The sequence below is a fragment of the Vitis vinifera genome, chromosome 6, assembly GCF_030704535.1.
Source record: "Vitis vinifera cultivar Pinot Noir 40024 chromosome 6, ASM3070453v1".
Lineage (NCBI taxonomy): Eukaryota > Viridiplantae > Streptophyta > Magnoliopsida > Vitales > Vitaceae > Vitis > Vitis vinifera.
In genome coordinates this window covers 394,254-538,432 of record NC_081810.1, presented here as the reverse complement: position 1 = coordinate 538,432, position 144,179 = coordinate 394,254, and the positions used below count along the sequence as shown (strand labels likewise).

Sequence of the window (144,179 nt, the reverse complement as noted above, 5' to 3'; positions counted from 1 at the left end):
TGTAATAATAAGGTTGGTTTTTTATTTTATATTTATTTAAAGTGATGTTATTTAATTTATATAATATAAAAAAGAGTGCTATTTAAAAAATATTAAATCTAGTCAAACAAAATAAATAAAAATAATATTTAAATATATAACCAAATGTAAAGATAATATTAACAAGAAGATTTTCAATATAAGTGGAAGAGAATAATTTAAAATTTTATCATAAATGTAATCCATTGAGAAGTGTAAGACCATGATTTAAAAATTTAATTATTTAAACACTCTTAAAAGTTGTATTTAATATTCAAGTTTAAGAAGCTCTTTAAAACATAACTTAAGAAAGATCAAATTATTGGGTAAATGCTTAAAAAATAATAAGAAAAATCAACATAAAATGACTTTGTTATTGGTTCAAATTCCTTTGGTTGACAAAAATAAAATAATTTTCATATATTTTCTCTCCATCTATGAAGTGATTTCAATAAGGCTTAAAATGAATGACTTTGGTATTTGGTCAAATTGCTTGTGTTGAGCTAGACAAAACCACATGCATATAGCTTCACTATATGAATGGTCAATGAATTTTATATCCGTGGTCTTTGATCAATTTAAAGAGGTATCACAACCTCAGCATGACAACAACCAGTTAGAGAAATATATCATTTTAAGACATTTGAGTTTTATTTAAAAAGTGTTTTTAAAAATATTTTTTAATTTATTTTTTTATTATTAAATATGTTTTAAAAATAATTTTGATGTATAGGATTTTATTTTTAATCAATTTTCTTTTTAATTTATATAATTATTATTTTTATATAACTCTTAAAAAATAAATGAAAATAACTAAAAAAAAAATTAAAAATAGTCAAACAAAATCTTGATTTCACTTTGTACGTGAAAAAGGAAGAAGCATGCACATTAAAACATCTGTTTTTTTTTTTTGTTTTTTTCATGGGAAGGTTTGCTGCTTCCTTGCAAGCTGGATGAAGAAAAAGTTGGGTGGAAATTAAAGAGATGACAAAGATATTTGCATTCGTAGCATGTGACGAGACCTTTTGACTTTGACTTCTTCAAATATAATAATTATTGTACACATTAGGTGACACGTCTTTCTCTCTCTATGTATTCATTCTTAAAACGATGATATCACACACTTTTACTATCATTAGTAAGAATTATTTTGGGACATAACATATTTAAAACCAACTTGAGTTTAAGGTTGAAAATGCAATATAAAACTTTAACCTAAATTATAAAAATTTATTTGACTATAACCTAATAAAAATGAAATAATTCAATAAAGCTTAGTAATAAATATTTAAAATCCTTTTCCATCATCTAACAATTTTTAAGCTTTTTGTTGGTGGCAAACCAACTGGAAACAGGTTCATCTAGTTTCGTTGAAGTCAGACGGACTTCTTCCTTACTTTGTGTTTCTTGAGGATTCTGTTCAATTGTACAAGAGCCATACGAACTTCTTTCCTGCACAAAAAAGATGTCCGGACGGATAGTCCGGACACGCCATTTCGAAGTTAAAATCAGACAAAGTAGTTATAATTATTTTGTAAGAGAGAATGAATATATATGCGTGCGTACTTTGTTCGTGTTTTTTGAAGGGGTTTATATAGAGCTGATGATACTGCCACTGTAGTGTTGACTATGTACTTTAACTTTTTTTATAATGATGATTGTTCTTAAGGCGGTTGGACAATCATCACAGATTAGGGCGACTGGCAAGTGCCATATGTTGACATGCCAAAATTTCGAACCGTGCAGTTGACCGTCCATTTAGCCTGTCAATGTTTAGGATTATGTACAACAATTAATTGACATTAACTTGTGGGTGTAAATGGAGTCCCGTCGGCTGCTCATATGTCAAGCGTGATTGATCATACATGCCAGAAGTCTTAAAGGTTTGATTGGGCAGATTTTTCTGTCCGAGAGTATAGGTTGCCAATTTCGTCTGGCCTTGTGGGAGAAGGGAATCCTCTCACTTCTGGTGCCAGACGAAACTTCTCTTGACCTAGACGGAATAATCCCAGACGAACTACATACTTGTCATAGACGACCAAGAGGTCTTTTTACTTCTGGTACCAGACGAAACTTCTCTTGGTGTGGATGAAATGATCTCATACGGGTTACATACTTGTCCTAGACGGCCAAGGGGTCTTGAATTTGAAATGGACACGTGGAGGAGAACCCCCCACACTTTTAATATTAATTTTTTTTTTGCCTTGGATATAAATGTGAACTATTTAATTAACAAGCAAAGAAACCTATGATTATGAAGTTTTTAATATTATCATAAAAATTGTAAAAAGTATGGTATTGTTGAAAGAAGTCATCTCACATGAACAAATCAGAAGAGGAGGATTGTTGAGGGAGAGTTGCACAAGAGTACCTTATTATTTACAAATGGGGCCTTTAAAGGAAGGCCCATTCATACCAAGACTTGGGCTTCATGAGCAAGAAAAACAAAATTTCTCAGATTTTCATTTTCTTCTATTAAGGGTTATGTTAGATTTCCTAGAAAATTTGAAGAAAGATAAGAAGAAAAGAAAATAGAGAGAAAAACTACAAAAGAAGAAATGGTAGAAAAAATAAAAAATAGATTTAAAGTAAGATAAATTATATTTGCATCAATCTACATCTCTCTTCTTGGTGTCCAACACATTAAGGTTGAACATTTACATAGTGTTCAACCTTTCAAGTCTGGATACTATGAAATGAGTTCTTTTTTCCTTTTATTTATCTTGTATTTTTTTAGGATTTCTCATTTTAAAATTATTTCTAAATTCCTCCTAATTCTTTTTCAACTATTATTATAATAAGTTTATTATTATTATTATAAAATTTACATAACAAATGAGCCTTAAAAGATGTTTTCTCTTGGAGTTTATTCTTGAGAAGGAAAAAATTGAGAGAAAAAAAGGAGAAGAAGATGAATGTAAAGGAGCATAATAATAATGATGTTTTAGATATATTGAAAATTTGTAAATGGATATGTTAATAAGATTAATATTTTAAGATGGATGTGAAAAGAAATTTGATGACTATAAATATAATTTTTAAATTATAAATAAATTATTTTTATATATTACTTTAAACACACTTCACTCATTTATAGTAAATAAAAAATTTGAATAAATAAAACTCTTCTAATCTTAACTATTAATATTCAAAAATAGCTTGAAAAAATGAATAGGAATTGAGATATATAATTAATGATGATGAGATATATGATGTATGTGGAATGTACATCAACTTTTATATGGTAGAAGAATTCATATAAAATTTTGGAACTTCAATTATGCTTTTGACAAATTTACCCAAGATCAAGTATAATATATATAATCATAAATAATAAATTATTTAATAGAAGACTAAGGTGATGTTTGTTTTTTTACTTAATTATAAATAGAACCTTACTTAATAGTGTTAAATATTAGGTTGTTTATTTTTGTAGTATTTTATTTCTATCAAGTATTAAAAAATAAAGAAAAACCAATATGTTATTTTTACTATTTAGAAAAAGTTACATATTTTGACTTTTGCTATTTAGTAAAAAGTTTATAATAAATTATGAAAAAATAGAAAAACAAACGACCTAAATTTTGAAAACAATTGTTTTCAGCAAAAAGTAAAAAAAAAAAAAAACACCACCTAAGTAAATATATACATTATACATGAAATGACATGCATGCTAGCTTATCAAACAAAATCAAACTACATAGAAAATCCACTTTATTTCACTTTTTTATTTTACATTTCACTCACAAAGTTACTTGCTAATACTATTCAACCGAGTCTGCTTGACACAAATACTTTTACTTAACCAAAGGCCTTCGCCATCCCATGAAATTCACTGCTTGTGGAGACCGCCCCTGGATCGAATATTCTGGTTTAATTCCATCGCCTGATTGGACGTTGTGGGCGATGCCGACGGTTTGAAGGTGGTGGTAAGGTAAAATACCCGGTTAGAAATATGATTCCGATTGCTAACAAGCAGCCAACTGGTACCCAATCCATGCACCTTCCCATAAAAACCATGGCTCCTTCTGATCATGCTCCTGTGGCTTTGTCGGTGGTGGGGGCTCATCTTCAGGACATGACACATGAATTTGCATACCACACAATCCACTGTTGTTGGCATAGTAGTTTGGATCCAATACCATTGTGCCCATTTGCCCACCATCTGGGATTCGACCTGTGAGCTGATTGTTACTCACGTCTAGAATGGTGAGTTGTTGCAGCTTTGTAAGGGTTTGAGGAATTGAACCAGAGAGCTTGTTGTGGGACATGTCCAAACTCTCTATATTCTCTAAATCACCAAAACTTGTTGGTATCTTCCCGGAAAGTTTGTTGTGAGAGATGTTGAGTAGCTTCAAGGCCTTAAGAGCGCCCAACGAGGCTGGAATTTGGCCGGAGAGTTGGTTATTTGACAAGTCTAACAAGGTGTAGATGTTAAGGTTGTCGCTGGAGATACCTTGCTTTGAGTTCTTCCAATTCACTATCAAGTCCCTGAACTCCAGAGAGACTTCCACTTCTTGGCTCGACCATCTTTCAGTAAAAGTTAAAGTGATTTTCCCAAGGATTGACGATGGCAAATTTGATGCTTCAATCATTCCAACAAGGTTACGAGACTCTTTGGGGATTTCTCCGGTGAGGTTGTTACTTGAGACATCAAGAATTCTGAGGTTACTGAGGTTGAAAATACTTTCAGGGATTAAACCTTGAAAGGAGTTATTCCGGAGGTTCAAAACTTGTAGAGTGGAGATTTGGGAGAGAAAGTTTGGCAACTCACCTGTAAGATTGTTGTCCTGAAGTTCAAGGCGTTCAAGCTTGCTCAAGTTGGTCAAGTTCAAAGGTAAGCCCCCTGAAAACTTGTTTCCGCCCAATGCAAGAAATCTTGTTTCTTTAGGAAAGGTCGTTGGAACCTCTCCCGAGAAATCGTTGGAAGAGAAATCAATATAAGCTAGTTGTACTTCAGGGTAGAAAACTGGGAATGGGCCAGAAAATCTATTTCTAGATAGATCCAATAATTGTAGGTAGGGACCTTTGATGAGGGATTGAGGAATAGGCCCGGAAAAGTTGTTCTCACTCAAGGTAAGAATCCTTAGGAAGATTGCATCATCTTTGATGTTTTTAGGCAACTCCCCAGAGAAATTGTTCCTTGAGAGAGCAAGCATGCATAGATAAGACGAGAAGAAAGGACGAGGAAGAGAGCCTGTAAATTCATTATCTGATAGAATTAAACCTTTAAGTCTCATTTCAAGAAACCATTGTGGAAGTGCTCCTTGGAGTTTGTTCTTACTCAAATCCAGGAAATCAAGACCCGTTTGGGTAGAAATCCACTTTGGAAACTCTCCAACAAGACCACAAGATTTCAGAGACAAGCGAAATGGCCTGGGATTTGGTGCTATCTTCACACTGTCATTCCAAGTTAGACGGTTTCCTCCAAGATACAAATCCCGGAGGCCCTTGAAATGGAACAACCAAGATGGAATTTCTCCGGTTAGCAAGTTGTTCTGCAAGTAAAGCTTTTCCAACTTGCTTAGTTTTTGCATGGACGAGGGGATTCCACCCGTCAACCGGTTGTTACTCAACGCCAAAGTGGAGATGTTGGGTAAATTCCCAATCTCAGTGGGTATTTCCGTGGATAAATCATTGTCACTCAAGTCCAAGAATTCTAACCCCCCCTTCGACGAAACTGAAAGAAGCACTGTAACCCCCAGGCATTTAAGGGTAATTTAGGAAATTGTTATTAATAATTTAATTAGTTAATTAATTAATTTAATAAAGTGGAAGAGGGGTAAAAGTGTAATTTTACGAATAAATACCCTAGGTATAAATTAGAAATTTTATTCTTTCCCTTCTTTTCTGAATAGAGTTCCTGTTCGCAGAATTCCAGAGAACGTAAAGTTGGAGTCAGATTTCAGGGTTGAAGAACAGATCTCTATAGGTAAGATTCTAACCCCTAGTTTAATATTTTAGATTTATTGATTAATTTCAAACACATTAGATATATTTTTTTGGAAAACCCCAAATCTAGATTAGGGTTAGATTATTTTTCTTAATTCGTTTTAATATCAAATAGTGAAAATATAAGATTTTGATTTTAGTATTGGAATTTGGGAGATCTTAAGTTTTATTAGAAAAAAAAAAAAAATTTCCTTGGAAGGTTTTGATTTTAGGCTAGGGTTAATTTTATATAAAAATAAATAAATAAATATATTGTTATTTGTGGTTGAAGAGATTAGAAAATGTTAAAAAGAAAAAAAAGAAAAAAAAAGGAGAACGCGTGTGCACGGCACTGGAAGGAAGGAAGGAAAAAAAAAAAAAAAAAAAGGGGGACGTGTACTGTGCTGGAAGGAGCCTTTATATATATATATAAAGCATGATGATGGCAAATGAAAGGAAAAAAAAAACTAAACTTGCTTTGTACCCGAGACATGAGCCTTTATATATATATATATATATATATATATATATATATATATATAATAAAGCATGATGATGGAAATGAAAAAAAAAAAAAAAGTTGTTTTTTTTGGTTTGGTTTGGTGTACCCAAGACATTGAATGGCTTTTGAATTGATTAATTAAAATAATAATATTTAGTTTTAGATTTATAATTAAGATAATAGTAATAATAGATTTAGCAAAATATATATATATATATATATATATATATATATAGAGTTTTATAATGAAATAAAATTGTAATTTAATTAAATTAGTAATGTGTTATTAGAAACAAATTGGGAATTTATTAGTTTTATTTAAATAAGGAATATATTAGTTAAATTATAAATAAATAGTAATAATTGTTTCTCTTATGTTATATTAGGTGAAGAGTAGATTTTTTTTTTTTCAGAATTATTCTTCTCCCAAGCTTTCAAGGACTTCTTTTGAGGTAAGGGAAGTTAATTCAATATTTATAAAATTAAATTATTTTATATGTTATTTTGAATTGTGGAAAAGAAAATGATATTTTGTTACCATGCATGGATCAAACTGTTTTGGACTAAATATTATGTTGGAATATTTTGTTTTATTTATGATACAAAATATGGAGATATTATGTTGTGTAAATTTGAATACTTGAACAAAAACATCACTCTGGTTTATTTGGCCCTTGTCAACGGGATATAATAGTTGACTATTCGGCCCTGTCAACGGGATATAATAGTTGACCTTTACATTTCATGGTGGGAATGTATTTGATTTGGACCCCAGCCTCTAGGGGTTTGGTTAGAGGTTACTAGTACTAGTAGTGTTTGGTTCCGTCCACCAGGAACAATTTGAGGCTAGCCACCCATTTGAAAAGTCCCACCTAACTGTGCATTTGATATTTGATAACCAGAGTAATGAAACTTGAATGAATTTGATTGAATCTTATGTGAAAGTGTTTGAATTTGATATGAAATTGGTTGGTTGAATTTTGAATATATTGGTATTTTTGGAACTCTGATATTTGATGAGAAAAAAAAAATTGATATCTCCTATTTGAAATGAAAATATTTGATCCATGAATTGCATTAATATTCCTTATTGGGCTGTGAGCTCATTCCCAATTGTTGAAAATTTTCAAGTACTCTTAGTTCAGGTGAGGAGTGATGGCTAGGCTGAAGAATGGTCATCATTAGGATTTGACTTAGGATTTTATGTTGGATTTTGCTTAACTGTTAGTTATGTTCATTTGGATCATTTGATATTTGGAAATTATTTGGAAATTGAATTTTGAGGATTTTAGATTTTGTTCCGCTACTCTGAACAGGTATTTGGTAATTGGTAACATCCAGTTACAATATGATTGTTTGGGTCAGATTATACTTTAAGCCTTCGGGTTTGAGGTGTGAAATGACCATCACGCCCTTGGAGTGGGTCTTGGGGCGTGACAGAGTGGTATCAAAGCACTAGGTTGTGATCTTGATGGGAACTTGTTTAGTGTACCTTTGGGAATAGATGAGTGACGTATTAGTTTAAGTTTCAACTTCATCTAGTCTGATTCCTTTTATTCCTTACAATTCTGATTTGCTTATTTGACTTCTTAGTGACTAATTTAGTTACACCTATTGCTTTATAGGACACCATGCCACCAAGGAGACCTGCATCTTCCCAAAACAGTCAGGCTAATGACGATGTACCTCTGTGGACCCGCATTTTTCACATGCGTCCCCACTCGATCGGCGAGACTCGCTTTTTATTTGTGAAAAATTGATTTTTTTTAAAAAAAGTTGGAGTCGCCACTTATTTTATTTTTATTTTAAAGGGAAAATAAAACAAGAAAGAAAAACCCTAAAATGTGACTCCATAATTTTCGGAAAAAGCATGTCTTTGAAAAACCCGAGTCTAAGTCCGGGGATCAGGTTACTTATTGGGAAGGTACCTCTAGGAGGTAGCACCCCTCTAAGCCCTAAAGAGGTCTCTACTAACAAAGTTAAGGGAAGTGTGGCAATTAATCAGTCAATCATAGATACCTAAATAGGCTGGGTGATTTTAAAGAGTGGCATGCCAAACACAATCAAATTGCAATAAAGGTGAGTTAGGGTGCGTACCTGAACCGCTCTTCAAGCGCTATCATAAAACATAAAAGTTAGTGTAGAATTGTAGCACACGACATTTGTTTTATTCAAGCAAATCAGGCATATATCAAGATATCCAAGAATCACATCAAATATAGATATAGTCATCAATGGCATACAAGTCCATAGAGTTCTAAAAAATAGATGAGAAGAGAGCGTACCTGGATAGCAAGCTAGTACTCCTCTATGGGAATCAAGAGCATCTCAACAATAAATACGAAACAAATTCATGTATATCATCAAGAAGAATAAAAAATCAACATATCAAGCAAACAATATTGAAGTGAGTGTTATGCATGTGGGGTCCCCACCAAAGCCCTAATTAATTTCGCATGAGTTTGTTCTATGAATTCCATTGTTTGGAATCATGAATTTTAGTCATGCTTGTTGAAAATCGAGAAAATCAAGAAAATAGTTGAAAATTAAAAAAAATAGTGAAAATGCATGTCAAAAGGAAAATGACAGCAAATTTACTAAAATCTGGGTTTTATTATCTAGAAGGGATTTAAAGATGGATTTTTCAAAGCTAGAAATGTTTAGTTGAAAAAGGATTTGAAAATTCAATTTAAAACAACGAATTCCCAATCAAAGAAGCAAACAGAGGAGGAGGTGTGCACCGAGGTGACCCCACGGAGAAGAGCTTGCGAGTGCACTTGAGACTGGAATTGCATTGCTGATGCTGGATCCTTAACTACGCTTTGCTCTCTTTGGTGCCCAAATCAAAATTTCAAGTCTTTTTCCAAGCATTTTAGTCTGACAAGTTTTTCTGTGCATGAGGAAATTGTTGCTGTAATTGAAGTTGATGAAAGGCTGAGGAGACTGACCAAAGAGCTCTGCTACTGCAGAATCCTGGAGTTTGATAACCACTCTGCAATCTAGAGGTTCTATTTCATCTGTAGTTTTTCTATCTTCCTTGGATGTAACTCTTGCTCAAAAGAATAAATGACACATAGAAATCAATTTTTTTGTGCTTCATAGAACCATATCCTTCTCTCTTCAGGCGCATTGGAAATCCGAATTCTGGTTGTTAACACAGTACAATGATTGACCAAGGTGTACCATAGGCATGATATGCAAGATTCACAGGGGCGGCCTTATTGAGAGCTTTGGAATTTTTACAGTCTTTATATTTCAGCTTCAGAAAATTATCTATAACAGACAATGCTTCAATACACTGGAAAGAGTTCAAGACAGATCTGCATGTGCACCCCTGAGTGGCTCAAAGATGACCCCATCCACAACTCGAAGCCTGTAGAATTCTCCTGCAGCATCTCTGCTTCTCAGCTGCAATGAAAGGAGATATTGTCCCGGACGGACACTTCCAGCCTCAGAACTGCAATTTCCTAGATCAGATTCTCAGCAGGCTCGGGCACTAATCTTGCATTTTTGGTATCATTTTCATAATTATGATCCGTGAAAGACCTGACAGTATTCAGCTCATTCTCTGTATCCTCGGTAGTCGACCCATCACCCTCACCACTGACAGTTATTGGAAGAGTTAGAAATTCAATGAGAGGAATGTTTTGAGACTGAGCTATTGGGAACAGTTTCATGAATTCCAGACTGTCCCTCATTGACTGTGACAGAATGAAATGCTGCAGAACTCGGTTTGGCAACTCCAAGGTAAACCTCATCAGAAGCATCCCACTTTCTGGTCCATTACTGATCTGGACTGCCTCTTTAGCCACCGTTTCTCTTTCACCTCTCTTCTTATCCTTGAGTCAAGTCTATTTTTTGGTAATTCATGGGAAGTTCATCTTCGTCAGGCCTTTTCAGATCTTTGCGCTGAACTATGAAGCATAAGTGAGAAATCCACCACAATGTCCTTTTATGATGCAGATCTGGAATCACGTGGAGGCCTAAGGTAGTGTCTAAAGCAAGTGCCGTAGGTGGGAAACAGCACAGTTTGCAAAGCTGGGTATTTTCTGTACTTCTAGCATTTTAAATCTGGAAGGTCAGAATTCTTAATTCCACACCCAGCAGTTTTCCGAGATGAAGTAGTAGGCAAATGGCCTTACTGAAATGTGTGGAAGTGCCATTCCAGCAGTTGGTTTAGACTCTTCTGTGGTTTCTGGTATTTTAGAGGCCACTAAATTCTCAAATAACTAGAAATTCTGAACCTTTAAAATTTGGATGGCAAGTTGACTCTGAAGGGATCTAATTTTCTAACCAGATTGCAGAGTCTTCAAATTGTGGTTTTTTGCTTTAAGAAGCAAGTGAAACGGATTCACCACAGGATGCAAGTCTTTGACCCAGCTTTAGTGCAGAATTACTGGAACCAGCCATTGTCAAACTTCAGAGAAACAAGCTCTGCTTTGAGTTGATTCAACTCCTTCTATTTCCCCATGTTCCAAAAGCTTGCTGCCCATTAAGATTATCATCACCTGCATGATCTGGGGAACTACCACTAGTTTCAGCGAGATTGATCTTAGTTCTTCCTTTAGAATAGCCATACAAGTTCATGATAACCTCCTGCCTGAGATGCTCTTTCTGCAGTTTCACCTTAAGCTCCGACCCAGTATTTGATTCAATTTCTAAAGAAAAAGCAGAATAACTCATTCTTCTTTATTTGCGCCTGGATTCTGACTGATTCTCTTAGAACACTTCTGAATTCATCTTACCAAATGAAGAATTTTGTAAAGAAGTTGTAACAGGACCTCCAGAATTGATACCAGAGCTGTCGTTAATCCATAAACCCATCCATGGTTTTAGAGATGATCTCTTTTTTACGTACAAGGCTGTTAGTCTGATCCAGGCTTTTTACAAGTTGCATTGCCGAAGGTAGAGTTAAGAAAATCCCCAACTGTAGCATCTGTATGGAATGCAAGCTGCTCAGTCAACACCCCCATGTACATCACTGCACCAAGTCTTAAAAGAGTTGAGGACCTCAGCAGTCCGGTCTACTAAATCATCAATAGGAAGTGCGGCCTCATAAAAGCTTCTATGGATTTCAGTGTCTGCTTTACTGCCCTTTTTGAAGTGGTTGTTTGAAGGTTCTTGAGATGGAGTTTCTAGTGCAATCCTGCCTTAATCAATCATCTCTTTCAGTGTTGAACAGAATCAGATTGAAGGACAGATTCCATCTTGGCCTGGCAGGTGGCTCTTTGCTTGGTCTATTCTCTTGGCATTACCGTCTGCTGCTTCTGAACTTGACTTCTAACCCACACTTATTTCTCGTGAGTTTCTAGACACGCTGAATAATCTTCATAACCTCATCCCATCTATCTACTTTGTTCAATAAAGTAATGAAGAAACACCAAGGTGGTCATACATGTGAAGAAGAGAACCAACAGCAAGGTAATCTTGAATTTGACCAGAAGAGGGATAGCCATAGGGTTGTCCACATGAAGGTTCAGAAGGATGGCTAACTTGTGGAGGAATTGGCTGTCTACATGTGGCATCTGCTGAGTGGGAGGTACTCTCATTGCTGGTTGAGTAAGGGTGCCCTTGGTCCAAAAGATTCAAGAGATACTGAAATAGGCCTTATATCATCATCATATGTAATTTTCCTATCAGATCAGCTTTCAAGGGAAACATAAGTATATCAGCTTTATCCTGTGAAGGCCTTAGCAACTGCATACAAAAAAAAGCATCAAATATTTCCCCTCTAAAACCATATGAGACTTAAGACTGCTCTCTATAATGGTGTCAATGCTGTGAAGACTGATCTCCCAGTTTCTATGGGGCTTCATTGCCATCAGTGGCATGCCAATCTGACCACTAGTCACTTCCAACCCATCCTCAACACTCAGAATGGTATGCTCTTCAGAACCATGTAAATTTTCTAAAGAATAAATTGCTTTTGTTGAATGGGAAGCATTGCCGTCTACTGGAAAACACATCCATTTCAATTAGGAGCCTTATTCCCATGCGAGTCAAGAATTTCAAGTTTTGAAAACAGCTCGAGACCTTTTGGAATTTTACTTTCGAACTCATTTAACGATAAATTAAGGGATACCAAATTAGTCAGTTTTGTCGATGATGCTGCCATATCACCAGAAAAGGGGTTGCGACTGAAATCTAAAGACTTGATTGATTCTAACCCCGAAATTGAGTCTAAAGTTGAGTCGGAGAAGTTGTTGTCCGCTGATGACAGGTTCTTTAAATCTGCCCACTTCCTATCTGAAGCATACAAGTTTGATAATAATACATAAGGAGAAGTAGTCACAAGCTGAAGTTTTAGAAGCCATTTAGCCAAACACTCCCCAATTACAACATCTCCACGCAGTCGACTAGCAGAAAGCAAGCTCACTAGAACATATGGATCATTCCAGAAAGGGAATTTCCTCATGTACTCTTCTTTCAGTTGCACCAGTGCCAAATTATTGTTACTTCTCTATAACAGGTAGCAGCAATTGACCCATCGCGACTCTGAATATCAGGTTGTTCATAGAGCTCTCTGTATCTTTAGATTTGATATTCTGTCTTGCATCAACTGGATAATATTCACTGACAATATTGACTCCTATTTAGATGTCTTAGTGGTCTTCTTCATAACTGAAGGTCTTCTACCAATTTTCTAGGATCGATGAGGCTGCATATCTTAAATCACTCTGACAGGACCACTTCAAGCGGGGTTCACAAGCAATGAGATATTCTCTCCATAAAACTTCAGCATGTCATCTGGTTACCTGTCCCGTTTCTACACGCTTCTCACACGATCGACCCCGATTCATAAAATAAGCTCCAGTTATGGAGTGTTAGCGGGACCCAAAGCTGAAGAAATTCAGACCACATATTCACCACTTTTCTGGTAACCCATGTCTCAACCAATGTAAAGCTTCCAAATTTCGGTATCAGAGTTTCAGCAGGCATTATCACTTGGTGAAGCACTTACGATTATGCACCCAAAATCCCTCATAAAGAACAGAGGGATGCAACCGAGAAAACAGAGTATAAAGAACGAAAACAACACACAGAAAAAATAAATAAATAAAACTGAGGAACTCATGAAAGCCTTATTTCAAATTTCATTCAATAGGCTCGGATCGGTGGGAGGATGATCAGGAACAGATTCGAGGCAAACTAGCAAATAACCAATATCAACAAACAATTTTGTGGCCCTCTTCGTCCATACCAAAGAACATTGTATTAAACATTAAAACGAACATACAGAAGAAAAATCAAATATGGGTAAGAATTCCAAAAGTAACGAGAGAAAAATACCTGGATGATCTCGATTGCACTTGCTCCTTTCCTGCTCCTTTGTGCTTTCTCCTCAAAAATCCTCAGAATTTCTCCCAATCCTCCAATGCGTCTGCCATCGAAAAAGAATCCTCCTCTCACAATCCAGAAAAGCTCTCTTTTTTCCTTCCTCTCCTAAAAAAAATCTCCTCCAATGCGTCGTCCTCCCCCTCCTCCAGTGCGTCTGCCAGTCCCCCTTTTCTCCCTCCTGTGCACCTATCCCTCTGACCCTCCAAAGAATCCCCCCTTGCTTTCCATGTATCTCCGTCCATGGAGATTGCATCTCTCTAAAAAATCCTTTTTGTATGGAAGTTTCCATATATTCTTCTATGGGCAGCAACCTTCCTTTTCCTCATGGCTGTGTCTTCCCTATATGCATGGTGGAGGTAACTTTATAAAATAATGCAGCTGTCACTTTCCTTTCTCTAAAATTTTGGTGATCTTCCCTCCAAATAGATGACAACCGTTTCCTCATGCAAAAAATAAAATAAAAATAAAATAAAATAAAGATTAAAATTAATAAATATCATGAAATTGAAAATCAAGAGAAATTTAAATCACGCACCTAAAAAAATAAAAAATAAAAAATAATTAAAGCAAAAAATAAAAGTCAACCACATGCAAGCCATGCGAGCCATGAAACCACCAAAAATATGAGTCATGCAACCATGCAAAAACACGAGCCACGCAACTATGCGAAAATACGAGTCATGCAACCATACAAACCATGCAGAAACATCTAAAGGTGACCTAGGGTGCCTAAATGGGCCTAGAGTGCCCAAGTGGATCTAGGGTGCCTAAATGAGCTACCCTAAAAGCTATCCTAAAAATGAATGAAAAGCCTAAGTCTAAATTAGGGTTGCCAATGATCACAATAAGGGGTCAGATAATCCCTCAACCAAAGTTTCTGAGGTGACTCAAAAAAAAGGTAAGTGGTATGAGTAGCCATGGGCCACCAAGGAACTACTGTGGAGCACTGAAAATGAATTTAAAGACATGTGCTAAAGGAACAAAATTGAGGGTCTACAACCTCCAGTTGAGGGTTTGCCTCCCGTGAGTGCAGAAGGGATCTATAGGTATCTTGGGACACTAGCTGGTTTAGTTGAACGCCAAGCTCGAGCTGTTGGGACTAATGTTCAGGGACAGTCTTCATCTTCTAGGGGTAGCTCTTTTGATGACTTCAAGAAATTGGGTCCTCCTTACTTTTCTGGTGCTACAGATCCCACAGAGGCAAAGGCTTGGATCCTTAAGATGGAGAAATTCTTTGGTGTCATAGATTGCTCTGAGGAGCAAAAAGCCTCTTATGCAGCTTTTATGTTAGATAAAGAGGCAGATCATTGGTGGCGTATGACTAGGAGACTTTTGGAGGATCAGGGACCCATAACATGGAGACAATTTAGGGAGGCTTTCTACAAGAAGTATTTCCCTGACAGTGTTAGGCGGCAGAAGATGGGAGAGTTTATTTGTTTGGAACAGGGGGATATGACTGTGGCTCAATATGAGGCCAAATTTACAGAGTTATCACGTTTTTCCCCACAGTTGATTGCTACAGAGGAGGAAAAGACATTAAAGTTTCAGGATGGCTTGAAGCCTTATTTGAAGAACAAGATATCTATTCTGAAGCTTGGTGTTTATTCAGAGGTTGTTGACAGAGCCCTTATAGCAGAGAAAGATAATGAGGAGCTTCATCAGTATAGAGAACAACAAAGGAAACGAAATAGGAGTGATGGTGCTCATGGTAATCAAGCACAGCGAAGGTCTACATCAGGAAGAAATCAGAATAAAGGGAAGACAACGCAGAATTTAGATGGGGCTTGTCCTACTTGTGGTAAGAAGCATGGGGGTAGGCCATGCTATAGAGAGACTGGAGCTTGCTTTGGTTGTGGGAAGCAAGGACATTTGATCAGAGATTGTCCAGAGAATAGGAAGTTCATCACTGGGAAGCCTAAAGAGGAAAATAAGGAGGATAAACAGAAACCCAAAGCCCAAGGACGGGTGTTTGCTATGACTCATCGAGATGCTCAGGCCACTTCTGATGTGGTGACAGGTACTCTCCGAATCCACACCTTATTTGCTAGAGTCTTGATTGATCCTGGATCAACACACTCTTTTGTTTCAGTATCTTTTGCTGGTTTGTTGGGTTTGCCTGTTGCTAGCATGGACTTTGATTTGATTGTTGCTACTCCTGTGGGAGATTCTGTTGTGGCCAGTAGAATGCTTAGAAATTGTATTGTGATGATTGGTTATAGGGAAATGCCAGTTGATTTAGTACTCCTTGACCTTCAGGATTTTGATGTGATTTTGGGTATGGATTGGTTAGCTTCCTACCATGCCTCTGTTGACTGTTTTGAGAAAAGAGTGACATTTAGTATTCCTGGTCAGCCTAAGTTTAGCTTTGAAGGGAAGCATGTGGACAGACCACTGCGTATGATCTCAGCCTTGCGAGCTAGTAGCTTGCTCAAGAAGGGTTGCCAAGGATTTTTGGCGAGTGTGATGAGTAATGAAAGTGATTTGAAGTTGGAAGACATACCCATAGTAAGGGAGTATCCTGATGTCTTTCCAGAGGATTTGCCTGGCTTGCCACCAGAGAGAGAGGTGGAGTTCACCATTGATCTGGTACCAGGAACAGGTCCTATGTCTAAGGCCCCATACAGGATGGCACCTGTGGAGCTTAAGGAGTTGAAAGTTCAGCTTCAAGAGTTATTAGACAAGGGTTTTATCAGGCCTAGTGTTTCGCCTTGGGGAGCTCCTGTTCTATTTGTGAAAAAGAAGGATGGCTCAATGATACTTTGCATTGACTATAGGGAGTTGAATAAGGTGACAGTGAGGAACAAGTATCCCCTTCCTCGGATTGATGATTTGTTTGATCAGCTACAAGGTGCTTGTGTGTTCTCTAAGATAGATCTTCGATCGGGTTATCACCAGTTGAGGGTTAGAGGGGAAGATGTACCCAAGACTGCTTTTCGAACTAGGTATGGGCACTATGAGTTTCTTGTTATGCCTTTTGGTTTGACTAATGCACCTGCTGCTTTTATGGACTTGATGAATAGGGTATTCAAACCCTATTTGGATCAGTTTGTGGTGGTTTTTATAGATGACATCTTGGTATACTCAAGAAGTAGAGAGGAGCATGAGGGTCATTTGAGTATTGTATTACAGACCCTCAGAGATAAGCAGTTGTATGCTAAACTGAAGAAGTGTGAGTTTTGGTTAGACCGAATTTCTTTCCTTGGGCATGTGGTAAGTAATGATGGCATCTCAGTTGACCCTGGCAAGGTAGATGCTGTAGCTAATTGGAGAAGACCTAGTACTGTGACTGAGATTCGAAGTTTCTTGGGACTTGCTGGTTACTATAGGCGGTTTATAGAAGGGTTCTCTAAGATTGCCCTACCTTTAACTAAGTTGACACAGAAGGGAGTTAAGTTTGAGTGGTCTGATGATTGTGAATGTAGCTTCCAAGAGTTGAAGAATAGATTAGTGTCAGTTCCTATTTTGACTATCCCTTCAGGTTCAGGAGGATTTGTGGTGTATAGTGATGCCTCTCATCAGGGTTTGGGTTGTGTTCTTATGCAGCATGGAAGAGTTGTAGCTTATGCTTCTAGACAGTTGAAGCCTTATGAAAGGAATTACCCTACTCATGATTTGGAGTTAGCTGCTGTGGTTTTTGCACTTAAAATTTGGAGACATTTTCTTTTTGGTGAAACTTGTGAGATATTCACAGATCATAAGAGTTTGAAGTATCTATTTTCCCAAAAGGAGTTGAACATGAGACAGAGAAGATGGATAGAACTACTTAAGGACTATGATTGTATTATTCAGTATCATCCTGGGAAGGCGAATGTTGTAGCTGATGCCTTGAGTAGGAAGTCAGTTGGTTCTCTAGCAGCTATTAGAGGTTGTCAAAGGCAGTTACTTGAAGAGTTGAGGAGTTTACAAGTCCACTTTCGAGTTATGGGCTTAGGAGCACTTGTAGCAAATTTCAGAGTACAACCAGACTTAGTTGGGAGAATTAAGACCCTACAAAAGAATGATTCCCGATTAGTGCAAGTTATGGAGGAAGTTAAGAGGGGCAGTAAGCCTGATTTTGTTTTGTCAGATGATAAGATCTTGAGATTTGGGACTAGACTTTGTGTCCCAAATGATGAAGACTTAAGGAGGGAGCTTTTAGAGGAAGCTCATTGTTCCAAGTTTGCAATCCACCCAGGAGGGACAAAGATGTACAAGGATTTGAGGCAAAACTATTGGTGGTCAGGTATGAAGCGTGATATTGCACAATTTGTGGCTCAGTGTTTAATGTGTCAACAGGTGAAGGCTGAACATCAGCGACCAGCAGGGTCTTTGCAGCCACTTGCTATTCCTGAGTGGAAGTGGGAGCATATTACCATGGATTTTGTGATAGGATTGCCAAGAACCTTAGGGGGTAATAATGCTATTTGGGTGATTGTTGATCGGTTGACAAAGTCTGCTCACTTTTTGCCTATGAAAGTCAACTTTTCTTTAGATCGTTTAGCTTCTCTTTATGTGAAGGAGATTGTGAGAATGCATGGAGTACCAGTTTCTATAGTGTCTGACAGAGATCCTCGTTTCACTTCTAGATTCTGGCATAGTCTACAAAAAGCTTTGGGCACTAAGTTGAGTTTTAGTACTGCTTTCCATCCTCAAACTGATGGCCAATCAGAAAGGGTAATTCAGGTTTTGGAAGACTTGTTGAGAGCTTGTATTTTGGACCTGCAAGGTAATTGGGATGATCATTTGCCTTTAGTAGAGTTTGCCTATAACAATAGTTTTCAAGCTAGCATTGGGATGACACCTTTTGAGGCATTGTATGGTAGGAAATGTCGATCTCCTATCTGTTGGAATGATGTTGGAGAAAGGAAACTATTGGGGCCTGAACTTGTGCAGTTGACTGTTGAAAAAGTTGCTTTGATTAAAGAAAGATTAAAAGCAGCTCAAAGTAGACATAAGAGTTATGCTGATCAGCGTAGGCGAGATTTGGAGTTTGAGGTGGGTGATCATGTGTTCTTGAAAGTTTCACCTATGAAGTCTGTGATGAGATTTGGGAGAAAAGGAAAACTTAGTCCTCGTTTTGTGGGTCCGTTTGAAATATTAGAAAGAGTAGGCACTTTGGCATATAAAGTAGCCTTACCCCCAAGCCTGTCTAAGGTTCATAATGTGTTTCATGTTTCGACTCTAAGGAAGTATATTTATGATCCTTCTCATGTTGTGGAGTTGGAGCCTATTCAAATTTTTGAGGACTTGACCTATGAAGAGGTACCCGTTCAAATTGTGGATGTGATGGATAAGGTACTACGACATGCTGTTGTCAAGTTGGTAAAGGTCCAGTGGAGCAATCATAGTATCCGAGAGGCCACTTGGGAGTTAGAAGAAGAGATGAGAGAAAAGCATCCTCAGTTATTCCAAGACTCAAGTATGTCAAGTTTAGAGGACTAAACTTTTGTTAAGGAGGGGAGGATGTAACGCCCAGGCATTTCTTTTAAGGGTAATTTAGGAAATTGTTATTAATAATTTAATTAGTTAATTAATTAATTTAATAAAGTGGAAGAGGGGTAAAAGTGTAATTTTACGAATAAATACCCTAGGTATAAATTAGAAATTTTATTCTTTCCCTTCTTTTCTGAATAGAGTTCCTGTTCGCAGAATTCCAGAGAACGTAAAGTTGGAGTCAGATTTCAGGGTTGAAGAATAGATCTCTATAGGTAAGATTCTAACCCCTAGTTTAATATTTTAGATTTATTGATTAATTTCAAACACATTAGATATATTTTTTTGGAAAACCCCAAATCTAGATTAGGGTTAGATTATTTTTCTTAATTCGTTTTAATATCAAATAGTGAAAATATAAGATTTTGATTTTAGTATTGGAATTTGGGAGATCTTAAGTTTTATTAGAAAAAAAAAAAAATTTCCTTGGAAGGTTTTGATTTTAGGCTAGGGTTAATTTTATATAAAAATAAATAAATAAATATATTGTTATTTGTGGTTGAAGAGATTAGAAAATGTTAAAAAAAAAAAAAAAAAAAAAAAAAAAGAGGGAGAACGCGTGTGCACAGCACTGGAAGGAAGGAAGGAAAAAAAAAAGAAAAATGGGAGACGTGTACTGTGCTGGAAGGAGCCTTTATATATATATATATATATATATATATATATATATATATATATATATATAAAGCATGATGATGGCAAATGAAAGGAAAAAAAAAACTAAACTTGCTTTGTACCCGAGACATGAGCCTTTATATATATATATATATATATATATATATATATATAATAAAGCATGATGATGGAAATGAAAAAAAAAAAAAAAAGTTGTTTTTTTTGGTTTGGTTTGGTGTACCCGAGACATTGAGTGGCTTTTGAATTGATTAATTAAAATAATAATATTTAGTTTTAGATTTATAATTAAGATAATAGTAATAATAGATTTAGCAATATATATATATATATATATATATATATATATATATATATATATAGAGTTTTATAATGAAATAAAATTGTAATTTAATTAAATTAGTAATGTGTTATTAGAAACAAATTGGGAATTTATTAGTTTTATTTAAATAAGGAATAGATTAGTTAAATTATAAATAAATAGTAATAATTGTTTCTCTTATGTTATATTAGGTGAATAGTAGATTTTTTTTTTTTCAGAATTATTCTTCTCCCAAGCTTTCAAGGACTTCTTTTGAGGTAAGGGAAGTTAATTCAATATTTATAAAATTAAATTATTTTATATGTTATTTTGAATTGTGGAAAAGAAAATGATATTTTGTTACCATGCATGGATCAAACTGTTTTGGACTAAATATTATGTTGGAATATTTTGTTTTATTTATGATACAAAATATGGAGATATTATGTTGTGTAAATTTGAATACTTGAACAAAAACATCACTCTGGTTTATTTGGCCATTGTCAACGGGATATAATAGTTGACTATTCGGCCCTGTCAACGGGATATAATAGTTGACCTTTACATTTCATGGTGGGAATGTATTTGATTTGGACCCCAGCCTCTAGGGGTTTGGTTAGAGGTTACTAGTACTAGTAGTGTTTGGTTCCGTCCACCAGGAACAATTTGAAGCTAGTCACCCATTTGAAAAGTCCCACCTAATAGGGCATTTGATATTTGATAACCAAAGTAATGAAACTTGAATGAATTTGATTGAATCTTATGTGAAAGTGTTTGAATTTGATATGAAATTGGTTGGTTGAATTTTGAATATATTGGTATTTTTGGAACTCTGATATTTGATGAGAAAAAAAAAATTTGATATCTCCTATTTGAAATGAAAATATTTGATCCATGAATTGCATTAATATTCCTTATTGGGCTGTGAGCTCATTCCCAATTGTTGAAAATTTTCAGGTACTCTTAGTTCGGGTGAGGAGTGATGGCTAGGCTGAAGAATGGTCATCATTAGGATTTGACTTAGGATTTTATGTTAGATTTTGTTTAACTGTTAGTTATGTTCATTTGGATCATTTGATATTTGGAAATTATTTGGAAATTGAATTTTGAGGATTTTAGATTTTGTTCCGCTACTCTGAACAGGTATTTGGTAATTGGTAACATCCAGTTACAATATGATTGTTTGGGTCAGATTATACTTTAAGCCTTCGGGTTTGAGGTGTGAAATGACCGTCACGCCCTTGGAGTGGGTCTTGGGGCGTGACAAGCATAGCTGAAAATCTGTTACCTGAGAGGGATAACGCCCGCAAACTTGAGAGGTTTCCAATTTCTGCAAGGACTTTTCCACTAAGAGAATTATCATCCAAATAGAGATACTGAAGAAGTGGTAAGTGAAAGAGCTGAGGAGGAATAGATCCACTGAAGTTATTCCCTGTCATATATAGACCAACCAAATCGCTGAGATTAGCAAACCCAACGGATTTCACCTTGTATGTTGTTATCTGATAATTATATTTTAAGATGGTAAATGTTATATATAATTACTATTAAACTATTTATACACTTTGTAATTGTGTTATATCAAGTATAATTGTAATTCAATGCTACTTGGTTGGAGTATGTCAAGTATTTCTTATTACCCCAAAGGTATAAGATTTATAATTCGAACCGAAGTATTATGAGTGATTGTTAAAACTAATAATGTATGGCTTATTAAGAATGTTTATATTATTAACGGGAGTGATAAGTACCATGAAATATGGTTACCTGAAGAGTTATAATAAAATTGTTTTTAACTTTATAACTTTTAAAGACGTTGCTTACTATTGACGAAGGTTAAAGTTAGTAAATAACAACTAAATGATCAATCACTCTTAAATTAATGAAGTTAGTCGGATCTTTTATATATTAGGAATGACATAAATTTATATATATTTACAAGGGGAAAAATATATTATTCCAGGTATCGATATTATAACCACATAATAAGATCTTTCAAGCTAGAAGTTTAGCATGAAATGTTTGATTTCTAGTTTATTTGATACTTCAAGTTTGTTTCTCAAAGTAAAATGTGAGCCAAGTGGGAGAATATCATATTTTCGTTAAGTGGCTCATATTTAATGATTAAATTTAAGAGATGAATTTGAAGTTATCAATTAAAACTACTATTGAAAGTCAATTTCGATATACAAATTTTAATATTCCTTTGTAATATCTTAAACTTTATGATATCATAATGTTCTTTGGATTTAAGAAAATCACTATCATTAAGTGAATATATCCAAAGATCAATAGGATAAGACTTATTTTTTATATTGGTAATGTCTTGTTAGTTATTATTGGATTTCTATTTATTGCATTAGATTGTGAAATAAAATCTCAAAATTTAATGGTAAAATATATAAAAGAGACAATATTATGTGATGAGATAACATATCCTATGTGAAGTTACATGAATTGTTAGATTGTCTCACAAAGTATATATATTTAAAGGTTTTTGAGATATTTGATGGATTGAAAGTGTTATGAGAGAGGAACCTTAATGTTGCATCCTTTTTATTTAATTTTAGATTTAAGTATGTTGAATGATAGTTGAAAGTCTACTTTTGTTATTTGTTCCTATTAATGAAAGATTATGCAAATGAACAATATTATGGAAAAGACATGACCGTCTTCCATCCAAATATGTATTGTGGCATAATGTGTCACAAATTATGAATTATGGTTGTGGAATATTATTTTGGGACTTGAATTTGTTGACTTTATTGCCAAGTTGCTAAAAATAATAGGTTCGTACGTTGTCACTTTTCTTTCAACAACAAATATTTTATGATCATTGGGATATAAGGTTAAGGTTTTATTTATATGATGAGATAATTAAAAGACAAGAGTGTTAAATTAATTGATTGCATGTTATGGTTGAAGACCTAATGATGAAAGAAATGCTACTAAGATATTGAATACCATGAGGAAATTATGAGTCTTAGGTGGTGTTTGTTTTTTAACTGAATAGAAAAAACCAAAATATTTAGTTTTTTCTATTAAGTTAAAAGCAACCTGTTGACATCGTTCAATATAACTAAAGTGAACTTGTTATCAAAATGTTCAATTAAGTTATATTGAACGATGTCAATAAATTACTTTTATTTTAATAGAAAAAACCAAATATTTTGACTTTTTTTATTTAGTCAAAAAATAAACATCACCTTAGACACATTACAATATTGATCACACGATGATGATTATTTTTCAAATACTCTAGAGCTTTATTATATGTTTATGAAATTTCCTCATATTTGTTTTGTATACATAATTGCAAACATATTAATGTAAAAAGGAAAGTCTTTGACAAAGACATTATTATGGATTATTATTTTACTTCTCATTTACAAGTCATGTTAAATGGGAGCTAATTGTGTAGTACATGGGAGGGACTATATTGAAATAGTGATGTACAATCGTCAGGATTCTCATTAGTTAATTATAATTATAATTTATGATGTGATCAAATAAGAGTGTTTTAGTTTCATGTTTTAGGCATTATGTTTTATTTATTAAGTCATGAAAGTATATCACATGGGCCATGTATATCATTATGTAATATTTATTCAAATATCAAAGTAAATATTATGATTTAATAGATAATAAAGTTAAAATCCTATTGGTCACTTTTTGAGAAGTTAGTTTCTTAAATTGAAGGTACTTTAATGAAAAGTGAACTTCCAATTTTATAAAAAAAAGTAGTTCTATCTCCAATTTACAATATAAGTGTTCTATCTCCATCAATAATATGTATAAAAAAAAAAACTTAAAAAGAGTGAAAGGGTTAAGGGAGAGAAACATAATTTCTATTTTTTACTATGCTTATTGTTTTGGTCTCTTAAAAAATTCCCTATCGATTTTATTTTTTTCCTCAATAATAAAACTAAGAAAATCATATCATTATAAAATTCTTGACTATTATGATTTGTGTAAAATTAGGGTCTGATATGCATGATTTGTTCAACCCCGGAGATGTTGGGTAAATTCCTAATCTCTTTGGGTATTTCCATGGATAAATCATTGTGACTCAAGTCCAATAATTCTAAGTACCCCTTCAAAGACAAAACTGAAAGAAACATGCCATCTGAGAATCTGTTACCTGAGAGGGATAACACCTGCAACCTTGAGAGGTTTCCAATTTCTTCAGGGATTTTTCCACTAAGAGAATTACCATCCAAAGAGAGATCCTGAAGAAGTGGTAAGTGAAAGAGCTGAGGAGGAATGGATCCACTGAAGTTATTCCACGACAAATCTAGGTCAACCAAATTGCTGAGATTAGCAAATCCAACTGCCGGGATTTCACCTTGTATGTTGGTGAATGTGATGCCAAGCTTCTCCAAGCTTCTGATGTGAAAAATGGGTGCCAAGATAGTGGACGGCAGCGGGGGCTCTGGAGACGGATAAATAGCAAGGCCGTCCAGATTGAGAGAAATGACAACCCTTGAAGTTGAATTTGGAGAATCATTGCAGTCAACCCACGACCATCGACAGCAACTTGAACTTGAATTCCATGACTGCAACTCAAAATTGGAACTGCTGAATGAAGTAGTAGCAGCAAGGATGGAGGACTTAAACTGGAGCAGAGCTTGCTTTTGGTCTTCAGGACAAGATAGACAAGGCAAGAAGAAGAAGAAAAAGCTTAAGAAGGAAAGCAGTGGGCATGGCCTCGCCATGGATGAGTTTCTTACTTTCTTTGCCGGTGAATTAATGGAGGTGACAGTAAGCATCTGATGACGGTGATGAATATAAAGACATGGCAAAGCCCATTGGCTTGGAATGCTAGGTGACTTTTGAGTTGACTTCTAATGCTAGGCTTTTTAAGTCATGTTTTCAATTTATTTAATATCAAAAGTGTGATCCAAAGTATTAAATCTCTAGAAAAACAAAAGAAATAAAAAATAATATTTAAAATGTATAACCAAATGTAAGATAATATTAACAAGAAGATTTTAATTAATGTAACATTTCATACAAGTATCCATCTTTGGACTCATATTTTATTATGTTCATTTCATGAAAATTTTATGTATGCTACATTTTTTTTGTTACAATTAGTTTGGCATAATATTTGATGGTTCCAAGTTTCAGGTTAGGAAGGATAATTTTTTTTTTTTGGATATTTTAAAGTAAAATTAAAATAATTAATTCGCTAAATTTTAGATTCAATTTATTTCTAGTACTATAAATATTCAAATTATGTCGCTTTTATGCTCCCAACCTCATGCTACTAAATAATTTCTTGTTATATTTACTAAAATTTTTTAGACAAATTAATTGAGTTGTGTGTGAAAAAGGAAGAAATATGGATATTAAAACACCTGTGTTTTTTTTTTTTTTTTTTCATGGGAAAGTTTTTTGCAAGCTGTGAAATGTCCATTATCATTCATGACTGTCAGTCAAGATGAAGAAAAAGTTTTGTGGATAAAGAGATGACAAAGATATTTGTAGCATCCGACTTTGACTTTCTCGAAGATAATTATAAATAATAAATATATCATGTTATATAATATTTAATATACATATTTTCTTAAAATGATGATACCACACTCTTTATTTTATAATTACTAAGAACAATTTTTGACATAACATTTTATGGTTCCAATTTCTCAGCTAGGATGTTCAAACTTTTTTTTTTTTCATCTTTTATTGAAAACCAAAATAATTAATTCATTGAAATTTTAACTGGTTTTTGATTAAAAAAGAGTTTGAAAAAAATTAAGGCTCTATTTGATAGTGAATTTAAAAATTATTTACTACTTTTTTTTTTTACCAATTTTCAAGATTTGAAAATCTACTTGATATATGAAAATAACCTTTTTTGAAAATGATTTTTAAAAAAGAAATTAGTGAAAACATGTTTGATATAATAATTGAAAATTAAACAATGAATTTATTTAATTAGCATTGTTGAAAGCATGGAATTTAAGTTTTGGAAAATAAAATTAAAAATGGTGAAAAATGAAATTTTGGTATTTTATGAATTGTTAGAAGATTTTGGCATATAATCAAAAAGTCATTTGTAAAATATAATTTGATTTATTTTTTGAAAACACAAAATACAATCTTAAATGATTAGCAAATAGGAGATGATTATTTAGAGAAATGGTTATCAAACTTCTTATGCAATTAAAATAATTATATTTGAAAGTAGAAGAAATATTTAACATAAAAATAGTTGTTTTGTCGTAGAAATTAATGGGGTTGGGTGTGGCTTTAGAAAGAGGTTAATATTAAACTAAAGTTGAAAATAATTTTAAAACTTTAACCCAAAATATAATGAATGTATTTAGACATTTATATGACTATAACTTAATAAAAATAAAATATTTCAATAAAGCTTACAAAATATATATAGTCATAAATATTTAAAAACCTCTTTCATCCTCTAACAATTATTAATCACAAGAAATATAAATTCTGAAATATTAGTTTGGTTCGATTTTTATCAAATAAAAATTGAATCAATTAAGTCAACTTTTATGGTTTACAAATTGAATTGGCCTTAGTAGTTGTTGAAAATTGAATTTGTGTAGTCTAGAAATTTAATTATATATATATTATTTAATTGATGAATAAGTAAATAATTGCATGATGCATACCAGCATATCAACAAAATGAAACTATATAGAAAATGCACTTTGTTTGAATTTTTTATTTCACATTTCACTGACAAAGTTGCTTGCTAATATACTACTCAACCAAGTCTGCTCGACACAAATACTTTCACTTAACCAAAGGTCTCCGCCATCCTATGAAATTCCCTACTTGTGAAGACCGGCCTGGATCGAATATTCTGGTTTAATATCATCGCCTGATTGGACGATGTGGGCGATGTCGACGGTTTGAAGGTGGTGGTAAGGTAAAATACCCGGTAAGAAATATGATTCCGATCGCTAACAACAAACCGACTGGGTACCCAATCCACACACCTACCCATAAAAACCATGGCTCCTTATTATCATTCTCCGGTGGCTTTGTCGGTCGTGGGGGCTCATCTTCAGGACATGACACGTGAATTTGCATACCACACAGTCCAGTGTTGTTGGCATAGTAGTTTGGATCCAATACCATTGTGCCCATTTGCCCACCATCTGGGATCCGACCTGTGAGCTGATTGTTACTTACGTCTAGAATGGTAAGTTGTTGCAGCTTTGTTAGGGTCTGAGGAATTGAACCAGAGAGCTTGTTGTGGGATAAGTCCAAAGTCTCTATATTTTCTAAATCACCAAAACTTGTTGGTATCTTCCCGGAGAGTTTGTTACAAGAGATGTTGAGTAACTTCAAGGCCTTAAGAGCGCCCAACGAGGCTGGAATTTGGCCGGAGAGTTGGTTATTTGATAAGTCTAACAAAGTGTACATGTTAAGGTGGTCGCTAGAGATACCTTGCTTTGAGTTCTTCCAATTCACTATCAAGTCCTCGATCTCCACATGGATTGGCAATTCTGGGGTTGACAATTGGGTTGACAATTTGTCAATATAACTCACAAAGATTATCGAAAGGATTGATGATGGTGAATTTTGTGCCCTAATCATTCCAACAAGGTTACGAGACTCTTTGGGGATTTCTCCGGTGAGGTTGTTACTTGAGACATCAAGAATTCTGAGGTTACTGAGGTTGAAAATACTTTCAGGGATTAAACCTTGAAAGGAGTTATTCCGGAGGTTCAAAACTTGTAGAGTGGAGATTTGGGAGAGAAAGTTTGGCAACTCACCTGTAAGCACTACAAGGAAAAAGATATATGGTGTCATTTATAACGAGTCACCATATACATAAGGTGTCATTACAGCATAGCGTCACCTTCTCCACTGACACCATAGAGGGTACCAATTGGTGACGTATTTGGAAGTGACACCAAAGTAGATAAATGGTGACCCATTCGGAAGTGACACCATATATTTCTAGTGATGATAGGGTGTCGCATTAAATGCATCATCTTTGAGTTATGATGTCATATTAAATGCATCACCTTTGAGTAATGGTGTCACATCATTGTAAATTATTGTGGAAGATATGATTGCTTTTAGTTATAGATTTTTGTAATGCTTATGAATTAATAAGTAAGATTAACCTGTTTATATTCTGTCCATAAATATAACAATCATATTATATTTAACTCATTTTTCTGTAATGTTTCTGGAATAACTCATAATACATTGATCATCTAATAATATTTGTATATCAAATGTTCACAAAAAGATAGTACATCCACCAAATCAAACCCATCAAAACTAAAAAAAGAAGAGTGAATACATACCAAAACATGATTTACAAATGTTAAAGATCCCAAGATTCATGTATACCTCCATTTCATAAGCATAAAACCGGCTAACTATAAAATGACATAAAAGTCCCATCTAAAAATCTAAATTTCTCAGTACTAATTAAAGTAACATTTATGTCCTACAACGTATGACATAAGAGTTGCATTTAAAAACCCAAAATCTTGTTGCCTTCTTCTTTCTTTTTATTCTCCATTCCACCATCCCAAAAGTGTATACCTGCATTACATAGTTTAATGAGTTTTATAGATTTGTATTGAAGAAAATAAACATGGATCGATGTTATCATAAATGAACAAATCTAAGAACTATTTTTTTTTTTTCAAATAGAAACATTATTCAAAGAGTACCTATGGAAAAATTCATGTAGTAGCTAAAGGACTCACCATGCATGGTGATCATGATGCATCAACATGATTCATGATTAGTTGTAGCACAAAAGTAGCCCATTCTCCTCTAATTTCATCGAACTCTACTTGAGAATATGTTTTTTTACCACCAAACTGAAATCAAATAAGAAAATAACATTAAAATGCATAACATTTGGAAGCCTAAAACTATGTACAATTCATTAAATTTGTAATACCTTTGAAGCAATAATTGTAGGATAAAAAATTATCTCTTTTATGAATCTCATAACAAAGTAGCCACATTCGAACCCTCCTTCTTGCCTTGGACACTAATCGATCAATTATAAAATAACATTAGTACTCATATATATAAATGGTGCAAATGCATAAGCTAATGTGTAAAGAAAATTTTTTGGATGTCACCTGCACTAGTTGCCAAGATGGCTCCCTCTTAGATGTTTTCTTTGCAGATATTCGAAGAGCCCTATGTAAATAAGTTCAATGGGTACATTTTTAAAATAGGTAAATGTTATATGTTTTAACATATATATAGATAATAAAAAAAATGTGTTTGAGATGAATGTATTTTAAAAAAATAATAATAATATAGGAAGAACTTACATGTTTACGATATCCTTTAAGTCCTCACATGGTTTGTGATGCATAGGGTCAAGATAGTGGACTATCATTTTCCTTGGCTCAATCACTACCAAGACCCAATGAAAGCTAAAACATTAAAAACAAAAGTAGCATATAATTAGAAATATAAATCAATCATAAAACCTCAAATTAAAGTATAATATTTGTCACTTACTCGGGGTTGTAGGGTATGAAAACATATTTAGCATCTTGGCACTCCATTAAGCGTTTTGACAACAATTGTGCTCTTTTCTCTGTTTGAGGAGTACTAAGGCCTGCTCGTGATATTGTAAAAGGATTAACAAATATAAATTGTGATTCCTTTTTGGCAATATGTACTTGATCATGCATGTGCCTATTATTGTATCAAAACACCAAAAGAAAATTATCATTAGTCATATCCAATCTTGTTCAACATGGGCAACTCATTAAAAAAATAAAAACAAATGAAAATAAAAGGTGCACACCATAAATAGAAGGAGATGCAGTTTGATGACACCTCCAAAGATGAAATAATGTATTCACAATCCTCTCTAGATATATATGTTTGAAATTCGACACCGAATAGTGAAATGGGGAGCTGTATTGGGTATGTCTTGTCATTACCAAGGCAACCATCCACAAATTTCTGAAAATTTTTAATGACCGAATGATTTTGAGGCTTAGATTTTCGAATAATTGGTGTCTTCACTATCTTCTTCTTTCCTTTATCCAACACCTATGAAAAAGGAAGGAATGTTAGATATATATACTCTTAAACAATAAAATACCAAGTTACAATCAAATTTACTATAGGCATAAAATGACATACCTGGGGATGTTCAGTTTCAAGTATGACAAGGCTTGTTGGCCAGTCAAGCTCAAAGCCAATAGCATCCCCAACATTGATAATCTCATATGGATTTGGAAATGGGAGTCTAGCATCTGGCTTGTGTGCAACATTTATTACAACCAACCTATTTGATCCTTTTTCTTCTATTAGTGTACCAGTTGCAACAACATTTCCTTTTCTTTCCACTGCTAATTTGCATTTAATTACCTTCAATACAACAAATAATATCATTTACATAGGCTTTATATCACTTATATTAATCTTGTATTATTAGTAAGTAAATGCATACCTTGTGTTTCAGTGGTGGTTCTGGTGGTTGGGGCTCTTCTATCATTTTAAACATTGGTTTTTCTGCTACAACTGGTTGTAAAACAAGTTGTTGTCTCATGTTATTACTACCCATATCAGAATGGGGTGTGGGGGGAGACATAACTTGTCTTGTTGCAGCATCTTCCATCTCCTTTCGTACCATTTCCCATATTTCTTCTTTGATTTTTTTCATGTCATCAGATGGTTGATGAAAGTATGAGCTAGGCCTAACCAAACGGTCTTGACCTACCACACGTCCTGGATGATCAGGCTTACCCAATGCTTGACCTAATATGTCATTTGGACCAGGTGGAGGTAGTCCAGTCTCCTTAGCATTTTCTAGTAATTCATCCTACAACAAAACATATATTAGTAATAATTTGATGAAGATGATTTACATATCAATCAAAGACAACCAATTCAAGGTAGCTAGAAAATGAATTGTTTTAATACAAAGGATAATAGACAAATTGGTGTATAACATAAATATGTTTTGTTCTAAAAGGCATAAATATGCTAACTTACTATCATGTTAATCACTGGCTCTGTAATCTTATTAAACTTTCCTTTCTTCTCACGTGCTTTCTTCCATAAAACACTTCTATCAACCCTACCAATACTCCCTTCTGCTTGTAGCTATAAAAATTTTAACAATAAAACTCATTAGTTCAATATGATCAAGTTAATAAATGACATTTAAAAATTGGAATAATTTTCCTATAAACAAAATATATACTCCATTTTTTTACAAAAATTTTTACTTACTATATCTTGCTCAAAACGTGCATATCCTTTTCTTCCAAGATAATGATTGTAAATGTGTTTATCTCTTCTCGCTTTCTGAACCTTGCGATATTCCTAAAAAATATAGACACAAAATTAGTACATGGTGAAACTATGTAAATGTAAAAATTGAAGATGTATTAAAAATAATGCTTAACATTAAAGTGTTCAGAAAGTCTATCTTTAACAAACTGTCTCCAATGATCCTCTTGTATGAATGGGTAGATAGGAGGTGGCTTTTTCAGCTTTTCTGGGTCATTCTTGAAAGGTAATATATATTTCTTTGTCAACTTGTACTTAAATGTTCGAAACCTGATGCCCATTAGTAGGAAACAATTCCTCTTGGAATTTTGATTCACATTAAAGCTTGTCTACAAAATAGCAACCCATGTTAGCTCATGTTAATGAATGCATACAATAATTATATATGAAAGCTATAGATAGACTTACCATGATCAAATCCCATAACTTCTCCTTAGTCTCTTTAGGGACTTTCCTCCAACTCTCAACAATTATTGGCACATGGGTTCTAGTTATTGTACCAAGATAACTACTTAGTTCAACTGAATTTTCCCCAATGTGACTACCAAGGCTATTGTATTCAATCTTGAGCTTTATCCCTTTACTTCGATTTTTTGCAATCTCTGGTTTCAATGTACTACCTCTATGCTTTACTTTTGGCATTTCCTCTTCTTCTGGATCCATATTTGTGTGGAAGATATCAAGTAAATGTGCAAACTAGTACTTCACCAACAAACCTGTAAAATGACTCAAAAGCAAGATTAGTATATCCTTGCATATATTTCCTATAATTAAATTGGTCATTCACAAATATAGTTTTTGAAATTTTATTTCAAAGTTTGTCTTGTTTTTTGATTTCTTATCAATAATGAAGAATTTATTTGTGAGGATAATAATAAAATAAATTAGTGCATATATAGTTTCAATTATTATTTATAGTTTTAATGAAAAAGAAATTTAGGAATGAGAGTTTCAAGTTATGTGAGCATAAAATCAAAACATGATAATAAAAAATAATATAAATCTAGTTCCATGGACAACAAAAAAGATAGTTAAATGAAGATTGAAGTGGTACCTTTGAATAACATATGTTTATGATGCATGAAATCAATTTAGGATGATCAATATATATATATTATGAGCAATATATAGAAGCTAAGCTAATGTGCAACTCATGAAAACTAATAAGTGAAATGCCTTATTATATCTCATGTCAAGGGTACAATATATTATTTAATTATTTTCAATCCATATGCCCTCACAGTCTTCTCTCATGTATATTGCATCTGATTCATCCATAACGTCAAATGATTCAACTTCTGGCATTGAACTTATAAAGGGGTGATGTTCCATGCAATTATCGGTGAAGTCATCCAGTCCTTCCATGTTGTTGAAATCTTTTGGAGGAATTGAGAGAACTATTGACCATTTGGGATCAAGTTGGTCTTCAACATAGAAGACTTGCTTGGCTTGTGATGCTAAAATAAATGGATCCGATTTATGACCAATTTTGGAGAAGTCAACTAATGTGAACCCAAGTTCATCCACTTTTATACCATTCTTGTTGTCAACCCAATCACACTTGAAAATTGGAATTTTGAACATGTTGTAATCAAGATCCCATATCTCATTAATGACCCCATAAAAGCAAAGTTCACCAAAAACTGGGTTCTTATCCTTAGAACTGGCAATTTGCATAGTCCCTGCTAAAATGCTAACACCACTATTTTGGGTGACGCATGTCATATCACGTTCCTTAGTATGGTAACGACACCCATTAATGATGTATCCAGGATATTTAACCACCTGGTGAGTAGGGCCATGTGCTAACCACCTAAGCGTGTTGGAAATATCTTGCCCGTTATGGATAGCCTCTTCAACCTGTGTGTAGTCAAAACATAATTGGAAACTTGTGATGTTTTCAACATATTAAAATAATTTCTGAAAACTAAGAGATTACCTTTCCTTTAAGCCAATACGTAAAACAACGCATATGTTCTTCTTGCAACCAAATTTGTCTCTTAGATTGTCGAGGGTATTGAGACTTCAACCAATTCATATGTTCCCTATAACGTTATAGACAAGGAATGCAAACTTAGGATTTCATCATTATGTTATGAAATTATAAAAAAATAAAGGCATATTTTTCTTACTCAATGTATGGTTGGACAATAGTTGTATTCTCTAACACATAATGATGTGCTTGTAACCACGATTTATGATCAATGTTGGTTGAACGACCACCAATTATAGGTCTACCAAATTTGTTGTCATAATTGCTACTTTTTGGAATTCCAATTGCATGAGTCCCTGATAAATATTCAGTACAAAATTCGACAGCTTCCTCTGCTAAATAGCACTCAGCAATGCATCCTTCAGGCCGATTATGATTGCGAACATATCCTTTAAGAACTTTCATATACCTCTCAAATGGGTACATCCACCTAAAGTAAACTGGACCACATAGTCGCACCTCCCTTATCAAATGCACTGTTAGATGAAGCATAATATCAAAAAATGAAGGTGGAAAATACTTTTCAAGTAAGCACAACGTGACCACTAACTCATTATGTACTTCATTCAATTTTGGCACATCAACCACTTTTGTACATAATTTATTGAAGAAGATACACAATCTTGATATAGTATATCTCACATGCTTTGGCAAAACAGAACGTAATGCAACTGGCAACAGTTGTTGCATAAGTGCATGGTAGTCATGAGATTTTAGACCAAACAACTTCAATTCCTCTAAGGAGACAAGATTTCTAAAATTTGAGCAATACCCCTCAGGGACCTTCAAATTAGACAACGTTTGACAAACTAATTTTTTCTCATTTCTAGATAGTGAAAAACATGCAGGGGGAAGGTAGGTCTTTTTCAAGTCAACTCTTGGGAAAAGTTCAGACCTTAAACCCATTTCAACTAGGTCAAGTCGAGCATTAAGTCCATCCTTTGTTTTCCCAGGGATGTTAAACAAAGTACCAATAATACTCTCACAGACATTCTTTTCGATGTGCATAACATCCAAGTTGTGACGGACATGAAGATATTTCCAATATTCTAACTCAAAAAGTATGGATTTTTTTTTCCAACAATTTATGTTCACATCAGATTCAAGAGATTTTATCTTCATTTTTCCCCAAGAAATAGGAATGAGATCAACTTTTTCAAGTATTTCTTCCCCACTCAAAATTTTAGGAGGAATCCTAAAATCTTGTTCACCATTGAATGCCTTCTTTTGTCTCCGATAGGGATGGTTACGTGGAAGAAATTGTCGATGACCCATATATGAGTTTTTCCTGCCATGCTTTAATCTTTTGGAATATGTTCCTTCTCCACATATTGGACATGCATAATATCCTTTCACAGTGCAACCAGCTAAGTTTCCATATGCAGGAAAATCATTGATTGTCCATAAAAGGATGGCCTTTAAAGTAAAAACCTCACGCAAGTGTGCATCATAAGTCTCAACTCCTTTTTCCCACAAAGTTTTAAGGTCATCTACCAATGGACTCAAGTAAACATCTATATTTTTACCAGGTTGTCGTGGTCCTGAGATCAATAATGATAACATCATAAACTTCCTTTTCATGCACAACCAAGGAGGAAGGTTGTATATGACCAGTATAACAGGCCAACAACTATGTCTACTGCTCATAGACTTATGAGGATTTATACCATCTGTTGAGAGTGCTAGTCTAAGGTTTCGCGGTTCAGAAGCAAAATCAGGCCACATGTGGTCAACTAGTTTCCACGCTGAGGAGTCTGATGGGTGGCGTAGTTTACCATCACATTCTTTATCCTTGGCATGCCACATAAGATGTTTAGCAGTTTCTGAAGATTGGAACATCCTTTTGAATCTAGGGATTGGTGGGAAATACCACAAAACCTTTGCAGGAACCCCCTTCTTAATCTTCCCCCCTTCACTGTTTATCTTCCACCTTGACTTTCCACAAGTTGGGCATGCAATAGCATCCTTATACTGGTTTCTATACAAAATACAATCATTAGGACATGCATGAATTTTTTGATATTCCATACCAAGAGCACTGAAAGTCTTTTTGGCTTCATACATGGACAACGGCATCTCATTATTCAATGGCAACATATCTCCAAGCAACTGAAGCAATTCTGAGAATCCTTTGTCAGACCAACCATAACGTGCTTTTAAGTTGTAAAGTTTTACCAATGCTGACAACTTTGTGTATTTCATGCATCCAGGATATAAAGGTTTTTCTGCATCTTCAAGTAACCTTCCAAACACTTGGGGATCATTCATACAATTAACTTGTGCAGCATTAACCATATCTATTGTATCAGCAACATCATTATACTCGCATTTGTCATAACGTTGTTGTGAGACATTTGAAAATCCTCCACTGGGACCCTTTTCTCCATGCCAATACCATACTCGATAACTGATATCTATTCCATTAAAGAACAAATGCTCTCTAATGACTTGAGGAGTTTGACATAACAGATTTCCACAACGTAAGCATGAGCATTTTATAGAGGTATGGTTGGTTGAATGTGCTAATGCGAAATTGATAAAGTTTTCAACTCCTTCATCATACTCAACTGACCTTCTATCTTTTGACATCCAATCTCGATTTTCCATTTCAATTAAAATAATGGAATATATATCCTATACAAGAGAATTGCAAAACTTGTTAATATTAAGAACAAAAAAATTTAAGTACATCTTTTTTCAACATAATATTGGATATATTTAAATAACTAAATGTATAAACTTAAATAGGCAAGAACAAAACTTAATATGCATTAGTACACAACATAGTTGTCAAAAGTTTGTGAGATAATATACATCAGTATTATGCAATAAAACTTTGGAACAAAATAAAACACATAAGTATACAAAACATTTGTGAAAAGTTTGTCAAATAACATATGTTTAATTAAACAAGCTTCAAAAGCATAATATATAGAAAAAAAGTTTAAAATATATAAAGATTTAATTACCTTTACGAGGTAATTTTATCTTCCTTACAATTGATACTATATAAGAGTATGCAATAAATAAACATACACTTACACTTGTAATAACTTCTTTGATACTGACTTGTTTACTCTTTGAACCTGTTATAAGAATAATAGATTATCAATATAAAATGTTACAGATTTAAATTATTCTTTTTTTATATACTAGAAATGACACATATCCATAATCAACTATCAAGTCATATTTTCAATAATACATTGTAACTTTTCAACTAAATATTCATCTCCATTAAATTAAACTAATAATCTAAAAAAAATGCAATATTTCAAGTATGAATATGTGTATTTATATATATTACATGCTTCAAGTCATTCATATGACTTACAAATATATATTACATGTGTATCTATAAGCATATTCTTCTGTCACCCATGCTAATCAATGTATTCCTTAATCCACTATATACATCAGACCCCCAAGAATCATATATATACCTTTTTTTTATTTAAAACAATTCTTGATAAATAGAAGCACTTAAATTATGTAAAAGTAGTTTAAATATGCTCCCCAGTAGTTTAAATATATATTACATGTGTATCTATAAGCATGGGTTTGGAATCCTTTTTCATGATGATAGTGGAGGAAGTGGGAAGAATTTATGGTTGACTGTGTGCTTTGTGAGGGAATCTTGGAATCCGAAGCTTGCTCTTCCTTAAGGCTTTGCTAGGGAACTGATCTGGAGGGTCTAGAGGTGGAGATTTTTCCCCTTTTTTGGGTGGGTGAAGGTTGGGGTGGATTGATGGGAAAGGATATTTCAAAACCAATCAGAAATGGAGAGAATGTATTTTATTGTCTTACTTGTACCACAAACGACAAAAGAGGGGCTCAGAACCAAGTTTGGTTTGATGTTAGGCATGGGAAATGTCATTCAAAGGATCATTTTTAGGTCTTCTTTAGCGTGGCAGTAGCCAGAGAAGTGGGGTTTTTTTGTGGTTCAGATGGAGGGAGAGGTCATTGAAACCTAAGGTTTCTTGCAAGGTTCTGTTGCTAGGAGCTTAAGCTGGTTATAGATTTCGTATCAAGCATTTTAGCAAAAGATTTTGGGATGGATAAGGAGGACAAGTAGGTCTGGAAGACTTTAAAAAAGGCGTCCTCATCATTGGTTCTGGAAGTGCCACTCACAATCTGAGGGCCCTAGCTCAATCCCAATAGTGAATCGGTTGTGCCTTGGGCATATGATCAGTTTGATACCTGGTTGAAAGAAGCTCTCCTTGATGGAAGGTAATCATTCAATTACTATATATATACGCTATTCTTTGCCATAAAATCAAGCAACATAAAATAGAGTTGCTCCTATGCATTGAAGCAGCGGCAGTCATTTGTTTTGTTTCATTTTCTGACATTTATATTTACATGTTCGTGTTTAAGATATGAAGACATAAATCACTATGAAGAGAAGGCACCGCATGCCAGAGAGGCCCACCCATGGCTGGAACACTTCTATCCATTGCATGTAGCCATGGGTTCCAAACTCATCCACCATAGCTGGAGCCTCGGTACTCTCTCTTATGCCTCTTACCAGTTCACAACAACAGCCACCTGAAATTTCCATCATCAAATCTTGTTGTTCTTCGGTCCTTCCTTTGTGAATAAGTACCGACTCTGTTACTTACATATTAATTCATCCCTGCTTGATTGATTAATATATAACAACCATTATAAGATTGAAACATGTTATTGGAATTGTCATTATTATAAGTTAGTATTTACGTTTGATGTTCATTCAACCTCATTGAGAAAAATCAGTTTTCTTAGCATTTTGTTTTTGCTTTCATCAACACTTAACCGAACATGACCTAGGTAAATGTACAAGTGGCCCCAAGAATTGACCTTGTTGGCTTCTTGTTTCATGGAGAGGACCTCATGGAATGTGGGGGGGGAGGAGGGCAGGATTGGGTGGGTGTGTGGGAAGCCATGTGGGAGAAGAGCCTTACCATGGACCGGTTGATGAGAATGAGGATAATCCTCGTGAATTGGTCTTGCATGTACAAACAACAGATAGAATCAACAAAGGCTCAATTTGAAGTACTGCAGTCTATGGGATTCCATATCAAAGAACAACCATTAAAGGAAAAGGGAAGTCACCAACTCAACGTATTAATGAGGATAGCTTGTTGTGACTTTCATCAATATTTTGGACTCTAAGCATCAGACTGTTGAGTCTTTGATCAGGGGAGAGAGCTTATACCAAAATTCTAAATATGCAGCCCCTAGGATGAAGGTGTTTGCCATTTTCTCAGGCACATGTGAACCAAGCACCACCTTATTTTCCACTTAGATCATGCCATATGAGTGACCAAGAATCTAATCTAAAGCAGCAAGATTTCATGAAGATGTCAGTCATTATTTCATGTCTGAACAAAGTCTAAAATGGGTAACAAGAGGCTGAAATTAATTTGCTCAGATGAGGCTGAAATGGGCATTAAGTGACCAAGAACTTAATTTAAAATAGCAAATTTCATTAAAAGGAATTGGCATACAAGAGGAATTTGCTCAATGAGGACGATCCCTTAATGCCCCATGCACATGTACCAATCTGAAAATCTCACTCAAAACAACTTTATAGAACTTCCCACTATTTTCTGGGTAAATGGGAATTTATTCTCTCACCCGGACAAGTAATAGAGACACAAACATTCAGCAACGCCCATTATTCTACATTAACAAACACACACAATTTAAGGATATTTCTCTTTTGATAAAAGCCATTTTCCTATTGTAAATATAGTAATTTTAAAAGAGATGTGTTTAGCATTCCTAGATTTTATGTAGCATGATTACCAACAAGAAAAGGAAAAGGTTGAATTATGGAATATTTATTCTCAAAATAAAAATAACTTAGATCTGTAAAATCTGAAAGCATCCAACATGGCATACCATAAACTTAATCAACTATAAATAATTAAAATAAAAATAAAAATATGCAAGTTGCTGTATTTGTGGCTTTTCTATGTTTTTGTATGGTGTCAGAATTTTCCAATTTATAAAACTTGTAAAAGACAAAACACAAAAATGCTTTTACATGCAAGTTGCTGTATTTGTGGCTTTTCTATATTTACTTAATGTTTTACTTTTATTTTACATGACCATATATTTAAAAAAAATGTAAAACTCAAATACATTCACGCTGCTACGAAACCAATTACTGTACCTAATATTCCAAGCTCTTGAAAAACATCCCCAGCCCACAACCAAATCCATTCATAAAGAACAATTACTTTTATTTTTCCCCTCTACACGTGTTGGATATGAAGCATATGAGTCAGTTAACTTTGACTCAAGGCACAAGAACAATAATGAACACCATTACTCTGATGGATGACGTCCTTTGGACCCATTCCTTAAGGTCTGATTGGAACCCACCCAATCAAACAATTGATTCTGGTACTAAAGGCTTCCGTCACTAAACAGTAACAAATTTCCTCAAAATCCTCATGCAGATTAATCCAAAGAATGGATTTAAAGATTCCGTGTCTCATTCTCACTTAGATACAAACAGAAAAATCATTCCTTTTTTTTTTCTCTCTCATTTTTTTAGAAGGGATGAAGATTATGTGGTAATATATCTCAAATAAAATCTGTACCTATCGTTCTCACACAAATACATATTAAAAATCATTCCTTTTTTCTTGTTTTCCACTTGTTTTTATGGAGTTGATTGTGTGTTTGGTTCAGATTAAAAAATCAATTAATCTACAGGTTTTTTCTTTTATGCTAGAACTTTAAACCTAAGTTTTTCTTCCCTACAACTCAAAAAAAAAAAAAAACATAAAAACCATAATACAAAAACGTTGAAACAATCAATATAATGACATTAATAAAAAAAAAAAAAAGATGATAGATCTAAGAGATTTTGACTTACCTAGGAGTCCACAAAGAGAAGAATGTCGGTTGTGAGCGTGTTGACTATGGGTGAGAGAAAAGGTAGAAGAAGATTATGATTTTAATTATATATAGGGTTTGTATATTGAGATTTTTTGGATTGTGGGTGTCATGTGGAAACAATGGGCTTTTTATATATTGGCCTTCATTATTAATTCTAAAAGTGGGCTCAAATAGGCTCATTAAGTTATAATACTTAAAAAAAATTATTTTATATGGTGTCACTTTCCAAAAAATGACACTATTAATATAAAATTAACATCATCTAACTACCTCAATAGAAGATTTTTAATATGATGTGTCACCTTTATTAATTATAAACCCTATGGTGTCATTATTTTAAAAGTGACACCATAAATAGTGACACCATAAATTATTTTTGTAGTAGTGAAGATTGTTGTCCTGAAGTTCGAGGCGTTCAAGGTTGCTCAAGTTGGTCAAGTTCAAAGGCAAGCCCCCTGAAAACTTATTTCCGCCCAATGCAAGATATATTGTTTGTTTAGGAAAGGTTGTTGGAACCTCTCCCGAGAAATCATTAGAAGAGAAATCGATATAAGATAGTTGTGATTCGGGGTAGAAAATTGGGAATGGGCCAAAAAATCTATTTCTGGATAGATCCAAAAATTTTAGGTAGGGAACTTTGATGAGGGATTGAGGAATTGGCCCAGAAAAGTTGTTCTCACTCAAGGTAAGAATATCTAGGGAGGTTGCGTCTTCGATGTTTTTGGGCAACTCCCCGGAGAAATTGTTCCTTGAGAGAGCAAGCACGTGTAAAGAAGGTCCAGAAAAAAGACCAGGTGGAAGAGAACCTGTAAATTCATTACTTGATAGAAACAAAAATTCAAGTGGCATCTCAAGAAACCATTGTGGAAATGCACCTTGGAGATTGTTCTTACTCAAATCCAGAAAAAAAAGATTCGTTTGGGTAGAAATCCACTTTGGAATCTCTCCAACAAGACCACAAGATTTCAGAGACAGTAGACCTAGCCTGGAATTTGGTGCTATCTTCACACTGTCATTCCAAATTAGACGGTTTCCTCCAAGATACAAACTCTCGAGGCCCTTGAAATCAAATAACCAAGATGGAATTTCTCCGGTTAGCAAATTGTTATGCAAGAAAAGTTGTTCCAACTTGCTTAGTTTTTGCATGGACGAGGGGATTCCACCCGTCAACCGGTTGTTACTCAACGCCAAAGTGGAGATGTTGGGTAAATTCCCAATCTCAGTGGGTATTTCCGTGGATAAATCATTGTCACTCAAGTCCAATAATTCTAACCCCTTCAAAGACAAAACTGAAAGAAGCACGCCATCTGAGAATCTGTTACTTGAGAGGGACAACAGCTGCAACCTGGAGAGGTTTCCAATTTCTTCAGGGACTTTTCCACTAAGAGAACTATCATCCAAAGAGAGATCCTGAAGAAGTGGTAAGTGAAAGAGCTGAGAAGGAATGGATCCAATGAAGTTATTCCCTGTCATATATAGACCAACCAAATCGCTGAGATTAGCAAAACCCAACGGATTTCACCTTGTATGTTGTTGTCTGATAATTATATTTAAAGATGGTAAATGTTATATATAATTGCTACTAAACTATTTATACACTTTATAATTGTGTTATATCATGTATAATTCTAATTCAATGCTTCTTGGTTAAGAGTATGCCAAGTATTTCTTATTACCCCAAAGCTATAAGATTTATAATCCAAACTAAAGTATCATGAGTGGTTGTTAAGACTGATAGTGTGTGGTTCATTAAGAATGTTTATATCAGGCACTACTACAAAAATAATTTATGGTGTCACTATTTATGGTGTCACTTTTAAAATAATGACACCATAGGGTTTATAATTAATAAAGGTGACACATCATATTAAAAATCTTCTATTGAGGTAGTTAGATGATGTTAATTTTATATTAATAGTGTCATTTTTTGGAAAGTGACACCATATAAAATAATTTTTTTTAAGTATTATAACTTAATGAGCCTATTTGAGCCCACTTTTAGAATTAATAATGAAGGCCAATATATAAAAAGCCCATTGTTTCCACATGACACCCACAATCCAAAAAATCTCAATATACAAACCCTATATATAATTAAAATCATAATCTTCTTCTACCTTTTCTCTCACCCATAGTCAACACGCTCACAACCGACATTCTTCTCTTTGTGGACTCCTAGGTAAGTCAAAATCTCTTAGATCTATCATCTTTTTTTTTTTTTTATTAATGTCATTATATTGATTGTTTCAACGTTTTTGTATTATGGTTTTTATGTTTTTTTTTTTTTTTGAGTTGTAGGGAAGAAAAACTTAGGTTTAAAGTTCTAGCATAAAAGAAAAAACCTGTAGATTAATTGATTTTTTAATCTGAACCAAACACACAATCAACTCCATAAAAACAAGTGGAAAACAAGAAAAAAGGAATGATTTTTAATATGTATTTGTGTGAGAACGATAGGTACAGATTTTATTTGAGATATATTACCACATAATCTTCATCCCTTCTAAAAAAATGAGAGAGAAAAAAAAAGGAATGATTTTTCTGTTTGTATCTAAGTGAGAATGAGACACGGAATCTTTAAATCCATTCTTTGGATTAATCTGCATGAGGATTTTGAGGAAATTTGTTACTGTTTAGTGACGGAAGCCTTTAGTACCAGAATCAATTGTTTGATTGGGTGGGTTCCAATCAGACCTTAAGGAATGGGTCCAAAGGACGTCATCCATCAGAGTAATGGTGTTCATTATTGTTCTTGTGCCTTGAGTCAAAGTTAACTGACTCATATGCTTCATATCCAACACGTGTAGAGGGGAAAAATAAAAGTAATTGTTCTTTATGAATGGATTTGGTTGTGGGCTGGGGATGTTTTTCAAGAGCTTGGAATATTAGGTACAGTAATTGGTTTCGTAGCAGCGTGAATGTATTTGAGTTTTACATTTTTTTTAAATATATGGTCATGTAAAATAAAAGTAAAACATTAAGTAAATATAGAAAAGCCACAAATACAGCAACTTGCATGTAAAAGCATTTTTGTGTTTTGTCTTTTACAAGTTTTATAAATTGGAAAATTCTGACACCATACAAAAACATAGAAAAGCCACAAATACAGCAACTTGCATATTTTTATTTTTATTTTAATTATTTATAGTTGATTAAGTTTATGGTATGCCATGTTGGATGCTTTCAGATTTTACAGATCTAAGTTATTTTTATTTTGAGAATAAATATTCCATAATTCAACCTTTTCCTTTTCTTGTTGGTAATCATGCTACATAAAATCTAGGAATGCTAAACACATCTCTTTTAAAATTACTATATTTACAATAGGAAAATGGCTTTTATCAAAAGAGAAATATCCTTAAATTGTGTGTGTTTGTTAATGTAGAATAATGGGCGTTGCTGAATGTTTGTGTCTCTATTACTTGTCCGGGTGAGAGAATAAATTCCCATTTACCCAGAAAATAGTGGGAAGTTCTATAAAGTTGTTTTGAGTGAGATTTTCAGATTGGTACATGTGCATGGGGCATTAAGGGATCGTCCTCATTGAGCAAATTCCTCTTGTATGCCAATTCCTTTTAATGAAATTTGCTATTTTAAATTAAGTTCTTGGTCACTTAATGCCCATTTCAGCCTCATCTGAGCAAATTAATTTCAGCCTCTTGTTACCCATTTTAGACTTTGTTCAGACATGAAATAATGACTGACATCTTCATGAAATCTTGCTGCTTTAGATTAGATTCTTGGTCACTCATATGGCATGATCTAAGTGGAAAATAAGGTGGTGCTTGGTTCACATGTGCCTGAGAAAATGGCAAACACCTTCATCCTAGGGGCTGCATATTTAGAATTTTGGTATAAGCTCTCTCCCCTGATCAAAGACTCAACAGTCTGATGCTTAGAGTCCAAAATATTGATGAAAGTCACAACAAGCTATCCTCATTAATACGTTGAGTTGGTGACTTCCCTTTTCCTTTAATGGTTGTTCTTTGATATGGAATCCCATAGACTGCAGTACTTCAAATTGAGCCTTTGTTGATTCTATCTGTTGTTTGTACATGCAAGACCAATTCACGAGGATTATCCTCATTCTCATCAACCGGTCCATGGTAAGGCTCTTCTCCCACATGGCTTCCCACACACCCACCCAATCCTGCCCTCCTCCCCCCCCACATTCCATGAGGTCCTCTCCATGAAACAAGAAGCCAACAAGGTCAATTCTTGGGGCCACTTGTACATTTACCTAGGTCATGTTCGGTTAAGTGTTGATGAAAGCAAAAACAAAATGCTAAGAAAACTGATTTTTCTCAATGAGGTTGAATGAACATCAAACGTAAATACTAACTTATAATAATGACAATTCCAATAACATGTTTCAATCTTATAATGGTTGTTATATATTAATCAATCAAGCAGGGATGAATTAATATGTAAGTAACAGAGTCGGTACTTATTCACAAAGGAAGGACCGAAGAACAACAAGATTTGATGATGGAAATTTCAGGTGGCTGTTGTTGTGAACTGGTAAGAGGCATAAGAGAGAGTACCGAGGCTCCAGCTATGGTGGATGAGTTTGGAACCCATGGCTACATGCAATGGATAGAAGTGTTCCAGCCATGGGTGGGCCTCTCTGGCATGCGGTGCCTTCTCTTCATAGTGATTTATGTCTTCATATCTTAAACACGAACATGTAAATATAAATGTCAGAAAATGAAACAAAACAAATGACTGCCGCTGCTTCAATGCATAGGAGCAACTCTATTTTATGTTGCTTGATTTTATGGCAAAGAATAGCGTATATATATAGTAATTGAATGATTACCTTCCATCAAGGAGAGCTTCTTTCAACCAGGTATCAAACTGATCATATGCCCAAGGCACAACCGATTCACTATTGGGATTGAGCTAGGGCCCTCAGATTGTGAGTGGCACTTCCAGAACCAATGATGAGGACGCCTTTTTTAAAGTCTTCCAGACCTACTTGTCCTCCTTATCCATCCCAAAATCTTTTGCTAAAATGCTTGATACGAAATCTATAACCAGCTTAAGCTCCTAGCAACAGAACCTTGCAAGAAACCTTAGGTTTCAATGACCTCTCCCTCCATCTGAACCACAAAAAAACCCCACTTCTCTGGCTACTGCCACGCTAAAGAAGACCTAAAAATGATCCTTTGAATGACATTTCCCATGCCTAACATCAAACCAAACTTGGTTCTGAGCCCCTCTTTTGTCGTTTGTGGTACAAGTAAGACAATAAAATACATTCTCTCCATTTCTGATTGGTTTTGAAATATCCTTTCCCATCAATCCACCCCAACCTTCACCCACCCAAAAAAGGGGAAAAATCTCCACCTCTAGACCCTCCAGATCAGTTCCCTAGCAAAGCCTTAAGGAAGAGCAAGCTTCGGATTCCAAGATTCCCTCACAAAGCACACAGTCAACCATAAATTCTTCCCACTTCCTCCACTATCATCATGAAAAAGGATTCCAAACCCATGCTTATAGATACACATGTAATATATATTTAAACTACTGGGGAGCATATTTAAACTACTTTTACATAATTTAAGTGCTTCTATTTATCAAGAATTGTTTTAAATAAAAAAAAGGTATATATATGATTCTTGGGGGTCTGATGTATATAGTGGATTAAGGAATACATTGATTAGCATGGGTGACAGAAGAATATGCTTATAGATACACATGTAATATATATTTGTAAGTCATATGAATGACTTGAAGCATGTAATATATATAAATACACATATTCATACTTGAAATATTGCATTTTTTTTAGATTATTAGTTTAATTTAATGGAGATGAATATTTAGTTGAAAAGTTACAATGTATTATTGAAAATATGACTTGATAGTTGATTATGGATATGTGTCATTTCTAGTATATAAAAAAAGAATAATTTAAATCTGTAACATTTTATATTGATAATCTATTATTCTTATAACAGGTTCAAAGAGTAAACAAGTCAGTATCAAAGAAGTTATTACAAGTGTAAGTGTATGTTTATTTATTGCATACTCTTATATAGTATCAATTGTAAGGAAGATAAAATTACCTCGTAAAGGTAATTAAATCTTTATATATTTTAAACTTTTTTTCTATATATTATGCTTTTGAAGCTTGTTTAATTAAACATATGTTATTTGACAAACTTTTCACAAATGTTTTGTATACTTATGTGTTTTATTTTGTTCCAAAGTTTTATTGCATAATACTGATGTATATTATCTCACAAACTTTTGACAACTATGTTGTGTACTAATGCATATTAAGTTTTGTTCTTGCCTATTTAAGTTTATACATTTAGTTATTTAAATATATCCAATATTATGTTGAAAAAAGATGTACTTAAATTTTTTTGTTCTTAATATTAACAAGTTTTGCAATTCTCTTGTATAGGATATATATTCCATTATTTTAATTGAAATGGAAAATCGAGATTGGATGTCAAAAGATAGAAGGTCAGTTGAGTATGATGAAGGAGTTGAAAACTTTATCAATTTCGCATTAGCACATTCAACCAACCATACCTCTATAAAATGCTCATGCTTACGTTGTGGAAATCTGTTATGTCAAACTCCTCAAGTCATTAGAGAGCATTTGTTCTTTAATGGAATAGATATCAGTTATCGAGTATGGTATTGGCATGGAGAAAAGGGTCCCAGTGGAGGATTTTCAAATGTCTCACAACAACGTTATGACAAATGCGAGTATAATGATGTTGCTGATACAATAGATATGGTTAATGCTGCACAAGTTAATTGTATGAATGATCCCCAAGTGTTTGGAAGGTTACTTGAAGATGCAGAAAAACCTTTATATCCTGGATGCATGAAATACACAAAGTTGTCAGCATTGGTAAAACTTTACAACTTAAAAGCACGTTATGGTTGGTCTGACAAAGGATTCTCAGAATTGCTTCAGTTGCTTGGAGATATGTTGCCATTGAATAATGAGATGCCGTTGTCCATGTATGAAGCCAAAAAGACTTTCAGTGCTCTTGGTATGGAATATCAAAAAATTCATGCATGTCCTAATGATTGTATTTTGTATAGAAACCAGTATAAGGATGCTATTGCATGCCCAACTTGTGGAAAGTCAAGGTGGAAGATAAACAGTGAAGGGGGGAAGATTAAGAAGGGGGTTCCTGCAAAGGTTTTGTGGTATTTCCCACCAATCCCTAGATTCAAAAGGATGTTCCAATCTTCAGAAACTGCTAAACATCTTATGTGGCATGCCAAGGATAAAGAATGTGATGGTAAACTACGCCACCCATCAGACTCCTCAGCGTGGAAACTAGTTGACCACATGTGGCCTGATTTTGCTTCTGAACCGCGAAACCTTAGACTAGCACTCTCAACAGATGGTATAAATCCTCATAAGTCTATGAGCAGTAGACATAGTTGTTGGCCTGTTATACTGGTCATATACAACCTTCCTCCTTGGTTGTGCATGAAAAGGAAGTTTATGATGTTATCATTATTGATCTCAGGACCACGACAACCTGGTAAAAATATAGATGTTTACTTGAGTCCATTGGTAGATGACCTTAAAACTTTGTGGGAAAAAGGAGTTGAGACTTATGATGCACACTTGCGTGAGGTTTTTACTTTAAAGGCCATCCTTTTATGGACAATCAATGATTTTCCTGCATATGGAAACTTAGCTGGTTGCACTGTGAAAGGATATTATGCATGTCCAATATGTGGAGAAGGAACATATTCCAAAAGATTAAAGCATGGCAGGAAAAACTCATATATGGGTCATCGACAATTTCTTCCACGTAACCATCCCTATCGGAGACAAAAGAAGGCATTCAATGGTGAACAAGATTTTAGGATTCCTCCTAAAATTTTGAGTGGGGAAGAAATACTTGAAAAAGTTGATCTCATTCCTATTTCTTGGGGAAAAATGAAGATAAAATCTCTTGAATCTGATGTGAACATAAATTGTTGGAAAAAAAAATCCATACTTTTTGAGTTAGAATATTGGAAATATCTTCATGTCCGTCACAACTTGGATGTTATGCACATCGAAAAGAATGTCTGTGAGAGTATTATTGGTACTTTGTTTAACATCCCTGGGAAAACAAAGGATGGACTTAATGCTCGACTTGACCTAGTTGAAATGGGTTTAAGGTCTGAACTTTTCCCAAGAGTTGACTTGAAAAAGACCTACCTTCCCCCTGCATGTTTTTCACTATCTAGAAATGAGAAAAAATTAGTTTGTCAAACGTTGTCTAATTTGAAGGTCCCTGAGGGGTATTGCTCAAATTTTAGAAATCTTGTCTCCTTAGAGGAATTGAAGTTGTTTGGTCTAAAATCTCATGACTACCATGCACTTATGCAACAACTGTTGCCAGTTGCATTACGTTCTGTTTTGCCAAAGCATGTGAGATATACTATATCAAGATTGTGTATCTTCTTCAATAAATTATGTACAAAAGTGGTTGATGTGCCAAAATTGAATGAAGTACATAATGAGTTAGTGGTCACGTTGTGCTTACTTGAAAAGTATTTTCCACCTTCATTTTTTGATATTATGCTTCATCTAACAGTGCATTTGATAAGGGAGGTGCGACTATGTGGTCCAGTTTACTTTAGGTGGATGTACCCATTTGAGAGGTATATGAAAGTTCTTAAAGGATATGTTCGCAATCATAATCGGCCTGAAGGATGCATTGCTGAGTGCTATTTAGCAGAGGAAGCTGTCGAATTTTGTACTGAATATTTATCAGGGACTCATGCAATTGGAATTCCAAAAAGTAGCAATTATGACAACAAATTTGGTAGACCTATAATTGGTGGTCGTTCAACCAACATTGATCATAAATCGTGGTTACAAGCACATCATTATGTGTTAGAGAATACAACTATTGTCCAACCATACATTGAGTAAGAAAAATATGCCTTTATTTTTTTATAATTTCATAACATAATGATGAAATCCTAAGTTTGCATTCCTTGTCTATAACGTTATAGGGAACATATGAATTGGTTGAAGTCTCAATACCCTCGACAATCTAAGAGACAAATTTGGTTGCAAGAAGAACATATGCGTTGTTTTACGTATTGGCTTAAAGGAAAGGTAATCTCTTAGTTTTCAGAAATTATTTTAATATGTTGAAAACATCACAAGTTTCCAATTATGTTTTGACTACACACAGGTTGAAGAGGCTATCCATAACGGGCAAGATATTTCCAACACGCTTAGGTGGTTAGCACATGGCCCTACTCACCAGGTGGTTAAATATCCTGGATACATCATTAATGGGTGTCGTTACCATACTAAGGAACGTGATATGACATGCGTCACCCAAAATAGTGGTGTTAGCATTTTAGCAGGGACTATGCAAATTGCCAGTTCTAAGGATAAGAACCCAGTTTTTGGTGAACTTTGCTTTTATGGGGTCATTAATGAGATATGGGATCTTGATTACAACATGTTCAAAATTCCAATTTTCAAGTGTGATTGGGTTGACAACAAGAATGGTATAAAAGTGGATGAACTTGGGTTCACATTAGTTGACTTCTCCAAAATTGGTCATAAATCGGATCCATTTATTTTAGCATCACAAGCCAAGCAAGTCTTCTATGTTGAAGACCAACTTGATCCCAAATGGTCAATAGTTCTCTCAATTCCTCCAAAAGATTTCAACAACATGGAAGGACTGGATGACTTCACCGATAATTGCATGGAACATCACCCCTTTATAAGTTCAATGCCAGAAGTTGAATCATTTGACGTTATGGATGAATCAGATGCAATATACATGAGAGAAGACTGTGAGGGCATATGGATTGAAAATAATTAAATAATATATTGTACCCTTGACATGAGATATAATAAGGCATTTCACTTATTAGTTTTCATGAGTTGCACATTAGCTTAGCTTCTATATATTGCTCATAATATATATATATTGATCATCCTAAATTGATTTCATGCATCATAAACATATGTTATTCAAAGGTACCACTTCAATCTTCATTTAACTATCTTTTTTGTTGTCCATGGAACTAGATTTATATTATTTTTTATTATCATGTTTTGATTTTATGCTCACATAACTTGAAACTCTCATTCCTAAATTTCTTTTTCATTAAAACTATAAATAATAATTGAAACTATATATGCACTAATTTATTTTATTATTATCCTCACAAATAAATTCTTCATTATTGATAAGAAATCAAAAAACAAGACAAACTTTGAAATAAAATTTCAAAAACTATATTTGTGAATGACCAATTTAATTATAGGAAATATATGCAAGGATATACTAATCTTGCTTTTGAGTCATTTTACAGGTTTGTTGGTGAAGTACTAGTTTGCACATTTACTTGATATCTTCCACACAAATATGGATCCAGAAGAAGAGGAAATGCCAAAAGTAAAGCATAGAGGTAGTACATTGAAACCAGAGATTGCAAAAAATCGAAGTAAAGGGATAAAGCTCAAGATTGAATACAATAGCCTTGGTAGTCACATTGGGGAAAATTCAGTTGAACTAAGTAGTTATCTTGGTACAATAACTAGAACCCATGTGCCAATAATTGTTGAGAGTTGGAGGAAAGTCCCTAAAGAGACTAAGGAGAAGTTATGGGATTTGATCATGGTAAGTCTATCTATAGCTTTCATATATAATTATTGTATGCATTCATTAACATGAGCTAACATGGGTTGCTATTTTGTAGACAAGCTTTAATGTGAATCAAAATTCCAAGAGGAATTGTTTCCTACTAATGGGCATCAGGTTTCGAACATTTAAGTACAAGTTGACAAAGAAATATATATTACCTTTCAAGAATGACCCAGAAAAGCTGAAAAAGCCACCTCCTATCTACCCATTCATACAAGAGGATCATTGGAGACAGTTTGTTAAAGATAGACTTTCTGAACACTTTAATGTTAAGCATTATTTTTAATACATCTTCAATTTTTACATTTACATAGTTTCACCATGTACTAATTTTGTGTCTATATTTTTTAGGAATATCGCAAGGTTCAGAAAGCGAGAAGAGATAAACACATTTACAATCATTATCTTGGAAGAAAAGGATATGCACGTTTTGAGCAAGATATAGTAAGTAAAAATTTTTGTAAAAAAATGGAGTATATATTTTGTTTATAGGAAAATTATTCCAATTTTTAAATGTCATTTATTAACTTGATCATATTGAACTAATGAGTTTTATTGTTAAAATTTTTATAGCTACAAGCAGAAGGGAGTATTGGTAGGGTTGATAGAAGTGTTTTATGGAAGAAAGCACGTGAGAAGAAAGGAAAGTTTAATAAGATTACAGAGCCAGTGATTAACATGATAGTAAGTTAGCATATTTATGCCTTTTAGAACAAAACATATTTATGTTATACACCAATTTGTCTATTATCCTTTGTATTAAAACAATTCATTTTCTAGCTACCTTGAATTGGTTGTCTTTGATTGATATGTAAATCATCTTCATCAAATTATTACTAATATATGTTTTGTTGTAGGATGAATTACTAGAAAATGCTAAGGAGACTGGACTACCTCCACCTGGTCCAAATGACATATTAGGTCAAGCATTGGGTAAGCCTGATCATCCAGGACGTGTGGTAGGTCAAGACCGTTTGGTTAGGCCTAGCTCATACTTTCATCAACCATCTGATGACATGAAAAAAATCAAAGAAGAAATATGGGAAATGGTACGAAAGGAGATGGAAGATGCTGCAACAAGACAAGTTATGTCTCCCCCCACACCCCATTCTGATATGGGTAGTAATAACATGAGACAACAACTTGTTTTACAACCAGTTGTAGCAGAAAAACCAATGTTTAAAATGATAGAAGAGCCCCAACCACCAGAACCACCACTGAAACACAAGGTATGCATTTACTTACTAATAATACAAGATTAATATAAGTGATATAAAGCCTATGTAAATGATATTATTTGTTGTATTGAAGGTAATTAAATGCAAATTAGCAGTGGAAAGAAAAGGAAATGTTGTTGCAACTGGTACACTAATAGAAGAAAAAGGATCAAATAGGTTGGTTGTAATAAATGTTGCACACAAGCCAGATGCTAGACTCCCATTTCCAAATCCATATGAGATTATCAATGTTGGGGATGCTATTGGCTTTGAGCTTGACTGGCCAACAAGCCTTGTCATACTTGAAACTGAACATCCCCAGGTATGTCATTTTATGCCTATAGTAAATTTGATTGTAACTTGGTATTTTATTGTTTAAGAGTATATATATCTAACATTCCTTCCTTTTTCATAGGTGTTGGATAAAGGAAAGAAGAAGATAGTGAAGACACCAATTATTCGAAAATCTAAGCCTCAAAATCATTCGGTCATTAAAAATTTTCAGAAATTTGTGGATGGTTGCCTTGGTAATGACAAGACATACCCAATACAGCTCCCCATTTCACTATTCGGTGTCGAATTTCAAACATATATATCTAGAGAGGATTGTGAATACATTATTTCATCTTTGGAGGTGTCATCAAACTGCATCTCCTTCTATTTATGGTGTGCACCTTTTATTTTCATTTGTTTTTATTTTTTTAATGAGTTGCCCATGTTGAACAAGATTGGATATGACTAATGATAATTTTCTTTTGGTGTTTTGATACAATAATAGGCACATGCATGATCAAGTACATATTGCCAAAAAGGAATCACAATTTATATTTGTTAATCCTTTTACAATATCACGAGCAGGCCTTAGTACTCCTCAAACAGAGAAAAGAGCACAATTGTTGTCAAAACGCTTAATGGAGTGCCAAGATGCTAAATATGTTTTCATACCCTACAACCCCGAGTAAGTGACAAATATTATACTTTAATTTGAGGTTTTATGATTGATTTATATTTCTAATTATATGCTACTTTTGTTTTTAATGTTTTAGCTTTCATTGGGTCTTGGTAGTGATTGAGCCAAGGAAAATGATAGTCCACTATCTTGACCCTATGCATCACAAACCATGTGAGGACTTAAAGGATATCGTAAACATGTAAGTTCTTCCTATATTATTATTATTTTTTTAAAATACATTCATCTCAAACACATTTTTTTTATTATCTATATATATGTTAAAACATATAACATTTACCTATTTTAAAAATGTACCCATTGAACTTATTTACATAGGGCTCTTCGAATATCTGCAAAGAAAACATCTAAGAGGGAGCCATCTTGGCAACTAGTGCAGGTGACATCCAAAAAATTTTCTTTACACATTAGCTTATGCATTTGCACCATTTATATATATGAGTACTAATGTTATTTTATAATTGATCGATTAGTGTCCAAGGCAAGAAGGAGGGTTCGAATGTGGCTACTTTGTTATGAGATTCATAAAAGAGATAATTTTTTATCCTACAATTATTGCTTCAAAGGTATTACAAATTTAATGAATTGTACATAGTTTTAGGCTTCCAAATGTTATGCATTTTAATGTTATTTTCTTATTTGATTTCAGTTTGGTGGTAAAAAAACATATTCTCAAGTAGAGTTCGATGAAATTAGAGGAGAATGGGCTACTTTTGTGCTACAACTAATCATGAATCATGTTGATGCATCATGATCACCATGCATGGTGAGTCCTTTAGCTACTACATGAATTTTTCCATAGGTACTCTTTGAATAATGTTTCTATTTGAAAAAAAAAAATAGTTCTTAGATTTGTTCATTTATGATAACATCGATCCATGTTTATTTTCTTCAATACAAATCTATAAAACTCATTAAACTATGTAATGCAGGTATACACTTTTGGGATGGTGGAATGGAGAATAAAAAGAAAGAAGAAGGCAACAAGATTTTGGGTTTTTAAATGCAACTCTTATGTCATACGTTGTAGGACATAAATGTTACTTTAATTAGTACTGAGAAATTTAGATTTTTAGATGGGACTTTTATGTCATTTTATAGTTAGCCGGTTTTATGCTTATGAAATGGAGGTATACATGAATCTTGGGATCTTTAACATTTGTAAATCATGTTTTGGTATGTATTCACTCTTCTTTTTTTAGTTTTGATGGGTTTGATTTGGTGGATGTACTATCTTTTTGTGAACATTTGATATACAAATATTATTAGATGATCAATGTATTATGAGTTATTCCAGAAACATTACAGAAAAATGAGTTAAATATAATATGATTGTTATATTTATGGACAGAATATAAACAGGTTAATCTTACTTATTAATTCATAAGCATTACAAAAATCTATAACTAAAAGCAATCATATCTTCCACAATAATTTACAATGATGTGACACCATTACTCAAAGGTGATGCATTTAATATGACATCATAACTCAAAGATGATGCATTTAATGCGACACCCTATCATCACTAGAAATATATGGTGTCACTTCCGAATGGGTCACCATTTATCTACTTTGGTGTCACTTCCAAATACGTCACCAATTGGTACCCTCTATGGTGTCAGTGGAGAAGGTGACGCTATGCTGTAATGACACCTTATGTATATGGTGACTCGTTATAAATGACACCATATATCTTTTTCCTTGTAGTGAGGAGTGATAAGTACCATGAAATATGGTTACTTGAGGAGTTATAATAAAGTTGTTTTTAACTTTTAACTTTCGTAGATGTTGCTTACCATTGATGAAGGTTAAAGTTAGTAAGTAGTAACTAAACGATCAAGCAGTACTCTTAAATTAATGAAGTTAATTGGATCTGTTACCTGAGAGAGATAACTGCTGCAACTTGGAGAGGTTTCCAATTTCTTTAGGGACTTTTCCACTAAGAGAATTATAATCCAAAGAGAGATCCTGAAGAAGTGGTAACTGAAAGAGCTGAGGAGGAATAGATCCACTGAAGTTATTCCCTGTCATATATAGGCCAAACAAATCGCTGAGATTAGCAAACCCAACGGATTTCACCTTGTATGTTGTTGTCCGATAATTATATTTAAAGATGGTAAATGTTATATATAATTGCTACTAAACTATTTATACACTTTATAGTTGTGTTATATCAGGTATAATTGTAATTCAATGCTTCTTGGTTAAGAGTATGCCAAGTATTTCTTATTACCCCAAAGCTATAAGATTTATAATCCAAACTAAAGTATCATAAGTGGTTGTTAAGACTGATAGTGTGTGGTTCATTAAGAATGTTTATATCAGGAGTGATAAGTACCATGAAATATGGTTACTTGAGCAGTTATAATAAAGTTGTTTTTAACTTTTAACTTTCGTAGATGTTGCTTACCATTGATGAAGGTTAAAGTTAGTAAGTAGTAACTAAACGATCAAGCAGTACTCTTAAATTAATGAAGTTAATTGGATCTGTTACCTGAGAGAGATAACCGCTGCAACTTGGAAAGGTTTCCAATTTCTTTAGGGACTTTTCCACTAAGAGAATTATAATCCAAAGAGAGATCCTGAAGAAGTGGTAACTGAAAGAGCTGAGGAGGAATAGATCCACTGAAGTTATTCCCTGTCATATATAGGCCAAACAAATCGCTGAGATTAGCAAACCCAACGGATTTCACCTTGTATGTTGTTGTCCGATAATTATATTTAAAGATGGTAAATGTTATATATAATTGCTACTAAACTATTTATACACTTTATAGTTGTGTTATATCAGGTATAATTGTAATTCAATGCTTCTTGGTTAAGAGTATGCCAAGTATTTCTTATTACCCCAAAGCTATAAGATTTATAATCCAAACTAAAGTATCATGAGTGGTTGTTAAGACTGATAGTGTGTGGTTCATTAAGAATGTTTATATCAGGAGTGATAAGTACCATGAAATATGGTTACTTGAGGAGTTATAATAAAGTTGTTTTTAACTTTTAACTTTTGTAGATGTTGCTTACCATTGATGAAGGTTAAAGTTAGTAAGTAGTAACTAAACGATCAAGCACTCTTAAATTAATGAAGTTAATTGGATCTGTTACCTGAGAGAGATAACACCTGCAACTTGGAGAGGTTTCTAATTTCTTCAGGGACTTTTCCACTAAGAGAATTATAATCCAAAGAGAGATCCTGAAGAAGTGGTAACTGAAAGAGCTGAGGAGGAATAGATCCACTGAAGTTATTCCCTGTCATATATAGGCCAAACAAATCGCTGAGATTAGCAAACCCAACGGATTTCACCTTGTATGTTGTTGTCTGATAATTATATTTAAAGATGGTAAATGTTATATATAATTGCTACTAAACTATTTATACACTTTATAGTTGTGTTATATCAGGTATAATTGTAATTCAATGCTTCTTGGTTAAGAGTATGCCAAGTATTTCTTATTACCCCAAAGCTATAAGATTTATAATCCAAACTAAAGTATCATGAGTGGTTGTTAAGACTGATAGTGTGTGGTTCATTAAGAATGTTTATATCAGGAGTGATAAGTACCATGAAATATGGTTACTTGAGGAGTTATAATAAAGTTGTTTTTAACTTTTAACTTTCGTAGATGTTGCTTACCATTGATGAAGGTTAAAGTTAGTAAGTAGTAACTAAACGATCAAGCAGTACTCTTAAATTAATGAAGTTAATTGGATCTGTTACCTGAGAGAGATAACCGCTGCAACTTGGAAAGGTTTCCAATTTCTTTAGGGACTTTTCCACTAAGAGAATTATAATGCAAAGAGAGATCCTGAAGAAGTGGTAACTGAAAGAGCTGAGGAGGAATAGATCCACTGAAGTTATTCCCTGTCATATATAGGCCAAACAAATCGCTGAGATTAGCAAACCCAACGGATTTCACCTTGTATGTTGTTGTCCGATAATTATATTTAAAGATGGTAAATGTTATATATAATTGCTACTAAACTATTTATACACTTTATAGTTGTGTTATATCAGGTATAATTGTAATTCAATGCTTCTTGGTTAAGAGTATGCCAAGTATTTCTTATTACCCCAAAGCTATAAGATTTATAATCCAAACTAAAGTATCATGAGTGGTTGTTAAGACTGATAGTGTGTGGTTCATTAAGAATGTTTATATCAGGAGTGATAAGTACCATGAAATATGGTTACTTGAGAAGTTATAATAAAGTTGTTTTTAACTTCTAACTTTTGTAGATGTTGCTTACCATTGATGAAGGTTAAAGTTCGTAAGTAGCAACTAACTGATCAAGCACTCTTAAATTAATGAAGTTAATTGGATCTGTTACCCGAGAGAGATAACACCTGCAACTTGGAGAGGTTTCTAATTTCTTCAGGGACTTCTCCACTAAGAGAATTATAATCCAAAGAGAGATGCTGAAGAAGTGGTAAGTGAAAGAGCTGAGGAGGAACAGATCCACTGAAGTTATTCCACGACAAATCTAGGTCAACCAAATTGCTGAGATTAGCAAATCCAACTGCCGGGATTTCACCTTGCATGTTGTTGTCTGAGATGTAAAGCCACTCCAAGCTTCTGATGTGAAAAATGGGTGCCAAGATAGTGGAGGGCACCGGGGGCTTGGTGAAAAGGCCCATTAGATTGAGACCAATCACAGGTCCTGAAGTTGAATTTGGAGTATGACTGCATTCAACACCACCCCATCGACAACAACTTGAATTTGAATTCCATGACTGCAACAGAGAGTTGGAACTGTTGAATGAAGAAGTAATAGCAAGGATGGAGGACTTAAACTGGAGAAGAGCTTGCTTTTGGTGTTCAGGACAAGATAGACAAGGCAAGAAGAAGAAGAAGAGGAAAAGGCCACAGAAGGCAAGCAGTGGGCATGGCCTCGCCATCGATGAGTTTCTTGCTAATTTCTTTGCTGGTGAATTAATGGAGGAGGTCGTCTTGGATGAATATAAAGATATGGCAAAGCCCATTGGATTGGAATGCTAGGTGACTCTTGAGTTGACTTGGTTCAATGGAAAATGTTTGGGTTTTTAAGTCATGTTTCAATTTATATAATATAAAAAACTGTGATCCAAAATTTTAAATCTCTAGAAAAAAAATAAAATAAATATAGAACCAAATGAAAGACAATATTAACAATAAGATTTTGATTAATGTAACATTTCGTACAAGTATCCATCTTTCGACTCATATTATATTACGTTTATTTCATGAAAATTTTATATATACTGTATTTGCTTGTTACAATTAGTTTGACAATAATATTTGATGGTTGATGGTCCCAAGTTTCAAGGTAGGAAGGAATTTTTTCTTTTTATTTTGATATTTTAAACTAAAAATAAAATAATTAATTCCCTAAATTTTTTGTCTACTTCTAAGTAGTACTATATATTCATTTTATGTGGCTTCCCTTTTTTTTCATGCTCAATTTATTGGACATCAAAATAACTAATTCAATATTATGAATTTTGAAAGTAATTAAGAAAAGTTTCAAACCATCAAAGACAAGAATTTTGAATGAACTACTTTATGATTTCATTTAAAGTATCACAATAATTAAGAAAATAAAAATGCTTCTTCATTTTTATGAAAGTATCACAAACCAAAGGTCACCAAATTAACTCTGCTTGATACAATGCTTATACTTTAACCAAAGGCCTTCATCATCTTAGGATCCAAAGTTGTGACCATAGATAGAAAATATTATATTATAGAAAATTTATATAATATTAATATAATTTTTTTTTGCATCTTTTATTCAAAACCAAAATAATTAATTCATTGAATTTTTAATTGGTTTTTTATTTAAAAAAAGTTTGAAAAAAAATTAAAGTTCAGTTTGATGGTGAATTTAAAAATTGTATTTTAAATTTCAATTCAAAAAATAAAATTGTATTACTAAATTTTCGAGATTTGAAATCTACTTGATATATGAAAATAATATTTTTTGAAAATGAATTTTAAAAATGGAATTAGTGAAAACATGTTTGATATAATAATTGAAAATTAAACAATGAATTTATTTAATTAGTATTGTTGAAAACATGGAATTTGAGTTTTGGAAAATAAAATTAAAAATGGTGAAAAATGAAAATTTGGTATTTTATGAATTGTTAGAAGATTTTACCATATAATCAAAAAGTCATTTGTAAAATATAATTTGATTTATTTTTTGAAAACACAAAATACAATCTTAAATGATTAGCAAATAGGAGATGATTATTTAGAGAAATGGTTATCAAACTTCTTATGCAATTAAAATAATTATATTTGAAAGTAGAAGAAATATTTAACATAAAAATGGTTCTTTTGTGGTGGAAATTAATGGGGTTGGGTGTGGCTTTAGAAGGTCATTCTTATAATAATAAAAAATATAATGAATGTATTTAGACATTTATATGACTATAACTTAATAAAAATAAAATATTTCAATAAAGCTTACAAAATATATATAGTAATAAATATTTAAAAACCTCTTTCATCATCTAACAATTATTAATCCTAAGAAATATAAAATCTAAAATATTAGTTTGATTTGATTTTTAATAAGATGGAAGATCACAAAAATGAAAATCAAATCATTTAAGTTGATAGACTACAACCTTGGTAGTTGTTGAAAATTGAATCAATTAGACCTATCTTGATGAATTTTATTATTATTTTTTTTATTTTTTAATGGTTTGAACTTTGGACTCATATACTTTAAGGACATATATATATATATATATATATATAGAGAGAGAGAGAGAGAGAGAGAGAGAGAGAGAGAGAGAGAGAGAGAGAGAGAGAGAGAGAGAGAGAGAGAGAGAGAGAGAGAGAGAGAGAGTGATATTAAAAGAGCCTAAATTTATGTTGCCGTGGGGTTGAGGAAAAGAAATTGTCCAATGGTGATGCTGCTACTTTTCTAAGTCAAAAAGGAAGTCTGCCATCCTTTGGTAGAAATTGAAAAGCATGCTCTTACCTTGGAGTTGGGGTTAGGGCTAGAATTCAATTGAAATTGTTGCTTTCTTGCAAGCTGTGAAATGTCCATTATCATTGATAATGCAAGTCAAAATGAAGAAAAAGTTTGGTGGAAATTAAAGAGATGACAGATATTTGTAGCACGCGACTTTGACTTCCTCAAAGATAATTATAAATAATAAATATAACCTAATTTTATATAATATTAATAGAATTTTTTTTTTGCATCTTTTATTGAAAACCAAAATAATTAATTCATTGAAATTTTAATTGGTTTTTTTTTTTTAAATAAAGTTTGAAAAAAATTAAGGTTATATTTGATAGTGAATTTAGAAATTATTTTCTAATTTGTTTTACTAAATTTTCAAGATTTGAAAATCTACTTGAAACTTGATATATGAAAATAACCTTTTTTTTAAAATGATTTTAAAAAATAAATTAGTGAAAACATGTTTGATATAATAATTGAAAATTAAACAATGAATTTATTTAATTAGCTTTGTTGAAAACATGGAATTTAAGTTTTGGAAAATAAAATTAAAAATGGTGAAAAATGAAATTTTGGTATTTTATGAATTGTTAGAAGATTTTGCCATATACATAATCAAAAAGTCATTTGTAAAATATAATTTGATTTATTTTTTGAAAACACAAATTACAATCTTAAATGATTAGCAAATAGGAGATGATTATTTAGAGAAATGGTTATCAAACTTCTTATGCAATTAAAATAATTATATTTGAAAGTAGAAGAAATATTTAACATAAAAATAGTTCTTTTGTCGTGGAAATTAATGGGGTTGGGTGTGGCTTTAGAAAGAGGTTAATATTAAACTAAATTTGCAAATACATTATAAAACTTTAACCCAAAATATAATGAATGTATTTAGACATTTATATGACTATAACTTGATAAAACTAAAATATTTCAATAAAGCTTACAAAATATGTATAGTAATAAATATTTAAAAACCTCTTTCATCCTCTAACAATTATTAATATCAAGAAAAATATAAATTCTAAAATATTAATTTGATTAATCAATTGAACCTGCTTTGATGAATTTGATTGATTGTTCGATTTTTTTTATGGTTTCAACTTTGCACTCCTATATTTAATGGACGGAGAAGATACACTACTTTTTTTTTATGTGTATATGTATATATAACTATTAATATTAAAATATCTTAAAAATTATTTCAATTTATAATATTTCTAGATTGATGTTGCAATTCAGCGGTAGAGGGAGAAGCCGTGTCAAATAGAGACTTTTAGGAAGGCTTACCTTGCCGTGGGGCTGAGGAAAAGAAGTCCTATGGTGGTGGTGTTTACTTTTCCAAGTCAAAAAGAAAGTGTGGTATCCTTTGGTAGAATTGAAAAGCATGCTCTTACCTTGGGTTGGGGTTGGGGTTAGGGTTAGAATTCAATTGGAATGCGTGTCCACATGGGATTGAAACATCTTTACATTTGCAATAAACAGCCAGTTTTTGAACTTTAATTTTCTAATAAATGGGGCCTACTATGCTTATTCGTCTTTCAAAAAAAATGGTTCTACTAACAAAGACCATGATACTTTCATGAAGTTCATTGGCATGAAAAATGCTTAACTACCATCACATCACAAACAAAGAAATTAAACAAAAAAAATGCTTAACTACCAAATTAACTCTGCTTGATACAATGCTTATACTTTAACCAAAGGCCTTCATCATCCTAGGATCCAAAGTTGTCACCATAGATAGAAAATTTTGTGAAGAGGTGGACTATTCTAGTTCGAATCCATTGCTTAATTAAGTGGTACCGTGGGTGACTATGACTACGATGATGGTTGTTTGAATGTGGTTAGACTAAAATAGCCAACATAGAAGATGATTACTATTTGTAGTATAAAGCAAAGCGGGTATCCAATCCCTATCTCTATCCCTTTCCATCTATACCATGAATTCTTGTTATCATATTTTTGTGGCTTTGATGGTGGTGATTGATCTTTAGGACATGATGTAATGATATGTTATATTGTCAATTTTACACCTAAAGACCTTCACGGTTTTACAATGTATGGTTAATAATAGGTTGTCACAAATGGTATATTGTAATATCCCACATGAATTCTTCTTAACTTTGTTGATATATTTTAAAATAGTGAGAAACCATTGAATTTAGAGTGGACGATATCTTCATGATTGAGAGTGGGTCATTATAAATTATATTAGAGTAGAACCCCGACTCTAGTGTGAGAATTTGTTTAGTAATTGGAGCCAAAATATGTGTTTCAATAACATATATATGATATAATTTATATACCATAAAACACTTCAATCATCTTACTTGACCCAAAGCAAGCCCTAGCCATGAATTTAACTTTTATTTTGAAATTTATCTAAGGTTTAAGGAAAGAAAAATGGTGCAAGTTGAAAAATTGTTTTAAAATGTGAATGTGAAAATTTTGAAAAGTGTTAAATGAGAAAGTGAGAGTCAAGATTCATGGAATATGAGAAAAGACGAAATGATGATATCATTAGCTTAAGAGATAAGAAATGACTAGTATGAAGTAAGAGAGAAGACATACAAATATTTAAAATAAGGCATGAAACAAAAATCAATAAATTCACATGGCAATTTGGAACTCAAAATCTGGTAGCAACATTTATTCTAAAAAAAGTTCATGTAAAACAATATATGTGGATATGGACGTGTATGAAACGAACTAGAATGAACAATATTTTTTAAATGGATGTAAACTAGGTATTCTTTTCTTATGAAGAAGTATTTTGGTGAAAAACTCCAAAATATGGGTAAAATGTAGAAATATTGATAAAATATTGATCTGCTGAGCCGAGCCGAGCCGAATTTCTCTCCCACTTACTGCAGATTTATTGCGACACTTTCATCCTTCCCTACAACACACTCTCAACTACTTATCCCATAACCAGCTCTCTAGTACAATTCGTTATACCCTAACAAAGTTGAAAGTTGCAACAAATGTTTGAAAATATGTAGGGTCTGATTATGAATCTGGTGGGCACCCAAGGGAACAAATAGTAATTAATATGAAAATTATGAGGTAGTGGTGGTGTTATTTTTTTTACGTCAAAAAACAAATATAGATCAAAAAGGAATGTTGGCGGCTATTTTTGGAGATGTTGGACTGGACGAAGTTGACGATGTCTGGCCGAATGGAGGCCTTCATGACATCCGGGAGAGGGACGTCGTTGCCGCCGTCTGTGGCCATATCAGACTTGAGCACCTGAACGGTGACGAGAGGGTGGGCGGCGCCACCCATTGGTGGGGGTGTGTGAGCTGCGAAGGTGGGTGTGGGAGAAGAGAGGAAGTAGGGTTCTGGTGTGAGAGGGTTAAAATAGGATTTGGAATTTGTAAATTTTTAATTTTTAATTTTTAAATAAAGGAATTTATTTTCAGTTATTTTATTTTGAATTATTTGAAAATTCTTAATAAAAAATTTACCATTATTTGTGATAAAATTACTAAAAGTATTAAAAAATTTACAATATATTTTTTAAAAAATATTATTTATCAATTTTAAAAAAAAAAATATTTTTGTCAATTTTTATTAAACTCTTACTTTTGATTTACATTTCTTTTAAAAATAATTTTCATATATCTTTTAGAATCCTTTTTATTGAAAAAAGCCAAGATTATTTTTAAGGGTTAATTTCATCTGTGCAAAGCCATAATATTTCTCCATATGGATAAAGTAATTTTAGATTAAATTATGTTCTCATTACTGACTTAAAAATTAATTATTTAATTTTTAAGATTGTTTGGTAGATATAAAAAAAATTAATTAATAAATTTACATATTTTTCGTCAATGATATTTAGTAATAAGCTCATTCATCATACATTTATATTTATATGATAAGGACGATAAATTAAAAACTATGCCATGAATGAGTATTGAAAAATGAAAAAAATTGAGTAATAATTTTAATTAAAAAAATAATTTTAATTGTAAAAAGTATGGTATTGTTGAGAGAAGTCATCTCACATGAAGAAATTAGAAGAGGATGCGTGAGGGGAGATTCGCAGAAGAGGACCTTATTATTTACAAATTGGGCCTCGGGGGAAGGCCCATTCATACCAAGACTTGGGCTTCATGAGCAAGAAAAATAAAATTTCTTGGACTTTCCTTTCCTTTTATTAAGGGTTGGTTATGATAGATTTCTAGACAATTAGAGGTAAAATAAGAAGGAAATATAATAGAAAGAAAAAGTAGAAGATAAAAAAATAATAGAAGAGAAAATAAAAAAACAGATTTAAATTAAGACAAATTATACTTGCATCAATAGAATTTTTCTTTACATCCATCTAAATGATGAATTTTTTAGGACAAAAATGTCCTATGATGAAATAGTCAAATTATACTTTAAAAAAAGGATTCATTGATTAAAATGGATGAAAAGATCTCATTTTTGGACTTGAAGAATAATTCATTTTTTATGTAAATACCCTTTAACACTTTCACTATTTATATGTGTGTTTTAAAAGAAGAGGTGATTTTTGCGAAAAAAGAAAAAGAAAAAACGTTGAGAATATTTTTGTCCAAAATGAGTATTTTTTAAGTTGAAAAAATATGAAGGGTTAGTTTTCCAAAGTGAGGATGGTATCATTCCTTTTAATCTATTATCCCTAAAAAAATATACACATGCATCTCCATCCTTAATGTTCAACACACTAAGGTCGGATATTTGTAGGGTTTGACCTTTCATGTTTGGACACCATGAAATAAGTTTTTTATTTTTATTTTTAAATTAACATAACAAATGAGCCCTAAGAGATGTTTTTCTCTTACGGTTTATTGTTGAGAAGGAAAAATTTGAGAGAAAAAGGGAGAAAAGATGAATGTGGAAGAGAAAAATAATAATGATATTTTAGAACTATTGGATATTTGTAAAAATGGATGTATTAATAAGATTAATATTTTAAAATGGATGTGTAAATAAGGTAGATATAAAAAGAAATTTGGTGGATATAAATATAATTTATTTTAATGTAAATACTATGATTTTTATATATTACTTTAAACCCATTTCATTCATTTAAAAAGAAAATAAAAAATTTTAACAAATAAAACCGTTCTTAGCTTAACTATTAATATGAGAAAATAGTTTGAAACAAATGAATAAGAGTTAAGATATAGAATTAATTAATGATGAGATATCATATTTATGATGAATGCACATAAGATTTTACTTAATTATATATATATATATATATATATATATATATATATATATATATATTATTTAATAGAAAAATAAGTAAATAATTGCATTATGCATACAAGCATATCAACAAAATGAAACTACATAGAAAATGCACTTTATTTCAATTTTTTATTTCAAGTTTCACTCACAAAGTTGCTTGCTAATATACTGCTCAACCAAGTCTGCTCGACACAAATACTTTTACTTAACCAAAAGTCTTCGCCATCCTATGAAATTCCTAAAGACCGGCCTGGATCGAATATTCCGGTTTAATTCCATCGCCTGATTGGACGATGTGGGCGATGTCGACGGTTTGAAGGTGGTGGTAGGGTAAAATACCCGGTAAGAAATATGATTCCGATTGCTAACAACAAACCGACTGGGTACCCAATCCACACACCTTCCCATAAAAACCATGGCTCCTTATTATCATTCTCTGGTGGCTTTGTCGGTCGTGGGGGCTCATCTTCAGGACATGACACTTGAATTTGCATACCACACAGTCCACTGTTGTTGGCATAGTAGTTTGGATCCAATACCATTGTGCCCATTTGCCCACCATCTGGGATCCGACCTGTGAGCTGATTGTTACTTACGTCTAGAATGGTAAGTTGTTGCAGCTTTGTTAGGGTCTGAGGAATTGAACCAGAGAGCTTGTTGTGGGATAAGTCCAAAGTCTCTATATTTTCTAAATCACCAAAACTTGTTGGTATCTTCCCGGAGAGTTTGTTACAAGAGATGTTGAGTAACTTCAAGGCCTTTAGAGGGCCCAACGAGGCTGGAATTTGGCCGGAGAGTTGGTTATTTGATAAGTCTAACAAAGTGTACATGTTAAGGTTGTCGCTAGAGATACCTTGCTTTGAGTTCTTCCAATTCACTATCAAGTCCTCGATCTCCAGATGGACTGGCATTTCTTCGGTTGACAATTTGTCAATATAACTCACATCGATTATCGAAAGGATTGATGATGGTGAATTTTGTGCCCTAATCATTCCAACAAGGTTACAAGACTCTTTGGGGATTTCTCCAGTTAGGTTGTTGCTTGAGACATCAAGAATTCTGAGGTTACTGAGGTTGAAAATACTTTCAGGGATTAAACCTTGAAAGGAGTTATTCCGGAGGTTCAAAACTTGTAGAGTGGAGATTTGGGAGAGAAAGTTTGGCAACTCACCTGTAAGATTGTTATCCTGGAGTTGGAGGCGTTCAAGGTTGCTCAAGTTGGTCAAGTTCAAAGGCAAGCCCCCTGAAAGCTTATTTCCGCTCAATGCAAGATATATTGTTTGTTTAGGAAAGGTTGTTGGAACCTCTCCCGAGAAATCATTAGAAGAGAAATCGATATAAGATAGTTGTGATTCGGGGTAGAAAACTGGGAATGGGCCAAAAAATCTATTTCTGGATAGATCCAAAAATTTTAGGTAGGGAACTTTGATGAGGGATTGAGGAATAGGCCCAGAAAAGTTGTTCTCACTCAAGGTAAGAATTTCTAGGGAGGTTGCGTCTCCGATGTTTTTGGGCAACTCCCCGGAGAAATTGTTCCTTGAGAGAGCAAGCACGTGTAAAGAAGGTCCAGAAAAAAGACCAGGTGGAAGAGAACCTGTAAATTCATTACTTGATAGAAACAAAAATTCAAGTCGCATCTCAAGAACCCATTGTGGAAATGCACCTTGGAGATTGTTCTTACTCAAATCCAGAAAATAAAGATTCGTTTGGGTAGAAATCCACTTTGGAATCTCTCCAACAAGACCACAAGATTTCAGAGACAGTAGACTTAGCCTGGGATTTGGTGCTATCTTCACACTGTCATTCCAAGTTAGACGGTTTCCTCCAAGATACAAATCCCGGAGGCCCTTGAAATGGAACAACCAAGATGGAATTTCTCCGGTTAGCAAGTTGTTATGCAAGTAAAGTTGTTCCAACTTGCTTAGTTTTTGCATGGACGAGGGGATTCCACCCGTCAACCGGTTGTTACTCAACGCCAAAGTGGAGATGTTGGGTAAATTCCCAATCTCAGTGGGTATTTCCGTGGATAAATCATTGTCACTAAAGTACAAGAATTCTAACCCCTTCAAAGACAAAACTGAAAGAAGCATGTCATCTGAGAATCTGTTACCTGAGAGGGATAACCACTGCAACCTTGAGAGGTTTCCAATTTCTTCAGGGACTTCTCCACTAAGAGAATTACCATCCAAAAAGAGATACTGAAGAAGTGGTAAGTGAAAGAACTGAGGAGGAATAGATCCACTGAAGTTATTCCCTGTCATATATAGGCCAAACAAATCGCTGAGATTAGCAAACCAACGGATTTCACCTTGTATGTTGTTGTCTGATAATTATATTTAAAGATAGTAAATGTTATATATAATTGCTACTAAACTATTTATACACTTTATAGTTGTGTTATATCAGGTATAATTGTAATTCAATACTTCTTGGTTAAGAGTATGCCAAGTATTTCTTATTACCCCAAAGCTATAAGATTTATAATCCAAACTAAAGTATCATGAGTGGTTGTGTGGTTCATTAAGAATGTTTATATCAGGAGTGATAAGTACCATGAAATATGGTTACTTGAGGAGTTATAATAAAGTTGTTTTTAACTTTAAACTTTCGTAGAAGTTGCTTACCATTGATGAAGGTTAAAGTTAGTAAGTAGTAACTAAACGATCAAGCACTCTTAAATTAATGAAGTTAATTGGATCTGTTACCTGAGAGATATAACTCCCGCAACCTGGAGAGGTTTCCAATTTCTTCAGGGACTTTTCCACTAAGAGAATTGCCATCCAAAGAAAGACACTGAAGAAGTGGTAAGTGAAAGAGCTGAGGAGGAACGGATCCACTGAAGTTATTCGTCGACAAATCTAGGCTAACCAAATTGCTGAGATTAGCAAACCCAACTGCGGGGATTTCACCTTGTATGTTGTTCTCTTCGATGTCAAGCCACTCCAAGCTTCTGATGTGAAAAATGGGTGCCAAGATAGTGGACGACACCGGGGGCTTGGTGAAAAGCTCTATTAGTTTGAGACCTATCACAGTTCTTGAAGTTGAATTTGGAGTATGACTGCATTCAACACTATCCCATCGACAACAACTTGAATTTGAATTCCATGACTGCAACAGAGAGTTGGAACTGTTGAATGAAGAAGTAATAGCAAGGATGGAGGACTTAAACTGGAGAAGAGCTTGCTTTTGGTGTTCAGGACAAGATAGACAAGGCAAGAAGAAGAAGAAGAGGAAAAGGCCACAGAAGGCAAGCAGTGGGCATGGCCTCGCCATCGATGAGTTTCTTGCTAATTTCTTTGCTGGTGAATTAATGGAGGCTGTCTTGGATGAATATAAAGACATGGCAAAGCCCATTGGATTGGAATGCTAGGTGACTCTGGAGTTGACTTGGTTCAATGGGAAATGTTTGGGTTTTTAAGTCATGTTTCAATTTATATAATATAAAAAACTGTGATCCAAAATTTTAAATCTCTAGAAAAAAAAATATTAAATATAGAACCAAATGAAAGACAATATTAACAATAAGATTTTGATTAATGTAACATTTAGTACAAGTATCCATCTTTCGACTCATATTATATTACGTTTATTTCATGAAAATTTTATATATACTGCATTTGCTTGTTACAATTACTTCGGCAATAATATTTGATGGTTGATGGTCCCAAGTTTCAAGGTAGGAAGGAATTTTTTCTTTTTATTTTGATATTTTAAACTAAAAATAAAATAATTAATTCCCTAAATTTTTTGTCTACTTCTAAGTAGTACTATATATTCATTTTATGTGGCTTCCTTTTTTTTCATGCTCAATTTATTGGACATCAAAATAACTAATTCAGTATTATGCATTTTGAAAATAATTAAGAAAAGTTTCAAACCATCAAAGACAAGAATTTTGAATGAACTACTTTATGATTTCATTTAAAGTATCACAATAATTAAGAAAATAAAAATGCTTCTTCATTTTTATGAAAGTATCACAAACCAAAGGTCACCAAATTAACTCTGCTTGATACAATGCTTATACTTTAACCAAAGGCCTTCATCATCTTAGGATCCAAAGTTGTGACCATAGATAGAAAATATTATATTATAGAAAATTTATATAATATTAATATATTTTTTTTTTGCATCTTTTATTCAAAACCAAAATAATTAATTCATTGAATTTTTAATTGGTTTTTTATTTAAAAAAAGTTTGAAAAAAAATTAAAGTTCAGTTTGATGGTGAATTTAAAAATTGTATTTTAAGTTTCAATTCAAAAAATAAAATTGTATTACTAAATTTTCGAGATTTGAAATCTACTTGATATATGAAAATAATATTTTTTGAAAATGAATTTTAAAAATGGAATTAGTGAAAACATGTTTGATATAATAATTGAAAATTAAACAATGAATTTATTTAATTAGTATTGTTGAAAACATGGAATTTGAGTTTTGGAAAATAAAATTAAAAATGGTGAAAAATGAAAATTTGGTATTTTATGAATTGTTAGAAGATTTTACCATATAATCAAAAAGTCATTTGTAAAATATAATTTGATTTATTTTTTGAAAACACAAAATACAATCTTAAATGATTAGCAAATAGGAGATGATTATTTAGAGAAATGGTTATCAAACTTCTTATGCAATTAAAATAATTATATTTGAAAGTAGAAGAAATATTTAACATAAAAATGGTTCTTTTGTCGTGGAAATTAATGGGGTTGGGTGTGGCTTTAGAAGGTCATTCTTATAATAATAAAAAATATAATGAATGTATTTAGACATTTATATGACTATAACTTAATAAAAATAAAAAATTTCAATAAAGCTTACAAAATATATATAGTAATAAATATTTAAAAACCTCTTTCATCATCTAACAATTATTAATCCTAAGAAATATAAAATCTAAAATATTAGTTTGATTTGATTTTTAATAAGATGGAAGATCACAAAAATGAAAATCAAATCAATTAAGTTGATTTTTACCATTTGTAGACTACAACAACCTTGGTAGTTGTTGAAAATTGAATCAATTAGACCTATTTTGATGAATTTTATTATTTTTATTTTTATTTTTTAATGGTTTGAACTTTGGACTCATATACTTTAAGGACAATATATATATAGAAAGAGAGAGAGAGAGAGAGAGAGTCTAAATTGAACTATTGATATTAAAAGAGCCTAAATTTATGTTGCCGTGGGGTTGAGGAAAAGAAATTGTCCTATGGTGATGGTGCTACTTTTATAAGTCAAAAAGGAAGTCTGCCATCCTTTAGTAGAAATTGAAAAGCATGCTCTTACCTTGGGGTTGGGGTTGGGGTTAGGGCTATAATTCAATTGAAATTGTCGTATGATGATGGTTCTACTTTTCTAAGTCAAAAAGGAAGTCTGCCATCATTTGGTAGAAATTGAAAAGCATGCTCTTAACTTGGGGTTGGGGTTAGGGCTAGACTTCAATTGAAATGCATATGCATATGGGATTGAAACATTTTTTCTAAATATGTAAGTTAGGGAAAGGGTACTTTTTGGACTTTACATTTGCAATAAACTGCAACCAGTTTTTGAACTTTAATTTTCTAATAAATGGGGCCTACTTCTTCCTTTGATATGCTTATTCGTCTTTCAGAATAACAGTTCTACATTAGCATGAAAGATGCTTAAATACCATCACATCACAAATAAAGAAATTAAAGTAGGAAATTCAATACATTTCACTAAGAAAGCTGCTTGCTAATACTAGGTCACCAAATTAACTATGCTTGATGCAATGCTTAAACTTTAACCAAAGGCCTTCATCTTCCTAGGATCCAAAGTTTTCACCATAGATAGAAAATTTTGTGAAGAGGTGGACTATTCTAGTTCAAATCCATTGCTTCATTGAGTGGTGCTGTGGGTGACTATGACTACCACGATGGTTGTTTGAAGGTGGTGAGACTAAAATAGTCAACATAGAAGATGATTACTATTTGTAGCATGAAACAAAGTGGGTATCCAATCCCTATCTCTATCCCTATCCATATCTCTTTCCATCAAAACCACTACTTGTTATCATGTTTTTGTGGCTTTGATAGTGGTGATTGATTTTTAGGACATGATGTAAGGACATGATGTAATGACATGTTATATTGTCAATTCTACACCTAAAGACCTTCACGACTTTATAACGTGTCTGTATGGTTAATAATAGGTTGTCCCAAATGGTATATTGTAATATCCCATATTGGATAAAGAAAAAGGTTCTTGACTTCACCCATTGGATTTGATAATATGCACTTCACCCTTTCTAAAAGGGTTCTATTCATTCTCTCAACTAAGCCATTTTGCTGAGGGGTTTTCTCACTGTTTTATGTTAAACTATGCCATGAATTTTGCAATGATCATCAAACTTTTTCATTGCAATATTCAAGTCCATTATTTGTTCTAAGATGTTTAACTCTTTTATTGGTTTGATTCTTAATAAGATTTTTCCATGTCTTGAACCTATTGAATGCCTCATTCTTGTGTTTCAACAAACACACCCATACCCTTCGTGAACAATCATCAATTATGGTAAGAAAGTACTTGTTGCTGCCATGAGAAATGTCCCCATAAATTTGAATGTACACATAATCCAAAGTTTGTTTGGTTCTATATATGGATTGCATGACTGAACTTCACCTTGTGAGCTTTTCCATAAATGTAATGTTCACAAAATTCCAAATCTTTAATCTTGTCATTGCCTAAAAGTATGGTTTTAAAAATCGGACCAGTTGAACCACCGACCGGTCACGGTTCCAATCTGATTCGGTCAATTGGACCGGAAAGTGGTCGGATCGAAATTGGACTAGTTAAACCGGTGGTCTGACCGGCGAACCAAACGGCTCCCTTTGAACTATTCGGTTCAACTTTTTTTTTTTTTTTCCACTATCGTCGTTCCCCATCGGCAAGACCCCTACGACCCCGCTGGAACCCCCCCTCTCCCCACTAGAAAAGCTTCCCTTTTTTTTCTTTTTAGAACCCCCATTGCTAGAAAAGCCTTTTTTTTTGCCCGTCGCCCACACCCCGCGCTGAAAAAACCAACCCCCCCTTTTCCCACCCTATGTTGCTGGAAAACCCCCATCTCCCCCCAACAACCCCACTAGAACCCCTAAGCTGGAAAAACTATTCCCCTTTTTGCTCAACCCTCTCCTCCCTTCTTCAAGATTTTTTTTTTTAATTATTTTTTACCTCATCTCACTATTATTTATTTTATTTTATATTTATTTATTTTACTTCATGTTTAAAACTTATGATTTTAATTTAAATTAATGAAAACATTACAATTTTAAATAAATTTCTGATTTTAAAATAAGTATTTATTTAAAAATGAATTTTAAAATTTAAAATTTAAAATTAAAATTAAAATTATGATTTTAATTTAAATTTTAAATTTGAAACTAATTTTTTTATTTTCAAAAAATGAAATTTTAATTTTTAAATAATATATAAATTATTATTTTTATTTTTATAATTATTTTAAATTTTAATAATTTATAAATTATATATTTATGACATCACCGGTTCGACCGTTGATCCGACCAGTGAACCATGAATCGATAACTTTTCCGGTTCAATGACCGGTCCGATTCTAAAAGCCCTTACTTAACAATTTCCTATAACCCTCTATGATGAGATGTCATAGCTTAGTGTTTTTTGAAATAGTGCTAACAGCCACATTTGTAGAATCATTTAGAATCTCCTCCTGCAAAAAGTAAAACCCATTTATCTTATCAGCCTTAAAGATCACCAAAGATCCTTTTAACGCCTTCAAAGAACCATTTTCAGCTTTAAACCAGTATCTAGCATCATCTAACACCCCAAGAGATGTTAAATTTCTCTTAAGATCAGGTACATGTGGCACATTTCTTAGGAACCTAACTGTCCCATCAGTAGACCTGATTTTTACTATTCTTATACAAATAAACACTACCTCCATTTAATTTTTGGTAATCACATAAATAAGTTCTTGTTGGACAAAACCCATTCTTTCTCCGTGTTTTTAGTGGTAATAGTCAAAACTTCAACAAAGTCATAACCATCTGAAACCATTGTAGCATTACCTTCTTCCTTGGATGCCTCCTTTTGCCATGAGATTTGGACCATGATGAAGCCTTTCCTTTGTTGTTTCTCTTATCTGACCTTCCCTTGATAAACAAGCCTTCTCCATTTTGAACTTCTTCAAGTGTTAAGGTTTTCCTACCATACTTCATAGTTTCCTTGAAGCTGGAATACGAACTAGGCAAAGAGTTCAACACCAAGACTGCCTTATCTTCATCATCCACTTCGATGCCTATATTAGACATCTCAAGCACAATTTTAGCAAAATGATCAAGCTTATCTGCAATTGATCTATCTTCCTACATCTTAAATCCATAGAGTCTTTCTTTCAAATATAACCTGTTTGAAAGTGAGTTCTCCATATAAAGTTAGTAGCTCAAGCTTGTTCCGAACACCCTCAATTATAGTTTCTTCTAAGAGCTTTATCTCTAAGAACTAGAATGATCAAATGGTAAGCTTTCTCATCTCTTTTGCCATCATGGTGACCGGTAGCTCCGATTCATCCTTCAATGCATCTTTCGCTCCTTGTTGAAACAGAATAACTTTCATCTTCATTCTCCAAACATTGAAATCATTTTTCCCGGTGAATCTTTTGATCTCACTCTTAATTGATCTCATCTTAAACATCAACTAAGCTCTGATACCAATTTGTTAAAAACTAGAAAGAAAATGATGCTTCTCAATGAACAAACAATCAATGATCTAATGAGAAAGAAAAGCAAATGACAAAGAGCATAACAGGAGGATTTACGCGGTTCAGCTTTCCCAAGCCTACATACATGAGAGCAATAGAAGAACCAATCCACTAGAGAGAAAAAATGTTACAACACAACCCGTACTCAGCCCTTTCAGCATACCGCCCCCTTTACAACCCCCTGTTTTTGGCTTAAAACAGAGCACTAGAAAACCTAGTTGTGAAACCGTGTTTTTCTTACACTTGCATCACACTGAATAAAAGCCTTCTATAACAACCTTCCAGCTAGAAATAGAATAAAGACTATTATTCAGAGAGGGCACAACAACAATGGGCGTAGGAGACGTCAAGCTCCTTCAAGCTTTTGATCCAAAAGAGCGGTGCCAAGATGACAGAAGGCAACAATGGGCGTTCATATGGCATGAAATTAAGGTCTGAGAGATCGAGACCAATCACAGTGCTTGAAGGAGAATTGCATGAGACCAAATCCCATAGACAACGACTTGTACTTGAATTCCATGAGTCAAAGGTATCCAATGAAGAGTTAATAGCAAGAAGGGAGGATTTGAACTGGAGAAGGGTTTGCTTTTGGTATTCAGGACAAGAGAGACAAGGGAAGATGAAGAAGACGATGAAAATGGATCCAATCAGCACTCAACAGGCTTGGCTCGTCTTGGCCATCTTCCATATTGAATAAATAGTATAAAGTGAGCATGCTCTGGAATATGCCTTATCAATTTATAGAAAGATATACATATTCTTGAATGGAAAATCTGATAATAAGGCCAGCTTAAGGATATGATCTTATATATCCAATGTTGTAATTTTCAGTCTCTTTTTAATTAATTTAATTAAAGATTTCATTCTTGGAGTCATCAGCATTACAATGTAGGCACACAACATTTACCATTAAAACATATATTCCACTGGACTCTCATCTTCCTTATGCCTAGCTAGTACTTGCTTACTCCTATATATATACATAGGACTAGAATATCAGCAAACTAAATCTTCATATTGGCGCACGGCTACCCAGAAACCCATTCTCTCCCAGTCCTACTTCCTATGCCACTGGCCCTCAAGAGAGTATTAGCTTTTTGCTAAATCCAAAATCAATATTAAGAATGGCTGAAACATTATTATGTATTTAAGAAGTTGATTAATTATAAAAGAAGAATAGCTTTGTTCACCTTAAGGAAAGCATACAAAGTGAGTCTTTTAAATTACTTGAATTTAGATAAGGAAAACACATGTAATAATATCCTATATATGTTGATACTAGCTAGGTTTACATGCAAGATGCACTTCATTTATGATTGACCACTGTATTCCCGAAGTATACTTGATACAATGCCTACACTTTGACCAAAGGTCTTCACCATCCTATTGGAAATTTGCAGCTTGTAAAGTCTTGGAATTTTCTTGTTTAAATTCTTTGCCTAATCGCTCTATGTGAGTGTGAGCGGTGGCGGTTGTTTGGAGGGGTTGGTGGGGAAAAATAGCCTATAAGAAATGTGATTCCTATAGTTAACAAGAAGCCAACTGGGTACCCAATCGCCACACCTTCCCACAAAAACCACAGCTCCTTGTTATCATGCTCCTGCGGCTTTGGTGCTGCTGACTTATCTTCAGGACATGGCACATGAATTTGCGTACCACACAACCCACTGTTGTTGGCATAGTAATTTGGATCCAGCATTGTGTCCATTTGGACGCCAACCGGAATCCGACCTGTCAGCTGATTGTTGTTCACATCTAAAATAGTAAGTTGTTGCAGCTTTGTCAGGGTCTGAGGAATTGAACCAGAGAGTTGGTTGTGGGACAAGTCCAAACTCTCTAGATTCTTTATATCACCAAAACTTTCTGGTATCTTCCCTGAGAGTTTGTTGTAAGAAATGTTGAGTAGCTTCAAGGCCTCAAGGGCACCTAGTGAGGCTGGAATTTTACCAGAGAGTTGGTTATTTGATAAGTCTAACAAAGTGTATATATTAAGACTTTGGCTGGAGAGACCTTGTCTTGACTTCTTCCAGTTCACTATCAAGTCCCTAAACCCAAGAGAGAAATCAACTTCATAGCTCCAAGACGGGTTCGATAATATAAGGCTTACTGTATAAAACATTGAAGATAGAGGATTTGGTACTTCAATCATTCCAACAAGATTACCAAACCCTGTGGGGATTTCTCCAATTAGGTTGTTGCTTGAGATATCAAGAATTCGGAGGTTGCTGAAGTTTAAAATAGTTTCAGGGATTAAACCTTGAAGAGAGTTGTTTCGTAGGCTCAACACTCGCAGGGTGGAGATTTGACACAGAAATTTTGGCAATTCACCTGAAATATTGTTGTCTTGAAGTTCAAGGCGTTCAAGATTGCTCAACCTTGTCATGTTCCAAGGCAAGCCCCCAGAAAACTTATTTCCTCCCAATGCAAGAACTCTAGTAGCCTGAGAAAAGGTCATTGGAACCTCTCCTGAGAATTCATTGGAAGATAAATCGACATAAGTAAGCCATCCTTTAGGATCAAAAACAGGGAAAGTGTTGCCAGAAAATCTGTTCTTGGACAAGTCCAACAGTAGCAGGTGAGGAATCTCAGCAATGGATTGAGGAATAGGGCCAGAAAAGTTGTTCCCAGCCAACATAAGAATATTAAGCGACCTTGCATTTCCAATGATTTCGGGCAACTCTCCAAAGAAATTGTTCCTAGAGAGATCAATGACTCTTATAGGTCTTACTCGAGAAAAAAGAAGAGGTGGAAGAGAACCTGTAAGTTCATTATCTGATAGAAGTATGCCTCTAAGTCCCATTTCAACAAGCCACTGTGGAAGTGTTCCTTGGAGCTGGTTGTCACTCAAATCCAGAATATCAAGAGTCTTTTGTGTAGAAGTCCAATCTGGAATTTTTCCTGCAAGACCGAGTGACTTGAGAGATAATTGATACAGCATACACTTGGGTACTAGGGTCACACTGTTATTCCACTTCAGATGGTTTCCTCCAAGATCCAAGTCCTTCAAGCCTTCAAAATGGAACAACCAGGATGGAATGTCTCCAGTGAGCATGTTGTTTTCTAAGTAAAGTGTTCCCAACTTGCTCAGTTTTTGCATTGATGAGGGGATTCCACCAGTCAACTGGTTGTTACTCAATTTCAAAACAGAGATGTTGGATAAATTTCCAATGTCGGTGGGAATTTCCATGGACAAAACATTGTCACGCAAGTCTAATACTACCAATTCTTTCAAATACAAAATGGAAAAAGGAATACCATCCGAAAATTTGTTACCTGCGAGTGACAACTCTTGCAACTTTGTGAGGTTTCTAATCTGTTCAGGGACTTTTCCATAGAGAAAATTGTTATTCAACCTCAGTACCTGTAAGTTCCGAAAAAGAGCCCACGTCAGGAGCTAGGCTACCTTCAAGGGAATTAGTACTCAAATCCAGATGCTGAAGATATTCTAAGTGAAATATTTGAGGAGGAATGGGTCCATTGAATTTGTTCTCCATCATATTGAGGTAAACCAATTTGCTGAGATTAGCAGACCCAAGTGCTGGGATTTGACCTTGTATGCCATTTAGGGAGATGTCAAGCTCCATCAAGCTTGTAATCCAAAAGAGCGGGGCCAAGACAGTGGAAGGCACCAGGTACTTTGGAGACACAGATATGAAAAAGGAGAGATAGAGGCCAGTAATAGGTCTTGAAATTGAATTTGTAAGGGAGCTGCAGGTGACTAGATTCCAAAGACAACAACTTGAACTAGAGTCGTTCCATGAGTCGAAGTCCCGAAGTGTATAACCAATAGCAAGGATGGAGGACTTGAATTGGAGAAGTGCCTGTTTTTGGTGATCAGGACAGGAGAGACAAGTCAACTTGAAGAAGAGGAAGAAGAAGGTGAAGATGTAGAACTGAAGCAGTGGGCTTGGCTTGGCCAGTGCTGGGTTCGTTTCCTTCCTTGTCCAGTGAAATAGTATTAACTACTGGGGAGAATATGCTTAATCAAATCATAGATGTTGGGCTCTCAAATGTCAATTGTCAATTGCTTGGCATCTTCCCAGGTTTTTAATTTTCCTTCTACTCGACCAGCAAATCCTATAACAAGGCCGGCTTAAGCATATCGACTCATCCAATGTCAGAGCTTTCCCTTTCCTGTAACTTTGATCTTCCTTACGCCTAATGCTTGCTTGGAAAGGCTCATTTGGTCATGCCAATATGGAAAATGCCGGCCTCTTTTGTAAACTAATGTTTTCAACATTGCTTACTCCTCCAGAAGGAGACGAGCAAACCAACTCAATATTCTGATAAGTTGGGCACATCACACATTGTTTGTTGTTTGTGTTATCATATTACCAGGCTACCCAGAAACTCATTCTTTCTCAGTCCTATTTCCTATGGCACAAGCTTTCAAGACAGTAAAAGCTTTTTGCAAAATAAGTTATCAGTGCCTTATTTTTGTTCTCAGTGCATCACACTATTGATGAGCATAAATAATGTCTTAAGCACTTCCATGTTTCCTACATGTTTCTTCTTTAGCTTCCATTGTGTTCAATTTATATTCAGTTTTCTCCAACACTGTAACAACCCTGATTCTTTTTCATACGGTAATAAAGTTCTTTACGAAATTTTGAACAAATTTAAACCTTCTTTTGAATATTGTAGCTGGGAAATTTAAATGTGGGGAAGAAGTTTAAAAAAATGTTCAATTATACCATGGCCTCTTAATCATTGGGTAGAGTCTATAAATTGAGGGTTCAACTCATTTGTGATGAATTTGTGCATTTCTCTACATTTGGCCATGTTTGGGAGGAGAGAAAAGTGAAGAGGAAGCAGGAGAAGAGAGGAACCGCCAAGAGGTAGAGCGAGTCTGTGCTATAAGGGCCTCAAGTTTATTTTGGCCAAACTTCAAAGCATGCTTAGAAATGCTATTTGAAAATATGCAATGTCCCAAATTCCAGAAGGACTAGAAAATTCCCCTCACATTCTCATTTTCAGTTCATAAAGATGTGTAATCAACGGAAAATCTGAGAACCAGTTGCTCTGTTCATTCGTTGAACCGACCCTTTACCCAATAATTTGGGCCCTAACAATTTGACAACAGTACATTCCCTGGTGTAGCCTGAAGATACGGATATGAGTATCAATTCTGCAGCTTGCCCTTATTAGGAAAAATGTCCTGTTATAGCTGAAAACTGGTTATGACTAAACAAAATACCAGGCAATTAAGCAGAGTTTGGTGGAATACCACTGCCTTGCATAATTGGAAAGTGGGATCCTTCTCAAATTTTTGAGATTATGCAACAGTTGTAGCTGACCTTGTTGTTCCACTGTCTCCTCAACTTCCTACACTCTCAATTTTTTCAATGGAATATTGGTACTTTTCTCAAACTTCATAATGAAACTATACATATTACACTTCATTTATGACTTGACTATAGTATTCCATTCACTTCTTCAGTTGTCTCTTTCAAGTTTATTCCACATTCACTAAGAAAGTTGTTTGCTAATGCTAGGCACCGAAGGTCTTCACTATCCTAAGAAACAGAGCTTTCAATATGAACATCAAAGATGGTCAAGACCTGGAACAGTCCAATTTAAATTCTTCACCTGATTCGACGTTGTTGGCATCAATCATGCCTGAGGTTTAATTTTCATGAAGAAGACCTTTATGAAATCTTGTACAAATTTAAACCTTCATCTCAATATTGTAGCTGGTAAATTTATATGCAGGGAGGAAGTTTAAAAAATGTTCAATTATGGCATGGACTCTTAACCATTGGGTAGAGTCTAGAAATTGAGCGTTCAACTCATTTGTGATGAATCTGTGCATTCCTTTACATTTGGGCATGTCTGAGAGGAGAGAAAACTCAAGAGAATAGTGAAGAGGAAGTAGGAGAAGAGAGGAACCACCAAGAGGGAGAGTGAGTCTGTGTTATAAGAGCATCAAGTTTATCTTGGCCAAAGCATGCTTAGAAATGCTATTTGAAAATACGCGATGTCCCAAATTGCAGTGGAAATTTAGGACTAGAAAATTCCCCTCACATTCTCACATCAAGTTTATCTTGGCCAAAGCATGCTTAGAAATGCTATTTGAAAATACGCAATGTCCGAAATTGCAGTGGAAATTTAGGACTAGAAAATTCCCCTCACATTCTCATTCAGTTGTCTCTTTCAAGTTTATTCCACATTCACTAAAAAAGTTGTTTGCTAATGCTAGGCACCGAAGGTCTTCACCATCCTAAGAAACAGAGCTTTCAATATGAACATCAAAGATGGTCAAGACCTGGAACAGTCCAATTTAAATTCTTCACCTGATTGAACATTGTTGGCATCGATCATGCCTGAGGTTTAATTTTCATAAAGAAGACCTTTATGAAATCTTGTACAAATTTAAACCTTCATCTCAATATTGTAGCTGGTAAATTTATATGCAGGGAGGAAGTTTAAAAAAATGTTCAATTATGGCATGGACTCTTAACCATTGGGTAGAGTCTAGAAATTGAGGGTTAAACTCATTTGTGATGAATCTATGCATTCCTTTACATTTGGGCATGTCTGGGAGGAGAGAAAACTCAAGAGAATAGTGAAGAGGAAGTAGGAGAAGAGAGGAACCACCAAGAGGGAGAGTGAGTCTGTGTTATAAGAGCTTCAAGTTTACCTTGGCCAAAGCATGCTTAGAAATGCTATTTGAAAATATGCGATGTCCCAAATTGCAGTGGAAATTTAGGACTAGAAAATTCCCCCCACATTCTCATTTTCAGTTCATAAAGATGTAATCAACTGAAAATCTGAGAATCAGATGATCTGTTCATTCGTTGAACCGACCTTTTACCCAATAATTTAACAGTACATTCCCTGGTGTAGCTTGTAGATATGGATATGAGTATCAATTCTGCAGCTCACCCTTATTAGGAAAACTGTCCTGTTAGAACTGAGAACTGATTCTGACTAATTTCTCCCTGACCATCTACTAATGAAACCTCGTCCTATTTCCAGTTTGAAGCAATGTTCAGCAGAGCATTCATGACTTGGTATTTTCCTCTCTGCTTAGAAACAGACTATGAGAAGAAATAGGACATTTTCTTTCCACATGGGTTGGAGTGATAACAAAAAATAAATAGGAACCGAAAAAAACATCAGGCAATTAAGAAGAGTTTGGTGGAATACCACTGCCCTGCATAATTGGTAAGTGGGATCCTTCTATTTGAGATAATGCAATATATGGTACTTCTCTCAAACTTCATAATGAAACTACACATATTACACTTCATTTATGACTCACTATAATATTCCATCACTTCTTCAGTTCTCTTTCAAGTTTATTCCACATTCACTAAGAAAGTCGTTTTCTAATGCTAGTCACCAAAGTTCTTCACTATCCTAAGAAACAGAGCTTTCAATATGGCCATCAAAGATGGTCAAGACCTGGAACAGTCTGGTTTAAATTCTTCGCCTGATTGGACGCTGTTGGCGTCGACGATGCCTGCTGTTTGTTGGTGGTGGGGTAAAATAGCCTGTAAGGAATATGATTCCTATTGCTAACAGGAAGCCAACTGGGTACCCAATCCCCACACCTTCCCATAAAAACCATGGATCCCTGGTATGATGTTCTAGCGACCCTGATGGTGGTGGCTCATCTTCAGGACATGGCACACGAATCTGCATACCACACAACCCACTATTGTTGGCATAGTAGATTGGATCTGCCATGGTGCTCATCTGACCACCTACTGGAATCCGACCTGTCAACTGGTTGTTACTCACATCTAAATTGCTAAGCTGTTGCAACTTTACTAGCGTCTGAGGAATTGAACCAGAAAGTTGGTTGTGCGACAAGTCCAGACTCTCTACATTCTCTAAATCACCAAAACTTACTGGTATCTTGCCAGACAGTTTGTTGTAAGAAACGTTGAGTAGCTTCAGAGCTTTAAGAGCACCTATAGAAGCTGGAATTTCACCTGAGAGATGGTTCTTTGACAAGTCGAACAGAGTGTAGATATCAAGGTGGCGGCTTGAGAGACCCTGCTTTGATTTCTTCCAGTTCACTATCAAGTCTTTGAACTCAATTGAGAAGGTAAATACGTCAGAGACTGAAGATAACAGATTTGGAGTTTCAATCATTCCAACAAGATTACCACACCCTTTGGGGATTTCTCCAATGAGGTTGTTGTTTGAAACATCAAGAATTCGGACGCTACTAAGGTTGGAAATAGTTTCAGGGATTGAACCTTGAAGGGAATTGTTCCGCAAGCTCAGAACTTGCAAAGTAGAGATTTGGAAGAGAGATTCTGGTAAATCACCTTTAAGGTTGTTGTCATGGAGATCGAGGTGTTCTAGTTTGCTCAAGCTAGACAAGTTCGAAGGCAAGGACCCTGAAAACTTATTTCCACCCAATGCAAGAATCATGGTTTCTTGCGAAAAGCTCATTGGAATCTCTCCTGAGAATTCATTGGAAGAGAAATCAATGAAAGCAAGAAATCCCTCAGGGTCAAATATTGGGAAAGTCTTACCAGAAAATCTGTTGCTGGAGAGGTCCAACAACAATAGGCGGTAAATCTGAGAGATGGACTGAGGAATAGGCCCTGAAAAGTTGTTTTCAGCCAACATAAGAATCATGAGGCCACCTGCATCTCCAATGTTCTTAGGCAATTCCCCAGAGAAATTGTTTCGGGAGAGAGCAAGGACCGATAAACTTAGAGATTGAAAGAGAACAGGTGGAAGAGAACCTGTAAGTTTGTTATCCGATAGAATTATACTTCCAACATCCATTTCAGCAAGCCATTGTGGAAATGTCCCTTGGAGCTCGTTCTCACTCAAATCCAGAAAGTCAAGAGTTTTTTGCGTAGAAATCCATTCTGGAATTTCTCCTGCAACACCACAAGACTTCAGAGATAATCGAGAAAGTATGCACTTCGGTACAATCTTCACACTGTTGTTCCAAGTCAGACTATTGCTTCCAAGATACAAGTTCTTCAGGCCCTTCAAATCGAACAACCAGGATGAAATTTCCCCTGTGAGCAAGTTGTTTTCCAAGTGAAGTGTTTCCAACTTGCTCAGTTTCTGGATTGAAGAGGGGATTCCACCGGTTAACTGGTTGTCATTCAATGTCAAAGTGGAGATGTTGGGTAAATTTCCAATGTCAATTGGAATCTCCATGGATAACATATTGTAGCTCAAGTCCAATGTCTGCAGCTCCTTCAAATACAAAACTGAAGAAGGAATACCATCTGAAAATTGGTTGCTGCTAAGGGACAACTGCTGCAACTTTGTGAGGTTTCCAATCTCTTCAGGAACTTTTCCACTGAGAAAATTCTCATCCAACTTCAATACCTTCAAGTTTTGGAGAGAGCCCACATCAGGACTTAGGCTACCATGGAGGGAATTGTTAGTCAAATCAAGATACTGAAGATGTCGGAGGTGAAAGAAATGAGGAGGAATGAAATCATTGAAGTTATTCAGCATCATGTCAAGATGAACCAACTTGCTGAGATTAGCAAACCCAGATGAAATTTCACCATATATGTTGTTGGATGAGATGTCAAGCAGCATCAAGCTTCTGATCTGAAAGAGGGGTGCTAAGACAGTGGAAGGCAGTTGGGGCCGTGGAGGCAGCATGGTGTAAAGGGCAGAGAGATAGAGACCAGTCACAACCCTTGAAGTTGAATTTGAAGGGGAACTGCAAGTGACTTGATCCCATTGACAACAACTCGAACTTGAGTTCCATGACTCCAGGCCAAAGGTGGAACTGTTAAATGAAGAATTACTGGCAAGGATGGAGGATTTGAACTGGAGAAGAGCTTGCTTTTGGTATTCAGGACAAGAGAGACAGGGCAGGATGAAGATGGAGAGAAAGATAGATCCAAGCAGCAGACCTAGGTTGGCCATAGTTGGGTTTTTTTTCCTTTGGCTGTTGAATGAATGGTAATAAAGTTGGGCGGATGAGTGAGTGTGATCATGAATATATCGATTCTTAAAGCCAGGCTACTCACTGAGATGTCAATTCCATGGACTGAAAGTCAATGAACAGAAATCGGTGGAGAGGGAAAGAGATGGGAAGGCACACTGGCTAGCATATTCCGAGATCTTTGACTTTCTTTCTTCTTTAACAGAAAATGATTCAACAAGGCTGACTGGAGATATGAGCTGACAAAATTTCATATCTTTTCTTAATGTTTTTAATTACATTAAATTTTCATTCTTGGGGGTGGTAGCCTGGTAGGTGGGTATAATACTGCCAATCTACCTTTATTTGTTCAAACCTTTACCCATGGAAAAACTCATATTTCTGTTTATAACTCTTCTTAGTTCCAATATATATATATATATAGCTGTGTGGCCCATAAGTGGTTCTAGAAGCAAATAATTATTCAATAATGTAGGCTGATTTGCTGCTCAATTTTCCATTGGACCTATACTCCTAGTACTATATTATACAATTTGCATCACTTTCCCTTTCCCCTTCCTGTAATTTTCATCTTCCTTTTGCCTAATACTTGCCTAGAAATGATCATTTGGTCTTGTCAATATGGAAATACAAGTACCCTGTTACTAAACTAATGTCTACACCCTCATTTAAGCTTCATGAAGGAGACACATTACCTCAATATTCTGACTGCTAATTGCGAGTTGTTTTTTTGTTTGTTTCTTCATATTCCAGGACTACCCAGAAAGACAGACTCTATTTATATTATAAATCGGATTGCCTTGTCTTACAAGAAATATAGTAGGTTTCAATTGTCTCCTTCAACGTTGTAATGTACTTATCCTGGCTGATTCGCTAATGAATTTTCCACTGGACCTATACCTCTAGCACTATATGTTTTTTATATCTTTCTCTTTCCTGTAACCTTGGTTCTACCTTAGGAAGGCTAATCTGATCAGGTCAATATGGAAAATGCAGAGCCACTTTACTAAACTAATGTTTTCACCACCACTCACCCCACATTGTCTGCTGTTTGTTTCCGTAGAGGATAAAGCCCACCCAACTGTGGTACAAAACCTCAAGAGAAGCAAAGCTTTTTCCTAAATACAGCAAAACCAGCAACCCTTTATTTATATTCCACGGCATTAGTATTCAAATGAAGTCCATTCAAAACTTGTGCCGAGAACTTGCTTCATATTCAATTTACATCGCTTTTCCTTGCCTGTAACTTTGATCTTCCTTCTGCCTAGTACTTGCTTGGGGAGGCTGGTTGCCTCAGGTCAATGTTGAACTGCAAACCCCATGACCAAACTAATGTTTTCACCCTCTCTTAGGCCTACTGAACCCCAATATCTGATGAGTTATGGCAGAATGCTTGTGGTTTGTCTCATTGTCTGTCCATATTGCCCCAAGCAGCAACATGTGCCAAAGCCCATTTTGACCCGGCATTTGGACCTATATGCTATAAATGATATTCTTCAACTTCTGTGGTATACGAGGAAAAATAGTAGACTTCAATGGGCTCCTTATTTATTTAGTAATGTAGCTGTCAAGACTCGAGGGTTAAAACCTATGGTATGAATATTGAAATAAAATTCAGAAACTATTATTTGAATAATTTTATTCATCAGTGTCTCATACAATTCTATGAATCCTAAGAATTTTTAATCAAATTCAATACAGTACTACCATTCAAATTGAATTTGTACACTATGCCTTGAGGGTAAAGTTTCAGAATGTGAAAGGTTGCAGGGAAAAAAGATCTAGATATGCATGGTAATGAATGATATAAAAGCAGCTTTGCTTCTTCAACCATTCAACAACCATGGAGTTTGCACTCATTGCAGCAGTAATTCTCGCTCTTTTCTCTCTTCATTTCATTGCCAAGATCCTCAAAGCAGGAAAGTTTTCAAACCTTCCTCCAGGAAGCTTAGGATGGCCTCGTATAGGTGAGACACTAGTGTTTCTCCGCTCAGGTGAGGATGGAGAACCCCAAAGATTCATAAGGGAAAGGATGGATAAATATGACTCTGGGGTCTTTAAGACCTCGCTGCTTGGAGAGCCCATGATGGTGTTCTGTGGACCAGCTGGGAACAAGTTTTTGTTTGGGAATGAGAATAAGCTGGTCTCAGTTTGGTGGCCGAGCTCAGTGAGGAAGCTGTTCAGGTCATGTTTGGTTACTGCAACAGGTGATGAAGCCAAGAGGATGAGAAGGATGCTGCTGACTTTTCTGAATCCTGATGCACTCAAGAGGTATGTGGAAACAATGGATTTGGTGACCCAACACCATATCAGGACTCAATGGGAAGGAAACGAGGAGATGCAAGTGTACCCAATTATCAAGCTCTACACATTTGAGTTGGCATGTCGCTTATTTGCAAGCATGGATGACCCAGGACATATTTCAAAGCTAGCAGCTCACTTCAATGTGTTTCTCAAAGGGATCATTGATTTCCCCATCAACTTCCCAGGCACAAAATTTACTATGCAACAAAAGCTGCAAATGCAATTAGGGAGGAGCTTCGAGTCATGCCCATGGAAAGAAGAGTGGCCTTGGAAGAGAAAACGGCATCAGCTACACAAGACCTGCTGTCACATTTGCTTGTAACTGCAGATGCAAGTGGAAGGTTTTTGACCGAGATGGAGATTATTGATAATATACTGCTACTGCTCTTTGCAGGACACGACACTACTGCCTCTGCCATAACATTACTCATCAAGTATCTCGGAGAATTGCCTGAAGTATATGCTAAGGTGTTGAGAGGTCAGTAAAGGATTGAATTGATCTTTCTTAATGAAGCAAATATCACAGAATTATAAGTCCAATAACAAACATGATCCAACATTCCTGAACAATTTAAACAAAGTTTATGGATAAATTTTTGAGTTATGTGGTTTCCATGCAGAGAAAATTGATATTACAGAGTCAAAAGAACCAGGGGAGTTGTTGCAATGGAAGGACAACAGAAGATGAGGTACTCATGGCATGTTGCATCAGAAGTAATGCGTCTATCACCACCAGCAAGCGGCTCTTTCAGAGAGGCTCTAGTTGATTTTTCCTATGCTGGTTATAATATTCCCAAGGGATGGAAGGTACTCTCACTCTTCTGGATCTTTAAATAGGATTTACCACTGAATTCTATTCTGAAACCAGGAAGATGAGAAAATAAAGTTTGAGTGATGTCAAGAACCACATTTTCCTTCCTTGTGGAATTGCTCTTCATGGAATTTTCTACTGATTGTGTGTTTTAGTGTTTTAAACAACTGGTTTTCTTGCTTTGCTGGGCAGCTCTACTGGGGTACTGGTTCAACACAGAGGGATCCAGCTTTCTTCCGAAATCCAGATAACTTTGATGCTTCAAGGTTTGAAGGAGCAGGACCTGCCCCATTTTCATATGTTCCGTTTGGAGGGGGGCCTAGGATGTGTTTGGGACAAGAGTTTGCTCGGCTACAAATACTTGTGTTTATGCACAACATAGTGAAAAGGTTCACTTGGGATTTACTGAATCCTGATGAGAAAATTGAGCACAGTCCCATGCTTGCACCATTGGAAGGACTTCCTATCCGTCTTCATCCTCATTGATACTAGGCTTGAGATATAAGTCAGCAAAAAGCTTATGTACATTACCTTATTATGATTGTAATTTGGTAGGGGTCTCCAAAAAGCCCGCGGCCCGCTTTAGGCACGGCCCGGCCCGTAGGCCCGCCTTTAATTTTTTAAAAAAAAATAATATACTATATTTTTATATATATATAACTAACTCATTTAATAAGCACAAAAGAAATGTAGCTCAGTTGGTTAGAGCCTTGAAATTTAAGCTTGAGGGGAGGGATTCGAATCCCCCCCTCTTCCTTCCTTTATTTAAAAGCCATTTTGGCTTATTTAAAAAAGCCCGCGGCCCGGCCCGCCCGCGGGCTCATAGGCCGGGCGCGGGCCTAGCATTTTAGCTCGGCCCTGCCCGAGATGGGCCGTGGGCCTCCTATTTACGGCCCGGCCCGCCCGTTGGAGACCCTTGTAATTTGGTACCACTTCCACAAGTTTATTAAATCAGTATGCCTCAAATTGGTTAGTAGCATTGTAGCCCTTTACATATTCAGAATCGGCATTTTTAGAGTAATGGATCATTCAATCTGCAGATGACACTGTAAAAACTAATAAAAATTGTTCACGAGTTATATAATATGATGCCATTATCTTAATAATGATTCTGTTGGTAAAAGTTTTTCTTATATCCCAGGCAACTATGGTTTCCTCTTCTATATATGTACAGGACATGCCACATATCACTAGTGGCAGTGACTAGGGATGTAAAGCAGGTCAAGGACAGGCAGGCACGAGCCAGACCAAGGTTGGGTCCTAGCGCACATAGGGTGTAAAGTTTCCACTCTAATTCATGCCAGTTACCCTTGTTCCCTCTCTGGTATCCAGTACAATGAAACATGTATAAAGACAAGTGCGTATAGTAGGATCTATGAGCCATGTGTATAGTAGTATTTTGCCCTGTCAGAATGCATACTCATATCCAAAGGTATCTGTCCTACAATAAATGAAACATGGATGGTAGGATCAAACCAACCGTTGTAAGTTTGTGAACGAGTGAGTATGTGTGTGCTTGCTTGTATGTGAATTCGAAGCATTGGATCTTGATGATCAAAAAATTTTGTTTATAAATTCCTTTAACCTTTCCATGAAGAAAATTACAGATAATAGGCTAATGAGAAACAATTGAAATAAGCAAATTCTTCTTTCAAAAATCATCCTGATCTAAAGCTATAGACAGAATTGAACAGAAGAAACCACCAATTTTAAGTACCAGATGGTTGGTTCCTTCTCTGTGTCAGCATTGTTGTGCACTCCAATGCAAGCATCAAAGCAGCCCTTTAAATCGGTGAAGCTCATTCATGTCTTTATTCCTTCTTGAGCAAGCCGAACAGGGATTTAATGGCATTGATGGCATTCTCGTTGATAAATGATTCATCAAACCTTTTGAGCAAAGGCTCAAACTCCTCAGATTTTCTTATGTTGGCAAGGTCAGGATCTGTCCGGATTGTCTGTAATGGCAGCAGCAGTTGAGATAGTTTTATAAGCATTACGGTGTAAACAAATCACAATACTTTTTATTATTCTTTTAATTACCTTGAAATCTTCGTATCCTGCTTCCAGGGCATCTTCAAGAGCAGAGAGCCCAGCTTGTATCTGTCGAAAAAAAGCAAGGAAAATGAATGGATTCTGACTGAATAATATCTAAGAAACAGCATGGACTTGCATGAATAATAGGAAAACAACATATGAACTGTCCCAAATTTTTCCTGCTCCGTGATACTGGCATGACAAAATAAAAATTAGAACAAGAAAATGAATTGTACCTGATTAAGCTTAGAGTAACAACAGGCGACATTATAACTTGCTGCAGAAGCTTCATTTGGGTCCGGTTTTGATCCCAATACTGACTCAAATTTATCAAGTGCTTCTTCATATTTGGCACTCCTTTTATTGTAATCAAAGAAAAAACAGTACTGTTAGAATGCATGAAACTTCAACCACCTATAATCCTGAAAACTACCATACATCAAGAGCCCCTTGAAAGAGGAAGGATAAGCCCAAAAATGCTTCCTGGGTCACCAAAAATGAAATCTTGTTGTCACGGAAAGTTTCAGACACTTAGAATGACTAACAGTTTCAGATTGAAATTTGTGACAAAAGCTGCGGTCTGCCCTCCTAGTTATATGCATAATTATAGAGCAGAACAAAAAGAAAAGGAAAATGAAGGGAAGAAATCCAAACACAACAAAACAAGACTAGAAAAGAGTCGATTTAAATTTCCAGAGTCTCACCTGTAGAGCTGAAGACCTTCACGTAGATCCTTTGCTCTGCGTTCCTTCTGTTCCATTTTCTTTTGGTAATTTTGCATCTGCCATTATTCCAAGTTTCAAGTGCCATATTGGCATATTACTTTCACCCAAAGAAGAAGAAGCAAAGGACAGAAATTGTATCATCTTCAATAGGATTTTACATTGCTGAATTGAAAAGGCCAACACTCACTTGGATTTCCCTCACTCTATTGCTTATTACACCAGAGTTCCTCTCAGCTCTGATAATCTCCTTTTCTGTCAACTCACCTGTATTATCCACCTTCCCTGGAAACAATATGACATGATCAATAAGCTATAAGTTTCAGACAAAAATTTTCTTCAAATTTAATACAGTTCAAACTCTAAATGATCTTGTTCTTATGCTTCTGCTTGTGCATATGCGTGTTCTCCTGAATGAGTCTTGAATTGAAGATTATTGTACAGAAAATCAGGAATTATCATGGGCTCACCATATCTCTTCTGCATTTTCATGAGTAATGGGCCAATTCTCTGGCGGATGGTGTACATCGTCCTCCCATATTCAGCAGCAGGCCAAATTTCCGTCCCAAATACTGCACTGCATGCATTCTACAACTTCTTAATCACAGTCTCAACCATGGATCCATGACAAACAAGCATAAATAGAAAAAGGAAGATAATTATAAGAAAACACAGAGAAAAAAAAAACCATCAAGAAAATGAAACGTAAATGAAAGCCTATGTATCCATAATTTTGAGCTTTTAGAAATTTCTGACAAGACGAAATATCTAGAGAACTAGCTACAAGACCTAAATTTTGCACCCCTAAGCCATTCTCAGCTCACACAACAAATCCTTAATCCCAAATTCCTATGGTCTCAATTCAGCTCCCTTCTTGCTTCTTAAAAGAAACAAGTTCCATCTTATTAAATGGTATGCCCCTGCTCATTTCTTCCCTAATGCCAATTATCATCCTGAACACTGAAAACCCAGAAATTCTCTAAGGACAGACCAAATTTGTGACCAACACACCACACCCTTGATTTTCTTTACTTAGTCCAGCAACTTCACCCCTATATAAGTCCATAATTCTCGTACAGAATTCATAGAATACTGATAAGTAATTGAACCCAGACAACTTTTCTGCTTTTCATTCCTCTCCATTGTCTAAAGGATCCCTTTTTATGCTCATTTTGAAGCCAATTTTAGACAATTTTTGAACCATTTTATAGCTTTTGAAAGAATGAATTGAAATGGCAAGAGAGGAAAAACAAAACCTGGTGGCAAGTACTTTATCTCCAACAGTGAACATCTCAGTCTTGTCAGCAGATCCCCCAGGAGCAATGGCATCAATATAAGTCCCACCATCTCTGCCCTTTGCAAACTTCAACCCATAAGGCTGCACCAATTCCACCTCATACTCTTCATACTTCTCTTCCTCACTCTCAGATTTGGAGGTCTGTGAAGGCTCAGTCTCTGATGCTCTAACCACCAAAATGGAGGGTTTCACCAAGTGGGTATTGCAAAAACTGATCAAACCAGTGGGGATTGAAGAATGGTTGGAACAAGGAAGCTTACAAAATGAGCTCTGCCTCATGGGTACTGTTCTAGGCAATGGTGGCGAAGAATAGAGAGATGCATAACTACTAGGAGCTAAAGACATGGTGTATGTGATCAAAATTGAGTTGCTGAAAGTGGGGTTTTCGTGTAGCGTTCAGAGGTGAGAGATGATGAAGAATATGTAGATGAGTGAGTGGTGAGTGGTGAGTGGTGAGGGAGTTGGGCAGTTGGGGGGAGACTTTTTGGAAGAGAGAGAAGGAGGGAGAGAAGAGGCATGAGCCATAGGCTTAGATTACAGGTAAATCACTAGTGGCTCTGGGGGAGTCTTGTGTTGTGTTGCCACGTTTCATTGTATGAGTGACTGGAAACTTCAAACTGTTTGGAGCATCCCTATGAAATTCTTCTATTCTATTTTTTTGGAATACTTAGATTCTCCTCAATCATTAAAATTTAAATTAAAAAAAGAAAAAATTCTTGCAAAATATCGACCATTGTTAGGCTTGCCAAAAACATTATTGAAGAATGAGGTAAGCAAAAAATGAAAGCAACTACCTTGAGCATATCAATCCTCATTGTTAAAACACAATTTAATAAATTTTAGGATTATTCTATGGCATCAAAACACCATTTTTTGGTACCATACAAAATAGTGATGACTAATCAAAATAAGCCTCATTTACTTGTCCCTTCACCTAGGTGAAGGCTTCATTTGTTTGGACCTTGTGCTCAAATCACATTTCTTTGTAATTTTACCCCACTTCAACTAAACTACTGAGTGGCATTTTCCTGTGACTCTGTTTTGATCTGGAATATACTAAAAACAGAGAAAAAAAAATATGTATTAAAAAAATTATTTCTCATATTTGATTTATCAGGAAAAATGTAAAAAAAAAATATGTATATATTAATTAATTAATTAAATATAACATTCAAACATATTTTATTAATTTAAATCTTCTTTTTATTTCCTTTCTGTGACCTTTCCTTCATGTTTTCCCTCCAAACATAGGCTAAATGTTCAAAAAAGATGCTTTCTCTACTTTCTCTCTAAATGCTTAGCCATATCAGCAGACTAACACATCACTGATATGTAATTTTTATAAGTTGTGCTAGCATTATTATTACTCAACCAAACCTGCACTCAATTCATGAGTTGCCTTCTTATGACAATGTTGTAGATCAGAGTGATTGGCCCCAAAATTACCTGCATTATGCTCATTTTAAACTACCCAAAAATTATGCCTACTCAAAGAGCTCGATCCACTCATCATTTCAATATAAACCTTCAAACAAAAACCATAATCCACATTCGTTAGACCACCACCCAAAACCCCATCAGAGCAAGCCCCCACAAAGAGGACCAAACACCCCATAGTGCAACTCACAAGTTCACAACCACCCATTGCTTCTGCATCACCAGTTGCGTACAGACTTCCAAAGTCTCTTCAAGTAAAAGAACAAATGAATCACCTCATTTGTTGAGGAATGACCATCCAAAGAACCAAATGGAGGGTACAAGCTTAAATAATAGAAGCGTATTTAGGAGAACTTAAACAAAGCAACCTATAAACATGGGATGTACATATCAATAGAATGTCTGGCATGAAGGCCAGACTAGCCTGCAACCATCTGCCAAAAGCCAAGAGCTTCATTTGAAAAGCCCCCCAGCATGATACAAACAGTTTCCTCATAAGTTAGAACTCTACATTTCCTCGCATCTCACTTATTTCTATGGCAAAAGAGAAAAAGAAAAAAAAATGCTGGTCTATGCAACAGAAAAATTGCTCTGAAATAGTTCCAAGGGAATCTGAATTCCAAAGGGGACAAACAAATAAAATGGCACCTTCTGTCCATTCAGATGAATCTATTGAGGCATCTTCGAACTTCTTTCTTTTCAAGTTCAATCTTCAAAACCTTGGAATCTCGAAGGAGAAGAGTTCAATGCAATCCTTTACCTGTTTATTACAAAATTTACAGGAACCTATGGAACAAAAGAAACTAGAGTTAAAAGAAAGATTTGGCTGCAGTGACCCCATAAATATGACAAAGCTTGAAAACTATGTTAGGAAGGATGGTTAGGATCATACAAATAAATTATTTCTTCAGACTAGTGCATGAGAGGACTTTCTTCCCATATGGACTGGTGCGAAGAACATGAACATGAGACCTTATGACCTCGATAAGTGCAGCATGAATGGCTCCCTGCTCAACAAGAGAACATACCATCAAGGCAAATTCAGAACTGGTAAGATTCAATTTTTCCCAACATCAGCTGGTTGTTTAATTTTTATGGTAAGCATCTACATTTAAAGAACTTCCTGGGTTTCCTACATTTGGAAATTAAAAACAAATCTGACATTTAAGGAAACCTGTTTCTCAGACTGATGTAACCATCAATGAAAACGGATTTTTTTTTTTTCATATAACACAACATATTTTCTTCCTGTTTCCATCTCCTGCAATGACTCTCCAGACTGCAAACTGTAACTGTCTTAAATCTTGCTTCCATCTAAGCCTCGAAACCGGAACAGGGTTCCATCAGGAACTATAAAACAACAAAAATGAAACATACCACAACTTCCACTGGGATTTTTAGAACAAATGGGATATCATTATTATGAAAAAAAAAAAGGATTATAGAGATAATTTTTTGACTCATATGACACATGTGAAAAAAAGATATAAATACACATCCACATAAAATAAAATGAAAAAAAAAAAAAAAAAAAAAGAAGAAACAATTAACTGATCTGAAATTATATGATGCAATCCTAATTTTCTACTTGCAAAGGGATACTGACCTTTGAATTATTCAATGCTGCTTGGATAACATAATTGCCATATGGATCTTGCATTATTTGATCTATTCGAGGGTTATTTATTAGCTCCTGGATAATACAATGGCGATGTTCATCTCCCGCATGTTGCAGGCATTTCTCAACCACATTACTGCTATATTTCTGTAAGGACAGGTCCCCGTAGTTACCCTCCAATTGATCAAGAATATCCACTATCGCCCATGGAAACTCAAAAACATATTGCACAACATAGTTCCTGCACAAAAGAATTCAATATTTCTAAGCCCAAGAGATCCAATCATGCTTATGGAATTTGGTATTTGGATGCCTCATTAAGATGCATTATAAATCAAATTCAAAATGATATATGGTCTGTATTTCTTATTACACGATCTTTGCCAAAATATCAAAGACATCCCTGAAAGGAGAGCGATATACACTTCATCCCTCATACCCAAAGCAGAGGTTCTTAAGCTCGCTCACCATAGAATTAGCTTAGAGCTGTAAACAGTTAGATTGGTTGCTATCCTTGCAAGGTCTGAGTTTGAATCCAATTATATATGTCAGGATCAAAACTTGATCCCAATCAGAAGAATCCTGAATAAGTTTATCTAAGTTCAATTTCAATTATCAATTTCAAAATGGATATTTCATTTTATATAATCCTTGGTTCAGATTATCAAGAGAATCTCTTCAAGAAGTGAAGGATATGGATAGAAACCTATTATACACAATAGGCGAAAAAGGACTTGATCCCAACTAGATGAAGTCTACCTAAATCTGGACATATTCTAAATCAAATATCACAAATTGGATTGAATAAGCTAAACAAGGCTTCAGTTTTTTCACTATAACCACCTTCATTAATGTATCTGCAGGGTTTTGACTTGTATGAATCTTTTCCACCCTCCAAATGATCATAAAAGTGTACATGATGTCTATATATTTCATATTCTGAAGAAAAACTGAGTCCTCACCACATGAATTGCATCCAAATCTCACTGAATAGTTTGCAATTTTCTTGTTGCTCACCTAACTCTATCATGAGAGCTGTAACCCATACCATTGCCTAGCATGCTTCTCTTGCAGCAACACACTCACTTCTGTCAGGATTTTCTGCCATGGTCCTTGATTAAGTTACATCATATTTTTAATACTAGAAGTCTCTTTTAGGCAGTCCTGTGAAACAAGTTTTCCCCCAATGGGAATTATTGTTCTTTCATAAGAAAAGCACCTTTATTAGTAAGAGTATCTAGTGACCCATGACACCCTTCACCCCCATTGTCACTTAAAATGTAAGAATGGGCATACTCCACTATGGGTATAAAAGAGGGAGATTTTCATTCCAGAAGAGGGATTAGTAATCTAAGTTTTCCAAAAAAATAAGGAAAACTAAACCACTTCTTTTTGACATCTTATGTCTGGCACATTGCAACCTTGAGCCCTCTATTTGGTCAATACTACAATGCCCAGAAGAAATAGATACCTTCTAATGCTTTTTGTGCACTAACATCCCCTACCATGTTTAAATCAACGTATTAATGTATTCTAATTCTGTTTATCCACAAAAACACAGCACCAAAACTGCAGTATCACTAAGCTATCTGAAAATCCACTTAACCACTTTCTAAAGCTCTTTGCCATAATTGTTCACAGATCTGCAAACAAACCCCACTGCTTGTAATATTCAATCTGGTATAGATGAAGGTGAATGGATTCTAGAGAAATCTGCTAACAACCCTTTTGCTTGAGCAATATCTAAATTCCCCCTTCCACCACAGCCCAACCCCTGCCCCATACATTAACTACGTGCACCTGAGGCACATGGTACACTATTCATGTATCCCAATCCACCAACATGACTGTGCACTGTTCCTTCAGAAGTTTGAAGTGGCTTGCTATGAAGTGTTAATCAGCCCAGCACCTTTCATGTTGATCTTTAAGTATCTCAGCAACATACTTCCAATGACAATTTTAACTTTTGGTTTACCTTGTCTTTGCTGATTATTATACTTGGAATTTACATTGAAACATCCAAATCCTTCATTATATATTACTTAGACCACTATTGTATGAGATTCAAAAAATGAGGCATGCTCAAACCTGCAACAAGCATATGATTTACATACAAGAGAATTATGAGACAAGCATCTGGAAACAACAGTAATCAACATGCCATCCACTGAAACCATCACAGGAGATAACACTAGCAACTTCATGTACTACTGTTGAAGAGTTAAAAGCTTCAATTGAGTCTAAAACCAGATTTTCCTTCCATATCATCATTCACCACCCATCCTTTTGGTTGATGAATGTGGATATCCTATAGTAACACAGAACCCAGAATGTAATCCTAGATATTGCCACAAAAATGTACCCTTGTAACCAGAACAAGTTGTAAGAATGAATTGAAAAGCTTTATCAATTAAGTGTAAAGACTTATGGACAATCGACAACATGAACTTGTTCCCAACTTGTGTCTTGAAACAGAAGACTTCTTATTCTCAGGTAGGAACATTTTGGACAAATGTCAAAAAACACAATTAAATTTAAATGCTATAAAAGAATAAATGGTCTGACTGTGCTCAAGTAACTCAAATCAACTCAACTCAACTGAAAAATGCTTTACACCATCTGTCTGGGGAAAGGAATACCTTTTCAGCCAATTTACCCTATACATGGCCATATCTGCCCTTCATCATGGACAGTCACATTAATCCATGTCTTAGAGTGATGGATGTGTAGACCGTGCATCCAAACACCCAGACAAGGAGTGATATGGAAACAATCACACAGCTCCGTAAACACATGAGCAATCTCTCTATGAGATAGCATAGGAGAATTTTGAAAGAAAATAAGTACCCGAATGGATCCTGGGAAAGAATCAGAGCATTTGAAGTAATCTCATAGATTATACGATCTCTTTGTTCAACAGCAGAATGGCCAAGGCATTTCTGAAGCACACAACAGCCATGACGGTCTGTCGCAAGCTCAACACAATTGGTAATTGCAGCTTCAAAAAGGAACTGCAGAAGAAACCATCACGAGCGTCAAATTTCAATCATCACTGAAGAAAATATTGAGAGTGTGAAATTCAATGTTACAACTTGGTTTAGTTTATAATTTTAATACACTGTAAAATTCAACATGTAGGTAAGAAAATGGTGAAAATATAATTTCTTCAGTTAAAAGCTATCTGGAAATCACAAGCAATGATATGGTTCCATTTTGCTCTCCATAGCAATTGAAAGCACAAACAGATAATTAGAGAGGAATTGCTACATATATATATATATATATAAGAAATTGATCTATTATCACACTAGAAATGATCTATCCCTGTATGGGTGTTTTGATATTTCAGGGATGTTTTATTCAATGCAACAGAATTATTCCAATGCTATTCACTCAAAACCTCTTTCTTTTTTCTTTTTTTTTAAAGAAATGACAAGTCGGAATGATTTAAACTCCTCATATGTCCAACCACAAAATTAGAATGGGAAGATAGTTTTGCTCGAAAACAGCAAAGATAAGACAGATAACAAACATAATAAACAAGATTAGGTTTCTTAAAATGAAAAAAATTGTTGATCAATAGTGAGGAGTTTATATTATAAGAATGCTGCACAGAAAAACAAAATATAAGGTAGTAACATATGGTCAAGTTTCCAGCACTTGGCATATAAAGGGTAATATCATGGTTGTCCACCTTATAATTTGACAATTTGATATTTGAACATTACCCTTTCACACAAATAAGATTGTGGATACATGCAAATATAGTACTCCAAACTCAAGTATATCCACCACAACTGCAGCATTCCTCCTATATGGGTTTTAGGCTCGGGAACTCAGCCCAAGCCCTATTGGAGGCTCTGTTACATTCATGAGCTTGATCCATACTAAAATGGTTTCAATTTTGGCTACATGGATATGAATTTATATATTATGTTTTATTAGGATTTGATTTTTATACAATGTTCAATCGCACATCAAGGATCTTATTCCAAGATACCCTTCTCAAATACACAAAAGAGAGTTAAATCCAAACACTCCTCAAATGCAACAAACCTGAGACAAGCTGCATGAAGCTCTATCACTGTTCAACCTACTAATTTATGGAACTAAAATCCCTCTTTGACCTTTTCAATATTTTATCATGTTTAAACTTCCAAGAAACATGCATAAAGCGACATGATCATTCCTTACCTCCCTATATTCAGGCATTAAGTTCTGCAAGCAGCATTGGGCAACATGGTTACCATTCATGTCTTTTATCAAAGTCACTATACCAGGCTTGAGGGAGGAAACAATCATGGAAAACTGCTCTGAAGTCCTAAGGGTTTCAATAACCTTCTGAACAGCCCGTGTCCTGCATTTGGGAATAAAAGTTCACAAGATAACTAAACATATTACAAGAATAAAGTGACCAAAAATGTCTCAACGTGTTTATGCAAAGAGACTGCATGTGAAGATAGAGACCAAACCCGTGCATGTTGCATGAAATCCTAACCAAGTCTCCAGCTCTTCTAGTGATTGCATGAAGTATCTGCATCTGCTGATCTTCAGTACACACTTCAAGCAGCTTCTGAACAAGATAATTTCCAAAAGGATCTGTCATGAGTTCAACAATGTGATCAATAATCTCCAGAAAAATCTTTTGCACATCCTCAGGAGAACCATCTGTGAATTTTCTTTGTAGAAAGCGGCATCCATTTTGATCCTTTGACATGTGATATATCCTACCAACAACTTCATCCACAGAATTATATTTTTGAGGCTGTGGCCTCAAAATATTAGTCTTCAGGTGTGCAGTATCAGTTGACAAACTCCAAGTGCACAAGCTATCTAACTGTAAGTGCCCTGCAGTTGGAGAGGATAACCTCTGGCGGAAATGGCCATTTGGTATAACTCTTCCATTTTGATTGACATGGGTACCAGCTTCATTTTCTCTGATGGACCCAAATTTTATGGTTCTAAGAGAGTTCAATCCATTTGATCTTGTTAGAATCTTTTCAGGAATAGTCATTTTCCCAACTTTGTCCAAAACATGGATTGCATTAAAATCTGTGGAGGAAAGACCAGGATTGGATTCATTTAAACCTTTCACTATTCTATATTTGTTCCAAAATGACTCTTGATGAGATTTTTCAAATTGGTGGGGGGTTTCAAAATATGGTTGCCTCATCTCCTGACTCACTAGCCTAGTTGCGACATTCCCATTTGCTTGAATAGGATGCTGTGCTCCCCGCCCCATATTCTGAACCTGGTAACGGTACTGCTGATGCAACTTATGGTAATGTTCCTTTTCTACATGCATCCAATCAAATTTATGCTGGCCTAACTGTTGTGGATGTAAATAAGCAGGAAACCCAGCACCAGGAACGGGCACATTTGGAAAGAACGGAAAACCTCGCACTCCATGAGGTAATGGCTCTGTATTGGAAAAATTTTCAATTGGTGGGTAATTACCAAATTGCTGCTTCTTGAGTTCAGGTACATTGAGTTTTAGCAAATTTGAACTTTCTTGGCTATTATTTTTCACATCAAAATTATTGAAAGCACTAGATGGAGGATTTGGTGATTGGGAAGAGGGAACAACCATCACCTGAGGATCCAAATTGGAAGAGGTTCTCTTTAAACTATTAGGGCATTGCCCTTGAAATAAAATAGTTTGATTTGGTAAGGCTTTATAATTAACCAAAGGAGAACACACAGCTTCCATTCTCACCCCATCCTTAAAGCTTAATTCTGCAAATGCAGATATCCAGAGATGGTCATCAGGTAGACTCGGTTCCTCTGATTCAATGCTTTTATTCACTGATAATTTCCCCTCATCCAAACTCCCATAATTTTGGAATTTCTCATTGAGAGACCTTTTAGGGAAATTCACACATACGGGTATGGATGGCTCAATGGGAAAGCTACCACCCAAAGACTGTCTTTTTAAATCAGAATTGCATTGTCCAAATTCCTCGAAATGTTGATGCCCCGAAGTAGCATTAGGTATTTCACCAAGAAGCTTCTCAATTTCATCAAGTTCAGTTCTTCCTTCCATTTTGTAATTGCAAACCGAGCAAAAAGCAAAATCTAGCAGGCAATGCAGATCAACAGAAATACACTTCAATGCAACACAGTTCCATATCCCGAAACCTCACCTACAATCCAAAAACTCAATAAATATTAAACTAATTTTTATCAAATCTATTAACCATGGTTACAAACTTGACAAGTTCTATCAAAATTAATTCTCGACTAGCAAAACTTCGCAAAATCATTAATTTCTAGGCAAAATCAATTCTCAAAGAGAAAAACACCATTGATACCAAATCTCACAATATCAATTGCTCCAAACACATTATCAATGCAGCCAAACTCTAAAATCAATTGATCAATTAATCATACCAGAATTCTTAGAAAAGAAGATTGAAGAAACAAAATATCATTTTCATAATGAAAACCCATTTGTCCAACTTGATCAAACACCATCAAGAAATCACACATTGCTAAAACCCCAATGTCAAAAAAACCCCAAAAGAAGACTCGACGCCATTTTCATCATCATCAGACTCTTCTAAGGCTATGACACTGTAGTTCCTCGAATTCCACGTCCAACACAGAAAACAAACCAAATCGGGTACAATCAGGTGATCGGATGAGCACTGATCATCAAAAGAGCCATACCCCAGATTCCCAACAACAAAAAGGGCAAAACGGGAAACAGCACACAAGAAATCCAAAGAGCAGTGACAGAGAAAGCAATGGCAAATGAAGACATACCCAGTGATGAAATCAGAAAACCAAAGAGTAATGGGCAGGGGAACATGGAAAAGGGAGGATTTAGGAGGTGGGGTTTTGGTGAAAATCAAGAGAAATGCAAAGGGAGTGGGAGTGTAGGTGTTGTTGTTGGTGAGGTCATGAGTTGAGGAGGCGTGAAGAAGAAGGAGAGGTTTTCAAAGGAGAGAAAGAAAGAAGGAAAGCAAGGAGTGGATGAATGGGATGAATGAAATGAATCAATGTGTCAAAGGGGATTTGCATTGGGCATTGGCATTTTCCACATTCACATAAACTCCAAACACCAAACCAAACCAACTCCACAATACCCAAATCCACCATATCATCATCATATAACCCCCCATGCATGAAATGCTCTATGCATTTTTTTTCCTTTTCCTTTTTCTCTCTCCTCTCTTTCCTTTTTGTTTCTTTCCTCCTTTCATTCCTTATAAAAACTTTATTCTAATTCCCCTTTTCCCTTAATTAATCCACTATTAAAATAGTAAGTATACTTCCCTTTAATTTTATTATATTTTTATCTCCTTTTTCTATTCCTTGTAAAAAGGTCTGTTCTACTTTTTATTCTTTTATTTATTATTCTAGTGCAATCTTGGGAGTAATTTTAAGAGAAACTAATTTTTTTTTTTTATTGTTATATTACATATCAAAAACATTATCAAATTTTTAATTTATATTCAAATATTTTAGAATGCACTTAGCGGTGTTTTCCATTTGAAATGCTTTTAGTAAAAATGTTTTTTTTTTAAAATATTTTTAAAAGATTCATCAAAACTTTTTTTGAAAACATTGTAAGTGATTTTTTAATTTTTTTCTTAAATTTTTTAAATGGCTTATTTTTATTCAAAAATATTTTTTGTATTAAAAATATTTATAAAAGCATTTCAAACACACTCATAGTCTTATTTAGGATCTATTTGATAACATTTTTTTAAATTAATTTTATGTTATTTAAAATTAAAAAAAAACAATAAAACATGTTTGGCAAAATTGTTTTTTGTTTTTCAAAAATGAAAAATATTATATTTTCAAATAACATATTTTAGTTGTTTTTTAATAATGTTGTTTTAAAAAAATAATTATATAAATATGAAAAATGATTAAAAATAAAGTATTATATATAAAAGTTATTTTTAAAATATAGAAAACGAATTAAAAATATTTTAGATACCAAAACAGTCATTTGTTCTACAAAATATAAGAGAACTGTTTTCGAAAACAGTTATCAAATAAAACTTTACATACAATTTTTTTTTTTTATCAAAATTTTAAAACACAACATAGGAAGAAATCCTATTATAAAATATAAGTTTTAGAAAGATAATAATTTTAAAAATAAAATATGTTTTACAAGTAATTGTTAAGTATGAAGGTAAGTTGATTTTTATTTTTTATTTTTTTGAAATGTGAGATTTGATTCACTAATATGAAAACATTTAGAAAAAAAATAACCTTAAATATTTTAAATTAGTATTATCTTCATCTATTTAAAAATAATTTGAAATACATGCACTTTTTAATGATTATTATTCTAAAAAATGTTTATTTACTCACCATGTCATCTAAATCAATTGATAATTAGACTCCTCCATGTATATGTTTCATTTCTTTCAGATATTTTTTTCTTTAGGAAATTTTTTTTCTCTAGAAACATTATAAAGTAAGAATTTGGGAAAAAAAAAAAGAAGAGTTTATTCTAACATTAATAAGTTAAAAATAAATCCATATTCCCAATAATAAATAAACCAATAACAAATTTATATTTATTATTTAATATTAATAATTGTTTAATATAATAGCGAATAAAATTTGTTGTAAGAGTTTTTCGAATATAAAATGATTTACAATATGGTTGTACTTTGATATATAAGTATAAAAATAAATAAATAATTATTTTATATTAAATAAATTAATCACAATTAAAATAATTACATATTACTAAATTTATTATTTAATAAACAACCTTATTACTTTTTGAATTAGGAATTATGATTAAATAGGATTTGTTTGACAATATTTCCTCTTAAAATTTTAGGAAATAAAAAAAATATTAATCTTATTTAAATAGAATTTTTTTTCATAATATTTCCTAAACTTTTAAGAAACTAAAATAAGAATCCTATGATATATTCGTTTCTAGAAAGAAAAAAAAAACTCAAATAATAAAATAATAAAATATCTAAAATGAAGGAAAACATCTAAGGAATCTAATTGTCAATTGATTTGAATGACATGACAAGTAAAATAACATTTTTTAGAATAATTAGATGAATCATTAAAAAGTACATATCTTTCAAATTATATTTAAATAGATGAATATAATAATGATTTAAAATTTTTGAGATTCTTTTTTTCATATATTTTCATATTAGTGAATCAAATCCCACTTTTTATTTATTTATTTTTATATTAGACTTCCTAAATGTTATATAAATTTTTAAAAGTAAAAAATAATAAATATATGCAACCGTCACCTAAAGATTAAGAAAAAACTAAAGATTAAAAGTGTGTCTTAGACTCTTAGTACACCATTGCAAGCTATTTTAGCATTATTTCCTATAATGAATGATTCCAAATAACTTGTTAACAATTTAGTTAGTACAAGAATGTCACAAACGTAGTGCAGTATGACTTAAAATTCTCAAAATGAATCTATTTCATAATTAACAAATTTTAATACTTTTTCACATGTTAGAATCTTAATCTTATATGGCAGGCATTGAGCAATTTTGAATGTGGATTATATTTGGAATATGCAATTTATAAATTTACAATTTTCCTATGCTTAAGTAGAAATTCTTATATAAATAAAATATATGAAAAAGTTTTTTTTAAAATTTATTTAAATTATTATTATTATTAAAAACACTCTTTTAAGTAAAGTTTATTTTATTGGAATTTTATGAATATTGTATAAAGAAATATTCAACCCTCAGGCTCAGACCGATTATGTCGGAAATCTGAGCTAAACAAACGGAAAGAAACACCGACTCTTTATCGTTTGTCGTTTTTTCAGGAGAGACCACAGTATTAAATATTTGACGCTAAACCTCACTATAATGTTAATATTTTTATAGGAGTAAAAACATTTGTAAAATTAATATATAGTCAAATTCTGTGAATTATCATTTCTTCAGGTTTAATTTCGCCTGAATTTAATTTATTTCACAAGTCCTGGTTCTCAGTATAAATCTTATATTTTCCATTTCTAAAAATACTTGACAAAAAGCATATGCAAAAATGGTTTTTATAACCTTATACACTGAATTGCAAGTCGATACAAGCCGAACTCCGGCGACCCAATCTCACCTGGAGTTATATTTTCTACCACCATAAAACCATTCAATTCTACCCCAAAAATAAAGAGGTGAAAAATTAAAACCAAGTGCCTATCATCATTCTGCTGGGTTGTCACAACCTAGTATCCATAACCTGTCACAAATGAAGACAAATGAGTTCCAAGTGTTTGATAATTATTGAATTTGTCTCCAGCTCCTAACCCCCTGTACAGGAATAAAACATTGTTTTCCAGCTACAAACCTGAATTGTCCATGGGATTTCCTGCAACCACTGGTTCAGGCTCTTTGATTTCCACCACTACACAATCTGACATCAAGAAAGTTTTGGCCACTGATGATGCATGCTCCAGGCAACACCTCACCACCTGCAACGGGAAAACGTAAAAAGAAACATGTTTTTCAGATTCACCTAATGAGTAGGAATTGGAACCCCGAAAAAATGGTGGATGGTTCAACAAATATGTACCCGAAGTGGTTAACCAACAAACAGACATTTGAATGAACATATCCAAACACACGTTTGTCTGGATCTATTTAGTGTCTCAACTTTAACAAACAATGAAATCTGTAGATACCAACTTCTATCTCGTTTTTTGTTTTATGGGAGAAACATTTTGCTTAAGTCATCATCCATGGTCCTCCAGGGTGAGACAAGGCATGAAAAAGAGCTGGTGTGCATCATCATACAATCAAGGTTGTTTCTTGAGGTTTTCCCCTAGCTTGTTCTAATGATTTGTGATTGCCAAAGGACAAAGGTGCGTTTATATTTTCAATAGATTTGGGGTACGGTTTTAATTTCCAAACTGCATAGCTCTTAAAGCAGGAAAAAGCATCAGCATTAAAATTCAATAACTAGAGGTCAACCACATGTCATGTACCACCAAATAAGAGCAACTACTCACCTTAGTAGGGTCAATTATTCCAGCAGCCATTAGATCTTCATATTTTCCTGTTGCAGCATTGAACCCATATTTTGGATTGTCACTGGAGAGCACCTGAAAAAGCTCCCATTTGGTCAACACATATACATCATGAAACAGAGATCATGGACCTCCTGGAAACTCATTGATTATACCTTCTCACTGACCACACTTCCATTAACACCAGCATTTTTGGCAATTAACTTCAGAGGGTAACTCAAAGCTCTCTTGACAATATCAGCTCCAACCTGCAATCAATTCAAGTCCACTTTAAGAGGATAAACACTATATCCTGGCCAATATATTGACACATTTTGAACACATTCAGCATGATTCAAACTATTGGGAAAACCAAAACTCAAGGTATTGGACAAATCCCATATTGAACACAGCCACAAGTATCACCTTTTCCTCATCATTATCAAGCGTGTCCTTGATGGCATCCACCTTTGAGGCAAGTCTCAGGAGAGTGCACCCACCACCTACAACAATCCCTTCCTCAACAGCTGCCTGAAAATCATTGAAAATGCCATACTACTTAATACTGTTCTGGCTGTGCCATCACTCTTGAATATTAGCAACTAGCAATTCAGTGCCATAATTTCATGAAAGAAATTACCTTCGTTGCATTGAGAGCGTCTTCTACTCTCAGTTTCTTTTCTTTAAGCTCTGTCTCAGTTTGTGCTCCAACCTTCAAAAGTTCAATGAATAATTAATAGATACTAAGCACCTGCAATGATGAAATCATTTATAAATTTTAACTGGACTAACTAAGAATTTACCTGAATCACAGCAACACCACCTGACAATTTTGCAATTCTTTCATTAAGTTTTTCCTTCTCATATTCTTGCTCTGCTGCCTGAATCAACACATATGTAAGAAAGATCAACAAAGTTCAGCAAACACATATTTACTCTCTGTGTGTGTGAGTGAGTGAGAGGACAGATAGATACCTCAATGAGGTTTCTAATTTGTGCAACTCGCTTATTTACTGCTTCCTGGGTGCTCCCATCTCCAACAATGGTGGTTGTATCCTTGGTAAGCACCACCTTTGCAGCATGGCCTAAAACCTCCTTCTCAGCTTTGTCTAGGGTGAGCCCCACCTCATCTCTAATTACAGTTCCTACAAGCTCATTAGAGTAAAATGTCAGCATTGTGAATACATATGAAGCCGAAAACAACCAAATAAATAAGACCACTAATCCACTATTAAAAGGGCAATAAATTTTAACAATAGTATAATAACAGACAAATGTAAATAAAAGAAAAAATGTGCAAATATAATAATGACAGAATATTAGAATAAAACTCTCAAGTAAAATAAAATTTAGAAGAAGAAAAAAAAATAGTGAAAATGTTATCTATGCTAACCTCCAGTCAGAATTGCAATGTCATCCAGGTACTGGCTCTTGCGCTCTCCAAATCCAGGGGCTTTAAGTGCAGCAATCTTTAATGACCCTCTAAGCTTATTCACAACCAGTGTTGCCAAAGCTTCCTGCTCAATATCTTCTGCAATTATCAAGATTGGGTATCCACCCCTAATAGCGTCTTCCAGAACATTAATGAGATCTCTTGCATTTGTTATCTTCTTGTCTACAAGAAGCAACTACATGAACAAAATTTGTCAGTTAGAAAGCCAGAAAGAACCAACTTGCAGAAGTACCATATTAGCTCTCCTAAATTATAAGAGAAATGCAAACCTTGCAGTTCTCGAATTCAACTGCCATTTTCTCACTATCGGTGACAAAGTAAGGTGAGATATAACCACGGTCAAATTGCATTCCTTCAACAACATACAGGTGGTTCTCTGCACTTTTTCCCTCTTCAAGGGTCACCACACCCTTTCGACCCACTTTACTCATTGCTTCGGCAATCATATTTCCCACTTCATGGTTGTTTCCTGCACTAACAGCTGCAACATCTGCTAGCTCACTGTCTTCAACCTGTGATACCATATTACTGTTTAGATCCTAGACATTCTAGATAAAAGTAAAAATGAACTTTTAAAATTTCAAATGAACTTAAGACTAGACTAGAGACATAATTCTCAATCAACGCAAGACCTTGAAATAGTATTTCTCAATTACCTCTTTTGATATCAGCTTAAGCTCAGCCACTAGAGATTTTGTGGTCTTCTCAATGCCTCGAGTGATTAGAACAGGGTTTGCACCAGCTGCTACCACCTGAATGAATGAATGATCTTAGTTAGCAACAAACACAGTGTTATCATTTCCTTAGATTACTATGTTCTTCATGTTTACCAAACAAAAGAGTTAAGCAAAAACAGACCTTGACACCTTCAGCAATAAGCCCTTGTGCAAGAACAACAGATGTTGTTGTCCCATCCCCAGCCAAGTCGTTGGTCTTGGCAGCTGCTTGTCTCACTAATTTAGCACCAATATTCTCAACAGGATCCTCCAACTCAACCTATAGGTGATAACAAAACATCAATAAGTGCCTCACGGACAAATTTGTGTTGAGATATTTACTGGAGACAATCTCAACGTCAAGGACAGATGGTAGGCATATATATATATATATATATATATATATAGATTGAACTAATGGAATGCTATTGAGATTGAACAATTGGAATCATGGAAGAATATGTGAAAACTTACATTTGAGCTGCAGCTCTTTAAGCGAACAAGCAGAAAAATATTTTATGCCATACAATTTTGTAATACATATTACACATATAAGTTAAAAATCATTGCTAGGATCCTCCATATTATAAAGCCCATTGCCTAATTATTTTCATTCACATTTTGAGAGACTAAGAAATCAAACCATTCACTAAAGGGTAAATAAAGAGAAATTGACAAAACTTATAGCCTGCTGGCTTTGTTCCATATTCAACTTAAAAAAGCAAAACTAGAACTTAAAAAAAATTAATAGAACTTAACATACCTCTTTGGCCACAGTTACACCATCATTAACAATTTTTGGGGAGCCATACTTGCTCTCTAGGACAACATTCCTGCCTTTTGGACCAAGAGTAACTCCCACTAGATCAGCAAGTTTATTTACTCCAGTCTGAAAAAGGAAATTGAAAGATGTTAGGACTTAAGAGATAATGATCAGAAAGTCTAATACATAGGAATCAACAAAATGTTCAGAACATATTGATCAAAAGTGTTTTACACACAAACTCACCTGCAGCTTCTTGATAGCAGAGCCATCTTTGTTGAAATACAAATCCTTTGCCATAGCATTGATCCTGGGAGATCGTGTCCTTCGTAGAACAACATTTTGTCTCCTACCAAATGAGCTTGAAGATATGGAAGCAAAAGATGATAATCTGTCTGATGAAGTTGCAAGTTTCTTATCCATCCCACGACCACCAGGAGCAGCCAAGGAGCCAACAGAAGACATGGTAGTGAAAGCCGATGCCATTTACTCCTTAAAAACTGACAACAAATTCAATATATTTTCCCTTTAATAATCTCAACATCAGAAAGGGAAGAAATGAAAGAGAAGACAGAGAAGAAAATCAACTACTGAGAAACGATTCTAATTTTTTTTTTTTATTAAAAACATTAATAACCCCTTATTTATTATAATAAACTTGTCTTCTGCACCCTATCAGTAACAGCTACTTTGATTGTTCTATCCCAAAAAAAATTCCCATGTTCTTTGCTTATTTTATCAAAAACCCAAATCTTGATAAGCTGCTTAGTGATGTTGGTATGCCTAGTCATTGAAGTACTTATCTAATATTAGATGAATGAGGAGACAGACATGCATATTTCAACCAAAACTTCCTCCCAAATTAAAGGGGGAGGGGTTCAATTAAACCAACTCTGCAAAAGCTCCACTAATAGCTGTAGGAACCTTGCAACCTGTAATTCAGTCCTGAGTTCAACAGCTGCTAGCTCAAACTTACAAAAGTCAAGCTTCTGAATTAAAACCCAAAATGAAATAGAATAGAGCCTTTGTCTCTTACAACAGGACATAAAAAATTCATCCTCAATTATTTCACAACCAAACCACAAAAAACCAGCAAAAAAAAAATCTCACTCGAAAACAAGAAAACTAAGTTAGAAAATTGCAACTAAATGATGCCTTCTCGTCAGCATCATGAAGATATTACATTTTTAAACGCTTAAACTTAGCCAAACCCACTTCACCATAATGTTCTATAGTAACATGATTCAACATGATCAATGAACTCACTTCACAAAAAAAAAACTAAAAAACACAGTGAAAATCCACAAATCTAGTCATCTAACTATTACATATTAAAACCCGATAAATTTGCTAAAATCACCATTAGAATCCACAAGAATAACTACCCCAAACCAAATATTTCTAGGACCTAGACAACAAATGACACAAAATCAGAAATTCCACTTTTTCCTCTTTAAATTCACTTCCGCTTAGGTCCTTTACAACTGCAAGACTAGAAAGCACCACTTTCCCGATGAAATGCACGAAAATGAACAAGCATACACGAAGATTTTCCGTGAAAATGATTTTCGTACAAAACAAACAGTGCCTTAACATACAAAAGAGAAAATAAAGATTGAAAAGCAGAAAAAGAGGAACGAGTGATGGAATTAGGGTTTAAGAGAGCGTTACCGGAAGAGAAGCTAGGGTTTAAGAGGGGTATGGATAAGGGGCGCCGGGGGTGCGCAGGTATATCTGAAGCGACTACTATGAAGTTAGCGACCTAGCGTTAGGTTTACCCTTTTGATATAAGGAAACGGCCCTTTTTGCTCTTGAAGCTTCTGATTAATCTCAGCCGTTGGATTCAAATAATAGAACACTCTAGAACATTGGCACAATGGAAGAATGTGGTTGTTTGGTTACAACTGTAACTGTAATCCTGATGCCCGATTGGGTTACAGGCCCATTCACATTAGGAGGTTTATGGGCCTGACCAGCATGGGCCTTCACTTCTAGGGTAGGCCCACTCAAATTGATTGTATATATATCCCAATGGTATATTTTTTATATCCTAATGTTTTTCTTTTTTCTTTTACCATGTTCAACCAATATCTCATAAATTTCCTTAGAAAAGTTACCTAAAATGACATATTTCTTCACACTTATTTAGTTTATTTTTCCTCTTCTATATAAAGATTATATAATTTAAAAATGGATAAATTTTTAATTAATTTTAATTATATTGATTTTCTTTCACTTTTTTCATGCTAAATAAAATATGAAAAAAATAATTTTTCTTAATATTTTTTAGTTTTCTAATATCTTTGAGGAATCAAACATCTTAAATTTGACAAAATAGTTTTATCAATAAATTTCTATTTTTCCCTGTTTAAGTTAACACTTAATTTTTGTTTCACTTTAACCTGAAATTAAAGCCAAAGTCATAATTTAAAAGAGTAATATTAGTGCTACAAAACCTTCTTTAAACATAAAAAAAAATGCTTTCATAAGAGGTAAAAATTTTCTTGTTTTCATATGAAGATCTCTTTTTTGTTCAAAAAGTTGAATATTTTGATAAAATTATTTTAAAAATACATAAATTGTTATTAAACTTAAAAATAAAAAAGAGTTTAAACTTCTAAATCAATCCAAACAAACATAAGAATGAGGTGGGTTGACAAGTTTTCTAAATGAGAAATGTTATAATTTGATTAGTAATTGATAATGGATCTTAATTATGGATTAACACTTAGAAGTAGTGAATAGAAGACTCAAAATTTTTTACCAAGGTTTACCTATAAATCTTATCACTTCTTACTCTAATTTTTGACCAACAAACAAGATTACGGGTAATAATAGTAAATGCAATAACAATGCTCTCTTGATAAAAAAATATGCAAGTCCTATGCAAATGTCGATAACGTTATCCCAAACTACACTTCCAATGTTGATTCTTAGGGCAACTTGAATAGCATTTAGGCAATGGATCCTCTAATTTTCATTAGCAATCATACTTCAACAAAATTCACATGTAACTTTAATATGTAACTCTCTCCTAACCAAGGCTTCAATTCTAATTGATCTCATCTACACTCATAGCAAGCATATTACAACCCATCAAAATTTCACCTGAATTAGTACAATAATGATGCAAACAACATAATACCTTGAAAAGCCAACTCTCCCAACATAACAAATTAATTTGTAACTCACGATAGTTATGAAATTTAGTAAAAACAAAACGAAATTGAAGCATAGAGAAAGATATATAAGAGACAAAAACACTGAAACTTGATATGAGAAATCTTCTAAAGGAGAAAAAAGCCATGGGCATCCAATAATCGAAAAATCCACTATGGAAAACAATACTAAGTAAAAGGTTTTATCTAATTAAGGAACTCTAATATTATCTTGAATGGTTTATCTAACACCCTTTAAACTTTAACTTCATACCACAAATCTCAACTTACTCTTTAATATACCTAATCAAGAACAACATTTGGTTTTACATAACAAATGTAGAACCATATGAGAGAATAGATGGAAAATAACAAACTAAATCAACAAATATTTGTTTGAAAATCCTTAGTCACTCAATTTTAAGCTCCAATCATACGATATTCCCACAATCAAAACACTCCCCAATTGGAAAAATGAAGTTGAAGCTCAAGCTTAAGGGGACTCTCTTTTATTATTGTTCTCCCTCCCAACCCTAACCTAAAATAGTTGATTTTTCAAAACAAGCAACCCCTAACTTCCAATAAGATTCTAACCACAAAACATACATTTTAAAAACTAGGTTGATCATGCTTTAGACCTATCCACAACCTCAAAGGCTCAAACCACTTAACATTTCCTCATCAAGATTGCATCATGAATACTAAATATACGAAATAGCAAGCAGTACAAGGGAATGTTTGAAAGCATCAAGTTAGTGAATAAAATGGAATTTTGACCTAGAATTATCAACAAAATATTCAATATGTTCAACAACTTAACATATATATATTCAGTAAGTGTTGAGTTACCAATACCCACTGTGGGATGATAGAAATTGTTAAAGAGAAAAAATCAACTTTTCTAAAAGCTTAAAGCTAGTAATATGTAAGTCTGGAACATATATTATGTATACCCCAACCCAACAATGAGAAACAGTGAAAGAGGAATTAATTGCATGTCTATGATCGTCATCTAATAGTTGAGAAAACAAAAACAAAGTCCTTTGCAGTAAAAGCCACTAATGATCAACCAAATTGATTCACAGAAATTAGGGAATAGTCTGTTTCTGGGTCATGTACATGTACAAAATATATCAACAATGGCTGCACTTAAAAAAGGGCAGGATTCAATTGGTATCATGATGCCTAATGGAAGAGTCTTGATCTCCAAACACCTGTGTGAACAAGTTATACTGGTTGGTGGCTGTGCTAGCAGTGGAATTCCCTTCTGATTGGACTGAGTATGCCCAAGAGTCATGGGTGTGCTTTCCATCATATTTAACTTTAATGTCACTGGGCTCTGTGGGAGTCCACTCTGCCTTCTTCTTTGCCCCACAACCTGTCCTTTGGCACTTGAAATAGCTTCTGAATTCCAATACAAATCCACAAAAAAGACATTCAAACAATAAGGGCCTTTTGAAAACTGTTTATGAAAACAACACAAAACTGTTGTGAAAACTAGTTTTGTTGTTTTGTTCTGAAAATAGTTTTTATTTTAAAATAAACTTAGAGGCGTTTTCACATGTTTTCCTTCAGTATTTTAAGAAATAATTCAACACGTGGACAATACTTTGGAACTATTCTATTATGAAAAGTATCTTCATAGAGAATTCATATGAAATGAGTTGAGAAGATCAAGACCCATGTGGGTAGTGATTTTTAGAATGGTTTTCTGATCTTTAGAATAAAAAACATTGGAAATATACTCAATAACTAAAAATTGTTTTCAATTTTCTATTCTTAAGAAAAAAACAAGATATTTTCAAAGAATATTTTTTAATTATTTTATATTATTTTCACTTATTTTCTGAGGGTTGTTTTAAGAAATAATCATACAAATTATGTAGAATGATTAAAAATAAAATGTTACATATAAAAATTATTTTTAAAACATATTTAAAAATATTAAAACAAGTTAAAAACATTTTAGGTTTCTAAACAAACTTTTATTCTATAAAAATCAAAGAACGGTTTTCAAAAGCTATTTTTTAGAATTATTTTTGAAATCAATTACCAAACATACCCTTATTTTCCGTATTTGATGTATCCAATAGAATTGTCATTAGAAATAATTAAGTTGAAAATTATTTTATGAGAATCAGTTTTGAAAACACTTTAGTTAGCTTGTGGCTGCTCCATGGCCTAAGCATGATCCATGTAATAACTCTTATAAGTCAACTACATTTCTATGTAAGTTTGTTCAAATTCATACCTGAACTTGCCAATGTTTTTTATGAACTTCTGGCCATACTTTTTCCATTCATATCCATCTGCTGGTAACACCAATCTGTAGCTTGATCTTTCTGTCTCCTGCCCTTCCCTGAATTCCTCAAAAGCTTCCCTATTACAACATCAGAAGTTTGGCTGCCTGGTTATATGAGAAATTAAGAGTAAATACTGGGTTTTGGCTGTTGGTTCATGCTCATCCCTTAAGCCTATGATCTAGTACTCGGCAAAGGGAAAGGTCAATGCATTGATATGGTATATACTCAAACTAATTAGCCTGTAAACACACTGAAGTAGCAACTTACAAAAGGCACAAACACACAGAAGAAAACCAATCTTTATGAGCATATGTTCTTGATGATGGACCTGGCCGGTAAAACAACCATGCATGTAAAGCTGAGAAACTGGATCTATATATGAGTAATGGCAGATGACAAACTCATGAGGAAACAAGGTATTTCAACACAGCTCCATACAGATCCAGATCTATCCACATAAACCTACATAAAACAATCTGCAACATATACACATCCCCATAACTATAAAAGTAGCCACTGCTCTATAGATTCCAAAACCTAAATAATTGTAGATATATATGTGGGATGCAACTAATTAAGAAAGGAACATACATTGATGTCTGTGTGTACATATATATGTAGGCAGTATGATCTAAGACAGATATAAAGCAGAAGCCACTAGGAAAAGCAAGAAGGAAAAAGCAGTGGTAATAGTAGAGAGTACATGGAGGCATCTCTGGTAAGATGAGAAGCTTCATTCATGGCTGCTAGCTCCTCACTAGTTCTCTCAAAACTCTCTCCAGCCCACCTCCCAGGAAAACTTAAAAAGGAGAAAGAGAGAAGGAAAGTGTCTTTTGGCTTCTCAGCAACAGAAAGAGAGAGAAAGAGAGAGGGCAGTGTGAAGTGGGGTTGTTGATTTGTCTGCATTTGGGGGTGTCTCTTTCATGATTTCCTTTCCTGTGACCACTGCTCTAAGAGAACACCCCATTTCGTGGATTTTCCATGACCATAAGGTCAAGTCTCAACACTTGTTACATACAATACAAACACATCTCATATCATGGCCGATGTACAAAGACTCTTGACCAAGAAAATTCAGTCTCACCACATATCACACCTTCATTATCCATGCAACATTACTAAAATAATACCAACAATAATATGTATAATATTAATTAAAAGGTAGGGATTCACAGAAAACTAGATCGGAAACTCAGTGCCGGTCCTCCACGAGGTAAGTGACATCACAACAATGACGTATATCATTACTAAATTTTCCACCTACCCAAGCTTCCTATTATTAATTTGCAGTGTTGTTAATGGCGGAAGCTATGAAGAGTGGTGGATGGATGCCCCTAGGCTTGCGCATGACTAAAATTAAATGGAGCTATGGCCAGTGGGTGTTGTTTAAATTTGGAAGGGGTGAGTTCATAATTAATATTTGTCTGCTATGGGAGGTGATCTGGACAACAACTGGACTTGTGGATATGTCGGCATTAGTACTAATACCACTGTACAAATATAGGGGATAAATATCAAGTGATGCTGGTATAAAAAAAAATTTGGTTAGAGGGCATATCTGGGTTCCTATTGGAATTGACTCTTCCAAGTTGAAGTTAGTCCTTTCGACCCATTGAATTTCGACCGAAGTGTCCTGATGAAGTAAGGATAAACGAAAGGTTATCACCACTCCCTCCATTAATTAGGCTAGGGTTTGGACTTTGGGACCCAATAACACTTTTCAGTATCATATTGAATATCTTGGTCCAATCTTTGTTGGATGGGTAAAGCAAGAACAAAAACTATATCGAGTATGAAAAGGGTTATTGAAAGTATTATGAATAATGTTATGGAGGCATGGGACCTTATCATTGGTTCAAATTATATATTAAAATTTAAAATTTAATGATTGATACTAAAATATGGTGCCTCTTTATATTGTAAAATTTTCCTTGTAATTAAATTTAGTGTTTCCAACTTAACTAAAAATGTTAGTATGCACACCTCTTGATGTATGAGTTATTAATTATGGTTTAATAACGTCAAATCAAGTACATACGTCACTCCTGACTTAAGATTGAGATTTTCTTCCACACGAGTCTTGGAAAAAGTTGATAATAAAATAATTTTTTCTATATAAACGAAACTACTTTATTGACTTCATTTAGTCAAAAGTCTTCCTCAATGACAACCCATATTTCTAGCAAAATATGAAGGCAAAAAATTTATATATATCGCAAAGGTATCATAACAACTTCAATTCATAAGTATACATTAGGAAAAAGGCAAATATATCACTTTCAATATCGTTATCAACTGTTTAAAACCTAACCATAAGACTTCTTATATCTATAAACATTATCATCTATATTAATTAGGTTATAAAATTAATTAGTGATATGCTTTCATGATTAATAGTTTGAAGTCTAATAAATCTAATCACAATTATATATTTTATCTCACTTTGCATGCTTAATTAATAATTTATCTCTGAGTTCATAAAATATGGTGAATTGGTTAGAAAATATATAATATTAATGATTAATATGAATATATTGTATAGGGAATATGGAGAACCCATGAGTCAATGTGCTTGACCACCTTTGATGTGTGGATTAATTGTATATCATGGAAAAGTAAATCTACTCATTCCAAGTGAATTTGAAAATAAAAAAATCAATTAGCTGAAAAATGATTTTCACATAGAAAAAAAGGGTTGGAGAAACAACTTTTCAACTCTATGCATTTGTCCGTGAATAAAACCGAGTGTTGTGAAAAAATTTCAATGAGAGTATCAAAATCAAAATATATGTAAAACTTATATTTTGAACTTGAATAAGATATCAAAGCATGCCATTAGACGATCGGGTTTATTATGGTATAAATAGATCAAGTTAGAATAAATGTGTCGCTCCTAATCTAAGGTTTTGAATTTTTCTTCAAATGAAACTTACCAAAATGATATAAAGTAAAGTTTCATTAAAAAGACTTAGCTTCTTATTAACTTGGTTTAGTCAAAAGTCTCTCTCAAAAATGCTAAAATTGTTATTAACTTCTAGTCTCAATCAATAAATGGTGAAAACAAACATATTGTTTTCTATTTTGTTAATTTTCACTTGAATAAAGTCATATGTCTAAGTGATAAGCAAACAGTAGTACACATTTTATTAATATTTTAAATTAACTATGATCCACATTTGGTTAAAAATTTATTGATGATAGTATTCAACACAATACTTTCCTGATTAATAGTGATCATATGATGTAGTCTAATAAATCAACAAGTTCACAACTATATATTTTACCTTGGTTCACATGCTTAATTAATTAATTATTAATAATATACTTAATTAATTACCTGCAATTTTGAGGAATTCATTTAGTTTAATGAACACTTGTGACTTCATGGAATATGATTAATTAATTAATTAGGAAGTAAGACTAATGATAATTGTGAACCTACCATTTGGGGAACATAGAAAAGGTTATCAAATCAATGGTTTGGAGAAGATGTAATCCACTAATGTTGTTTATCACATTCAAGTGTTGTGAAAAGGAGCCCTTTTCTTTGAAGTCTGGAAACATCTCCTTGTGTGGAAAGAGTTGGATTTCAATCATTTTCTAACATTGAAAAGTGTGATTGTAAAGGGGTTGGGAGCATGAGGATTTCCTTTTCTCTAAGGCCTTTTCAAGTTACGAGAAATCTCAAGTTAAAAGGCTTAGGCCTTTTCATTGACAATCTTTCACTATTTTATTTATTTATTATAATGTTACCTTTCCAATCAATTTATTTTAATCCAAAAAATATTTTAAAAATTAGGTATTCATATTACAGAATATGAATTACTTTTCAACTAATTATCATTATATTCATGTAAGAAAATTTTATAATTTTTAAGAAAATCGATTGAAACATAAATATAAGATTTATTTCCATAGAATAATATGTTTAATTTAAGCTCTATTTAGATTAATTTTTGAGAATTAAAAATTTTTGTTTTAAAAACTCAATAAGAGCTTTTATGCTTATGGCTTGTTCAATAAATCTTTAATATGAAAAAAATTTTGTTTTTAAAATCTCAATAAGAGCCTTTATACTTGTGACTAATTTTGTTTAAGGAATCTTTAATATGAAAGTATGAGAAAAGTTCTTTCAAAGTTTTATTGAGATTTATACAATAATTTTTTTTCATATTTAATGAAAATTTTAGAATATTTATTTAAAAATCATAATTTCCTTTCATTTTAGCTTTCAACTAAGTAAAAAAATTAAATTAAATTAAAACTATTCAAATGAAACATTAATTTATTTAAGAAATTATATTTTATCTAATGAATTAGTATAATATTAAAATTATGCTTTTAAAATTATAATTTTATTCTCAACCTTAATGTTTAACTAAAATGAATTTTTATAATGTTATAATTATTTCTTTAAAATAATTATGTAGCTTTGAGTTTTATTTTTAATTAAGAAAAAAATAGGAAATAATTTAAATTGAACCATATAATTATTTTAAAATAGTCAATTTATCATTTTAAATATTATTATTATGATTAATAAACAATTAAGATATATTACAATTCCCCCACATTCTTAGACAATATGTTAATATCAGACAATGAAAACAATATTCTATAAGAATGTTTTGGGCTAATGGGCATAGACACAAATGGGTCAAAGGCAAATGTGGAGATTAAATGAGAAACCTACCAAAAGTATTCATTGAAAATGAGTTTATGAACAAATCGATTTAAAAAAACTTTCTTTAGCTTTTTACATCTCAAAAGAATCAGCACTTCACCATTTTTGGAGTAGGTTGAGAGTATTATCCATCTAATAAAAAAAATATGAATAATATTTAAATATATATATATATATATATATATTATAGATAAATACACTATTTTCATAAAGAATAAGTTGAGAAAATTGTTTTTTTTAATTGAGTTTTTAAACTGAATCTCTCTCTCTCTCTCTCTCCATATATATGCCACATCATTCAAGAGGTTAGCTAGCATCCCCAGATGGTTTCCAACTGGGATTTGTGGATTCCAGCTCAAAGATTCTAAATCCCAATGTTCTATATTACTAATACCTTTGTCTAATCCAAATAAAACAAAAACTTTTAATTAGTATTTTACAAGCAAACTAGCTCTGATCTTATCCTTCTGAAGTTGAAGCTCTCTACAAATTGGTAGTCTCTATGATTGTTTCCTAACTTATTCTGAACTTCGAAGACCAAACATAGATTTCCTTAATTTCTACTCTTTTAAGGCATTCAAGGGGTCAGAAGAGAAAGACTTATTACATCCAAACTGTGAATCTTTGCATGTGCATACACATATGGACATGGATAGAAACCATTAATGGCGATTAAAACCCACTTGAACTCTTAAGGCTAGCAAAGAGTTAAAACACATTGTTCATGCGATGCAAGCTATATATGATATGTTAGCAGTATGCATACATATATATTGCTGTCACAATAATTGAACTGCTGAGTGAGTGTCATAGCTATACTTCATCTAGCCAAGAAAAGATGGCAGAGGTTTCTTTTTAGGTGCCTGCAACAAAGGGCATATATTTATCTGATGTGCAAAAAATTCTCCATTAAAACAGGAGAAGAAGCTTCAGGAAAAGAAACCAAAACCCGTGTAGTTATGTTACACTGCTGCATTTGGAACCTCATTAGTAATCACAGTAAAAGTCTGTTTGTCAGGGGAAACATCAGTGGCAACCTGAAGAGGCTCCAAGGAATCTACTATGTCTCGCATGAGAGGCCTTGCTTTTGGGTTCCGGTTCAGGCAATGATAAGCTAGCATGGCTGCCTTGTGAACTCCTTTCACAGGATAGTCTCCTTCTAATCTTGGGTCTATGATGTTGAGCAATTTCTTCTTCTCTCTAAGCAATGGGAGAGCCCAGTCTGTAAGGTTCTGTTCTCGGGCTGGTCTGGACTTGTCTAGAGATTTCCTCCCTGTGAGAAGTTCTAAGAGAACAACCCCAAAGCTGTAAACATCACTTCTAGGACTCAGATGGCCTGCAAAAACAGAAAGGAGGTTTTAGCAGCATTAGTTTGATGGTAATTTTGTCCACTAGGATGATGTTTAATGAGTGGACTACTTCCACAGTCATCTCAATCTGATAAAGCAGAACAAACAAATGACACCAAATATTTTAGGGCCTGTTTCAACCTGAAAATTCATTCATTCAGAAAGAAAAATACATGTTTCTCAAAGGATTGATTATTGGTACTGAAGGTTGAGATGAGGGGCAATGCTAGCTGGGAATTGTATTAATTGGGGAAAGTAAATTTACCAGTCATGATATACTCAGGTGCTGCATAACCATATGTTCCCATTATGCGAGTAGAGACGTGAGATTTATCACCCTCTGGTCCGTCTTTTGCAAGGCCAAAGTCAGAGAGCTTTGGATTGTAGTCCTGTTTATAGAAATAAAGAAGGAAGCACGATTGCAAGTTAAAGATTGGATAAAGGGCTATAAATCTACAGGAGCTCGATACCCTTTACTGCACAAGGGAAAAAGAGAATATCTTCCATTAATCCATTAAGTTTGGTGATTATTTAGAACAAATTCTCAAGAAATGCGATGCGGGATTAAGTCTTTAACTGTAAGCCAATCTGAAGCCAAGACTTCATTTCTAGAGGAGTGTTTCCACAACTCTCACCACCCTTTCTTGTTGCAAAAGATATCCGTCTCTGCTCACTTCAAGTCCTATTATATAGATATAATCTCTTTTGTTTGATGAGAAGTTAGGCCGCTTTTATATGCCCGCATTAATCTGATTTGTGCATTACTTCAAGAGTAGTTACTAATACTAATTAGCATATCGACATTACCCTCATAATCATATATTAACCATCTAGCCTCATCCTACAGGATTAAATACTCGAGCTTCTAATATACTAACCAGGTCTAACAAAATGTTAGATGTCTTAAAATCACGATAGATGACAGGTTTCTCAGCGTCATGCAGAAAGGCAAGCCCTTTTGCAGCACCAAATGCAATCTTCATCCTAATGTACCATGAAAGAGGAAGCAGTACTCCTGCCACGGGATAAAATGTATATAGATATCAAAGCATCTGAAAAAAAGCAGAGAATAGATAGGCAAAATGAAGCTACAGAGAACATAACAATAGACCCATCATATCCATTGGCAAAGACTTTGAACAAGTTAGTTGCAACTACCAAACCTGAGTTCAAAATACGCAAGGAGATTGTCAAAACAAAATCCAACTATCACTTTCTTCCCCTGGAGTGCCTTTCCAGGGGCATTCTGAAGTGGTTCTTCCTTGGGGACACTGCTTCCAGCCTAAAACAACTAATAGATCATATGTGTATAGCATCATATTAAATTCTAGGACATCCCTTCTGAAATAAATAATAAACAAGTGGGCACCACATATTCAGCTTTTTATATACATCTCCCTTTGAATAACATGTCAAAGTAGGCTGCCAAATCATTCATTCTAATAGCCAGAAAAAGGCACTTCTTTTTTTTCTTTGATTGCTAACAAAGACAAACCTTATTGTCCTACCACAAACCAAACCAATGCCTTTAGATGGGAATCCTCTATCCCTACAATGTCACTCTATGAACCAACATTATCACCCTGTAGTTTGGGTTAATTGGGAAATGGGGTTGCAAAAGGCAAGGGTTACCTTGAGAGGGAAAAATAGGTGGACAGAGGTGATCAGGGGAAGATAAAATTTGATGACATTGCCTCTTATATTACCTGCCTAGGTGACTAAGAATGAAAATTTTTCCAGGATTTCAATCAAAAAGCAAGTAATGATTGGAAATACTCACTCGAGAATAGATTGTTTTCCACACTACCACGAGCCATGTACTCATATACTAATACCCGATGTTCATCCTCGCAGCCGTATCCAATGAGTTTCACCAAATTTGGATGGGAAAGCTGCCCCAAGAATATGACTTCAGCCTAAGTAAAAGACAACCAAGCTCTCAATAATGCTGTTAATATAAAGAAAAGAGCAGAGAGGATCTTAGTCTATATTGGGAATGAAAAGATTACCAGCCATTCTCTGTGGCCTTGAAAACTGTTGTCGCCATCATGAACTTTAACGGCTACAGGGAGGGGCTGAAGCCCCTCCATTAGATCCTCTGTAACAAACCCTTTATAAACACTTCCAAATCCTCCTCCACCCAACACATAATCTTGTCTAAAATTTCCAGTAATTTGCTTGAGTTCATTGAATGTGAACACGATCAATGGATTTGCCGCTGAATCACGACGCAGGTCCTCTACTTCTTCAGGATTTGACGGTAACTTTCTAATGTCCTTCATTGGTTTCACCGATGGGCTCTGATCCTTTGGTGACTCTGAAAGGAAATATGAGATATTGTAAGCTCACATGTCAAACAATAAAATACTACCAGGATCAGACTTAATTTCTTTTCTTCTTTCAGTATAAAGACCCCCCAAAAAAGGAGTCAAAATAGAGAAACAGAAGTGAAACTTTCCTCCTCAACTTGACGATACACTTGTGGAGAAAGAAAATTATCTTTTTGAACCAAATTAAAATCCCACAATTATTGGGGAAAAAAACAAATCTTTCTATTTTGACAGGAAAATGATGCAAAAAAAAAAAGTATCTATTCCAAAAAGGCCTACTGTAAGTCACCTCCTGATCTTGAATCAGCATGACAAAGCACAAATCAAACATAAGATTATGGAACCAAAATGCTAGATCAATTGGGAAGATTGGAAATAAAGATCTCAAATTGGACACATTTCTAAACTTATTGCAGAAAGTGCCATTCAGTTGAAGATTCAGCATCCCACAGTAGAAGAGAGTAAAAGTAAAACTTTGAGTAGGAATAAAGGGAAAGTGAGAAAGTTCATTTGTTGATTTCTTTCTGATTGTCAAGGATAGCAAGAGTAGATCCAAAAAGGTCCCAATTCGAAGAATTTACTAACTAGAAAACAAGGAAAAACCGAGGATCAGAAAAGCCAAAAAGGGGAAACCGAGTGTGAACAGAGTATCAACTTTAAAAGTTTTGATAATTGGATCACTCATCCAAATCAAACCTTTATCCTAAATTTCATTAAAAAAAAAATTAAAAAAAATCAACTTGAATCAAATGAAGAAGAAAAAGCAAAGCATAATAACACAAACCCATCTCTGAAATCACATGGAGAGCAATACCCAGTCCCAGAAAAATCAGTCTATACAGAAAAGAAAAAAAAAAAAAAAAATGAATGAACACCCACCTGACTTTGCATTAGATGAGACTCTGTAAATTGAAGGTTTCCACCTACACCAACAATTTCCCATTATACTGAAACCAGAAAGAACCCCAACTCCACCCACTTCCTCAACAAGAACCCATCACCAAACCCAATACCTAATAATCAAGCTTGTTTCACTATTTGAAAAAGATCAATACACCATCAAAAAACAAGAAAACAATCCCGAGAAACTCTGAATGGAAAGGGTTGAACCAGATAGTAAAAGAAGATGGAGTTGTGGGAATTGTGTGGGTGTAATTGTTGGTGAAAGCAATGAGAATTCTTGATGGCAATGATGGGGTTAGTGTTGAGGTGGGGGATGTTTGTTGGATATGGCGGAGAAGGGCCCATTGGTCAGTGTTTTTTCTGTGATCCAAAATATACTTTTTCTGCTCTTTCTCTCGTAGTGCGCCTATGCGCATTTTAATTCCCACCAATCTTTTTCCATCACTCTCTCAACCCTCTTTTCTTAGCGTGCGCCTATCCTCTTTTCCCCATCCCTACGCCTCCACACTACCAGTACTTCCCCATTACACAAGAACATTACAACCACCTACCTACTATCAATTCCTATAAAAAAAAAATTAACTTCTCATGATAACTACTTAAGTGGGTATATATTTCTGTGTTTGAGTACACACTCTTAATCCAGATTTTGGCATAATTAAGGTCCCACAACCGAAAAAAATCGAACCCAGAAATGATCATCTTGTAGTGGATGTTGTAGGCTTAGCAGCCATGATTTGAGCATGAAAGTGCAAGAATTGTTTATTGAACATGTGATGGATCCCCTTTTTTCTGCTGTCAAAATCATTATATTCTGTCATCAAATGATTCCTATACTTAGTATGCATAACAACTGAATATTTCTAGTACTTAAACAACACTTAAGGATTGCTTATACTCAGTATTAGCAAATAGTACTAGAAGGCATATTACTTGATTATCATCATCTTCTGATAATTCTTGACAGTGTTCTCTCAGGGATGTATAGAAACCGAATTCAACATGTGAAATTGTAGGAAAAGAGTCATTAGTGGCCTACAGATTGATCATGGGCAAGCTTGAATGTCGGTATGATGTGCCGCGTGTTGCCAGTAGGATGATGCTGATATCAACATCTTAATCCACTTTAAAGAAGAATCTAAGACTTCGATCGATATGTATAGCAACTTTTGAGAGGTGGAGCTCAGAGAGTCACCAATCTGAACATGTTGAAAAAGATGAAGGTAGTGAAAAACCAAGTGTTGATTTACTTCTTTGTTAGTCTTGCACTAACTGATTACCTTCTCATCCAAAAAGGAAAGAAAACAAAGAAAAGAGAGAGCACAAACAGGCAGACATAATTGCTACTGACCAATTAATTTATTCTTGAATGTCGAGATGTTTCTTTCCAATATTGTTTGTTTGATCATAAGAAGTTGGTGCACCAGCATACACATGCTAAAGAAATGAAAAGTGAGGACACACAGCACATTGTGGCCACAAAACATTTTGTTCTATATTGCTAATAAGATGTGGTAATTATTACTTTTAAATGTAGTAAGATTGAGAATAAATAAGAATTATATATGCATCCATGAAAATTGATGCATGGAAAAGAGATAATTCATGCTTTGCCTTAAATTTTTATTGGAAATTAAAACATTTTCCTGTTGAATGCGAATATGTTTTATCTGGTTGAGAATATATAAGAAGTACAAGCATATTGTCGGGTTTAATCTTGAAGATTGAGTACTTTTATATGCATGTAGTTTGTTTCATAACATATAATAAGCTCAAATATTACCAGTATACTTGAAGATGGCCAATCATGCATCCATGGATATCTGAGTGGAAAGAAATCATGTTTGCTTCAACTTTTTACTAGAAAACACGCTTTCCTGTTGAATGTCAAGATCATGTCTCTTCCAGGGGTTGTCTGCTTGAGAATTAGAACTTCGTAAAAGCATAATAAAGAGAAGAAAAGTGATCACACACACAGACATTACTATGAGAAAACATTTTATATTCAACCTTAAGATGTGTAGTTAATTAATTAATTAGCTTATAAGTTGGAAATATATAAGAAGCTCCAATATATACAAGCATATTCTGCAGATGGCCAATCATGCATCTACGAATTCGGTGGAAAGGAAACCATGTCTGCCACCACTTCTTACTGAAACATTTTCTGGTCGAATGTACATCTAGATGTTTCTTACAGATATATGTTGGTAGGTTGAGAAAAAGAAAAGTTAGAACACTATAGCATGTTAATGAGAAAACAGTGTGGACAGAAACAGGCATATATTATTGCAAGAAAACATTTTTCTGCCTTTCAAAGCAGGTTGGTTGATATTATAAGAAGTTTTGAAGCATCCATTGGAGATAATCTAGCTGTACATGTTATGAATCCATGAAGTCAGTGGTAAAGAAACCATGTTTGCCTTGATTCTTTTAGGTGAAACCCAGTTCCTGTTGAATGTCAAGATGTTTCTTTCAAATGTTGTGATCTGGTTGAGAATACAAGGTAGAAGCATACTAAATCCATGGATGCATGATTTACCGTCTGCAAGTTAGACTTGGATTTGGTGGAAAGACAATCATGCTTGCCTCAACTTTTTACTAGAAAACATTAATTTTCTTGTTGAATGCCAAGTTGTTAATTTCTTTGAATGTTGTCTGGTTGAGAATAGTAAGTTGAAGAAAAGTGATCACGCTCGGAGGCATTATTGCAAGAAATGTTATCTTGTTCCGTGTGTTAAGCTGTGTCGATAATCAATTACTCTTTTATGTTCTTTGTTGAAAAACACAAGTGGTTCAAGCACAAACATATTTTGGCAGATGGCCAATCACGCATCCATGGATTCAATGGAGAGGAAATCATATCTGCCTCAAGTTTTACTCAAAAACATTTTCTTCTTGTCAATTAATTCTAGATGTTTCTATTATTTACTTGAGAAGAAGTTGGAATAATACAAACAGAAATACTAATGGAAAGAAAGGTATTGACAGACACGGGCAATACTGCGGGAGAACATTTTCTTGTTGAGTGTTAAGATAATTACTCTTTTGCTTGGGATAAATAAGAAGTTCAAACACAAGTGTACTTTGCAGAAGATCAATCATTCCTCCATGAATTCGGTGGAAAGGGCATCATGTTTGCTACAACTTTTGACTGGCAATAGAAATGATAAGGAAAAGGGATAAAATTGACAAGGTTTCAGTAGGATTTTGAATGCATATTTAGCAGGATAAAAGAGGCAGTAGCTTTTTAGCCGAAAGCATGAAACAATTTTTGTCTTGTTCATTGTTCATTGATCAAAACCTGCTGCCTGTTGTAAGGATGAACAAATCACATGACAGAGAGGTAGGGCCTGTATAGTACAATAACGACCCTACTTAAGACAATGCAACTGCACTAGGGAACGGGCATTATTAATTTTTATTGCATGGCCTATGACCAAATCATTCTCTAATTTTGGCAGTAAGCTCAATAAAAATTGTCATGGGGCCATCATTCCTAAAGATGTCTCTACCAAACTATGGATTAATTGTTTTAAGGGTTGCAATCAGTTAAACTTGGAATTACAGTGAAAAGCTGAGCTCATCAATGTCCCACACCTTATGGCTGTTGCTTACACTCATTCTTCTGAAAGGTTTAAGAAGTTAGCACTTTAAGATACCTTGTAGAACTCTAATTGAAAAGAATATGCAAATGAATGATGGGTCCATTAAAATTCTCTATGGCCTTCCTCCATGCTTTTTTTTCCCCTAGAGTACTAAAAACCCTAGAGATGACCATATGCAGATTAACATATTATGGATGAAAAAGCAAGATGACCACTAGCTGGTTTGGCATTTCTCCTCTTTGAGTCAATGCATTTCTATCATTAATAATGGATTATTACTTAATTATGACCATTTGTGTAGAGAATAGAAGAGTCCTAATTACATAGAAGTATAATCAATCATAGTCCTCTATTATAATTATCATAAATGCTAACCTTGCCTTGGATGATGAGAAACACTACAGTAACTGTTTGTTGCATCTTAATATATATTGCAATGATAAAGTACTTTTTCACTAAGAGAAGACTAAATTCATGTATGGAGGATCAATCATGACTCAGATCGATGCCCTGGGGTTATAACTCTATGTCGCCTAGACGGATTTGGATGTTCAAAAGATCTCAAACTTGGTCCCACCTCTTCAATGAAGATCCAGCATGCTAATTGTGCTTGATAGTCATTGAGGTGGAGCTGGAGCCAAAAGGTTATTTTGGATTTTTTTTTTTTTTTGCATGGTTCCCCTATAGCTAACAATCTTATTGTAAAGCAAAACTTTGGTGATCATAGCTTTAAAGGGACTGCTGAATCCCCAAAAGCCAAGTAAATGAGAGTAGCTAGCTCCTTCATCTCTTGAATTAAAATGAGACAAACATAGAAACATCAATGCTCTCATTGTACACAATAGAAAAAGGCTTGCATGCACATGCCTCAGATCATGCCTTAGATAAATGCCAGTGCTCTGAAGCAACTTCTTGGAAGAATACCTTCCATTTGTCTCTAGAATGAACATGATTGGGCTGTTCCTGTAGAGTCTCTTCTTCTCATTGTATATATTGCTTTGGTATCTGATTTCTATGCATGACTTTTTCTATATTCAAACATAGAACCATAGAACCATAGAAACATAGAAACACCAATGCTCTAATTGTGCAGTGTGGAAAAAGGCTTGTATGCACATGCCTTGAATAAAGGCCAGTGCTCTGAAGCAACTTCTTGGAAGAATAACTTCCATTTGTCATTAGAATGAATATGATTGAGCTGTTCCAGTAGAGTCTGCTTCTTCTCATCATATATATCACTTTGCTGTCTGATTTCTATACAAGACTTTTTTCTATATATTCAACATCTGAAGTCATTTTAACTTCTCCCTTGAAGTAGATGAGACTGCTTTCCTATACATCACTTCATCTTAGCTTTTTGCTGGCTAGCAGCTTGCACTGTTTCATAATGAAGTATCATTCTCAAACTATTCTATATAAATGGATATTAAAATGTCATAAGATGGCCAGAAAGCGGGTTCCACACCGTATTTCCTCTATTAGTATTATGTGATATCTATGCTCTCTACTTGCAATAGTGAAGTATAACCTATGTTTTAAAATTAAATATCCTTGTTTCAACTTTAGATACCAAATGCATATATATATATATATATATATATATATATATATATATATATATATATATATATATATATATATATGTAAATATATACATATTAAACCTTTAACACATACTGTATATTGTAATTGGCTTAGTTTGGAGTAACTTTTATTGGATTCTTGTTCTTCTAACACAAATTATTGTTCTAAAAGGTGGATTAAATTTAGCCATATACTCCAAATGACTTTTAAACTGGCCCAAGAGAGATTAATCTTTATGTTGCACTTGAAATCCCTGCTTATGAAAGCAAACTGAATGCTTTACATCTTTCAAAATTATGATGCATATGAAGTAGCAATTATAGATTTCATGACTGAAATTGTATGCCTATCAACAAAGCATCTTCTCAGTGTTCATATGGAAGAAGGTCTAATGATGTGAAGTCTATCTTGGAGGGTAAAGCGTGCTTCGTAAGGCTGGAGCCCTTGATTTTAAACCTGCGATCACGCAACCCAATTGAACGCAACGCTATTGCATCTAATCTACGCAACGTATAGAGCAAAAAATTGCTAAGCAATGATTCAATTGATTGCAAATAATTTGACCTTTCAAGTAAAATTAGTATTTCATTGTACAATGGGAACTTTACAATGACCTTTGATGATCCTTGTGTACAAAGGTTGGTTCCTTGATCTTTTAGATCATGGTCCTAACACATAGGAGACATGTTAGGGCAACTAAATGAATGAGGAATAAAATAAATTTAATCAGAATTAAAAAATACTAAGATTGGAGAAAAGCATGAATTTGTGATGCAAACCCTAATTATATCACTCATAAAGATGCATCCAGAGCTGACGAGCTAGCAATGGAATTGATTTCTTACTAGATGTGCTTATATTGGCTTCTAATACAATCTAGTCTGTAATTAAGAACTATATCAAATTCCCATCTCCATTGCTATCTAGGACAAACTATTTAATCATTTATAATTAGTACAAAAAGTATCTAGGGTTGCATTTCCTCAAGAAGGAAGATACTAACATAGGCATCTTCAGTAAAAGCTAATTATCTTCTATAGAGCTTATTATCATACTATACTCTAAGCATCACATAAGTGAAAATGCACTAAATTCTGGATACAAATTTGTGCAGTGTGGTCAGAACTGTCCAACATGTTTTTGATCTGTAGGAAGGCCATATGGTTGAGTTCATGAGCTTCACATGCATTTTTCTAGTAATAACTCAGAAAATGTCAAGTTGAGCTAGTTCTAAGATCGAACTAATACAGTAATATTGTTATCTTAGTCAACTCATTATATTATTCACAAGAAGAAGAAGGCTGAAAAAGATTATATTCTGAAAAAATGATGAAGCCCACATGCATTTCTCTTTATGCTATTCATGAAGGTGGTCTCAATTTCCCCTAAGTTAGATCGGTATAGTGCTACATTAATGAATACGTTTAATGGGAGAAAGAGAGAGAAGAAGAGGCTTATACCCATCTTTATCAACTAGCTTTGAAGGAAAAATATCATCATGGCCATGGAGGCATGTCAGTGTTCTTGCAGCTTTGGATAGCCTTCTAATGCACGCACTCTACAACCATCCTTTGTTTGACCACCTTCTTCGGAAATCATAAACCAACCTTTAGTTCCCTATTTAATCCCAATCCACTATGTGTTTCTTCCATAGGGAGACAATGGCCTCTTCTTTTCAGTGTTTTTGGGGCCTATTCTTCTCACTTTCCATCTATTTTATTCAAGCCACACCTACATCTAATGTAACTTTATTGCCTAAAAGTGCTTCAAACTTTATTCATTCCCCTCTCTAATCATGATTTCATCTTATCTTTTTATGATTTGCTTTTGTTTTCCACAGGTTTACATAGTCTATTTAGGGCTCAACCAGTCCCATGATCCTCTTCTCACTTCAAAACACCATCACCAACTCCTATCTAATGTGTTTGAATGGTATGAACGTTTAATTAGATGTCCAGTGAAGTTTGAAGTTAGAGCATTTTCTGTTTGAAGTTCACTTAGTTTCATTCCTGTCTTTCTTTGAATTTTTTCCCCCTCTTATAGTGAAGAAGCGGCAAAGCAATCCATTCTCTATCACTACAAGCATAGCTTCTCAGGGTTTGCAGCAAAGCTCAATGAAAATCAAGCAAACATATTAGCCAGTAATGAGCTAACTATTTCTTTTTCTTTATTTCTTGCTTAAATTAATTTTATCCATGACCCATTTAGTTCTACTCAAGATCCTTCCTTAAAAGTCTTGAGTAAAGTTTATTAAGGAAGAACTAATACAAGGAGAGGCCAATTGCAGAGATGGAAGGAGTGGTATCAGTGTTTAGGAGCAGGACGATGAAATTGCACACAACCAGAAGCTGGGATTTCATGGGTCTCACTTTGGACGAGAGCAGTGAAGTGACTCCATTGCAGCTAGCCTATGGTGATGACATAGTTGTCGGAGTCCTTGATTCAGGTACTTCAGTTGACACCTTTTCTTCTTCCTGTTCGGAAACCCTAAGTTTGCCGACTCTTCTCTTTTTCTGTTTCTTTTTCGCATGCAAAAAAGTGCTCACTTTTTTATGAATGGGTTTAAGAGCAACCACACAATTAATCCAACCCTAGCTGCTATTTCATGGTATGAATGCACTGCTTGATCTTTCTGGAATTTGTGGGATATGAATGTCGATCTTTGGTTACTACTCAGAAAAAAGAAAAACATGAAATCATTTAATCTGGGCCGGTGCCCCTACCAGCTTATGTTGCTCCTTCACCAAATATTTCATGTAAATATTGCATGGAAATCTATGGTGGGATCCTCTCCATGACCGCAGTTGAGCTTTTTGTGTACCCAATCCATGCATGTAGAGAAAAGTTTAATGGCCCTTTGGAGATAAATAATATGTACATAGAAAAGAATGCTAGTCCTTGGAGAATGGATATTTTTTTTTAATTTATTATAAAATTTCAATTTGGGTACAGATATATATGCATTTTATGCAGTTTAATAATTAATTTAACTGTATATCTAATTGTGTATTTATTCATGTACTGATCATTTGCTTCATTGATGACATATAAGGTGTTTGGCCAGAATCTAAGAGTTTCCAGGAAGAGTCTTGCTTGGGGCCTATTCCTTCATGTTGGAAAGGAAAATGTGTTAAAGGTGAAATGTTTGACCCCAAAAGGGACTGCAATCGAAAGTTAATTGGTGCCCAATACTACCACAAGGGGTTTGAAGAAGAATTTGGGCCAGTGAACCCTAGAACCTTCGACTATAAGTCGCCTCGAGATTTTGTTGGTCATGGTACACATACAGCCTCAACAGCAGTTGGGTCCGTAGTTAAAAATGTAAGCTCCTTTGGCTTTGGGCAAGGCACTGCTAGGGGTGGAGCGCCTAGGACTCGGCTAGCAGTGTACAAAGTATGTTGGAACGAAGGCCTAGAAGGAATATGCTCCGAAGCAGATATAATGGCAGGTTTTGATAACGCTTTGCATGATGGAGTTCATGTGATCTCAGCCTCATTTGGTGGAGGACCACCACTGAGGCCATTCTTTAAATCCCAGGCGGGTATCGGTTCCTTTCATGCAATGCAGTTGGGTGTTAGTGTGGTATTCTCAGCAGGTAACGATGGGCCTGCACCGTCTAGTGTTGGAAATGTTGCCCCATGGAGCATCTGTGTAGCTGCTTCAACTATTGATCGATCATTTCCGACCAAGATACTACTGGATAAGACCATTTCTGTCATGGTAATTTGATTTGCCGTTTAAGATTCATATTCAGCATGCCTTTTCCCCATTATAATGGGTGGTTAAATGACACAAATTCTCTATATATTTTAACTCTCTGGATAAGAAACAATCCATATTTCACCCATCATAATCAACTATGATTAATCAGTCCCTTAACCAGGCCAGATTTATAAATGTATTGACTCATGAAGCTAGCACATATGCATGTCGTACTTATATTTTAGCTCTGATGTGTTCAGGGAGAAGGCTTTGTTACCAAAAAAGTTAAGGGGAAGTTGGCTCCTGCAAGGACCTTTTTTAGGGACGGGTAACCTCTCTCTCCCTCTCTCTGTGCGACCAGCTTTGATAGTAGTACTGTTCAAAAGGGCTACAATGATGAAATTTGAACATGCTATAAGGGAACTTGCTATAATAATCTTACTCAAAACCTTTTGGATTGCAATGCCCGATCATGACCTTTTTGGTCTTTGGCCAAATTGAAAAAAAAAAAAAAAATTATTGTCAAACCAAATTGAAGCGAACCAAAGTTGGTTATTAGTATTAAACCAAATCGATTAACTCCTTTTTAAAGTTTAATTAGTTCTATTCTTAATGTATGAAACTTATCAGAACAGATCAATTTGATCTTAATGCCCAAAACCGAACTGAATACAACTATGCACGCCCCTAGTAGCATCAATCTTTTAGTAAATTAACTGCATTCATGCAGACAATATTAGTGAATCTTTCATTTGATATTCTTGTTCCATATTACTGCAATCATGTCCAGGAACTGTTCTCCGGAGAATTCGCGAAATAAAACAGCAGAAGGGATGGTAATCCTATGCTTCTCCAACACTCCAAGCGACATTGGTTATGCAGAAGTTGCAGTGGTGAACATTGGTGCCTCCGGGTTGATCTATGCTTTGCCTGTGACTGATCAGATTGCCGAAACTGATATAATCCCCACTGTCCGCATCAACCAAAATCAAGGAACTAAACTCCGTCAATACATTGATAGTGCTCCGTGAGTACTCAAACATATATATATATATATATATATATAAAATGAAACTCAAGCTTTAATTTGGATACTCACAAACCTTAAATTGAATCTTTTGGATATAGAAAACCTGTGGTGATATCACCTAGTAAGACGACTATCGGAAAGTCACCGGCACCCACAATTGCACACTTCTCTTCTAGAGGGCCTAACACAGTTTCATCTGATATTCTCAAGGTATCTATCTAATCCATATATATATATATGTTACATGATGAATGATATTTTGGCCAGAACCCCAATCGATCGATCGGATATATAAGCCAGTTTTGTTTGATTTGATCTTCCTATAACAGCCAGACATAAGTGCTCCAGGAGCTAGTATAATGGCAGCATGGCCTCCTGTTACTCCTCCAGCTCCATCATCAAGTGACAAGCGGTCTGTGAACTGGAATTTTCTGTCCGGGACATCAATGGCGTGCCCTCATGTAACGGGAGTTGTTGCCCTTATCAAATCAGCCCACCCAGACTGGTCTCCTGCAGCCATTAAATCTGCTATCATGACTACCGGTAAGAAGAAATTAAATGACTTCAGTGACATATCTTCTAGGTTTTTCAGTTTTGTTAGGTCATGTACCGTGATATCCGATGTTGTGATATCCTACATCAAAAAACCAATTCCCAACCTCAGTGTGAGAATTGAGAATTTGTTTTGTCCCGCATGCAATTCTATGGACATGATGAGAACATCGTGTCAACATAGAGCATACAATATTTTACATGAAAGGAACAAATGGTTACATGTACCATCATAATTCAGTGATTGTGATATCTCACGTTAGATTGAGGCGATTTCTTTTATGAGGAACTTCTGGGTTTAAAGTAAATAATAACTACACGACTGGAAGTTAATCATTATATGGACCATAGGGAAACTATTAGGAAGTAACCTAATCTATTCCTCGTGCACTTTTTTCCAAAAGCTGATGACAAAACCAAGTTGCATTCGGCGCTACTACTACATATATGTTCCTAATACCACCATTCAACTGTTTCTCAGCTTACAACAGGGATAGCACTCATGACAGTATTCTAGCCGGTGGATCAAGGAAAGTTGCAGATCCCTTTGACATTGGTGCTGGCCACTTAAATCCCTTGAAGGCAATGGATCCAGGGCTAGTTTATGACATGCAGGCAAGTGACTACATTGCCTACCTTTGCGATATTGGATACACCAGAGAACAAATAAAGGCCATTGTTCTTCCTGGAACCCATGTTAGCTGTTCAAAAGAAGACCAATCCATCTCAAACCTAAACTATCCTTCAATCACAGTTTCCAACCTCCAATCCACAGTGACGATCAAGAGGACTGTTCGTAATGTGGGACCCAAAAAAACAGCAGTTTACTTTGTTAGTATTGTGAATCCTTGTGGGGTTAAGGTATCAATCTGGCCAAGGATTCTATTTTTCTCATGCTTTAAGGAAGAACACACCTACTATGTGACTCTGAAACCACAGAAGAAGTCTCAAGGGAGGTATGACTTTGGGGAGATAGTGTGGACAGATGGGTTCCATTATGTGAGGAGTCCACTGGTGGTGTCTGTGAACAATGCTGGGGACTCTGATGATTCTCTATCTTACAGCATTTGAGACCATTCATCCAAGCATTTGGTTTTTGTTATTATGCAAGTGTGGAAGTTTGCAGTTTGGCTGTCAATTATGAAGGCCAAATTTTAATAAAATAAGTTTGTAGTACTGGTGGAGGATATTATATATATATATCTTCCACAATTATGATTTGGAAAAACTATTCAGTGATGGGAATGATACTGTGTGTAATACTGATGACAGTTATTTTTGTTTTAATTGTCGATTATTGTGTTTTGGTGTATATACATATCGGTAGAATATACTTCTTAATTTCTTTTGTGGTAGTGAGGTGAATGAAAGCAAGGACACACTTGCATCCTTGGGTCATTCAAGCTTTTCAAGGTATATGACAATGCTATATATTGTTAGAGTTGCAACTTGGGTGGATCGGTCGATTGGATTGATAGTAAGCCCAATCCCAAACCAAATTAAAAAACAATTAATCTAATTTCTAATTCAAGATACTTAACTCTAGCCTAATCTAACTTCATTTTTCTAAGCTCAAGTTGAACTTAGGTTAGTCAAGTTAAACTCAAATTGATTGGGTTAAACTCAAGTTTATCGAGTTAGACTTGAATTAATCGGATTAATTGGGTTGCATAATTTAAAATCCATCCATAGTGTTTTTTTTTTCTTTTTCTTATTTAATTTCTATATGTTTATACCAAAATTTAAATAATAAATAATACAAAATTTCAAGATAAAAAGAAAATTAATATTATTTTAAATTATATAAACATTATAAAAACATTAAATTGGTTCAAATTAGACAAAGGTTGTTCAAATCTTAACCCAAATTGAACTCGGGTTGAGAGAATTGAACCCTAAGCTTAACCTAAATATTGTAAACATTTGCCCAAACCCACTTAAATATCGAGTTGGGTTGAGTTGGGTCAGGCCAACCCGTCCAAGTTGCACCCCTAGGTATTGCGCATGGTTGAGTTTTGGTATAGTATTTTCCAAAATTATGATGTTTCTACCTTATTAATTTAAATGAAAGACATTACTATTCAATTATACAGATGCAACTCAAAACTCATATTTAATTCATTTTTAAATAGAGAAATAGACTCTAATGATATGTTTACTTGATTCCATTGAAAAATGGACTAGCGGCTCTTTTTCTTATCTATTCCTGTGTTTACTTGAATTTGGAATGAGAAGCACTGCTTAAATTTGAGGATCTCATTCTTCCACCCTTCTTCATGAGTTGGATTGATCTCCCGAAGTTGAGGAATCAAATTTTGCAAGTAAATTGCCTAATTATTTTGCCTCTAATAATACAATATCCATATTGTTGCTATTTGTTATATGAATAATAATTTTTATTAATAGAAGGAGAGAATGAATTAATTAAATATCAAATTTATAATAGGAGGATTTTTTTATTTAAAAAGTTATAATAAATTCAAGAAATAATTTCACTCTTATACTCAATCATTTAACATTTTCTTACTTGACAATCATAAATATAAAATAAAATAAATACAATTATTCACGCAAATTTATATGTATCTTAAAATAAATAAATAAAAAGTTTTTTTTACTCATATTAAATTTATTTAATCAAACAGCATTATAAAAGAAAAATATAATAAGTTTAAGAAATGAGTTTTATCTTTATAATGATAAATGTGAAATTTTTTTATATAAGAGCATTATAATAAAAATTATATATTTCATCATGTTTCCATTACCGTTGGTAAATAATTCAAACAAATCAATTGCATTCTCATTCCTTTCCTAATGTTATTGTAAACACCTCAATGAAATTTTGATTTTGATTGTAATTCCTTTTATTTTGTACTTACCTTCCAATTTTGATTTCTTTTCTTTTCATTTTCTTTCTTGAAAAGTTTAGTAAACATGTCATAAATCTCGTCTTTTCTTAATTCAGCAAATGCTTTCTTTTAACTCTAAAAATGAGTTATATTTATATAAATATATATTAGGTGGAAGTAAGGTTGAAATAGGAGAGGAAAAATAATAAGGTATCAGGGTTGAAGAAGGGAATAGAGTAGAAGACTAAAAGTGTGGGGGACAGAAATTAAAGGGAGAGTGGGGATAAAAATGATCCCAAAGTGTAAGAAGCTAGCAAGGAAGTAGGACGAGGACCCTTAAGAGATGGACTCCAGAGCTTTTAAGTAGGTCGCAATCCAAAAGTGATCCAAGTCAAATGATCTAAGTTCAAGCTAGCTAAGCAGATGGTTCACATCAAGTTTGCAAAATTGAGTGACAACATTGGTAAAATGTGATAACTCTTAATATGAATTATAGATATGAGTTGAAAATAGTAAAGAATAAGCACAATGTGATTAATATTTATTTATAGAGTTTGTTGGTATATTAGGTTATATAATTTAAGTTGGTAATTTTGTTCTATTTATTCTAGCATAGGACTTTTCTAGATTATATGTTATACTTTTCATTGAAAACTCAAAGTTGTTGCATGATCAATCAGATAGACACAAGTTAGCATAGAAAAGCCTGAGAAAAGCTAATAAAATTTATATAAGGCTTGTAATGGACTCAAGGTTTTTAAAATTGAGCAAACATATTTTTAAAATATTTAAAAAAAAAATTAAGGGTGCTCGAGTGCAAAGTTCCAATTTTATACATTGATTTTACAATTGTAATTGAATTTATTTTGGAAATCCTAGTTTGAGTCCTATTTGTATACATCTTATAAATACCTTGCCTAAAAAGATCTTTGGTTGGATGTTGATCATTAAAAAAAAACCTAACTTGCCTTCTCATTCCCAAAAACTTTCAAAGAAGATGTTGAACTAATTTCAGGTTATTGAAGGAGCCTACACCCCTTTAAAAGTTGAGGTGAGATCCACTGGAGCACTTGAGGTGCTACATCACAAACATGGATTGTAGTATAGATTCTAGAGAGTAAGTTTTATAAAGGCAATGTATGCCAGGGAATTCTATGTACTAATATCATATAATGGATTGTTGATTCGAGATCTCTAAACTCATGGTTTTATCTTCACACTTTGTGTAGAGGTTTTCTACCTTTTTAAAAGAAAAAAAAATTATTTGTCTTGTCTGTAGTTGATTGTTTTTAATTATTTTTCACTCTCAAATAATTAATTGAATTGAAAACTTCAAGCCTTGTATTAAAATCTTTGAAAAACACTCATTCAAGTTTTTAAATTGGTATCAAAGCAAGAATTTTTAATAATAATAAAAAAAAAATTGATCCTAATTCAATATAGACCAATAAAGGGTAGGATCTTCCATTACTAATTCGCCCTACTTTGATAGTGACAACTATCCCATTGGAAGGCCCATATGAAATTCTTCTTAAAGAAGCAAGGAGGATGGGTTTGGAACACTATAAAATTTGGATGGGGGCCACCATTAAAATTGGATAGAATTGGAAGATCCTTTGGTGAACTTAAGGCCAAACAAGAATGAGACAAATTAGATAATGAAGGAAGTAAGGCTAACATTCTAGTCCATTACAACATTTTTAATGTGGTTAGTCCTAGCGAGTTTAGGATACTCACATATAAACGTGCTAAGAAGTCCTGGGATATCCTCTTGATAACCCATGAGAACACTTTTGTTATGAAGTTGTCTAAGACTCAAATGTTCACTTCAAAATTTGAGAGCATTAGAATATAAGATGATCATACTTTCTTTGCATTCCATTCAGAGCTTGGTGATATTGTGAATTCATTTTTTAACCTAGGAGAAAATAATCCTTGAGTTAAAAGTGATTAGAAAATTTTTGAGATCTTTTCCTACAAGATTTAGGCCTAAGGTCACAGTCATGAGGAAAACAAGGATGTTGATTCCATAAGAATCGATGAACTTGTTGGTTCTTTTCAAACCTATGAAATGATGCTCCTTGATTCTCAAAAGCTTGGAGAGTTGGCTTTTAAGGCTTCAAAAAATAAAGGGAAATGGCCTAAAAAAAAATCTGAAAACATACGTAGGAATAAAACAACTAACCCTAATGTCAAAACAAATTAAAGATGCAATAGAATTTTACAACAAACAAAAAAACCAATAGGAAACAAGACTCAGGAAAGAACAAAAGACCTTAAAATACTTTTAAAGAAAAAGATAAGGGATTATCTAATGGTAAAAAGATTGAATGTTTTAACTGTGGAGGACTACGACATGTATCTCTTAATTGTATTAGTCTTGAGGATATCAAAAAGTCTATATAGGCGACTTGGAGTGACAAGGACTCTAACAAGAGTGATTCCAATACTTCTAAGAACCACAAGTATGACCAAAATGTTTGTCTTGCATTTGTTGCTTCTATAATTCCAAGTATGATATAGGTAGTGATTATGAGTATGATGATGATGAGAATGTTTTTTTCCTTAAAAATATGGTTGATAATATCAACATTTAATACAATGTCACTCACATGCCTATGAATCACAAAAGTATGAGATTGGTATGTTAAATGAAGAAAAGTTAGATTATATTAAAAAAAAAATTGATTTCTTGAGTTTGAGCATAAATCTTTTCCAGAGAGAAATAATGATCTAACTCAAGAGATTGATTATCAAAGAAAATTTGTTTATTCAAAAAGTGGGACCTTTCATCTTGGGATAAAAAATTTAAATGAAATAATTGATAAGAGTAAATCTCATGAAGATAAGAGAGGTCTAGGCTATATTAACAAGATTAAGACTCACTAATAGAGAAATAGTTTTTGTTAAGAGCAAAGAGGAAACTCCTTGGCTTATAGCCTCTTCTAGGACTTCCTCTCGGTGTACTTAAAAATAAAAAAATAAAAAAATTGGATACAATCAAGGTAGATGATTTAGCAAAATATTTGAGAGATATGAGTCTTAGCTAAAAAGGCTAGTGGACAAGTCAAAATTCCTAAAAAAATCACATTATGAATGTTAACAAAGGAAAATGAAAAAGAATCAACACTAAGCTTAGAAATCAAAGAGGCACTCCTAATACACCTCTTAGGATAAAGCAAATTTGGATAAAGAAAGAAGACCTTCTCAATCTCTAGAATAGAGGTTTAATTAAGTCAAAAGATGTTCCTTTAAATTCTTATAGTAATTTGAATCCTAGAAAATCTTTAGGAGTTTTTAAATTTACTTAGCACATTATGTCACATAGCCTAGGACGTTTTTGTATTACTCTATTCTTTATCCTAGCATTATGGTTTTGGTAAGGGTCCTTTCTTCTTAAATGACTTCTTTTTAGTACTGTTTAGTGTGTTTGAGAGTGGGCATCTATCTTAAGGGGAGTGTTAGGTGTGGGTCTAAGGTTCTTTACTATTATTGACCATTCTTTTTTCCTAGGCCTATCCCAATTCTTCTTAGGGTATCTCTAGATACCTTATTTACTTGATTTATTAGTAAATACTTAAATATCTAAAGTTTAAGGCTTGTGATTAATATATTGGATCCTCAAGATTTGATTTTATTTCCCTAGAATAATTTTAATCACCCTTAAGGTAGTGAATCAAGGTAAACAAAAATTATTAATTCTAACTAATAAGTAGTTTTTGTATTTTTAGAAGTAATGTCCATCATGCCTATTTTACTTAACACACATTTTGTTTGACTAAGTTCAATATTTTTTTTATCGAAGTGATTCATGGCATATTGGCTAAAAAAAAGTCAAGATTCTTTGAAAGAAAATTATGTCATCACTTGCAAAATTTGGAAACACTTTCTAAGTGGAATAAGACAATCATGGGTGAAAATATGATTTTTCATAAATGGTGTACAATGCCTCCACTTTTCAAAATAAAATGATTATATAAAATTGAGGATGAGAAAAATTGTGTTGTATATAGATCAACGATTGTCGTGTTAAATAGAAATCCAACAAACTTAGTTTAAATTGACTGAATGTGAATTAATTAGATCTTGGCATGGTTTAGTATCTCCCAAGAATTCAAATTCAAGATATAGAATTAGACAATAAGTTGATACCATTAATAATTAATATCATTAGTTTATTTTAGTCCTAATTCATCCCGATTGATATTGAACTACTTTCTAAACTAAGATGGTGATTAAATTTTTTCTCTAGATACAATATCTCAATTTTGTTTGTTGGGACATTACATCTTTGGATTCTTTTACTTGATTTATTTCTATTTTTTCTCATATTTCAAGTTTATTCAGTTAATTAAGCCCTTGTTGAATTTTTTTTCCTATCACTACTTTCTAGGCCTTTTTGAAGTTAAAATATTGATTTATTAGTGTTTTTATGTCAAAGAGGGCATTTCGAACGCTTAAAGGAGTGTTCAAATTATTCTTATCTCTTGATCTGGAGTATTAAGTGCTTAATCGCTCAATATCTTTTTGTTTCATTGTCTCTCTTTTACATTCTTTTACTACTTTATCGTATTCATCTTTGTCATTTTTGTGACAAAAAGGAGGAGATGGTTGATTACTACTCAAAAAGTGCTATTTAATAGCTTGTAATAAACTCTTGTAAACACATTTGAGTAGTAGTTATTACCTTTTAACCCAATTAACATATTAAGAACCCTTGCAATCAATTCTAATCAAATTGTGTTAAGTTTTGGTGTTTTGATAGCTTTTTGATCACCAAAGCAATCCAAGATTGATGAGAGTTCTTTGGAATCCATGGCAAAGATGTCCGAACAGGGCATCTAGACACACCATTGGAGAGCGGCGGAACGTGGGCTGTAGCAAGGCTTGCTCACTGTAGTCAATGATTCGGATAACATATCCGGATAGGATATGATATCATCCGGAGTGTGATGTTCATGAGTGCCGGATAGCATGGCGGCGCGTATCCTCTTGGGGAATCGAGATGGAGTTGAGCCAGATAGCATGGCGACGCATGTCCTCTTGGGGAATCTGGATGGAGTTGAGTCGGATAGGTCCCTACACCTTACACACGCAGACGGTCCCCCTTACGCAGCATAGCTCAGTCCACCCAGGGAGGAATTCCGTCCGCTGACATTTCACATTCGGATGTCTCACAACCGGATGGGAGAGAAGGACGTTTCAACTTCTCCGGTCAGACATATCCGGATCCTCTAATAGCGCTTACCCGGAGAGTTTTTCTCTCAGTATATAGTGTCGCGGTGTTCTCCTGAAGCTTCCTGATATTTCCGACCAACATCTTGAGATATTTCCGACAAACATTTTGAGATATTTTGGGATATTTTGCTTTAGATATTTGATGTCTAAATCCCCAAACTCTCCTTGTAATCCACCTATCATAGGATTCCTTAGTCTTTAAATAAGAACAATGGGTGAATAACCTCTTATATATAGTTTGTAATTTCCTTTACAAAAGGGAGGATACATATGATGTAATCCGATATATATGGAATCGACGAACAGGGCACTTGCTCTGTTTTTCCTTCATATTTTTATTTTCTCGTTAGTTTTCTTTCTATCCAACCAAACTTTGAGGATTTTTCCTTAGAGGATGAGTGGCTAGGCTCTTCGTCTCTTGGAGTAAAGAAAGCTGGGTAAATTTCCTTATGCAATTGGAAGTTTTGTTTTTAGCTTTTAATAAAAAGAAAGTGTGACCCGTTAATGGTTTTTATCTTTTTAGTTAACTTAAAACGCCTTTAACTCACCTGGGCCAACACTTGATAAGGCAAGTGCTCTCCATCCATTGAGATGCACTAGTTTATCTCTTGCGAGCCTTTGGGAGGTGGTTTAAAGGTAGGATTTTCTAGAATAGCCAACACTTGGTAAGCTTTTGGACTTCAAGGAGACATCCATTAGTTATCTCTTGCGAGCTTGAGAAGGAAAATCCAAGGTTAAAGATCACCTTGAATGACAAATGCTAGGTGAGAGGCACGAGTCATTGCAAGGTGCATCAATGAGAGGAATTTAGTGTTTGAACCCATTAAGGGGAAGCATCTGTACCACATATGTTAATTCTCTAATGCGAGGAAAAGAAACAAGTGACCGGAACTCTCCTTTTTGTATGAGGAACCTGAGCCTAGTAATCTAAACTCCAAGAAACACTTTTCTTTGTAAATAAAATCAGTTACTATTTTTGGTTAGTTTAAAACCAAACCTTTTTCATTTAAACATCTTTATGTTTTCTTTTAAAGCTAACCTTGAAATGAAAAGACATCAATTCAGCTTTGAATTAATATCAATTGTGAAGTGAAAACCCATCCCAGTGAACGACCCTAGAGCCACTATGCTATGCTAGCTAAGGCTATCCTAGTACATGGTGTAATAGGTTATAAATTTTGTTGATTACTCCCTAAGGACCACAATCAAGGAACACCAGTTGGACACGAATCAAATGGCACCACTATCAGGGACCATTGAGAGGATATGAATCAGCTGAGACACCAATTGGGAACGAATCAATGGTTGATTGGATTTTATTGATTTTGTGAATGTTTATTGCATGCATTACTCACATCCATTTCAATTTACCATGATTGGATATAATTTATGAGTTATAATTATTTGTCATATAGGACTTTACTTGAGTACTTGGTTGATTAGTGAGTACAGGTCATAGGTATGTTCAAATTGATCATTATTGGATGTGGTATGGTTAATGTTGACATGACTTAGAATGATATGGTTTGGATGAGTGATATGTAAACTCCATTTGAGAGTTTTGAAGGATTATACTTATTTTTTTGTCACAAAATTGCCAAAGAAAGAGATTGTTGATATATTAGGTTATGTAATTTAAGTTAGCAATTTTGTTTTATTTATTCTAACATAGGACTTTTCTAGCTAGATTATGTCTTACTTTTCATTGAAGACTCATATTATTGTATTATACACCAAAATGACACATGTAAGTAGAGAAAGGACTTGGAAAGGTTAATAGGATTTATATAAGGCTTGTAATGGACTCAAATTTTTTTATATTAAAGCAAAAATGTTTTTAATTTTTTTTTTAAAAAAAAATTAAAGGCGCTCAAGGGCAGAATTCCAATTTTACACATTGATTTTACAATAAAAATTGGATTAATTTAGAAATGTAATTAGATTAATTTTAAAATTCAAATTGGATAAATTTTACAAATGTAATTAGATTTATTTTGAGAATCCTAATTTAAGTCTACTAGGTATTTGTATCCTATAAATACCTTACCTAAAAAGATTTTTGGTTGGACGCTCTGATTCAAAAAACTAACTTACTTTTTTCATTCCCAAAAGCTCTCAAAAAAAATGTTGAACTAATTTCGAGTTATTGACGGAAACCTTCACCCTCTTCGAAGTTGAGGCGAGATCCATTAAAGCACTTGAGGTGTTATGTCGCAAACATGGATTGTGGTATAGGTTCTAAAGGTAAGTCTTAAGATAACATCTACTAGGTAATTCTAGATATTATGATCTCATATAGTGAATTATTGATTTGAGATCTCAAACCCCATTATTTTTTATCTCCACACCTTATGTGGAGGTTTTCCAAGTTAAAATAAAAAAATAAAATAAAAAGTCCTTGTCTTGTTTGTGGTTGATTGTTTTTAATTATTTTTCATTCTCAAATGATTAATTGAATTGAAAATTTCAACCATTGTATTAAAATCTTTGAAAAATACTCATTCACCCTCTTTTAGGTGTTACTTGTTAAGGAACCCCATATTGCTTCATTCTCAAACCCTAGATCATTAGGGTACATGAAGTTCTATCATAAGCTTCTCTAGAACTATTGCAAGGAAAAAAATGGCTTTCAAAACCAAAAAAACATATCATAAATCTAAATATTAGTATCATACCTACGATCTAAATGTTCTCATA

At 34.1% G+C, this 144,179-nt stretch overlaps 11 protein-coding genes and 2 pseudogenes across 15 annotated transcripts; 2 read left to right on the top strand and 11 right to left on the bottom strand.

Annotated features, from left to right (window-relative positions):
- Window positions 1-3,986: 3,986 nt before the first annotated feature.
- On the bottom strand, window positions 3,987-8,153 carry LOC104879636 (receptor-like protein 46). Its single transcript, XM_010653173.1, has 2 exons — window positions 8,138-8,153; window positions 3,987-5,710 (listed from the first exon to the last, which is right to left on the bottom strand). The coding sequence occupies exons 1-2, from the start codon at window positions 8,151-8,153 to the stop codon at window positions 3,987-3,989; spliced, it is 1,740 nt and encodes a 579-aa protein (XP_010651475.1).
- A 4,269-nt stretch (window positions 8,154-12,422) lies between these two features.
- LOC104879638 (receptor-like protein 46) lies at window positions 12,423-24,993 on the bottom strand. The gene is made up of 4 exons (XM_059737267.1): window positions 24,337-24,993; window positions 21,465-21,627; window positions 13,742-13,832; window positions 12,423-12,911 (listed from the first exon to the last, which is right to left on the bottom strand). The coding sequence occupies exons 1-4, from the start codon at window positions 24,962-24,964 to the stop codon at window positions 12,423-12,425; spliced, it is 1,371 nt and encodes a 456-aa protein (XP_059593250.1). The 5' UTR covers window positions 24,965-24,993.
- A 3,398-nt stretch (window positions 24,994-28,391) lies between these two features.
- On the bottom strand, window positions 28,392-36,072 carry LOC132253906 (uncharacterized). The gene is made up of 2 exons (XM_059737266.1): window positions 28,904-36,072; window positions 28,392-28,736 (listed from the first exon to the last, which is right to left on the bottom strand). The coding sequence occupies exon 1, from the start codon at window positions 36,070-36,072 to the stop codon at window positions 33,601-33,603; it is 2,472 nt and encodes an 823-aa protein (XP_059593249.1). The 3' UTR covers window positions 28,392-28,736; window positions 28,904-33,600.
- Window positions 36,073-40,737: 4,665 nt separating this feature from the next.
- Window positions 40,738-68,714, bottom strand: LOC100854198 (LRR receptor-like serine/threonine-protein kinase GSO1; the record flags this gene model as incomplete). Its single annotated transcript, XM_059737265.1, has 7 exons — window positions 68,112-68,714; window positions 67,517-67,660; window positions 56,927-57,070; window positions 56,313-56,456; window positions 55,702-55,845; window positions 55,088-55,231; window positions 40,738-41,825 (listed from the first exon to the last, which is right to left on the bottom strand). Coding segments are annotated over exons 1-7 (2,376 nt in total), but the record flags the coding sequence as incomplete, so codon positions are not given.
- Window positions 68,715-75,596: 6,882 nt separating this feature from the next.
- On the bottom strand, window positions 75,597-78,525 carry LOC100258673 (receptor-like protein 46; annotated as a pseudogene).
- A 2,798-nt stretch (window positions 78,526-81,323) lies between these two features.
- LOC100253527 (receptor-like protein 46) lies at window positions 81,324-84,301 on the bottom strand. The gene has a single exon (XM_002283704.4). The coding sequence runs from the start codon at window positions 84,035-84,037 to the stop codon at window positions 81,593-81,595; it is 2,445 nt and encodes an 814-aa protein (XP_002283740.1). The 5' UTR covers window positions 84,038-84,301; the 3' UTR covers window positions 81,324-81,592.
- Window positions 84,302-85,899: 1,598 nt separating this feature from the next.
- LOC100246689 (beta-amyrin 28-monooxygenase-like) lies at window positions 85,900-87,048 on the top strand (annotated as a pseudogene).
- Window positions 87,049-88,718: 1,670 nt separating this feature from the next.
- LOC100241562 (protein MET1, chloroplastic) lies at window positions 88,719-91,763 on the bottom strand. Its single transcript, XM_002285708.5, has 7 exons — window positions 91,184-91,763; window positions 90,398-90,504; window positions 90,118-90,212; window positions 89,910-89,986; window positions 89,442-89,562; window positions 89,212-89,271; window positions 88,719-89,126 (listed from the first exon to the last, which is right to left on the bottom strand). Exons 1-7 carry the CDS (start codon window positions 91,567-91,569, stop codon window positions 88,983-88,985), a joined length of 990 nt encoding a protein of 329 aa, XP_002285744.1. The 5' UTR covers window positions 91,570-91,763; the 3' UTR covers window positions 88,719-88,982.
- A 1,228-nt stretch (window positions 91,764-92,991) lies between these two features.
- LOC100248421 (pumilio homolog 12) lies at window positions 92,992-101,488 on the bottom strand. The gene is made up of 7 exons (XM_010653092.3): window positions 101,045-101,488; window positions 98,752-100,422; window positions 98,474-98,636; window positions 97,127-97,290; window positions 94,268-94,520; window positions 93,554-93,668; window positions 92,992-93,447 (listed from the first exon to the last, which is right to left on the bottom strand). Exons 2-6 carry the CDS (start codon window positions 100,320-100,322, stop codon window positions 93,561-93,563), a joined length of 2,259 nt encoding a protein of 752 aa, XP_010651394.1. The 5' UTR covers window positions 100,323-100,422; window positions 101,045-101,488; the 3' UTR covers window positions 92,992-93,447; window positions 93,554-93,560.
- A 2,804-nt stretch (window positions 101,489-104,292) lies between these two features.
- LOC100263832 (ruBisCO large subunit-binding protein subunit beta, chloroplastic) lies at window positions 104,293-110,016 on the bottom strand. Of its 2 annotated transcripts, none has more exons than XM_002285710.3 (15): window positions 109,861-110,016; window positions 108,436-108,689; window positions 108,190-108,315; window positions 107,569-107,706; window positions 107,367-107,462; window positions 106,980-107,222; window positions 106,651-106,885; window positions 106,233-106,402; window positions 106,061-106,138; window positions 105,898-105,969; window positions 105,684-105,788; window positions 105,434-105,526; window positions 105,261-105,353; window positions 104,600-104,723; window positions 104,293-104,491 (listed from the first exon to the last, which is right to left on the bottom strand). In XM_002285710.3, exons 2-15 carry the CDS (start codon window positions 108,673-108,675, stop codon window positions 104,478-104,480), a joined length of 1,827 nt encoding a protein of 608 aa, XP_002285746.1. In that variant the 5' UTR covers window positions 108,676-108,689; window positions 109,861-110,016; the 3' UTR covers window positions 104,293-104,477. The 2 variants fall into 2 exon arrangements, with proteins under 2 accessions (XP_002285746.1, XP_010651396.1); XM_010653094.3 differs by having other exon boundaries at window positions 108,436-108,681; window positions 109,861-110,005.
- Window positions 110,017-112,313: 2,297 nt separating this feature from the next.
- Window positions 112,314-114,618, bottom strand: LOC100854456 (probable WRKY transcription factor 2). Of its 2 annotated transcripts, none has more exons than XM_003632126.4 (3): window positions 114,354-114,618; window positions 113,599-113,727; window positions 112,314-112,751 (listed from the first exon to the last, which is right to left on the bottom strand). In XM_003632126.4, exons 1-3 carry the CDS (start codon window positions 114,554-114,556, stop codon window positions 112,514-112,516), a joined length of 570 nt encoding a protein of 189 aa, XP_003632174.3. In that variant the 5' UTR covers window positions 114,557-114,618; the 3' UTR covers window positions 112,314-112,513. The 2 variants fall into 2 exon arrangements, with proteins under 2 accessions (XP_003632174.3, XP_059593296.1); XM_059737313.1 differs by lacking the exon at window positions 114,354-114,618 and adding an exon at window positions 114,242-114,347.
- Window positions 114,619-119,119: 4,501 nt separating this feature from the next.
- On the bottom strand, window positions 119,120-123,302 carry LOC100258679 (probable serine/threonine-protein kinase PBL16). 3 transcript variants are annotated; one of them, XM_002285711.4, is made up of 6 exons: window positions 122,893-123,302; window positions 121,693-122,000; window positions 121,464-121,599; window positions 120,562-120,698; window positions 119,949-120,072; window positions 119,120-119,670 (listed from the first exon to the last, which is right to left on the bottom strand). In XM_002285711.4, the coding sequence occupies exons 1-6, from the start codon at window positions 122,954-122,956 to the stop codon at window positions 119,297-119,299; spliced, it is 1,143 nt and encodes a 380-aa protein (XP_002285747.1). In that variant the 5' UTR covers window positions 122,957-123,302; the 3' UTR covers window positions 119,120-119,296. The 3 variants fall into 3 exon arrangements, with proteins under 3 accessions (XP_002285747.1, XP_019076345.1, XP_010651398.1); XM_019220800.2 differs by lacking the exon at window positions 122,893-123,302 and adding an exon at window positions 122,798-122,852; XM_010653096.3 differs by lacking the exon at window positions 122,893-123,302 and adding an exon at window positions 122,303-122,452.
- Window positions 123,303-129,730: 6,428 nt separating this feature from the next.
- LOC100265607 (subtilisin-like protease SBT3.18) lies at window positions 129,731-134,679 on the top strand. The gene is made up of 10 exons (XM_010653097.3): window positions 129,731-129,850; window positions 129,949-130,040; window positions 130,152-130,249; window positions 130,396-130,554; window positions 131,161-131,828; window positions 132,071-132,138; window positions 132,601-132,837; window positions 132,939-133,050; window positions 133,170-133,383; window positions 133,874-134,679. The coding sequence occupies exons 1-10, from the start codon at window positions 129,746-129,748 to the stop codon at window positions 134,461-134,463; spliced, it is 2,343 nt and encodes a 780-aa protein (XP_010651399.1). The 5' UTR covers window positions 129,731-129,745; the 3' UTR covers window positions 134,464-134,679.
- The last annotated feature ends 9,500 nt before the right edge of the window (window positions 134,680-144,179 follow it).

Coding starts and splice junctions, on each gene's coding strand:
- LOC132253906 (XM_059737266.1), bottom strand. CDS start 36,072: ATGGAAAATCGAGATTGGATGTCAAAAGATAGAAGGTCAGTTGAGTAT.
- LOC104879638 (XM_059737267.1), bottom strand. CDS start 24,964: ATGCTTACTGTCACCTCCATTAATTCACCGGCAAAGAAAGTAAGAAAC. Junction 13,833..21,464: donor GGTAACAGATTTTCAGCTAT/GCTTGTCACGCC, acceptor TTTCGATGGCAG/ACGCATTGGAGGATTGGGAG. Junction 12,912..13,741: donor GTGCAATCGAGATCATCCAG/GTATTTTTCTCT, acceptor TACCTGTTATAG/AGAAGTAACAATAATTTGGC.
- LOC100258679 (XM_002285711.4), bottom strand. CDS start 122,956: ATGGGAAATTGTTGGTGTAGGTGGAAACCTTCAATTTACAGAGTCTCA. Junction 122,001..122,892: donor CTCATCTAATGCAAAGTCAG/GTGGGTGTTCAT, acceptor ATTTCCTTTCAG/AGTCACCAAAGGATCAGAGC. Junction 120,699..121,463: donor GGAAAACAATCTATTCTCGA/GTGAGTATTTCC, acceptor ATCCCGTGGCAG/GAGTACTGCTTCCTCTTTCA.
- LOC100263832 (XM_002285710.3), bottom strand. CDS start 108,675: ATGGCATCGGCTTTCACTACCATGTCTTCTGTTGGCTCCTTGGCTGCT. Junction 107,463..107,568: donor TTATTGCTGAAGGTGTCAAG/GTCTGTTTTTGC, acceptor TCATTCATTCAG/GTGGTAGCAGCTGGTGCAAA. Junction 105,970..106,060: donor GTGGTGTTGCTGTGATTCAG/GTAAATTCTTAG, acceptor GAACTTTTGAAG/GTTGGAGCACAAACTGAGAC.
- LOC100265607 (XM_010653097.3), top strand. CDS start 129,746: ATGTGTTTCTTCCATAGGGAGACAATGGCCTCTTCTTTTCAGTGTTTT. Junction 130,555..131,160: donor TGTCGGAGTCCTTGATTCAG/GTACTTCAGTTG, acceptor ATGACATATAAG/GTGTTTGGCCAGAATCTAAG. Junction 133,384..133,873: donor ATCTGCTATCATGACTACCG/GTAAGAAGAAAT, acceptor ACTGTTTCTCAG/CTTACAACAGGGATAGCACT.
- LOC100253527 (XM_002283704.4), bottom strand. CDS start 84,037: ATGGCCAACCTAGGTCTGCTGCTTGGATCTATCTTTCTCTCCATCTTC.
- LOC100241562 (XM_002285708.5), bottom strand. CDS start 91,569: ATGTCTTTAGCTCCTAGTAGTTATGCATCTCTCTATTCTTCGCCACCA. Junction 90,505..91,183: donor GATAAAGTACTTGCCACCAG/GTTTTGTTTTTC, acceptor GAATGCATGCAG/TGCAGTATTTGGGACGGAAA. Junction 90,213..90,397: donor GAAAATGCAGAAGAGATATG/GTGAGCCCATGA, acceptor TATTGTTTCCAG/GGAAGGTGGATAATACAGGT.
- LOC100248421 (XM_010653092.3), bottom strand. CDS start 100,322: ATGGAAGGAAGAACTGAACTTGATGAAATTGAGAAGCTTCTTGGTGAA. Junction 94,521..97,126: donor CTTTCCCAGGATCCATTCGG/GTACTTATTTTC, acceptor TCTTTTGTGCAG/GAACTATGTTGTGCAATATG. Junction 93,669..94,267: donor CAGCATTGAATAATTCAAAG/GTCAGTATCCCT, acceptor CTTGTTGAGCAG/GGAGCCATTCATGCTGCACT.
- LOC100854456 (XM_003632126.4), bottom strand. CDS start 114,556: ATGCAGACAAATCAACAACCCCACTTCACACTGCCCTCTCTCTTTCTC. Junction 113,728..114,353: donor CTTACCAGAGATGCCTCCAT/GTACTCTCTACT, acceptor ATGTTGTAATAG/GGAAGCTTTTGAGGAATTCA. Junction 112,752..113,598: donor AAAAACATTGGCAAGTTCAG/GTATGAATTTGA, acceptor ATTGGAATTCAG/AAGCTATTTCAAGTGCCAAA.